At 39.1% G+C, this 117,504-nt stretch overlaps 1 protein-coding gene and 2 long non-coding RNA genes across 6 annotated transcripts; 1 reads left to right on the forward strand and 2 right to left on the reverse strand.

Moving 5' to 3' along the window:
• The first annotated feature begins 21,142 nt into the window (after positions 1 to 21,142).
• On the forward strand, positions 21,143 to 24,116 carry LOC143887716 (uncharacterized). Its single transcript, XR_013254349.1, has 2 exons — positions 21,143 to 21,554; positions 21,650 to 24,116. It is a non-coding gene; the product is annotated as an uncharacterized LOC143887716 (long non-coding RNA).
• Positions 24,117 to 25,869: 1,753 nt separating this feature from the next.
• LOC143887717 (uncharacterized) lies at positions 25,870 to 32,827 on the reverse strand. Its single transcript, XR_013254350.1, has 3 exons — positions 32,279 to 32,827; positions 32,027 to 32,158; positions 25,870 to 26,225 (listed from the first exon to the last, which is right to left on the reverse strand). It is a non-coding gene; the product is annotated as an uncharacterized LOC143887717 (long non-coding RNA).
• Positions 32,828 to 33,799: 972 nt separating this feature from the next.
• On the reverse strand, positions 33,800 to 101,419 carry LOC143887718 (SUMO-activating enzyme subunit 2-like). 4 transcript variants are annotated; one of them, XM_077391873.1, is made up of 11 exons: positions 101,134 to 101,416; positions 100,962 to 101,051; positions 94,885 to 94,968; positions 94,564 to 94,782; positions 76,824 to 76,925; positions 68,399 to 68,854; positions 68,075 to 68,304; positions 56,107 to 56,200; positions 55,823 to 56,005; positions 55,628 to 55,725; positions 33,800 to 34,448 (listed from the first exon to the last, which is right to left on the reverse strand). In XM_077391873.1, exons 1-11 carry the CDS (start codon positions 101,164 to 101,166, stop codon positions 34,091 to 34,093), a joined length of 1,947 nt encoding a protein of 648 aa, XP_077247988.1. In that variant the 5' UTR covers positions 101,167 to 101,416; the 3' UTR covers positions 33,800 to 34,090. The 4 variants fall into 4 exon arrangements, with proteins under 4 accessions (XP_077247988.1, XP_077247991.1, XP_077247989.1 ...); XM_077391875.1 differs by lacking the exon at positions 33,800 to 34,448 and adding an exon at positions 35,215 to 35,609 and having other exon boundaries at positions 101,134 to 101,419; XM_077391876.1 differs by lacking the exons at positions 55,628 to 55,725; positions 55,823 to 56,005; positions 56,107 to 56,200 and having other exon boundaries at positions 101,134 to 101,419.
• Between the last annotated feature and the right edge of the window lie 16,085 nt (positions 101,420 to 117,504).

Raw genomic sequence — 117,504 nt, forward strand, 5'->3', positions numbered from 1 at the left:
TCAAGCAATTCACACGATCAAACCCTCGTCATGGGGTCTCCTGTGAAATCAGATGATACTCGTGCCCACGACATGGAGCAGAGTAATCATCTGATTTCCTACATCAGTTAAACATATATAACTCCACCATCCATTCGTCACAGCAATTTCGACCGCCACCTTGCACTCGAGGATCGAATTAAGATCCAAAACCCACGAGTAAATTCTATAATCAGAAAGCTAGGCAAATAACCATATGAATTTCAGCAAGATAAGAAGGGTCAGAGATGTTACCCGGGTGAAGAGCAGATGGTGGAGATGGGATGTCAACGAAATGAGGGGAGATGGGGCCTCGGTGGATGAAACGGGGTTGATCGGAGAGCGCCCGGAAAGGGGAGCTCGAGCTTCCCTTTCTGATTTTTTCTATATAAAAACAAATGAGAAACCCCTCATCTGCTCACAGCAATGGGGATCCTCCTCTCCTCTCTCTCTCTCTCTCTGCTTTTCTAATAAAAAGAGGAGTCCCAAATCTGAGATGTAACAGAGATGGAGGCTCGGATTTGTGCCCGAATTGAGGAAAAATGGATTAGAAGTGGAAACGGCAGAGAGGGGAGAGATGATCGAGCAGTGGTGGCTGTTAATGGTGGAGGTGGTCGGAGAGGATGGCCGTTGGGGGTTGGTGGAGCCGGCTGCTGATGGAAGAGGGTTTGGTCTTGAAAAAATGGGTTTTGGGGTGGGTTACGAAATGGGTTTTGGGTGGAGATGTGTAGAAAATGGGGTTCAAGAGGAGAGGAAGATGGGTTTCAAGGGGATGGCTGAGAGAAGTGAAGAGGGTTTGAAGATAAAAATTGAAGTGGGTTTTGATGGAATGGGGACGTGGGTTTTGGTTTTGCAAAAATTTGTTTGGAGGTTGAAGATGGGGTTCGGATGAAGGGAGAAGAAATGGGGTTGGGGATGAGGGCTCGGTGGAGGTTGCAGAGAAAGGGGAAGATGGAGGAGGAGGTGGTTGTGGGTGGATTGGAGGTGGAAATGGCAGGAAATGGGTTTGATGTGGTGGGTTTTTCGAACATGGGTTTTGGGTTTGCAAAAAAAATAAAAAATGGTAGAGGTGGTGGTGGTGATGGGCGGTTTTAATGGGGGTTGGGGTAGGTTTTCGAGATGATGATGGGTGGCTACGGAAGAGGGTTTGATGGTGGTGGCTGCGGGGGAGGTTTGCCGGAGAAGATGGAGGAGGAAGTGGTGGGGCGAAAGTAAAAGGGGAGGTGGAGGTGGCCGGCCGGTGATGCTTGGGCTGGCCGGTGGGGAAGATGGTTGCTGGCGGCTGGGCTCCCTCTGCTCCTCCCTTACTCTTTGGTTTCTCCCTCCTCTGTTTTCTCGATCCCTTTTTTTTATGGGTTTTTTTTTTTGGGTGATAGAGGAGGTGGCTGTGGAGAGGCTCGGTGGTGGTGGTGGTGGAGAAAATGGGTGTGGTGGCTGATGGTGGTGGTGGGTTTGGTGGATTTGGAGATTTTGGGTGGCTGCGATGGTGGAGGTTGCGGCCGATGGAGGTGGTGGCTCGGTGGAGTGGGTTCGATGGCTGTGAAATGGGTTTGATGTGGTGGAGATGATGGTGGTTGAGAAGAGGGTTTAATGGAGGAGTGGCGGAGGTGGAAGTAGGTGGTGGTTGTGGGTTTCCCTCTCCTCTGCTTCTCTCTCTCTGTTTTCTTTCCAACGAAAATGCCCTGCTCCTCTTTTTCTTTTTTTGTTTGGGTTTTTTATAACTAGGGTTAGGGACCTAGTTCTAATCCTCACCATCCATTTCACTTTTGATCCTATGGTCTCTGTTCAATGCTTGTAAGACAAGCCAAAATGATAAATTCGGCCCCCCTCTTCTTGCCCTGGACAGACCTATCTAGTATTTATGTCTATTCTTAAACCCCACAGGGGGGTGGTCCAAGTAAAGACCAGGGGAGGATAAAAAGGTATTATATTTGCCTTCTTTTTTTTTCTTTTTCTTTCTTTTGGGAAATTGGGGCTAGGTCAAAATGGGGTGTCTACAGGTTTCTGTCAAGTGACTCAGATAAATGCCTTTATTATCGTCTTGTGTCGAATAAGGTCGCAATTATTTGCTTGTATGTAGATGACATGTTGATTCTTGGTTCCGATCTCTCTGTAGTGAGTGACGTGAAACTAACCTTGGATAAAGAATTCGACATGAAAGACCTGGGTGTTGTTGACACCATTCTTGGTATGAAAGTAAGTTTTGAGAGGCAAGGAATTTCCCTTAGCCAAGCCCATTATATTATAAAATTACTTTCTATATGGGGATGCAGTGAGTGCAAACCGATTGAGACACCATTTGATTATACCAAGAAGCTGATCTCTAATGAAGGAGACAGTGTGAATCAGTTAGATTATTCTAGACTGATTGGTAGTCTCTTGTATGCTTTGAGTTGCACTAGGCCAGACATAGCCTTTACAGTTGGCATGCTAAGTCGTTTTACTAGTAATCCTGGCCATGAGCATTGGGATGCCCTTATGAGGCTGATGAGATACCTTAAGGGTACTCAAAATTATGCTCTTTGTTATGGTGGCCATCCTCCTGTTTTGGAAGAATATTCTGATGCATCATGGGGCTCAGAATTAAGAGACAGTAAGTCTACCAGTGGTTATGTATTTACCCTGGGTGGAGCTGCTGTTGCGTGGAAGTCAAAGAGACAGACTTGCATTGCCTTGTCGTCTATGGAATCAGAACTTTATGCTCTAGCTTCAGCTGCAGATGAAGCAGAGTGGATAAAGAATCTGATTATGGATGTTCCACTTACTAGATTAAGGATTCATTCCTTAAGTGCCTTCTGTGATAATCAAGCTACAATTACGATTGTGAAGAACTCACTCTTTAATGGTAAGAGGAGACATCTTAGGCTGAAACATGCCATGCTGAATTATCTCATTGAACATGTGATTATCACTTTGATTGATGTGAGATCGAAGGATAATATGGCCGATGCTCTCACAAAAGGATTGAATAAAGCTCGAACATTCAAAATTGTAAAGAAAATGGGATTAAAATCTGTAAAGATAGAAGAAAATTAAGTTAGAGCCTTTATAGAAAAGACTTAACTTATATTATCCAGATTATAGACTTAATCTACATTCTCCATGTTAATTTGAATTTTTCGAATATTCCTTGTATGGCCCTAGATAAGCACTTGATATGTTTTCTTTATGTTTAAAGTTGTTGTATATCATTCCACACTTGATGATATACCATCTTTTGAGATAGGTTGTACATTCCACATTTGATGATACAATTTAACTCAAACTTGGTTAGCCTGTTTGGGAAGGGTTGAACATTCCACACTTGATGATTCAACTTGACGCAAATATGGATAAGATGACTTAACATTTTATGGAAACATGAACTGGTTCTTTGCAAAACAAGCTATTTTGGTCTTGTTCTTTATTGAAACTTGATAATGTTGCTTATGGTGAGAGTGATACTGATACTTTTTCAGCCATTCATGTGTGTAATTTATGTTTTACACAAATGGTTGGATTCATTCTCATGAAATCCATATTGTGGTAATTCACAGGGATTGGCGAAAAAGGAGGAGCGCATCTTGATTTTGACTTTGATGAAGATGACTTACTTGATGAGTAAATCTTCTAAAGTTGTAAAGACTGAGTGCCTTTTTTCAGTATGTGTATAGAGTTCACTTATATGTGAAACTTTATTTTGGATCTTGATGAGAATCATACCCCATGTATAAATATTTCTGAGATCAGTGAGGTTCATGTATATATGAAACTTCATTTTGGTTGAGTTTATTGTATATAAAACTCTTGTTTGTTCATAAAAGTATTTGTGTTTTTCAGTTGGATTACAGATCTTTTATGATAATGTGATGTGGATAGTTCAATATATTGTTTGAACATCACACTTTCTATCTATGGATCGTGCTATATGTAGAACATAAGGAGGAGATTGTTGGATATATGTTCAAATATAAGCCCATAGATAATGGACCAGGTGTTTGGGCCCATATGGGCTGAAGCCCATATGCTCTTATTCTCTCATCCCTTCAATATTTATACTTTGTATAAATCGGGGCTGGAGGCAACGTGTTAGCATTCCACTTAGATGCAACCCACGTAATGCTTCAAGCACAAAACATTCCACCGACTCTGTTTTTTCTCTTCTCTGCCTCTAACAGTAGGCACAGTGCTCTTTACCAGTTTTACATCTAGGTAGGCATCTTACGATTTTAACCAGTCACTTTTTTATTTTTAAAAAAAGATCTGCATGCTAAGAGGGAAAAATTAGTTTCTAATGTCATCTTATGGGAGTTGAAACTTATGTTATGCCTTGGGGTTTTCTTGGTATTGTTCTTACAATCTGTGATATGATTTCTAGTGTCATCTAATGGGAGTTGAAACTTATGTTGTGCCTTGGGGTTTTCTTGGCACTATTCTTGTAATCCGTGATCTAAATATAGAGTTTTTGTGACTCTTTACACTCGTCACTAGTAAGTATAATGGTGGCGTTGATTTTGAAGGAGAGGTTATTCAAAAATAGTCATGGAAAAACATATTCTTTGTTTTCTTTCCGATTGCATGTTTTAATTGGCAATAATAAACTCGGTAGATTTGGAGCTTGTAGTTTATCTACAGTAATGATTGTGCCTTACATAGATATCATAAACTAATGTTCTTGTTTGAAAGTGATTTATGTCTTCATCTTGACAAAGAGGTTATTGTTATTGCTTTCTTCTTAGCTAAAGAAGGATTCCATTAGTTATATTAGTTGTTGTGGGACCCGATCCCGCGAGAGGGGTGGGGCGCGAGCCGCCACGCCTTCTCTTAGTCTCTCGTACCCACGCGATTGGCGTGTGCTCTTTTATTATTGATTTTAATTCATCTTTTATGTGAACTTGGGACCACTAAGGCAATCCAAATTCCACACAAAAGAGACTGATAGAGTCGCCACCTAGATGTGGGATCTAGGACCCATAATTAACCAGAAATCTAGACTCGCTACCTGGTTACGAGAATGGAAGGTATGGGGAGTTATCCACCACATGCACCATTCCTGCCCGATAATCGGTCCTCGATTCCAAAAGCTAACTCTTTTAAATTTATTTTAAATGGCTCATTCAACTCTCTGTTAATGTGCGAACTAAGTGACATGCATCCTAAAATCTAATTTCAATGTAGATCCTAAGTGTGTATCTTGATTTCTTTATTTGTTTGAATTCAATCTAAGTGAAAGTTCTCCTAAAATTATGATTTCATGGAAAATCGTAAGTGATTTAATTAAGCATTTACAAGAAAATTAATATACAAAACACCACAATTTGTTGTAGTGCCGACTCGCGGTTGGTATGCCATCAGACATCCAAGCTGCCTACGTACCCAAGCCTCACTGGGATCAGAGTCGACGTAGTTCGGTGCACTTAAGCTAAGCTACTTATGCCTAACTCGACTAAGACGCCGACCTAGACGGGATTGACTGTTTCAACAGTTTTAGGAGAAGTTATTTAATTCAAGTTGAGGATTTTATTATCCTAGGATTTCATCTAAGATGCTATATGATTCTTATCTAAATGCAAGTTATTCCTTAGACTAATGCAGGTTAGCCTACATCCTAGTTTACTAGGCTTGTCCTAGGGAAAGATTGGGCGACTAGTGTAACTAGACCTATGGTATGGTTGCTATCCATAGCAAGCGTCCGTGATGAGGCTGGACTCCTAACTCTAGGACTCCCTAAAACCTAAGACTCCATAAAACCTAGGACATGACCTGACACCAGTGTTCCTAAATTGGGCTCTAATGGTTCTTATATCGGAAACCATAATCCAATGGTTCCGAAAGACTCGAGACAAATCGATTCAAGTTCTTGAAGTTAATGAATTTCAGATTTCAAGGATTTTCAGTTTCTGGACATTTAAGGATTACCAATGGCTCTAGGGTTCACCAATTTCGGCCTAGAATAACATCCAAGGAAGGGAATCGTGCGCTCTTTCCTTGTGCAATTTAATACTTAAGTTATAACATCTTATTGCCTGGCATATCTCAGGATTTCCGTGGACAGTAACCTCGGAGCCAACAACATGCTATAGCTTAAATGTTCAAATTGTCAAAGATCGAGTGCAATAGGGATATGATTATGGATGCACTGGCCATTTTTCCAGGAAAATTTAAAGATCCTAAAATTTCTGTTTCAATGGATTTAGGAATTAATACGTGACAAAAATTCAAGGTTCTTTAGAAACTTTATTATGATTTTTAATTAATTTCGAATTTTCAATGGATTTTATCAATTTTAAACCATATGAGTGATTTTACGAGTGAAATTATTGCAAATGAATTCGAAATGAATTGAAACTTCTACAGCAGCAAGACATGATGAGATGTAGCTTACTGGAAGATTTTTGCAGATATTTACATTCAGTTCATATTTAATTTTGATTTAACAATAACGAGACGAGATTGCAAAAATAACACAGAAACTACTAAAAATAGAAATTTAAATTCCTTTAAATTTCTACAATAGTAAGATATAAGTAAAAAAAGCATTCTGTGAGATTTGCATGAATTTTAGAAACTATTTACTATCAATTTCGGCTTTTTCAATTTTCAGACCAGATTATGAGTTAACACTACATCCCATAGGAAACAAGATCCAAATAAATTGACAATTTTACAGAAGCAAGAAATATGAAATATAAGACTACTATAAAAATTTTGTGAATTTTAATGGTGATCTGATGTCAGTAAAAATTCTCACAAAATCTGATAATTTTCAAAGAAAGAATTAAATAATATATCAAACAGAATCCAAAAATTCTTAAAAATTCATGGTAGAATGTATCAGTACCATATTATTTTCCCACAAAATTGTATTAATTTTGGAATCTATTTAGTATATATTGTATTTTGTTCGTCGAAAAGATATTTTTGAAGAGTTTTCCATTTTTAAAACACGATTTTCGAGGAAATTACGACTCTGGAAAACGTCCTTTAATCTTGTTATGATATGATGAACACAAGAAAATTTTTAAATTCCAAAAAATAGATCATCCTGAGATGGCTATTTTTTCGAATTTTGTAATTTCTCAGCCATTATTTTAAATAAAATTCCACTTATTACTCAAAATTTTGAAATCATTTGATTCAATGTCCGATCCAATCCGATGGTTATTTTAGTCTATTTAAATAGATCAGTGTATTAAATTTCGGGACGAATCGGAATTGAAACACTCATGTAGATCGTGATTTTGAGCACACACATAATATTGAATTAAATTCAATTAAATGCTAAAAATCATGCAAAAATACATAAAAAAATATCAAATAATACTGGAAAAATCTGAGAATAGTGCACCTACCTGTGATGGAGATTTTGGATATCCTTTGAATAGGACAAGATTTGAAGGCGAGGATATGGAGGATTTCTCTAGTAGTTTTCTTTTAGTCTTCTTCCTCTTTTTTTCTCCTTTTTTGAAAGAAGAGAGCATGGGTATTTATAGGTGAGGGATGAGCCAGGTTGCCATCTTTAGGGCCTAGAGGTGTAGGGTAGAGATTGAGTGATGGAAAAAGGAAGGGGAAAGAATGGCCAAGATCGGATTTTTCTAGAATATTCTCCCTCTTCTTTGGCATCTTCCATTTAAGCCATGGCTATGTTAAAAATGGCAGGCACTTATGCGGCCAGGGTCAAGTACTAAAGATTTAGGAACAATTCAAGGTCCAAGATGATGCCATTTGTCCTTGGAATCTTTATAGATTTTGGAAGCAAATTTCAAGGTAAGGGAAATGTCTAATTTGGTTGCCTTTGTAGAGAATGGCAACGATTTGGATGGTTGCGATTAACTGCAATCTCCATGTGATCGAAAGAACGGGCGAGATCGGGTCTTCAAATATCCTGAAATCTTTGCAATGATATGGAATAAGATTGGGTGGTTGAGATCAATTTCGATCGAAAGAATGGACGAGATGATGCCTCCAAATCTCCTAGAATCTTGTAAAAGATTTTTCAAATATTTTGAATGTAAAAATCGAAAAACGCGGTTTTCAGGAGATTTTGAAGTCCGATTTCGATAATTCTTTCGCAATTAAAATCGTTGATTTTTCCTCTTTCATTTAAGCCCAATGTTGCCATAGAAATATTATTTTCAGAATTTTTGACCAATGCGAGCCGTCGGTTTTTAACAGCGAATCGTTTTTCCAACCGTTGATCAAATTGACGATTCGATTGATCCAACCAACTTAATCAATTTTTGATGAATGATCCTAAACTTTGAAATATGAATTTTGACAACAATTAAAGTACTGAAAGCACTGTTGTTGATAATTTGGTTAAATTATTTCGACGGTACTCGTTCACCTACATTGATCCGTGATTTCTCACTGGGTTTTTGCTCAATTAAGTGACACAATGTTTAATCTGAATTTGAGATTAACCTTGATCGATCATATTTTGACTAAATGATCACAAATTCTTAGTAAGGAAAGACACCCAGGTTAAGATCTGCCCTTGATCTAACGATTTACGGAAATCGGGTCTCGGAATGGAATCAGGTCCCGGGCTATGAAGTGACCCTAGCTTATTTTGTCCCGATTGATGATCCGTAAAGTCAGATCGAGATATTAATAACCTAAAACATATAAATCCATGATAGAAGGGATCTCACATGGATTTAACACACTAAATTCACCAATCAGGGTATTTTTCAATTTTTCGGATCTAATCATCTCACCAGGTACATCTATTTATCATTTCGGTTTTCAGAAAATTTGAGGATGCATACTTTACCAATGAAATTCCATGGATCAATATATTAGGTTATTGTTGGTTAAAGTGTAGCAAAATGAGGGTGTCTACAGTTGTGAACAAGGAAATCTCTGCCAATGGTGTAATCCTGTGTTTTATATTCTTTGTTTTATTTCATTTTTATCAATCAACAAAAAATTAAAATTATGCAACTCTTAGTAAGACCTACGAGGACACTCCGATGGACGGTCTGATTTGAAATTTGACGCGGGAAGTAGAATCCAAAGAACAATCCCAATCCGATTCAACCGATAAGGAATCTAAATGGATCTTGACTAGGACATAGGTGGATCTGATCCGAAGTGAATCTAAATGGATCTTGAATAGGACATAGGTGGATCCGATCTGAAGTGGATCCGTTGACACCCCTACCCATGGGGCTTTTTACTATCCTGGAATGATTTCTTCTTTTTTTTAATAAAAACAAAGGAAATGATGTTCTTTAATTGATTTTTAGGCTACATTTTATGGACCGAACGCTTCTCGGTCCAGGGAATTGAATTCAAAAGAAGGATATTTCGGGTTCGATATATTCATGTCCCCCCCTCTCTTCCTTCTCTCCTCTCCACCCTCTATCCATATTTTCACAACCCAGCTCTCCGATTTCCACCATTTCCCTTCTAATAGTGTTTTTCTGATCTCTTCAGATCACTCTCCCAAAGACCCAAACCATATCCTATGTTGTTGCACTCACGGCTAACTCCTCTATGGGAGCTGCAGATACAGAGTGATGTCGATTCGATCTCATCAAGGCTTTATCAGCATCTCCTAGAAAACAGCAGAACCTCATCAAGAGCGTGTGCACCGGGAAATGGCAGATCAGGATTTCAGAATGAATGAATTCTGCCTTGAATTTGCCACAATCTGCTTCAGATAATTGAATACCAAAGTGGGTTTACGAAGGAGAATGGCATTTGTGGTGAACTAGGATCAGATGGCAGCCGAATCACGGTATAAAGAGCGTGGTCTCGCGTAGTCTTGGGATGGTATAAAGGTGAGAGGGTTTTTGTGGTGGCTGATTTTAGAGGGTCTTTTGCAAACTTTGGGAAGGAGGATTAGACAAGGATTTAGGCTGAGATTGAAGATGGTCTTTGGGCTGGGAAATTAAGGGGTTTCGGATGCAATAGGATGAACAACAAGGAGACGTCAAAGGCTGGGTCACTGGGTCAAAACAGAGAGGGAAAAAAGAGTGGAAGGGACTGGGTTATTTTTAAAATTTGGGAAGGTGAGGCTCAAGGTAAAAGAAGACGAGCAGCAGATGGCTCATTTTGTGCTACTCTTCAAAGGCAACAATGGCAACAATTTTAATTGGCAAACTGAATTTTATTTCCAATATAAGATGATGAGAAACTTAAATTTGTCCATGTACTCATGTCAAGACATGGTGGAACCTAAACATGATGGACTTCTAGTGGGGACACGTGACTGGCATTTGGGATATAGGTTTCTTAATTGTAAAGTCCAGAGATGAGGGAATATGGGCAACTGTGCACATGCGAGTGTGTCTGGTATGTGTACATATTAGGGGCAAGTAATAGGGTGTGGTAAATGAGCCAAATCAGCATTAGATGGCTCAAGGAGAGGAGTTTTCTCCTCCATTAGAGGTGAATGAAGCTTCTTTGTGTAAGAGTTTCTTTCCTCTATTTTTACTTTCTTGTAATATGTTCCTTACCAAAGATCATTATAAGGTTTGTTTTAGCTTTAGCCTGAATATCAATCTCTGTTTCATGTTGTTTTGTTCTTACTTCGATCCAATTCTTGATATTATTATGTTCGTCATATGGTAAATTTTGTCCAAGATTGAATCCTTCTTTTGCCTCCACCCTGGTGAACAACATTTCGGTACAGATCTATGCATTAGATCTAGCCTAGAAGTTGTGTCTCTTCTAGGTGTTGAATGATGTTAAAAGCCTAGCTTAAGATCTGGATCTGATCCTTCAAGGTGTCTGCCATATTTCCAGTTCTCCAAAGGACAAATCTCATGTTTAATTCCAAGATTCTTCTATAATCAATTAACCCGTTGTTGTTTTTTTTTGCTCTCTTCCTAGCTCAATTTCTTACGATCTAGTCTATGATCTTCAACTAAGAGTTCTTAATCCTATATTTTAAATTCTTTTGAAACTCTCTGCTTTACGTTGTGAAAGATCACAACACCTCACTGCTTACTGTTGCACTTCACCTCACTGATTTCTCAACATCTTTCTTCCTCCTTGATTCCAATCCGCATCATCTGGTATCAGAGCACAGCTTGCCAAAGATTCTTATCTTTTGCAGATCCTAGAGCTGGAGTACTCTGGATTTATAGAGCACTAATAGATCTGATCTACTTCTTGTGGTTTGCACACTTTGAAAACCTTGATCTCCTAGTTGATATTGAGACCAAGGGCAACAAGGTTCACGGGAGTAGAAAACAACGCATTGCCAATTGCTCCGATTCATTTTTGGCAGATGCAATCCACAAAATACTCCGATTCCTCCATTTTTTTGTGATCTTCATTGGTCAGAGTTCAATTATTCCTCGCCTACAATATTTTTTTTTGTAATCTAGCAGTTTCCTTTCCTCAACTTTAACTCTCTGTCGAATCATCACATTCATGTTTAAGTACTAGGAGAGAGAGAGAGAGAGAGAGAGTATCGTTTTTGCTCTGTTCTTTTAATCACTATTGCTAGTGTGTTCCATCGTCTGCCTTAGAGAATCAAAAGCTTTTTCCAGCGTGTCCATCTTTCTTTCTTTCTTTCTCTCTCTCTCTTTTTTTTTTTTTTTTGAGGTTACAAATCAACTAGATCCAATAGATCTAAGGAAGAATAATTGAATTTTTGCTCGTTCTTGATGGATCCAGATTTCACTCCTTGAAGGAAGCCTTGGTGGTCACGGGTTAGAGCAACTAAAACTGCAAAGCAAAGGTAAGGCTGTGTACATCTAGCCCTCCCCAGACCCAAGCCTTGTGCATTGGGTCGCCCTTTTATGTTATTCAAGAGATATTTACGAAGGTCATAGTACATCTATATAAGCCGGGCCGGTTTTTGGGTTTTTTTCTCTAAACCCGACCCTACCCAAGATTTGAGCCGAGTTTTTCAAACTAAAACCCGACCCAACCCAAGACCCATGATTCCTAAACCCGACCCATGTTATTTTCGGGTCGGGTCGATGCACCGACCCAAGTTGCACCCCTAATTTAACCTGGCGAAAGAATGAAAAACGTCTGCAAGTGATTTTATTTCCAATAGTTTGAAAAAAGAAATCCTAATTAAACTTAAATTACTTAATTTCCTACTTTAACTCAAACTACTATCCTAATCCCACTATAAAAAAATGAAAAACGTCCAACTCTGTCATAGAATGAAACACGTCTTATCCATTTCAAGTGATTTGTCACTAGACCTATGTTGGTGTGAATCATTATTGTACAATATCACTTATGACACCACTTTTCATGGATACGCATCACATGATGAGAAATTATGATTAATAGTGATCCTTGTGTGCCTCAACCTGCTGAACGATTGCTCATTAGTATGCTTCAACATGTAACTGCACTAATTTAGATGAAGGTTTTATTGTTAACCTATGGAGGTTTGGTTTAGTAGATTACGAGATTGATAGTAAACTCTAATCATAGTGAGACATCTATTATTAAAAAATTAGGCTTGTTATGTTCGTCTCACAAATTAGTAATATTAATCTAGAGTCAATTTGTTTAACAAAATAATGTGATCCTGTTCTAATAAATATTGAAAAATAATTCTTACAATTAAGTTAAAGAATGTGATTTTAATACTGGAAGCGCTCCAAAGAATATGAATTGATTCTGATAATTAAAGAATGCACATAAAATTTACTGACCTCATTAGATCAATCAATAGAGATGTAGGGCGGCCAATTGGAGTCCATAATTTCATATCTTCATAAATTTTCTCTTCTAAAATCTTCAACTCAACCTCACTTGTAGAGTGCATCGTACTCTCGGAGCAGTACAAAATGAAAGAGTATAGTGTGAAATCGCAGCGTTGTAGTATAAGATAATAAAAATCTTTGGTCTCATGCACTCCATAGAACCCAATAACGTTTTTGTTTTCATGTGCAACCCTAAGAATTTCAAGCTCTCTAAAATTCTCCTTATGATGGGACTTAAGGAGGCGTTTTGTAGCAATATTGTGGCCCTGATAAGTATCTTAAAAAACAATTGAACCTTTAGATAATGAACATTCGAAAAAATTCAATAGTTATAATGACAAAACCTGAATGATCATTTCAACATAAAGATTAAACTTTGCTCACAATTCCTTTGGTATTTGAAAATCTTAGCTAATGCATCATGAGCCCAATAAAACCAAAGCACAGCACACCTGAATATACACATACTGAAATGAAACATGACCAAAAGATCCCTGTATCTAAACCTAAACGAGAAAACACCTTGAATAAAACAGGGTAAAAAAAATTAAATGTGTAAAGGTTTTTGACAGAAATATTCCTTGCATTTAACACTATAAGCTGAGTTAAGGTACATAAATTGCTAAACTATAAAAATTATGACCGTTGTAGCCCACAAGTTACAAAGACACAAAGCATGCCGTTAGGATATGAGGACTCTAACAACAAATCCCTAAAAGCGGATGTAAGGCTAAAATTAAGCTAAATAAAGTGCCCAGACCCTATCATTATGTCTTTCTGAACATGCACTTGTGAGAGTAATATATGCAAAGCTGAGTCAAATGAAAGACCTTGTCATTATGTCCTTTTACCAAAAGTCATAAACACAGGCAAGATCAAGACTAAAAACTACATCTCACTATTTCTAAAAAAAATCCATAGCTACAACTGCTAATGAATTTTAAACCTTATCCTATCCTTTAAATCCTTATTTAAAGTCTTCAAAAATCACAAAAATTCAATATGAATTCATCATTATGCCATCTATACATGACTTGAGCTCTCAGGACAACTCACTCGTTAACTCTTGCACCCAACTCAACAAATAATTTCAAAAACATGGTCTATCAATGCGAACTCTAACATGTTTTTAAAACAAAAGAGAGTCCCGATGCCACACCAAAACTATTCTGAACTCATCCTTACCATGATAGAGAAAACCTCACAACCATACCAGTGTTCCTAAGTAAACTGGAATTCAAAGATATAGAGCAGGCTATTTTGATGTTAATTAAGGCTACACGCACCTCACATATGTATGGATCCTAACTATATAGGTCTGTATGAAGGTTAACACGTATGACCTGTTAGTGAACTACAAGAATGTTTCACTCGTAATTTTCGTAAGTCAGTCAAGAGAAAATGCACAAATAACAGAGAAAATATTTAGATATGAAGAAAAAGTACAAATGACAGTAAATTAACATGCTATCTAATAAAATGAAATGATCTTATAGATTCTCAAAGATAAATTCTCCACTATTAAATTTAACATCACACTGAAACCTAACAATTAAATTTACCTTCAAAAACAGTTGAACCTCTGCTCCCCAAACCAATTACGTTATCCGAAATACGAAGCTTCTCCAAAATAATTCCACTACCTCCCTCTCCGACATCCTTGGATACCCTCTTCCGCATGGGACAGTCAGTGAGAGGGCACATTTCAAAAGACATGGAGGAAGACTCACAAAGAGGATGAGGTGGTGGAGGAGGAGGAGGAGGAGGAGGAGGAGGAGGAGAAGATGGTGGTTCGGTTGGTGGTGTCGAAGGTGGTGGTTGGAAAGGGGCCAGCTGTGTGTTTTTTCTCTGCTCTCCGTGTTTTCCGTGTTTTCCTCGAAAAACATTCTTCATTTTCTCTCAATGGTTTTGCAAAAACACCCTTTCTCTCTCTCGATCTCTCTCTGTGTGTTAATTAAGATTTACTGCGATCTCGTTCCTTGTCTGCAATCTTTGTGCGAAACAAAAAAGAAGAAATATCCAAACTCCTACTCTTGCTCTTTCCACTGTGTTTGAATTCCTCGCTCCTGAATACTTTAATATTTGTTTTCAGTAAATTCCCATCAAAACTCACTCTCCACCAAATGATATCCAAGCTTAATAACAGAGCAAACAAGCACCTGTAACAACCATACTATACTAAGGGCGCTGATATTTGTACCCCGTTGGAGACTATTTCTCACTAACGGGAAATTCTGATCTACTTTTGACAAGTAACACTATTCCAATCCGGTTCTCTCTCCAACATGCATGAATGGTTGGTGGGCCCAACAATTACTTGTTTTAATATGTGAGCCACCATAGGATGATCCAAACCATCCATTCGATGGCCCACAACGTAAATAGGTTTCTCTTTAGATCGAAGGGCTACAATCATCCTTTGGAAATGATATTTTGGGGTGCAACCTATTTACATTGTGGGCCATCGAATGGATGGTTTGGATCATCCTATGGCTCAAGTCGTACAGTGACATTAAGGCCCAATTGTAGGCCCCACTTATATTTTTCAAAATGAAGTGTACGGTCTACACAATAGGATGATCCAAGCCGTCCATTTGATGGGCCACAACGTAAATAGGTTTTGCCCCCAAAATCATTTCCATAGGATGATCACAGCCCTCCGATCTATAATATTTTGGGGTGCAACCTATTTAAGTTGTGGGCCATCGAATGGATGGTTTGGATCATCCTATGGTGGGGCCTACCTTGCTTGATGTAGTATTGTACAACTGTAGAGTAGATGGGGTGATTTTATCCTAGAAAGGGAGTGAAAAAGGGAGTGACTGCTTAGCCGGTAAAAAGTAGATAGGAAACATACTTTATAGTTAGTGGGCCGTCATGGGGAATATCAGCGCCCTAACCTAAATTTGAATGAACTTCATTCAATCTAAAGAGACAAGAGTATGTCACTTCACTTAAATTTAGGGGCATTTTAATCATGTAACAAAGTTTAGAGTTTATTCCATCCAAAAAAATACAAAGTTTAGGGTTTAAGCTTATATGATGCATTCCAACAACAACAAAAAACATTCCTTTGGGTCATTCTGTGCATTTAAATATAATAAATAACAATATGCATTCATCAAATAATACGAATTCCAACCTTATAATCCAATGCAAGAATCAGAAGTTCGAAGACGTGTAAATAAATAAAAACTCACGCCATAAATTTGCCATGCTTTTCCATTAGAGTTTAGGGTTTGGGGTTTACGGGTTTGGGGTTGAATGTTGGGGTTTATGGTTTTGGGTTTTACGGTTTCGGGTTTAAGGTTTAGGGGTTAGGGGTTAGGGTTTAAGGTATAGAGTTTAGGATATAAGGTTTAGGGTTTAAGGTTTAAGGTTTAGGGGGTTAGGGGATTAGGATTTAGGGTTTAAGGTTTATGGGGTTTAGGGGGTTAGGGTTTAGGGTTAACGATTTAGGGTTTAGGGTAGGGGTTCGAGTTTCGAGGTTCGGGGTTCGGGGTTCGGGGTTCAGGGTTCGATGTTCAGGGTTCAGGGTTCAGGGTTCAGGGGTTCATAGTGAGGGGTTCATGGTTTAGGGGTTCAGGGGTTCAGGGTATTGGGGTTTTGGGTTTTGGGTTTTGGGTTCAGGGTGTTAGGGTTTAGGGTTTTAGGGTTTAGGGTTTAGGGGTATATGCGTTAGGGGTTTGGGGTTGGGAACTTAGGGGTTTGGAACTTAAGGGGTTTAGGGGTTTGGGTAAGTACGCACCGTGGATGCGGGTAGGATTTTAAATGTCTGTTAAAGGTTGCAAAGAGTAAGTAAAGTTCCTGTTTGGATGCAAAGTTAACAGGTGGAAAGGAGAATGAGAGGAAGAGATAGAGAGAATTAGAGAGAGGAAGGAGGATTACCTAAAAATCTCTTCCTTTTTTAGATATTTCATATGAAAAGAGAAGTGGTGCCACATCACCAGACATTCAATAATTGCACCTTTTCTTGTCTGGTAAACTCTAAGGATTTGGGTGTTAATTCAAGCAAACACTACAAGCAAACCACATGTAAAGCAAAAAGTGTTTTTTTATATAGGGATTGATTGAGGATCCCTTTTAGTTGGCATCCAAACAGAGCTTAGGAATTTTGCTAGGGACTATCATAAAAAGGCATTTTGTGGCTCGCTGTTGCATGTGAGAGCAGCCACCTCGGATGAATAAAATGAATAAGACAAAATCTGCTAAAAGTGAGCATTTGTGGTTGCTCTCATATGCAACTGCCAGCCACGATGTCCCTAGCAAATCCCTCATAAGTTATATCGAGAAAAAAACGAATACTGGGGATTTTGAAGGTTATATGAACTCTGGCAAATTGTTTGTGATACTTGGTCATCTGGGCTTTGAATGTGTGGACATCTAAGCTACTATGGACTTTATGCAAACTTCGATGAAAACTTTAGATCACGTGGGAATTGAGGACATGCGGTAGTTGTCAATAAATAAGAGATGTTTAAGTCTTGAAAGTTTAACATTCAATTTTTTACCGTTACCTTGTAGATTTATGAGCTCCATATATGAATTTAAATGTTACTGGGGTTTATCAGCCACGCGGAGGAATCTAAATACCAGCTAGGACGCTTGCTCTAGGAACCAATTACGTCCATTCCACCCATTATTATTATGATAATGCTAGAATATCTGAGATATCGCCATTGAATTAGGTTGAGATTCACCATTGGATCATCCTGGTTGTAGATTAGGAAAGTTGATTAGATGAGGTAACCTAGGTTGATTAGGCAACTAAGCTAGATATGGTAATTAGGTTAGATTAGGATGGATCTTGATTAATTAACCCATCACCAATGGATCTTGATTAGAATGAATTTTTCCTTGCTTGCAGAAATAAAACAGATCAAAATAAAACAAATCTTATAAAAGCACTGGAAGTAAAACTGAAAATTCCAATGTAGGATCTAGAGGCAATCTGGGATGGATCTTGATTAATTAACTCATCACCGATGTACCCATAATTGTCTTGTGGGGTTTTTTTTTTTTTTTGAAGTGGTCCAGTTAGAATATCTAGAACAACCACGTGCGGGGCCTTGTAATGGATGGGGTCAAAATACAAAAATTGAACTGATAGTACAATATCACCATCTGATTAATTGGCTTCACTGATATGGGTTAAAATAAATCAGGTAGTCTAAATCAAGGTTTGAAGGTCGCAATATATAGGCCATATCAGAAAACGTCCGATGTCGATATATCGGCTCATATATGAGGAATATTCTGCAATATTACCAAATATTTCTGATATATCAGCATATCGGAGGGTGCTGATATCGATATAATTCAGTATATCATATATTGATAGTTATAACATCTACATTCAACATACAAAAGTCTATTAATTAGATTGATAAGTTAATAGAATTTTACCCTCGGGTTCATCTAGCACAAGGTATATATCATATAAATGATTGGGCTAATGCGCAGTTAACCAAAATGGGCAGTTGTAGTTCACCTCAGGCCTCAAAAAGTTAAAAGTATAAACCACGTGATGCTAAGATTCGGTTGAGCTCCAACCGTGTCTTTTTTACCCTACCCTTCTCCAGCCTTGGCACTTTGGCAAAGCCTTTATTGTCACTCAGTCCAAAGTTTCATTTACAAAGAAATCACTAACAATACATACAAAAAATAAAACGCAAAATTCAAACAGAATGAAATTTGACTACCTCCATCTGCAAGACCATGTTCATCCCCCAAAATTAACCAACAGAAAAACCAACAAACCATAAGCTTAATACCCAAATTGTTCAAAAATTATGAAAGGAACTGATAGGTAGAGATCAAAAATTCAAAATAGCCTCTAAAGGGGGAAAATATCAGCTTTGTACTTCTATTATTTAATAATGCCACCATCAAAACCAAAACGTGTTACATGGATGTTTTGTAAAACACTCGTTTACTGCCTTGGTAATTTTGCATGCCCAATTCGATATTTCCACCTAAACCCTTACTTAAAGCAAAATCAAGGGGTGGCTTCTGCCTTTTATACAAACACCCCTTGTTTCCTCTTTTGTCAGGCTAATTTAGAACTATACAGATTGTTTTTAATCCAATTTCGGAATCCGTTTTTCCTTAAATTGTAAACACGGTTATCTGAGATTGTGGTCCACTCTATGAAATTTTAAAAGCCCGAAAATTCCTTCCATAGGACCATTACTTTATACTGCTTGTAATTCATTTGAAACATCTTACGGTATTTTTGGTAATGGAGCCCACTTTGCAAGGGCTATTTGAAGAAATTTCCTGGGCCACAAAAAAGATACAATATTCTGTTAATTTTAAGAGATTGAGGGGTTACGAGTATTCCTCTTATCTCTTAATGATTAATTAGAAATTAAAATGGATCTATCATAACCTGAGTCTTAATATTGAATGCAAAATGAATGGGCAATATTTTATTTCTTACTAAATTCTTATGGGATTTGTTAGAGTTAAATTTCAATTTCCTGAATAATTTAACTGTTAACTTTGTGTTCTTTATTCGAGAAAAAATGTTCCAAAATTATTCAACTGGAAATTCTCCATGAGAAATCTTTTATATTTCTACTTGGATAAAATTGGAATTTTAATTGGGAACACTAATGGAATTGAATTGTGTAACATTAATTCTAGATGCCCCGACTATCGTATAACATCAAGGTTTATTTTTCGATCATTTTACTATAGATGCTGAATTTGATTTTTTTCTCCTCACTTTGCAAGTTTGGGTTAATTTTGGTTCAGCACTGTAATAATTGACATGAAAAATGCTATTTGATAGTGTATACGATAGATCCTGATCGTGTGATTATAACCATCGAACTATCCACATAAAATTTATGTATGCAATTCTTTGCTTTTGTCTAGCGGTACAGAATGGCTTCGAAGGGTATGATTTCTGAGCTCGACAAGGGAGAGAAACTAGACGGTAATAACTATGATATGTGGAGATGTAAGATGACCTACGTTTTGCATGAACAAAAGGCCTCATGTACTCTGAGTAGGACTATGATTCAACCCGTGTCAGACAAGGGTGAGCCGGTGGTTGATGCCACATATGAGTAGACATGGCAAACGGGTAACCCGCGCGGGTACGGATACAACCCGTTCGGGTACGAGTATTGGCGGGTACAGGTAAGAAACACCAGCACAGGTACGGGTAGCCTTTCATAAACCCGGAACCCACCTGGGCAGGTACGGGTGTACCCGCGGGTAACCCGGCAAATTTAAAGAAGAAATTATATATATATATATATATATATATATATATATATATATATATATATATGAGGAAAGTGAAGCTACACCGCCGGCTTAAAATACAATGGGCCCACATTGTTTTGGTGATCCAAACCATTCATTTGATTGGCCTTCACATAGATAGGGTGTCCACCAAAAATCAGCTCCATAGGATCATCCCAACCCTAGCATTTGTGGACGCAAAAATGAACGTGTAAAAACCTTCACAAATTTGTCCATTTTTGCCTCCACAGTTTGAAGGGTTGGGATGATGCTATGGAGCTGATTTTTGGTGGACACCCTATCTATGTGAGGGCCAATCAAATGAATGGTTTGGATCACCAAAACAATGTGGGCCCATTGTATTTTAAGTTAGCTACACCGGCGGTGTAGCTTCACTTTCCTCTCTCTCTCTCTCTCTCTCTCTCTCTCTCTCTCTATATATATATATATATATATATATATATATATATATATATATACCAAAAGAAATTATATGATGAATGGGTGTATGAACACATAAAGGTGGTACGATGGTTGTACAAGCCTTGATATTTAATCCAACAGCATCTTAACAAGTCAGCTGCTGTTGGATCAAATATCAAGGATGGGATTATGAGTACGTACATGTTTATACGCCCATTCATCATACAATTTTTCATTTACTTTAACAAGTATTTGTTTTGGTACAACCAAAGATACCAGTCACATAGTCTGATTGCTTTGACTTTGTTTTGTTGGCACACCCACATAGTCTAGTTTTTACTGTTTAGTGTTTATGCCATAAGAATAAAAAGTTGAAAACTGAATGGCGGGTAACCCGCGGGCACCAACGCTCGACCCAGACCCACCCACGGGTCACGAGTACGGGTTGGGTGCGGGTGTTTTTTTTCGCGGGTAATGAAATTGGTACTTGCACCCCTGCGGGCCGGGTGTACCCACAGGTACAGGTCCCATTTTGCCAGGCCTACATATGAGAAATGGTATGAGGATGACACAACCGCTAGGTACGCATTACTTAGTGCTATACATGATAACCTTATCACCGCCTTCGAGATCCATGATAATGCCAAGGGCAGGTGGGATGCACTTAAGACTCGATATGCATCGGTGACAGCCAATAAGCTTAGAGTCATGGTTATGCAGTTACAAAATTGTAGGATGGAAGAAGGTTCGAACGTTTGTGACCATCGATCTGCCAGTTGACGATCATGTACTCAATGACGAGAAACAAATTCGTGTCGTTATTAAATCCCGTCCCCCTCTTGGGTAATGATTAAAACTCTATTGACCCATAACGCCAATGTGAAGAATCTTAATGACCTTAGTTTTTACCTAGAGTTAGAGGCTGAGCGACGTTCTGCTGAGGGTGAGACTCATGTACATCTGGTAGAGCCTAAGACAGCGAAGGCTTTATCCCCAAGGCAAAGAAAGGGTAAAGGGGGCAAGGGATTTAAGAAAGGGCGGAAATTTGAACTTGAGAAAAAGAAAGACTTTATCCCCAAGGCAAAGAAAGGGCATAAGAAGAAGCGTGCTAGAATTCACAAGTCAAAGCTCACGTGCTTTAACTGAGGTCAGAAGGGTCATTTTGCAAGGGAATGCAAAGAACCGAAGGTATGCCCATTGTCTCACCTTAATGTGAGTGCTTTAAGTTTGCTCAAAGGTTTTGATAGTTGACCAATCTTGTCCTTATTGGTTTTTGGATTTAGGGGCAACAAAGAACATGACGTGGGATAGGAGTGGATTCGTAGATTTCCACCCAATCGCCAAGGGAATTCACCATTTATACATGGGAAATATTGTGGCTTAGGATGTGCTTGGAGTAAGCACCTACCACCTTCAAACACGCATTGGCCTCACCTTAGTTCTTCATGATACTCTTTACTCTACTGGCATGAGAAATCTGATTCCGATTTTAGGACTAGTTAGAGATGGATTTGAATTGAAGTTTTTAGGCGATAGGGTTTCTATTCGTAAAAACAATACTTTATATGGTTGGGGTTTCATTTGTGATAATTTATTTCGATTGGATTCTATTTGTTCTAATCAATGCATGAATTTAAATATTATGCGTGAATGAATCATTTAATATTATTGATGCTTCCAAATTGTGGCATCAAGATTGGGACACTTTAGTAAGGATTGTATGTCCAGGTTAGCTAAGGACGTACGGTTAACTTGGACGACTAAATGCCATTGATTACCCCACCTGTGAGTCATGTGGGGTGTAAGGGCTAGGAACGGTTCCCATGAGTGTAAGGGCTAGGAACGGTTCCCATTATTTCATCACTTTTATAGACGATTTCTCCAAATACGGTTATGTATACCTTATAACTCGTAAACACGAAGCGTTGGACATGTTCAGGCGCTAGAAGTTAGAGGTTGAGAACCAATTAGAGAGAAAGATTAAAATCTTAAGGATTGATAGGGGTGGAGAATATACGTCTGATTTGTTCGATCAATTTTGTATGGATAATGGGATCGTCCACCAAACCTCCATGCCATACACACACCCAAAAAAAATGGTGAGGCAGAGAGGCGGAATAGGACCCTTCTTGATTCAATTATCCATGGAATCGTGAATTAGGGGTGCACAATAGCTCTAAGTCCTATTTTATAATAAGTTATATTTCAAATGATTCCATTATCCACGGAATCGTGAATTAGTGTGACCTCGCGATCAAATTCTTGGTGGAAATCATTAACTTTATAATGTTTTAATAATGGCTCACACTCCTTTAATGATCTTTTTTTTTATGGTTACGCAAATCAGACAGTTCATATATGGGAATTTGCTGAAAACTGTTTTCATCTCGTTCGTCGATTGGGTGATCTGCCAGTGATTTTTGCATATCACAGTTTTCATCTCGTCCGTTAATTGGGCGATCGTGAATTGATTGTTAGAATTGATCCGATTAAAATTCTAACAATCAATTTTTGGGTCCCACAAGGGGACGTGTAGTTGAGACTGTTGATCTTGTAGGCCAGCACGAGTCAACCCACATGGTTCTAGTCTCATGCTGAACGCACATATCATTTGCAAATCAAGGCTTAGGAAAATCAATGGTTTTAGCTTTTCTTGGCTGAAGGAAAAACTAGGCTTGATGGATCAAATGGCTAGGATCATCCAATCAAGATGGGGTCAATAGAAATGGGCCGGATTTGTGGTCTCCGGTCAGATCAACAGACTCGATCATGCCAATGTGGCACATGTGCGGCCAAGAACAGTGGGGTTACCACTTTTTAAACTCGAAACCTTGCAAAGTGATTTCCTGCTTTTATTTATTTTATATTTTTTACTAATATGATGTTTCAGAGGAATGATAGAGGCAAGGGCGCCCTTGAATAAAGAGCAGGAAAAGGGGCCCTCGATTTGATCCACTTCATTAAGTGTAACTGATTTTACATTCCCAAAGAAGTTTAAAAAGTCACCGAAAATGACATGGATCCAATCAAGGGCCCTTTTTCGGTTCTTTGTGCAAGGGTGCCCTTGCCTCTATCATTCCTCAAATTTTCGATAATAATTTTGCCTCAAAAAAAATGAAAGTTTTTATAAAAATGACGGTAACAAGAGGTCTATTGACGTTTTCACTGTCACATTTGGTAATTGCACTAATTCACCTTGTCTTTTATTATTTAACAGCTGTCAAAGGTCATTACAATTCCCAAAAAGCTCTCAAAAGTCAATTAAAAAAGAAAAGACAAGATGAATTAGTTCAATTATCAAACATGGTAGTGCTAATTTTAGTAGCCTAGAGTGACACTGATAAATTTCTATCCGAAATGTTTTTTTTTTGTAATCTAAACCACACCAAGCCCTGTTTGGATCGCAAGAATTTTCTAGAAAAGTTTGAAAAGGAATTTTTTTTTTTCTAAAATTTCTTACTTTTTACCCACTAAAAAGATAATTGGAACCGACATTTTTTACCCACTAATTCAAATTTTATTTAGAGGGATTTACAATTTAGAATAATATCAGTCCAAATGAGCAACAATCATTTTTTTTCCCTCTAAATAGCTGGGGAAGAAATCTCCACATTTTTTTCCATCTGAAATGTTTTTCTTGCAATCCAAACAGGGCCTAGTGACCTTCGATAATTGATAATATCCCTCTAAATTAACCATAATCATATCATGTCCCACTACATCATGGGAAGATAAAATTCTCCCAAGTAATCTGGCAATCCAAAATGGGGAGGAAAACTATTTCTCCCTCGAGGTGTAATACAGTCTCCACCCCTCCCAAAAGAGGAGTCATCCTGTCTTATTCGGCAATGATCTAGGTCAGTTGGTAGTCCTCTTCCTGATTTCTAGAGACCCTTTAAGAATATGAATGGCGCAGATGAGCATCTGAACGATCTACCCCAAGGGTCTGTCTCTTCCCAAATGTCAGGTTACCAAAAAAGCTCAAGTAAAGGACATGAAAAAAATAAGATAGAACAACAAGTTTGAAGACCCATTAGGATGTATGTGGGGTTATTGGGGCAATATGGGCTCAGTAATGATCAGTTGGGACAATCGTTTTAGAGCCAAATTGACTATCAAAGACCCATAAACGATTGCCTTATACATCAATTCTCTGTCACGTGGACGCTAAATTGACGATCATAGACCTATAAATAACCAAACAAAGCCTCTGTATTAGCTCACTTTCTAGATCACCCACTGGAGGAGGAAAGCCACATAAGGAGCAAGTTCAAATGGTCCTTTCAAATTTAAACCACCAGTATTCCCCATACTTAGTTGGCCCATTTCCATAATTTCTTTGATTCCTCAGTCCAAGAAGGAACCCGGGTGGAATTTAAACTGGGGCAAACTGCAATGATAATTTCAAAGGAAAGAAGCAGTTCAACCAAGAAAGAAAAGTGGGGGAACAATGTGTAAGATGTTGCCATTCACTTGTAGTGGCTGTTAGCCTTGTCTATTCAACCTCAATTGCACCAACAACAACAACATCAAAACCGTGTGCCGCAAGGTGTTCATCCAATTGGAAGTGTCTTTGAGCTCCATTTTAAGGCAAATTGCAGCTGTCGCAACCAAAAGCACCGACAGATCCCCTCCCTACAGGATATAATCCCAATAGAATATGTGCATAGCACTAAGCCCGACATATTTGATGGACAAGTGCAGTACACTTGAGCATGTCATGCAGAACTAGTGTTTCAAAATGCGGTTGCGACTCAAAAACCAGACAAAGTAAATCTTATTCGACTCGGCAAGACACAGTCATTGTTCAGTTGACGCGGGCATAACTTGAGTCCAATGTAGGGTGCAATGATTGACTTTGAAGGGTAAAATGCGGCCAAGGTAAAAGGGGGTTGACTCAGGGGAGTCCATGAAGATGCATGTGAGTTTTGAAACTGTGTAGAACTTGTTGGAGGAAGAGAAAATGGTCCAATGTAGCAACAAATCACTTCCTCCTACTCATGCAGTACCGCTACCAGCCAATGTCAAAGTCATGGTCTCAGAAGAATCAACATTAAATCCCACAATGTGCATTACTAGTCAAGAAGAGAGAATATGGTCCCTTGTAAACATGGTGGTGTTTCAGATGTCAGCACAAGTAAAACCATATGAACTGATCCTTGAATCAGTGAATCCAGGGTACCAACTATTTATACTGCCCAGCACATGAATTTTGCAGTTCTTATAGCCAGAGCTAAAAGTCATGGACAATCTGGACAATCCTTACCATCAGATTTGAGGAGTTCTGCAAGTTGTGAACGGTACAAGAGAGTCGACCATCTTAATGAGATTCAAATATTAAGGTTCTTAACTATAATACATTAGCAAACAAACAAAAAATGTTCAATATTTAGTGAAGACGATGCCTTGAAACAAATCTCAGTTTGAACTCCATATCCAATTGAAAAAAATGAGCATGATAATCTAACAAGAACAACCAAACAAAGCTGAAGATACAAAGATACTATTATTCTAATAAAGGTGGTAATAGAACATTGATCAAATTTATAACATTAGCAGGTTCGAAATATAAGTACAGTATTGTTACAAGAAACTTTTTTGTGAATAATATACAGTTACAATTAAATCACTTATGAACCTTAAATGTACAAGATTATACATGGTTGTCATATTCAGTTAGGAACCTGGATGTTGGAACTCACCATGAGATAGATAGTCACTATTTCTTCTAAAATATTTCTCAAAGCGTTGCTCTTCCCTGCAGTATTTATATACAACTTTATAAACTTCAATTAATAATTTTGGAAATCAACTTGCAAAGTAGTCATCAAACCCTTCAGGAATTGGCCCGAGAAGTTCCTAATATAGCAACAATAAGCACTACTCAGTATTCAATATGAAACAGAACAAGAGAAAAAAACTTTATTAAGAGCGATAAAAGTATCAATAATAGAATGCAAATCTTTATCATGTATCCAAATCCTTATTCTAATGTAAAACAATGGATTTGGTTAGGGCCTCTTTGGCTACCCGTGAGAATTATTTGTCTATAATCTTATATGCAAATTGTATTGAAGTTATATATATGGGGAAACTTTTTCTGCGCGATACCTCAAATAAGTTATCTGAGCAAGAGCTCATAAAATCATGTGGGCCCACATTGTTTGGATGATCCAAAGCATTCATTTGATAGGCCCTTCCAAAAAATGTGCTCCATAGGATCATCCTAACCCTTCGATTTTTGGAGGTTAAAAATGGACACATTTGTGGAGGTTTATATCCATCCACTTTAACCTCCACAAATCGAAGGGTTAGGATAATCCTCTGGAGCACATTTTTTGTTCACACTCTATCTATCTTTGGACTATCCAAATGAATGCTTTGGATCATCCAAACAATGTGGGCCCACGTGATTGTTTTAGCTCTTGCTCAGATAACTTATCTGAGGTATCGCGTAGAAAACGTTTCCCCATATATATATATATATATATATATATATATATATATGTGTATGATTATTAGAAAATAATGATAATAATAGTTTTAGAAATAATATAGTTAATGGCTTCCAAGGAGAGGTGTTATTATCCCATTTGTAAATAAGATTAACTTAAAGAGGAATGCTAACTGCAAACTCAATTATTTAGGTACTATTTGTTTTGGATTTTGAGAACTAATTGTGATTGCAATATGGAATTTATTGTTTGATGAATATTTTGTATTTTGTTTAGTGATTTATTGTATCATGAATATAGTTTATGCTTTGCTTTACTAATCATAGAATTTTATATTTAATTTAATGCTTTTGAATGGAAAACAAATAATTACTCAGTTTATTCTTGTTTCTGACCTTTTTATATTTTCAGTGCCCACTTTCAATAGTGAGCGCAAAAGATTGGGCCACACTATATCCTAAATGCCTAAGTGCTATCAGAACTTTTGTTGTTGTCAATATCTTGGTTGGAGTCCTGGATAGCCATCGGTTGCTTGCATTGTCATTAGTTTTCAGAAATCTTTACATGGATCAAGGCTATGACGGAATGCTTCTTGAGCCAACCCCTTCCCTTCCTGCCTTAGAGTTTTCGCAGGTTGAGGGATCTCTTCCTCTTTAGGGAGAGTTACGAGTCTGTCCTACCGTCATAAGAGTTAGGAGTCTGTCCTACCCTCATAGAGTTAGGAGTCCGTCCTGCACTCGTAAGATCCAACGCAGGATAGCCAATCCCAAGAATAACTTATCCAAGATTTCTATCCCCGTGGAGAACAACCCCGATTGGGGTACTCAGCATGGTGATAAAAATTCTCCTCGACAAAAATCCGTTTCTTAGTAAGAAATGGCGACTTTTAGCATCAGTACTTTGAAATCTCAAGTGGTCTTCTCTTCTTCTCCCCGTTATAGTTTCCGCATGTCCTCCCTTGAATTCGCTCCCCCCGGTTACCTCTTCTCCCTTACCACCTTTTGTTAGGATTTCCAAGCCTTGAAGCAGAAAATAAGATAGATAAATCGCCTAAATTTGAGAAAAGGCGAAACTCTCCCGATTTCTATTCAAACGTTACTTCTCTGTGTCACAAACAATCCATCATATGGCTATTATAATAGATTAAAATACCTAAGATCTAGCATAACAAAACACAACAGAAGTTATCTAGAAATAGAAAGATAAATATTTAAAAAAATGAGATAAGGGAAAGAGAGGAGAGAATCTTGAGATCCTAACATCCCTCCCCCTTAAAGGGCGCCTTGGCCGGAAGGTACGAAATTAGGAAATGTTGATGGAACTGCAACCAGTTCTTCCACGTGGCATCTTCATGTATTGTGTTGATTGCTTTGCTTTACCGTTCTTCGGTCCAAAATTTTGTGTAGTTGAGTTTGCAAAATGCCCTGATCAGACATCGATGACGTCTTCAATTTTGGGATGTCCTTCCGTATCGAATGATTCAAAATCTTCGGTATCAACTCCATCAACGAGTGCTAGTTGTGCCCTGCAACGATGACCTGGACAGAACTTAAAGACCCTTGCGGCACCTCTCATACATTTCAATAGTGGTAAGTTGCTTAATTGGAGGTCCTTCATTGGTGTGGGATGATGGGTTCTGTTGCGGCAGTGGAGGAATGGCCTAGGCATATGTGGAAGCTAAATATTTTGCTTGCTTCTAAGGCTTCTTGTTGACGAACAACAAGAATAAAGGTTTGTTGCAGGGTAAGGGGTTTCAATAATTTTACGCTAGTTTTTATATCCTGTTGGACAAATTAGATGTTGTCCAGTAGGGTCTGATATATGGCTTGATTGAATCCAGAAATTAGAAATGTAAATAAATCAGTATTTAGCTTTTGTAGAAAACGTTTCTGTAAAACAGATCGAGAAGAAGAAGGCTGAGTCGTGCCACTGGTCACTCTCCTTAAGAATCGTATCCGCCCCCTACCGGTGCAAACCGGGATCCGCGAACCGATGCTCCAAGATAAAACAGCCAAAGTTGGCTCCAGTCCACGTGCACTCGCTGACTGGTCCACCCAGAATCACCGTAGAACTGTGCTCAGATCAGAACGGAGGAAAGGAAGAAGACAAGCAGAAACTTTGATGTTTTTTCTGTAAAAAACTGTATCCTCCAATGGTGCTGTTCTCTTCTTTTTATAGATGAGAATATGACTGTTGGAGGATAATTAATCACCATTAAAAGACCAAAACGTTTCTCTTTTAATCACCATTAAAAGACAAAAAACATTTCTCTCTTAATCACCATTAAAAGACAAAAAACGTTTCTCTTTTAATCACCATTAAAAGACAAAAAACGTTTCTCTCTTAATCACCATTAAAAGACAAAAAACGTTTCTCTTTTAATCACCATTAAAAGACAAAAACGTTTCTCTCTTAATTACCATTAAAAGACAAAAACGTTTCTCTTTTAATCACCATTAAAAGACAAAAACGTTTCTTCTCTTAATTACCATTAAAAGACATAAACGTTTCTCTCTTAATTACCATTAAAAGACAAACGGTTTTGGTTTTGAAAACACACCACAAGCACACTCACCAAGGTATTGGGTTCAAGTCCCCACATATGCAAAAGTCTTTTGCTTTAAGACAAGAGAGGGAAACATAATTTGAATCTTCCCTCCAAATTTTTTTATAACAAAAAGAAAAAGCATCTTTGACTTTTCAAATCTTTTATTATTATTTTGATTTAAAAATTCTAACAATCCCCCACAAGATTCAAAATACAGTTGAAAATTGAAAACGGAAGTATCTGAGCACATTAGAAAATAGAGTAGATTCATACCGGTGTCTTTTGGACTTCAACCGATATTTAGGATAAACAGATTACGTTACCGAGTACGGGTAGAGTTAGACTCCTTCAACCTTTCCTCGTGGGTGTAACTGACTAACCTGTTATCCACACTCTACATTCGATTCCTTGGTGATTCATTCACAGTTTTGGAACATTTTGGCCTTGTTCCCCTCTTGGTTCTCATGAATGTTCTAGAGAATTACTCGTTAAATTCTCATAGGAAGTGGCCTTACCTCCACATTCACTTAGGTCAGTCATCAAGTATGCACTGCAAGTAACATACCACCCAATACAGGTTATGATCTGATTAAGAGTCTATAACTCATCCTCTCTCATTTGCAGTGAACACTATCTTTCATCATTTTGCATCTAGGAGTAGGGGGTGATAGTGTTAACAAACCATCCGGTGACTTGTTAGTACCCATTGAACCAAATTCCAGGGATCTCCTTTCACATTGGTTGGGTGTCCATCACTAATGATTCATGCCACGAGCTTTAACCCCATTCCTTGCGATGTCTCATAAACCACGTTGTTTATCTGTGGTTTTGTCAGAGGATCTGCCAGATTCCTCTCCGACCTTACAAAGTCGAGTGCTATTGTTCTCTCACTCAAGTATTGCTTTACCAAATTATGCCTCAGGCGTATATGCCTTCTTTTGCCATTATAGGTCTTACTTTTGGCCTTGGCTAAAGCAGCTTGACTATCACAGTGTAAAGACACTGAGGGAATCGGCCTTGACCATAAAGGCACATCTGCCATAAAATTCCTGAGCCATTCGGCTTCAGCTCCTGCTAGGGCTAAGGCTATAAATTCTGCTTCCATAGTGGAACTTGTACTACAAGTTTGTTTAACCGATTTCCAAGAAATCGCACCACCACCAAGGGTGAATACATATCCACTGGTAGACACTGAATCTCTTGAATCAGAGATCCAATTCGCATCATTATAGCCTTCTAAGACAGCAGGAAACCCCCTAAAATGCAGTCAAAATTTATTGTACCTTTTAAGTACCTCAACAACCTAGTCAAAGCCCGCTAGTGTTCATGTCCTGGTCTATGTGTGTGTTGACTGAGTTTTCCAACTGCTAGTGCAAACAAGATCTGTTGTTTCCATCTTTTATAGTTCAATCCAGTAAGGCGTTCGATCTTGGAAAAATCTGGAATGGTGTTGAGAATTATGTTCACAACAGAGGTGCGAACAACCGTTGGATTGGAATTCTCAACAGAGATGGTATCAACAGAAGTTGGGTTTGGATTATCAGAAGCCATATGATCAGATTTGAAGGATACGATTCTTAAGATTGTTGGACAAATTAGATGTTGTCCAGTAGGGTCTGATATATGGCTTGATTGAATCCAGAAATTAGAAATGTAAATAAATCAGTACTTAGCTTTTATAGAAAACGTTTCTGTAAAACAGATCGAGAAGAAGAAGGCTGAGTCGTGCCACTGGTCACTCTCCTTAAGAATCGTATCCGCCCCTTACCGGTGCAAACCGGGATCCGCGAACCGATGCTCCAAGATAAAACAGCCAAAGTTGGCTCCAGTCCACGTGCACTCGCTGACTGGTCCACCCAGAATCACCGTAGAACTGTGCTCAGATCAGAACGGAGGAAAGGAAGAAGACAAGCAGAAACTTTGATGTTTTTTCTGTAAAAAACTGTATCCTCCAATGGTGCTGCTCTCTTCTTTTTATAGATGAGAATATGACTGTTGGAGGATAATTAATCACCATTAAAAGACCAAAACGTTTCTCTTTTAATCACCATTAAAAGACAAAAAATGTTTCTCTCTTAATCACCATTAAAAGACAAAAAACGTTTCTCTTTTAATCACCATTAAAAAACAAAAAACGTTTCTCTCTTAATCACCATTAAAAGACAAAAAACGTTTCTCTTTTAATCACCATTAAAAGACAAAAACGTTTCTCTCTTAATTACCATTAAAAGACAAAAACGTTTATCTTTTAATCACCATTAAAAGACAAAAATATTTCTTCTCTTAATTACCATTAAAAGACATAAACGTTTCTCTCTTAATTACCATTAAAAGACAAAAACGGTTTTGGTTTTGAAAACACACCACAAGCACACTCACCAAGGTATTGGGTTCAAGTCCCCACATATGCAAAAGTCTTTTGCTTTAAGACAAGAGAGGAAACATAATTTGAATCTTCCCTCCAAATTTTTTTATAACAAAAAGAAAAAGCATCTTTGACTTTTCAAATATTTTTTTATTATTTTGTTTTAAAAATTCTAACATATCCTCTCGTAGTCCATAAATGAAGCAACTCATGAGATATTCCTCTCGAAGGCGGGGTTTGTTATGGGTTTGGTAATCACAAACGATGGTTGTTTGGCAAAGTGACAAGGTACCTCCCGGATCATCCGTGTTTACCATGCCGAAGCGGATGTTCAGATACTGTATGAAATGAGGCCATGATATGGGTCCCCTCGTTTTGAGAAGCCATTGATACCAAGGAATCGCATCCCCAATAATATGGATGGCTGCGATCGTCATCAAATATTTATTAGAGGTCTTGGAATTGATCAGCAACATAAAGCCACTCGGATGGGCATGTACTGTGTGGCCCAGAATAAATGGATGATTGTTCCTACGAGACTCACCTTGATTTAGTTGAGGGTGGATCTCTTCATTGTGCCCGCGTTCTCGGGTATTTGATTGTTGTTGTTCTGGATGAGAAGCTTGACTATTTTGGATGGAAGCGTGAATATTTTGTAGTTGGGTGCCGATGTTACCTACCGACTATTAACGATCACAGAGAAGCTGAATGTGTCCATCAACAGTTTGTTGAACCACCTGGAGTGCCTGGTCAAGCTCTTTACATGTTGGGGCCTTGCTGTCGAATTGAAGAAGAGGTGGAAAATCGTCGGCTCTGATACCAGTTGTTAGGATTCCCAAGCCTTGAAGCAGAAAATAAGATGGATAAATCGCCTAAATTCGAGAGAAGGCGAAACTCTCCCAATTTCCATTCAAATATTACTTCTCTGCGTCACAAGCCATATCATATGGCTATTATTTAATATTAAAATACCTAAAATCTAGCATGACATAATGCTAGATTTGAAAAGAAATACGCCTCTATTGAGCAAAAAATATGAAGGGCATTTTCTTACATTGGCACTCTCCATTTTCATACGTTGGCACTCGTGATCCAAAATAATTTCGGACCTTAGTATATGGATCCAATACACACTGTTCGGATGTAGTTGATGTGCCCAAATCCTATCCATTAAAGTTCGGATCCTTTAGATCCATCGGACCTTTTTCGTTTATTGACATGTGTCCCTACACTTGGATGATTTTTGTCCATGATTTTTTTAATTAATTATCTATTATTTTCAAAAGTGATTTTTTAGATAAGTTCTATAATGTGAGTACTAGTGCAACCATTTGTTCAATGGGAAGGAATCGGTCAAACCTTTGTCGCCTAAAATCTTTCTCCAAAAGGAACTTGAAATCTACGCCCCCTGTTTTGATATTGACAACCCTTTATTTTGCACTTCACTGGCTGTGGCATATTTCAAGAAGCTATCAAATGAATGGCCCATCACAGAGGTGAAAATAATGGAGAAAGTTGAGGAGAGCACAAAATAATCTAGGCAAAACTGAGCATATGTCCCTGTCCCATTGCAATGACTGGCCATAAGGGTACAAGAAAGTCAATAAAATTACTGCACAGGGAGGGAGGGTATGGTAAGAAAATAGGGATATTGAAATCACAGGACTGAGCTGAGATTGGGTGCAACTCGGGTCTGATTCGGGTTGATTCCAATTCATTTTTTTTAAGCTAACCTGGGCTGGGTCGGGCTGAGATTTTGCTAAAAAATATGAATTGGAATCAACCCGAACCCTAGTTACTTCTTCCATTGGCCAAAGCCATGAAACTAGGCCGGTGTCCATAACCCAGAGGCGAGACCTGTATCTGATGATCAAAACCATTTCATCTAGTTGACCTGACAGTGATGAGAGCCATAATCACAAAATATCACCAATCAGACAATCACAGCTACTTAATACTCATAAATTTAACAATTGGAAGGCATAATGTTAGATGATAACTACATATTCTCAAACCTTGTGATCCAACGAACTCAAAGCCATGGTTAGCAGCATTAAAATCATGATACAAAAAGTAGAGAGGCCATCCTTCAATAAAAGGTTATAAAAAATTTCAACAGTCTGGGTCTATCTAACTCTGGTGGTTAAATTAATGCTGAACAACTTTTCCCCACTAATACTCCAACCAAAATCTTAATCAGATCTCTTTGAAGCATGAGTCAAACAATTCTCTGGTCACATTTTGGACTACCACCACTAACATCATCAGTTTGCAGAGTTAAAACTGACAAAAGAATCACAGAACCTACTGTACAAAATTACGAGGAATGACGCGTAGTCATTTCACATAATACCTGCTACTGCAACCGTTTTTTCTTGCCATTGTCCGGGTTTCCATCAATCATAACAACCACATCATCATCATCACCATTGATTTCTTTTGTCCTTTGATTACTTGTTGAATCAACAATTGACAAAGTAGAAATTGTAGCTCCATTCTCTGCATTTGATCTTTCAGACAGTTTTCTCTTAGTCCCGGATTCTGCTGGAAGTACTTCTATTTCATCAGAATCTTTTCGAGTTTCTAATGATGTTTGTGACGCACTCGATGTGATTTCTCCATTGCTGACAACCCGATTATCTTTCTCAGTGGGAGGCGGTGTCCATCCAGAGAGAAGCATTCCATCAGGTTCCTGCTCCTCGTCAAATTCTTCTCTGCAAAATTTGGTATAAGGGCATGTAAAAGGTCATATCCAACAGGACGAACGGAAAAAAAAAAAAAACATTCCCTAGTGTAGCAATATATACTACTTGTCCAACAATAGGAAATCATGGAATAAATTGTACGAAGAAGAAGATAATACATATAAAATATGGGAAATGATATCAGCACAACCATATTTTGATATTTTCACAAATCATCTTTTAGTGTAGAAAAACCGAGAAATACCTTCTCGACAAGGACCAACCAGATGTGCAACAAAACACCAAAAGAACGATGCAAATCACACAATCACACAAGATTTTACGTGGTTCGGCACTGCCTACGTCCACGGGGAGAGATTTTCACTATTTCGGTCTAGGGTTACAAACTCTCTTCTTCTTGGCCACGAAAACACAAAGAAAAACATAATCCCGTAGCCCTAAGATGTGGCTTATATATCAACGCCACTAAACGTGTGCGTCACGCACATTAGTCCATCAGGGTGTTATATAATGCCAGAATACAAGACATCTGCACAACATTTAGCATTTAAAATGCTGTCAAAAGGTTATACATTTCCCAAAAAGCTCTCAGGAGCCAATTGAAGAGGACAAGACAGCGGGTTCGTGGAAATACCAAAATATGGTTGTGCTGATAACATTTCCCATAAAAAAAAGGCTAATGATATTGGCACTACCATGTTTTAATAACTGCACAAACTCAGCTTGTCTTTTCTTTTTTATTGAATTTTGAGAGATTTTGGAAAGCGTAATAACCTTTGCAGCTGTTTAAATAATAAAAGAAAGGATGAGTTAGCGCAATTATCAAGACATGGGAATACCAATCTCATTCGCCAAAATATATTGCCTCACTCAGGTATGGTTCATAGTTGGCCCCTGCTACAGGAATGGTTCCATTCCAATTAATTTATTGTAACGACCCGATTTCCGTCGTGTCGCTACGAGCAAAAGAAAGTAAAAATCATGGAAATATTTTTTTTTTTTATACAAGCATCAACGACGATCCCGATAGAATCTTATTACAACTTAAAAATGATACATGACGTAAGACGTCAAAATGCAAGGACTCCAGGAACGAACTCTCTGATCACACAGTCCCTTATCCCATGGTTCCTTCATTTGCAAATGCTCCGCCATCTAATGCCTCAACCCCTGTGGTGGAGGAATCAACGTCAAAGCAGGGTCATCCAAAGACCGAGCAAAGTAAAAGAGACAATAATAACAGTGCATACAATAAAATCCACATTTCAATAATGTCTAGAATAAAGATTACAATGCCCATGGCAATATAAATCAAAGGAGTGACAATAATTTCAATGTATGCTATGTATGCATGTATGCAACAATTTTATAAAATGAGACAGCACATTCCCCAGGTACATCCGGCTTTTCCCCCATTTATTTTTCTGTCAGTTCTTTTCTGACTTTTTCATTTTCTTTTATTTTTTTCTGCCGGTGTCCTTGCCGCACGGCTAACCACTACCCCTGTCTGAAGGTAGTGACGTTATGGACTTGGATTACGGTCTCGCATTTGCCGAGCCGGGGATACTATCCCTCGGGGATACTTTCCCTTTTTGGTTGGTTTGCCAACGAAAGGCAGTACACGCTTCTCGCGTTGGCCTTTGGACCTTAGGTCCCAGGATGATTCCACCACACCCTTAAGTTCCCCTTCACTTTCCCCCATGTATGCAACATGTATGCAATTACTTACCTTTGCCTTTCTTCCTGCATTCATTTCAATTCATTTGATTCCAGCATTCATTTCAATTCATTTGATTCCAGGCAAGCGAGTATAAATTCACTAAGCAGGTATTTATCAGGCAATTTATAAGCAGAGCTACATTGCATAGACAATTATATTGAACACCATTACAAGACAAGGTCTAGCTGTCACCTGCCTTTTCTTATAGTCGCAGTAGGACGAGAGGGCTCCTGTAGGCAAATAAGTGAAATAGGTCAACTTATTTTAGTCTAGGTCCTTTTAATATCACACAGACAACACTAGTCCTTTCTGTGTCCATTTATGTCCTAAAATAAGGTTCCCTGTGTTCACTATTCATGTGGGCCCCACATGCTACTATTCATGTGGGCCCCATCATGTCACTATTTATGTGGGCCCCGCATGTCACTATTTATGTGGGCCCCATCATGTCACTATTTATGTGGGCCCCATCATGTCACTATTTATGTGGGCCCCATCATGTCACTATTTATGTGGGCCCCATCATGTCACTATTCATTTCACCATAAGTTGATAAAGTTTACTTTACGGTTACTATGCTAGTATTTCACCGTTAAGTATATAGGTGGTAGAACCAACCATTACTTTATCCATATAGGTGGTAAAACCAACCATTACTTCAAATAAAATATAGGTAGGTGGTAGAACCAACCATGAAAGAGATCATTAAATAATTTAGGTGGTAGAACCAACCATTGAAAGAGATCATTAAATAATTTAGGTGGTAGAACCAACCATTGAAAGAGATCATTGCTTTCAAATAATTTTAGGTGGTAGAACCAACCATGAAAGAGAGACTATTATAAAAGACTTACTTGGTAGTGGATTTTCTTTTTCCTTCTTCTCTCTCTCTTCCTCTTTCTCTTTCTTCTCTTCTCTTCCTCTCTCTCTCTCTCTCTCTTCTCTTCTCTTCTCTTCTCTTCTCCTTTTCTTCTCCTCCTCCTCCTCTATTTATAGACATTTTTTTGCATAGTACTTTTTGCATAGTAAAGACTATTTACTATTTTAAATTATTATTTCTGTCGGTCAATAGTATTTTTGCATAGTACTTTTGCATAGTAAAAACTATTTACTATTTTAAATTATTATTTTCGTCGGTTAACAGTATTTTGCATAGTTAATAATATTTTTTTATTATTAATTTTGTCGGTCAATAGTATTTTTGCATTTTTTTATTATTATTTTCGTCGGTGCGATGATATTTTCGTTTCCACTAGGGATGGGTCCCGCTGGTGGTAGGACCCGCTGGTCGTGGGGCCCGCTCGTGTGGGACCCGCTGATGTGGGACCCACTGGTGTTGGATCCGCTTATGTGGGGCCTGCTTGTATGGGGCCCGCTGATGTGGGACCCGCTTATGAATAGTACTCGGTGGGTCCTACTGTGAATAATACTTTTAAATAGTGTATCTCAATAGTGAACTTGCATAGTATTTCTGCATAGTAATCTCGCATAGTGACTATTGTGAATAGTGACTATTGGAAATTTTTAACATATATATATATCTATTCCGTTTTTGTTGACATCTGGGGCGGTGGCTTAGTGGTAGGAAGCCGTTTAATCTTAGCTTAGACTTGGGTTCGAATCGTGTACGCCCCATTATGCCAGATGTCCTCATGCCCGATTAACTTGGGGAAAATGAGTAATGGCCGATGATTACCCACCTATGAGGCCATTTTTATATTTATATATATATATTTTTTTTTTACCGGTTCTTACATTTATGGTTGATTTATTTAGAATGGCTTAAGTTTGCAATTTATTCCAGCTTATGATATTAAAATGAAGACATTCGTAAAAAGGTGGGGGTGGCACCAATTGAAGAGAAGATGAGAGAGCACCGCTTAAGATGGTGTGGGCATATCCAACGTAGGCCTTGATGCTCCAGTGAAAAGATGCGACTTCTGCCAAATTGGAGTAAAAAGAGGTAGGGGCAGACCGAAAACAACTTGGGTAGAAACAGTGAGGAAAGACTTGATAGCTAGGAACATAACAGAGAACATGACCTTGGATAGGATAGAATGGAAGAAAATGATCCACGTAGAAGAACCCAACTAGAGCCAAGATTAGAGCCGGATAGATTCCTTTCTCATTCTTCATGAATTTTTTCTAAAGGATTCATTTAGCCGACCCCAACTAGTTTGGGACAAGGCTTTGTTGAGTTGAGTTGAGTTGAGTTTATGATATTAAACATTTTTCTTTTTTCCCCTGTCAGATCAAATAAAAAAAGCAGTGTTCACCTATTGCAAGTCAAAATATTGTCCTGCCTTCGAGATTAGATATCATGAGCTATGAAAAAAGCATTATTCAAATTAAGTTTAAATTAAATTTAGTCAAAACAATTTCGGCCAAAGTCCAACCCATCAAAATGAAAATCTCTAGCCTTTCAAGGAAATGAAAAGCTCTGTTTCAAAATCTGCTTTGAGTATCACTTACCTAAACAGCTAAACTATCCCACCAGCTTGATGATATAGGTAAATTGTGATGATGTTTTACCATCTCAAACCTGTATAACACCCAAGGTGTAACAGAAAGTGTGAGCCTTCCAATTGACAGACCCTTAAACCCCACAAGATTTGTTCGGGATATACATAGCTTGTCTTAATTCCCATACATTTTTTTAAGTAACTGAGATTTTATTAATCAAATTGTCTTAGCTTGTATTAATTACCATAAAATGTCTTAGGTTTCCCGAAGGTTCCAACTTCCAACACAAGAAAACAGCACAGCTACTAAAAAAACTGTTTTCAATAATCAGTTATAAGAATAGGCAAAAGTTTTACTTACCAATAACCTCTCAGGCACTATAGGAGATTTATATCTCCAAGAGTGTTGTGGATCATAACTCATAAGTTGTAGAGTTTAAGTAACAAGGTGCTTTTCTGTCAAGTACATCTAGAGCGCTATGTTAGTTGGTGATGGAATTCCAACCACCCATGCATTCAATACCCTTGAGCCGCTCATGGTGCCATCATTTAGCCATATTGCTATATTGCAGACTATTCTCACAATAAACCATCTCCAAAATAGGTTTTCATATCAGAAATGGGCTTGTGGCTAGGAGACATGTGTCATATATATATATAAAGTGTTCCTGCGCAGCTGCTCAAATAGTTTATCTGAGCAGCTGCGTCAAAAACTCATGTGGCCCCACATTTTTGGGGTGATCCAAAGCATTCATTTGGAAGGCCCTTCCATGAATACGGTGTGTACCAAAAATGAGACCTTTAGGATTCATTTGTGAAGGGAAAAAATGGTCAGAAACAGTGTCTGTCCATTTTCCTCTCCACCTTTGATTGGGTTAGGATGATCCTATAGGGCTGATTTTTGGTACACACCTTATCCATGGAAGGGCCTTTCAAATGAATGCTTTGGATCACCCAAAAAATGTGGGCCACATGAATTTTTGAAGTATGTAGGAACACTATTCTCATATATATATATATATATATATATATGCATGGCCCAGTGCACGAGGCTCCCGCCATTGCTGTGTCTGGGGAGGGCCAGATATACGCAGATTTACCCCCGCTTTGCAGAGAGGCTGTTTCTATGACTCGAACCCGTGAACACCAGGTTACAATGGAGCAACCTTACCGTTGCGCCAAGGCTCGCCCCTCTATGTGTCATATATATATATATATATATATATATATATATATATAGAGAGAGAGAGAGAGAGAGAGAGAATAAAGTATGTGTAGCTGCACAGATAAGCTATTTGTGCATGGGTATGTAAGCCATCCCTATTGGTTCATTACGTGGGGATCCAAAGCACTCATTTGGAAGGCCCTTCCATGGATAGGGTGTGTACCAAAAATCAGCCCTATAGGATCATCCCAACCCTGCCATTTGTGGAGGGGAAAATGGGTAGAAACATGGACACACAGTGTCTGTCCATTTTCTCCTCAAACTTTGATTGGGTTAGGATGATCCTGTAGGGCTGATTTTTGGTACACATCCTATCCATGGAAGGGCCTTCCAAATGAATGCTTTGGATCCCCACGTAATGAACCAATAGGGATGTCTTATATACCCATGCACAGATAAGCAGCAGCTGCACATACTTTATTTTCTCATATATATATATATATATATATATATATATATATATATATAGAGAGAGAGAGAGAGAGAGAGAGAGAGAGAGAGAGAGTAAAGAGTTTTTGCGCTAGAGCGCAGATAAGCTTATCTGCGCTCGAGTGCTAAAACAGGGGTGGGCCCACATTGTTGGGGGGATCCAAAGCATTCACTTGGAAGGCCTTTTCATGGATAGGGTGTCCACAAAAAATCAGCTCCATTGGATCATCTTAGGGTGTCCATTTGTGGGGTGAAAAAATGGGCAAATTAGTGGACAAACAATATCTGTCCATTTTCACCTCCACAAATGGACACCTTATGATGATCCAATGAAGCTGATTTTTGGTACACACCCCATCTATGATGGAGCCTTTCAAATGAATGCTTAGGATCACCCCAACAGTGTGGCCCCACCCTTGTTTCCTGCACTCGAGCGCAGATAAGATATCTGCGCTCGAACGCTTTTCTCTCTCACACACACACACACACACACACACACACACATATATATATATATATATATATATAGGAGCGAGGATTCTGAGCTATAGCTCAGATAGCTTATCTGAGCAAGCCACTATAAATACACCATCTCCCATGTTGTTTGACTCATCCAACCCATTCATTCCATAGAACCTCACATAGATAGGGTGTTCCTAGCAAACAATCTCCATACAATCATCCTAACCATTCAATCTGTACAAGCACAAAATGCACCCATTTTCTAGACGTCCATTTTAAACCTCCACAAATCAATGCTTACCATGATCCTATGGAGATGATTTCTTAAGGACACCCTATCTATGTTAGGTCCTATAGAATCAATATGTAACATAACCCAAACAACATATCTACCTACCCTATGTATATGAGCTTGCTCAGATAAGCTTTTCTGAGCAGAGCTCCCAAACATATGGGGGACCACATTGTTAGGATGATCCACAGCATTCATTTGATAGGCCCTCATATAGATAGGGTGTGCCCAAAAAATCAGCTCCATAGGATCATCCCAACCCTACGATTTGTGTAGTTAAAAATGGACGTGTATAAACCTTCACAAATTTGTCCATATTCAGCCTCCACAGTTTGAAGGGTTACGATGATCCCATGGAGCTGATTTTTTGGGCACACCCTATCTATATGAGGGCCTATCAAATGAATGTTGTGGATCATCCAAACAATGTGGCCCCCCATATCTTTGTGAGCTCTGCTCAAATAAGCTTATTTGAGCAGCTGCTCAGAAACCATTTCCTCTCTCTCTCTCTCTCTCTCTCTCTATATATATATATATATATATATATATATATATATATATATATATATATATATATAGAGAGAGAGAGAGAGAGTTAAGTGAAGCTACACATACGTGTAGCTAACTTAGCTACACCGACGGATTAAAATACAGTGGGCCCACATTATTTGGGTGATCCAAACCATTCATTTGATAGGACCTCACATTGATAGGGTGTGCCCAAAAAATCAGCTCCATTGGATGATCTCAACCCTTCAAACTGTGGAGGCAAAAATGGACAGATTTGTGAAGGTTTTTACACGTCCATTTTTGCCTCCACAAATCGTAGGGTTGGGATGATCCTATGGAGCTGATATTTTGGGCACACCCTATCTATGTGAGGGCCCATCAAATGAATGGTTTACATCACCCAAACAATGTGGGGCCCACTGTATTTTAAGCCGTCGGTGTAGCTAAGTTAGCTACACATACGTGTAGCTACACTTTTCTCATATATATAGAGTTAAGTGAAGCTACACATACGTGTAGCTAACTTAGCTACACCGACGGCTTAAAATACAGTGGGCCCACATTATTTGGGTGATCCAAACCATTCATTTGATAGGTCCTCACATTGATAGGGTGTGCCCAAAAAATCAGCTCCATAGGATCATCCCAACCCTTCAAACTGTGAAGGCAAAAATTGATAGATTTGTGAAGAGAGGCAAAAATTCAAAATCTCTCTCTCTCTCTCTCTCTCTATATATATATATATATATATATATATATATATATATATATATATATATATATATGAGAAAAGTGTAGCTACACATACGTGTAGCTAACTTAGCTACACCAACGGCTTAAAATACAGTGGGCCCCACATTGTTTGGGTGATGCAAACCATTCATTTGATGGGCCCTCACATTGATAGGGTGTGCCCAAAAAATCAGCTCCATAGGATCATCCCAACCCTTCAAACTGTGAAGGCAAAAATTGATAGATTTGTGAAGGTTTTTACATGTCCAATTTTGCCTCCACAAATCGTAGGGTTGGGATGATCCTATGGAGCTGATTTTTTGGGCACACCCTATCTATGTGAGGGCCCATCAAATGAATGGTTTGCATCACCCAAACAATGTGGGGCCCACTGTATTTTAAGCCGTTGGTGTAGCTAAGTTAGCTACACGTATGTGTAGCTACACTTTTCTCATATATATATATATATATATATATATATATATATATATATGAGGAAAGTGTTTCTAGTCCGGCCGACTAGAGATCATTCTCTAGTCCGCCACCCAAAAACACATGAGTCCCACATATTTGGGTGATGCAAAGCATTCATTTGATGGGCCCTGACATAGAGACGGTGTCCACAAGATATTAGCTTCATAGGATCATCCCAACCCTATGATTTGTGGAGCTTAAAATGGACGGCTATAAACCGCCACAAATCTGTCCATTTTTTAACTCCACAAATCGAAGGGTTAAGAAGATCCTATGAAGCTGAATTTTTGTGGACATCCTATCTATGATGAGGCCTATCAAATGAATGCTTTAGATCACCACAAAATATGTGGGACCCATGTGTTTTTGCGTGGCGGACTAGAGAATGATCTCTAGTCGGCCGGACTAGAAACACTTTCCTCTATATATATATATATATATATATATATATATATATATATATATATATATATATATATATATAATTTTTTGGTAAAGGAAACTATTCATGTACTAAACAAAATGAACACCAGAAGGTCCATACATATCTTAATACAAAACCAAAATCAAAATGGAAGCAGGGTTTCCTTCCAACATCTTGCTATTCAAAACAGTTGCTTCCTTGGCCAGGATATCTGCTGACTCAGTGCCTTCCTTGTAGATGTGTCTTTATAGACCAAAGGGGATGCTGGGATAGGTTTGAATTACCAACCTTACCAACCTTTCAACACACTGGCCAAGGGTCACACCACCACAGCCACAAAATAAAGTAAATTGAATGATTTCCCTCTTTTGTAGGAGAGACTCAAGGATTTGAACATTATCAACTTCAGATTTAAAAAACACATTTCAAGGCCTCATTCGATGAACATATCAAGATTGGGTTTATTCATCATTTAGGCATGTAACTATAGTTTTCATTGTTTCTTCACTTCATTTTTTTCCCGTTAGTAACATGCATGATCAATTGAGCATGCACGTTTGTTAGTGAGATTAGCAGCCATGTGCATGTTTATGGTTTTCTTTTCACTACTATTTCCTATTTATTTTCTTTCCTTATTTTCACCAGCAGATGCACTACTCTGTCAAATATAAGTATTTAGGCCATTGTTTCCATTATTCTCCTTGGCAATTGACTTTTCTCTTACAGATAGAGGAGTAGATCAAGCATAAAACGTTCAAGTCCAATGCCGGTGCACCAAGAAACAAAAATGTGAGGGTAAAACACAAATCCTTTGCAAAAATGTGTAGGACAGACAATAACAGAATGTAATAGATGTCTGGCTAACTAGCTCCTACTGTACTGTCTAATCAAAATGCAGGCAAAACATATCAGTAAATCAGAAAGTTGGCTGCATCCAAGGATGGGGTTCTTCTACAGAGAGGCTCAGAGCCTCGGCCTAGTAGCACGATCAGCGTTCAAGAGAAGAAGTACTATCGGTTCACTAAGACCCCATCCAAGGAATCACTATATAGCCCCGAAAAGTGAGGATGTGAGGGAGGCCCCCTTTCGAAACTACCATGCAGGAGTTAGAAGAAGTTCCGGTACATGGGAGGAGAGGAGCAGTAGGAATGTCTCTTCTCATCAGTCAGATTGGAAATGCCCAGGCTGTGGTTATAAGAATTTTGGGAGTTGCAATCTATGCTGGAAGTGCCCTGTGCAACGAAAGGAAGGAGCAAGAGGTAAGACTCCCAAAGAAGGTAAGGATGGAATGCCTCAGAAAAATGAAACTAGCAGTGGTACACCGAAGATTAGTATACCGTTGGAGAAGGTTGAGGAGCGTAAATCGGCCCTTAAAAGATGTTTGGTGGGTTGCATGAGAAACAACTCATGGATCCTGGACGAGGTATGGTCATGGGCGAAGAGATTTTGGGATCTATGTCAGTTAGAAAAAACCGTTTCACATTAGCCCATCGTTGATCCTTTTCAATTTTGAATCGGAGTTTCAAGCAAAAGGGATCCTTAGTAGAGGAAATGACGCTTTTGGTGGATATCTTACTTCGCTGCAGACTTGGAATCCATTGCTCAACACTGGAACAAAAGCCATATGGATCAGATTTTATGACATCTGGCTACATGCATGGACTTTCTCAACAATAGAGACTTTGGGGAAGTACATTGGGCAGGTGATTGAGGTCCAGTTTACGGGGAATCACGACCATTGCATGGCTTTCACCTCATCAAAGGTTCTCACTTCAGACTGGAAATACCATATTTCATTTGTTAGCCTTAAGGTAGAAACAAAGAGCTACTTGGTAAGAATTAAGGCGGAAGATGTGGAGATGAATATTAATGAAAAGAAGCACGTTGAAGAAGCGATTCAGGCAAAGGAAATCAACAGGCTGCAAGAGGAGGCTGACTATCGGCAGAGTCCGGCATGCCATTGCCGAAGGAAAAGTTAATCCGAGAAAGTAAAGGAAAAGAATTTCTTGACAAAGGAAAGGAAAAGGAAAAAGAGCCGTAGAAAGATCCAGCTCTCGAATTTGAATTGAAGAGATTACCCCTAAATGAATCACAGGTGTCAATGATTAGAAAGACGAGCCCTCAAAGTAAACAAGGAAGACTTGTTGTGAAGGACTGCATTAATGTTTAGGACAAGTGGCACACAAGGGAAGGCCATCGGAAATCGAACAGGTGACAAAAAAGATACGAAGTCGGCAGGAGTCTTGATGGACTCGAGAAAAATTAAAGATAGCTACAAAAAGGATTTTGGGAAATCTAATAAGGAAGAAGCTGACACGAGTCATAATCAAAGGAAACATGTCAAATCATCCCAGAAGCCGAAAAGTTTCCGTATAGGAAAAGTTTCCTTCATGCGAGGTGGCCTCAAACTCGAGGGTCATAATTACATCAAACCGACGACTCTTCAAGCTACTAAAGGCTGTCTATCATTCTTTAAAAGAAAGCTAAAGGGTCGCTTAATAAGGGAAGAAAAGAGAGAAAAAAAACTTTGTCTTTGAGAAACCAAGAGTGATGGAAAACTTTGATAAGGCGAGCGACTCTTCCTCAACAGGAGAAGCCGATGGAGTGGATAGAAAAGGCAAAAGAAAAGTAGTATGGGAAGATAATTCAGTAGAAGAAAGCAAAAGCGTACCCAAGGAGAAGGACAAGAGGACATATGAAGGTCCACCACTGCCCAAAGAGAGCGAGATGGAGATTCTAAAGAAAGAGTGGAAGGAATTCAAAAAAGCTGCTAGAGAGAATGCAGAGGAGTTCTTCTGTTTGACAGGAAAGAGAAATGTTAAAGAAGCTTGTATCCCGGTTTACAAACTCCCGCACTTCAAAAAGGCCTTGGAAGAAGAGCGGAAGGAAAGGAGGCTGCATTGGGAGTGAGAACAGAAGGGTTCAAAACTGGAAAGGAGCCTGTAGCAGATATTTCTGAGGAGGAATTCAAAACTTCCAAGGAATTGGTAGAGGTGGATCTGAGTGGTAAGGTCAGACGTTGTCTTGACAAGGGAAAAGAGGAAAGTGAGAAGGATAAAATGGTAAATCTGGAGATCATGTTTTCAGGCCAGGGAGGAAGCCAATGTCTCTGAGGAGATTGATGAAATGCTAGCTATAGGTGATGTTTTCGGGATAGGATTTGAAGAGGAATCAGTAGAGGAAAAAAAGGAGAAAAGAGATCTGAGAGACAAAAAGGAAAAAAGAAAAAGTCAGGGTCGGGGGAAGGGAGAGCCTAATGCTCCTAGAAACAAAGTCATTATCCCATATGTAGATAGTTTGATGTTCTACATGATGGATGAGAGAGAAATAGAGAGAAGGAGATGAAGTGAGAGATGGAGAAAGAGAGTGCGAGAGTTAGAGGAGAAGAGGCGTGAGTCTGGAATGCGTTCAAGCATTCCCTCCCCCATACGATATATATTATTTTAATAATAGTCATATTATGACCATTATACCCTTAGTACATTTAACACTCCCTCTCAAGCTGGAAGGTATATATCATACATTCCAAGCTTGTTACAAGAATCTTTCAGTTTTGCACTACCCAATGGCTTGGTAAACATATCCGCAAGTTGATCTGCAGATCGAGTAAACACTGTGCAGATCTCGCCACTCTAAATTCGATGACGAATGAAGTGACAATCAACTTCAATATGTTTCATCCGTTCATAGAAGACTGGATTTGTTGCAATATGAATTGCAGCTTTATTGTCACAATACAACCGTGCTGGAGATGTAGATGAAAAACCAATCTCTGCTAAGAAGGATCAAAGCCATATTAGCTCCCCACTTGTATATGACATGGCTTTATACTCAGCCTCTGCACTTGACTTGGACACAACATCTTGCTTTTTACTTCTCCAAGACACCAAATTACCTCCTACAAACGTGCAATATCCCGTAGTTGATCTCCTGTCAGCAGGAGATCCTGCCCAATCTACATCACTAAAACTTTCTACCTTTTCATGTCCATACTTTCTGAAGCATAGACCTTTACCTGGAGTACCCTTTAAATATTTGATAATCTGAATGACAGCAGCCCAGTGGGAAGTACGTGGAGCACTCATAAAACGACTAACCATACCAACTGCAAATGATATATCTGGACGGGTGACAGTCAAATAGATTATTTTCCCAACCAGCCTTCTATATCGACCTGGATCATTCAGCAACTCTCCTTGATCAGGATGAAGTTTAACATTTGGATCCATAGGGGTAGTCATAGGTTTCACCCCCATTGAGCCTGTCTCTTCTAAGATGTCCAACACATACTTTCTTTGCGACAAAAATAGTCCATGACGAGACCTTGCTACCTCAATACCAAGGAAATATCTGAGCTGGCCCAAATCTTTAGTGGAAAACTCTCCTTGAAGAAAGGACTTTAGATTTTGGATGCCAGACTTGTCATCTCCTGTAATTACAATGTCATCAACATACACTATCAGGAGAATATATCCAAAATCAGATTTGTGATTGAACACTGAATGATCAACTACACACTGCTTCAACCCAAAACGCAAAACGGCAGCACCAAATCGTCCAAACCAAGCCCTTGGCGATTGCTTCAGACCATAAATTGCATTCTGAAGGCGGCATACTGAAGAGCACATCTCCCCTTGAGCACATACCCAGGAGGTTGCTCCATATAAACTTCCTCTGAAAGGTCGCCATGAAGGAAGGCATTCTTAACATCAAGTTGATATAGAGGCCAACCACGATTAACAGCTAAAGAGATTAATACTCGTATCGACGGAATTTTGGCTACCGGTGAGAAAGTCTCCTGATAGTCAACGCCAAATGTCTGAGTGTACCCCTTAGCAACAAGGCGGGCTTTGAGACGTTCAATAGACCCATCTGGAAGGTACTTGATGGTAAAGACCCAACGACAGCCAACAGGTTGGGCACCAGAAGGAAGAGAAACCAACTGCCATGTTTTATTGGAGTGAAGTGCGGCCATCTCAGCATCCATAGCAGCCTTCCATCCAGGATGATTAAGAGCATCTGTAACTGACTTAGGCAAAGAAATCGAAGACATGCTAGAGACAAAGGACCGAAAAGATGGTAAGAGATGCTCATAAGTAACAAAATTAGATATAGGATGAGCCACAGTACGTGATCTAGTCCGAGAAGCAATAGGTGAATCATGAGTAGGAGAACAAATACCTGAAGGTTGACAATCCGACTGAGGAAGAGAATCAGTGGGCTGAGATGGCGCTCCAGTCATCGAAAGAACGACCTGACGAAGTCCCCGAGTAAAAGTTTTCAGTTCAGAATCCTTAGGATCAACAGGAGAACTTGTGGCAACGTCTGGAGCACCCACAGGACCTGGCAGGGAATGACCCATCACTAAAGGAACAGGAAGGCTAGGGATGTCAACATGTAACTGAGGACCTGAGCCAGACAAATACGGTTGATCCTCAAAGAATGTAACATCCGCGGAAACATATGTCTTTCGAAGGTGAGGGCTATAACATTTATAACCTTTTTGGGTTCGAGAGTAACCCAAGAAAATGCACTTCTCTGCCCGAGGGTGTAACTTGTCTAAGTGCTGGAGACAATTTATGAACAAAACACGTACATCCAAAGACACGTGGCACTAAAGGAAACGGATCTCCATTTGGATACAAGACAGAAAATGGCGTTTGACCAGATAAAACTGACGAAGGAAGACGATTACTTAGGAAGCATGCCGTGTGGGCTGCATCTCCCCAGTGAAACTTATGAACCTTCATCTGAAACATAATCGTATGAATCATATCCAACAAATAACGAATTTTCCTTTCAGCGACACCATTTTGTTGTGATGTGTGTGCACAGGACGACTGATGAATAATACCACGAGAGGAAAGAAAATCATGAAAGCCATTATCTACAGAAAAATAATCCTTAGCATTGTCAGTACGCAAACAATTAATCGTACATTTAAATTGATTTTCTACCTCAAAATAAAAATTACGAAATGCTTTAAACACTTGAGATCTATCTTTAAGTAAAAACAACCACGTGGACCTCAAATAATCATCAACAAATATGAGAAAATATTTATGTCCATTTAACGAAGTAGTTCTAGCTGGACCCCAAACATCAAAATGTATAAGCTCAAATGGACGAGACACTCGACTACTAACTCGAGAAGGGAAGGACACACGATGGTGTTTTCCCAGCTCACAGGACTCGCAACGAAAAGATGGAATTGGAGTTGAAACAAAATAAAAATTACGAAATGCATTAAACACTTGAGATCTATCTTTAAGTAAAAACAACCACGTGGACCTCGAATAATCATCAACAAATATGAGAAAATATTTATGTCCATTTAACGAAGTAGTTCTAGCTGGACCCCAAACATCAGAATGTATAAGCTCAAATGGACGAGACACTCGACTACTAACTCGAGAAGGGAAGGACACACGATGGTGTTTTCTCAGCTCACAAGACTCGCAACGAAAAGATGGAATTGGAGTTGAAACAAATGAAGACTTCCGAAGCATATCCACAGGTGGATGGCCCAAACGACAATGCCACTGATAAGCATCCACTGAAGTACGAAGAGCAACACCAGCACTAGCCTGATCAAGGTAGTAAAGGCCATCAATCTCACGGCCCAAGCCAATCCTTGTCCTAGTCTTCATGTCCTAAAAAACACAATGAGAAGAAAAAAAGGAAACAGAACAGTTAAGAGACTGCGTTAATTAACGAACAGATAATAAATTAATAGGAAAACACGGGACATATAGAACGGAAGACAAGTGAAGACCCGTCGAGATGGAGACTACACCCATGCCAGAAACAGGGGATGTAGTCCCATCAGCCAAGGTAACAGTACGAGGACCCATAGGCGGAACAGACTGGAAAGAAGAGAGAACGTTAGGATTACCAGTCATATGGTGTGATGCTCTGAATCAATGAGCCATGGACTAGAAGAACTACCAGAGAGAAAACATGAGGGGCTACCTTGATGCGCAAGTGTGGCAGTGGGCTGCTTTCCTTTGTCCTGGATATGGAGAAATTCCTCATATTCCGCACGAGGGACAACCAGAGTATCAGGCGTCACGGATGGGGCATCAGAAGAAGAAATACCATCAGAAACAGCAATAGAAGCATTCACAGTTCTGTAGGGACGAAGCTCAGGGTGTAAATCATAGCAATAATCAACGGTATGTCCATCCATACGACAATGAGTGAAAAAATGGGGCCCACGTCCACGGCCACCACCATCCCGGCCTCCCCTATCTCTCGGCCACCACTACCGCCACGACCACGTCCACCACCATCGCGGTCGCTCCCAAAACGACTACCACCACGACCACGATCGGCCCCAACATATATCACATGAGCTGACCCATCCACCATAGGGTCACCATGTTGAACCTCTCGCATACGCTGCACACGGGAGAAGACATCGGCCAGGGTGGGAAGCGAACCAAAACTAACAAGCTGCTGATGAAGCTGGAGATAGTCAGGTCCCAAAGAATCAAGAAACCGAACAACTCTCATCTCTTCTTGACGCTTTTTAGGAGCCTCAGGATCAACAGTAAAGTGCAACAATAAGTCAAGCTCCTGACAGAGAGCAAGGTAATCACTGTAATGGGACGCTACTGGTTTGTCTCCTCGCTGAAGACCAAACCAATCTGAAAAATGATCACAGATACGGGTCAGATTATCCACCCTGGAATACATCGTAGATGCCTGCTCCCAGATTTCTTTCGAGGACTGAAGATACATCATGGAAGTAGCTATAAGGGGTTCCATACAACTTCATAGAAATGAGCGAACCACAGCATCATCTTCACGCCACAGTTCATATGACTAGTCAGTACTAGCCGGAGGAGGCCGCTCAAGAAAACATATCTTCCTACGGCCAAGTAGATAAGTAGAGATAGCTATCTTCCACGAGGGATAATTTGTTCCATCCAATTTAATGGACATCATCAAAAGAGGAGGCTCAACATGAGAGTAAGTAGACTGAGCATCATATGACGAAGGACGAGTCTCATCAACCTTAGGACCAGATAGTTGCCGAGCGGAGGGGTCCACAGATTCCATACCAAGAGCAACACAACAGAACAATCAACAAATATAATCCAACCACAACACACAAAAAGAGAGCCTCCAACACCGCACTCAACAACCTACCACAACAGCCACATTAACACTACCAATAAGTATCACAATCCCTAACACAAGCAACCACACAGCGGGCAGAACATATGTAGCAAACCATCCACAAGTGCGGCAACAACACCAACAACAACCAACCACACAGGCAATACATGTACCCTCCAATAATCATCTATGACCAATCACAACACCACCAGCACATTGATCATAATAAGGATGAACCAAGAACTCATACGAAGAAAAAAAATGGTCTAAATCATAAAGAAAAGGTATGGAAGGTGCTGATTTTTAAAGAAGCGAGGTGATGATAGAAAGGAATCACCCACCTCGATTGTAGAGGTCTCAAACAATTACATAGAGAAGCTAGGGTTAGAGTTTTAGTCAGATTGTGTAGGGTATGGAATGAGGGAACAACACAAGAGGGGTAGGTTAGGGTTAGGTTAAGATGACCGACGGAGATGGGAAGAGAAAACCCAAAAAAAAGAGGCAAAATAAAAAAATTAGGATTTTCGAATAAGACAAAAAAAAAGAAGTGGGGGGGGGGGCGAAAATCGAGAGAGGTAGAGGGATGGGGTTTGACAAGGGTTTATGTTAGTATGGCTAAATGATTAGGGTTGAAATCAAAAACCCAAAAAAAATTGAAAAACGAAGACAAAGAAGGGAATAATGAACCTTTTTGTTGATGTGGATCTCTCACACCATCAGCTCTGATACCATGTTGATGTTCTACATGATAGATGAGAGAGAAATAGAGAGAAGGAGATGAAGTGAGAGAGGGAGAAAGAGAGTGCGAGAGTTAGAGGAGAAGAGGCGTGAGTCTGGAATGCATTCAAGCATTCCCTCCCCCATACGATATATATTATTTTAATAAGTCATATTATGACCATTATACCCTTAGTACATTTAACAATTAGGGGCTTTTGGGTCTTTCTTTTTCTTTTCTTTTATCGAGTCTGGGTATCCGGTTAAAGCCTTAGAGGGCATTGAAGTTAGGAGAAGGAGGGTCAATTTGCAACAGTTTGGTGATTGGAAGGTTTTTGGGTAAGTTGGATCTATGGTTGGAAGAGTCTGTTGCTTTCAGTTTCAAGATGTAGTTAGGTGTTTAAAGAGAAAGATTCATAGACGTGGTTGTTGCTTCTTTACAGAAGTGTGAAATCCGAGGAGTGACTCGGTTTGGCAACCTAGAGGGGGGATAAATAGGATGTTTATAAAACCTTTGCCTTTTAAAAACTTTTTCTAAAATTTCACCCAAGACTTATCCTTTGTTAAATTAAGTTTAAAATAGTTGAACTTAAACAATATTATAAATTTATTTAAGTTCAAAAACCCTTTTGATTAGCAAACTTAATTGGGTGATTTATAGCCTAGTTAGCAATGTATAATTATTCAATTAAAACCAAAATTCTAACTACTCACTCAAATCTAAATATGTAAAAAATGCAAGCACAAATAATACAGTGAGACAGAGAAAGGAAAATACCAACACAAGTGACACAAGGATTTATAGTGGTTCGGCAAACGGCCTACTCCACTCTTCTCAAGGTTGCACTTGCGGATTTCCACTATTGAGACCTCCAAGACGCCCGGCTCCGAGGCTTTTACAACCCAAGGGAATTAAACGAGGATGCCCTTGCCACCTTTATAATGTCTCTCCTACACGGCCGAGAACTAAGCCCTTCACCCAAGGGAATTAACACAGGATGCCCTTCCACCTTTCTTGTCTCTCCTACACCGCCGAGATCTAAGCGCTTTCCGAAGAAGATAAAAGCTTTGCCTCTAAGTAGGCTACAATGCACAATGAAGCTCTTCACAAGGTTATCTAAAAAATAAACAAGTTTAAGCCTAAACCAATCTCAAAAGATTTTCACAAATCAAGGCACAATGAGTTTGGTGAGAGAGAGAAATAACCCAAAAATAGTTGCAAGTGTGTTTCCAGGGTTTTTTAGAGGTGGAATATGTTCTCCTTAATGTTTTGAAACCATACAACATGTATATATAGGTTCCCAACTCAATATTAGCGTTTCAGGGGCAAACTGATAATTTTCGGGTCAAAAAGTCCACTAGCCGTTGTAGCCGCAACGACTATATTTTTTAAATTTTACCATTCTCGGAGTTTCGAAAAATTTCTCGGAGTTCTGCGAAAACAGCCAGATAGTGAATTTTCACTTCCTGGACCATTTCTCGGAGTTTCAAGAAAATTCTTGGAGTTCCGAGAAAATTCTCGGAGTTCCGAGAAAACGTCCAGAGAATGAATTATACTCCCTGGACCATTTCTCGAAGTTCCGAGGGAACTCTCGGAGTTCTGAGCTCGGAGCTCTGAGCTCGGAGCTCTGAGAAGCTTATGAACGGCAGATTTTTCTGTTTTTGTTGCTGAATATTCTTTTAGGCTTTTGGAACTCATTTTCTATGAAGAATGGAATGTCATGAGGGTCCCATAATGATGGAACACCACATGGTCATTCACTAATCCAATTAGGCTCTAAGGGTGTGTTGTAGTCTCTTTGGAAAACATTATTTTTTCACTAGTTTTAGGGGTTTAAACAATGTGCCTTGACAAGAGAAAATGCAAGAGAGATAGGAATACATTCTACCCTTTCTGTCACTCTCTCGAACTCCTTTCTTCAGCTGGGATCTTCTATGGTTGAGCTTCCATGCTTGACATCTTCAAGTTGTGGTACAAGCTCCTTGGTCCTTTGCATTGGTTCTTGATCCTCCAGCTTTGGCCTTCATGATCTTCTCTGTATGTTCAATGCTTTGAGATGATTGTTGAGCTTCTCCTTGGTAAACCCTCCAAGGTGTGGTTTGTCCAAATATGCTCTAGCTCCTTTATCAATTGGTTGGTTCATCTTCAAGCATAGGCCAACAAGGTGTATGCTAGTATGATTTGACTTGTGTAGGACCTGTCTAAAGCACAACACTCAAGGCAAATGATCAGTCCATAAACGACTAATCAATTTGCGTTTGTTAATCATCAAAATAACATGATTGAATGAACCCATGGGGAACCCTTGGGCTCACAGAGTGTTTCGAGAATGGTGGTGTGTGTGGTCAGCATATTATTTCCCTGGTTGGAGATTAGAGGTTAAGTTGTTGTTTACTATCTCAATTATGGTGTAATTTCATTAGGCGGGATGCCTTTATTGTCTTTTCCAACGCAAAGTTAAAGGAGTAGGTTCAATGTGTGGATCCTTTGTGGAAGCACAACCTCTAGTCCTTGTTCAGAGGATGAGCTCTTATGTCGTCCAGGTGGGGAGTAGTAAACGAAGTAGATCCTCAATAGCTTGAGAGACCACGGTCTTTCGCTTTGTGAGGCATATTAGTCTGGATGTTTTTTTCATCTGTTTTTGTGATGGAAGTTTAGAGTTACTAGAAAAGGAGTGTGAAGTTTTGGATTGAGAATCCGGTGGAAGAGTCTTTTGTATGATCATAGCGGAGGACAGATCTGTACGGTGTTGAAAGGGGTTTCTTGTTTGGCATGGAGGCAATGCAAGGTCTGTGAGGATGACTTGGTTTAGGATGGGCGACACAAACTCTTTTCTTTTTATTTTTCTACTCTTAGCCCCCTGGCTCAGGAGTATGTTCTTGGCCAGACGTACTCGACGCTATGTAATGCAAGTTGGGACCTCTGGTCCCCAATGTACCTTTCATAGTATCAATGAATATTTGTCATCTTTCAAAAAAATACATATCAGTAAATGGGCCAAAAATTAACAAAGCTCCAGAAGAAACAGACACATTTTACCATGATCAGTGTCTTCACTCTTCAGTTTATATCAGAGGCAGTAATCTTGGATTAGTTATTTTATCTTTACATAAGTTTTGATGTAAAAGGGAAGCAGTGATGACCAGGGGTGCAACTCAGGTTGATTTTTAGGAATTCGGGTTGAGGTCTTTTCACACCGATTCCAATTCAGTTTTTAGCAAAAGCTCAACTCGACCTGACCCTAGTCAAGGTAGCTGAGAAGGATCAGAAATTAAATGTTAATGTCTGTTATTCTAGATCAGATATCTTGGCCAAGAAACACTGATGAAGGAAATATAACTAAGGCCCTGTTTGTTTATGACAACCAATAGTGAGTGCCAAACCGATTATTGGACTCAAAATTACGTTTAAATTTGAGTCCAATAATCAGTTTAGCACTCACAATCGGTTATCATAATCTTAAATGAACAGGGCACAAGGAAAAGAAGATATTAAATAATCTAATTATTAACTCGAGAATATTCAAGGTTTACAATAAAAAATTAAGTGTCAGAGAAGTGAAAAAAGAGTCTTGTCCAAAAATGTGGAACTGAAAATAAAACATGAGAAAACAAACCTGTGCTTAATATTGATATGGCATGATAATTCCTGTTGAAGATCCTCAACAGTGAGCACTGTCCCACTGGTCACCGGAGCAGGGAGCTCAGCTAATACCTGCAAAAGGTGCGTACATGCACAAGACATCTCTAGACAATACAAGATCAAAGCAAATCAAGCCAATTGATCGAAACAAAAAGTTGGGATCATATACCTTGTCAAGGTTTAATGCATAATTGATTGCAATATCTTCCTCAAGATCATCACCAACCTCATAGATAAGGGTTGAGCCATGCATAATCAATGGGGAATACATTCCAAGCTTGTTTTTAACAATTTTCTCGACAAAGTCCCGCAGCTTTGAGTGGTAAGTGTTAACTTCAAGTGATAAGGGTGTCTATTTTCAATCAGATTATACAGAATCAGAACGTAGACTGTAATGAAAAAAACATTTGACAAAAAGACTCCCCCAAGCTCAATAACGAATATTAGGTGTACCTCTGAACAGACATAACACGATTTGTTGGGCTCAAATGGTTCAACCGGCATTAGCAGCATCTTTTTCAAGGGATGTTCAACGCAATATGTCATTCTGTTAAGATTAAGGTCAGAACGGTAATTTAGTCGTGGAAGAGCTAAGGCCCTGTTCGTTTGGGATTGTGGCAGCCGATTGTGATTACTGGACTCAAAATTAAAATTTTGAGTCCAATAATCACAATCGGCTGCCACAATCCCAAACGAACAGGGCCTAAATGATCTCAATTGTACTCAGCTGATAAGAATTTACTGAACTGCAATGATCATCCATTACAATATGCAGGCTTCTAACTCTTCAAGAGATAATACAAACTCAAGTGAATGCCAACACACATATACAGATACATCTTTCAGAAACCAGAAGAGGAATACTCATTTAGGATTTGAAAACAAAACAAGAAAAATAGTGAAAATATTTTAAAGTGGCCCAAAAAGATCAGAATAAGCAAGAAACTGTCAAAGAGAAGAACTAAAGATTCACAATGATATTCCTAATGCCGTGTTTATTTGTTTTCTTTCCCGCTTTTTTTCTACGGAAACCCTTTTTTTACTGTTTTGTTGTTTTCCGCGGAACGTTCACGTTTCCTCGATATTTCCCATCTCTCTCTCTCTCTCTCTCTCTCTCTCTCTCTCTCTCTCTCTCGCGAACGTTCTTGGACCCTCGTCTCTGCCGTCCTTGCCATCTCCCGTCCTCCATCGCCACACGCCGTCCAGGTATGTCCTCTCCTCTTTCACCCTCTCTCTATCTCTATCTATGTCTCCCTCGCCCTCTCCTCTCTCTCTCTCTATCCCCCCCCCCCTCTCTCTCTCTCTCTCTCTCTCTCTCTCTCTCTCTCTCTCTCTCTCTCTCTCTCTCTCTCTCTGTGTCTCTACCTCTCCCCCTCCCCCCCCCCTTGAGCTAGGGTTTAATAAGGTTAGAGTTTAGGGTATCTTTCTCTTGTGTTTTCTTTCTTCTTCTTTTTCCTGATTTTGGGGTATCTCAAATTAGGATTTTATGTATAAGGTTTTATCTCGGTTTTGGGTTTTTTTGCTGATTAGGGTTTTATCTCATATTAGGGCTTTTTGTTGATTAGGGTTTTATCTCAGACTGGGTTTTTTCTTATAGATTTGGGCACATGTCCCTCTTCTATGTTTATTGAGGTATTTCTAGATTAGTTTTTTCAATTTTTTCGAGTGAAGTAAGGATTAGTGGTTAGGGGTTTTCATATGCATAGATTAATGAGAGGGGTTTTACTTCTGTAGTAGAACTTGTTGGACTTGTTCTCATGTATTGCACTAATTGAAGGGTTTTTTGTTTGATTTTGATTTTGATCTATCTGTTACATATGTTCTAATCAGTTGGATCACTGATTCGTGTCTTGTGGATGATAATTGTTGATTTGAAAAAGAGGGATTGTGGATTGTTTCGTTCTTTTTTGTTCCTGTTTGTGGATGGGCTTCTATTCATGCTCCTGGATATATATATATATATATATATATATATATAGAGAGAGAGAGAGAGAGAAAACGGTTCCTACACACATGTGTAGATAAGTTATCTACACACTAGCTTAAAATACAGTGGGGGCCACATTATTTGGGTGATCCAAACCATTCATTTTAAGGCCCTCTCATAGATAGGGTGTCCACAAAAAATCAGATCCATAGGATCATCCTAACCATTCGAACTTTGGAGGCAAAAAATGAACTAATTTGTGAAGGTTTAAAGACATCCATTTTACCTCCACAAATCGTAGGGTTGGGATGATCCTATGGATCTGATTTTTTGTAGACACCCTATCTATGTGAGGGCCTTTAAAATGGATGGCTTGGATCACCCAAACAATGTGGGCCCCCACTGTATTTTAAGCTAGTGTGTAGAGAACTCTCTACACATATGTGTAGGAACCGTTTTCTCATATATATATATATATAATCGATGTTCATGTTTCTGATGTGCAAGGGATGTGGCCTAATTGAGTTGTGTGCTATTGATTCCTTTGCTAGTCTGCGAATGCATTTATCATTTTGGTCACATTGCATGTCAGGACTATCACAATTTAAGTTTAACATGATGTTTAACAGGTTTCTGATGAGTATCAGTGCAACTGAACATATCTTTATGTATTTTTTGTTAGTTTCTGTCAGGTTTCCTAGCAACGAAACGCTCATTTGACAGGTTTTCTGTCAGGCTACTTTTCCTTTCCTTTCCTTTCCTTTCCCTTCCTTTCCTTTCCTTTCCAGACGAGTGAACGGACCCTAAAGGATTTTCTCTATGCAATAATGTGTAGATTTTGAGAAAAAACGAATTAAATTATAAAATAATCAGAGAATCGGATCTAAGTTAGCAAGATTATTTTCTTTTATTTTAGCTTAACAACAAATATTGAGTGACTCATTTATTCTACACCCCTAAGACTACTTTACCTGAATAAGACTTAATATGATGTGGAAGCAAAATATGGAAGGACAGGCTTTTAGCTACATCATATATCTCGGCTTCAGAAACCATCCCCTTATTTTTAGTATATGTATCCAAGTTTATCAAAGGACCTTCATATGGTTTTCATTGATTTGGAGAAATTGTATGATAGGGTTCCCAGGAGTGTTATGTGGTGGGTCCTTGAAAGGAAAAAGTGCCTACTAAATATGTTGATGTTATTAAGGATATGTAAGATGGAGCAGTACCTAGTGTTAGAATTATGGATGGCACGTCTAGTGAGTTTCCAATTACAATAGGACTCCACCAAGGATCAGCTCTAAGCACGTCTAGTGAGTTTCCAATTACAATAGGACTCCACCAATTAGAGTGGAAGCATTTTCAAGTCACGACTCTATCTCTTGAACCTATTTTTGTTTTCAAAATAAAAAACCCTAGCTCGTTCAAGTCTCAAAACCCTAGCTCCCCGTCTTCCCCATCCACAAAATCATGTTCTAAAATCTCAGAAACCCTAGCGATTTGTGTGTCTCCCTCTCTGGAAGAAGAAGAAGAAGAAGAAGAAGATTAACAGGTTTGATTTGTTTCTTTTCCTCTTTATTTTCTTGTTCTGATTTATCTTTGCAGTTTCAGATTTTTTCATGCTTGAGATATCATCAGAAACCCTAACGCTCTCTCTCTCTCTCTCATGGTTGTTAGATTTTTCCAGTTTTTTCCTGAAATTAATTTTAGGCCATGTTTGGATTGCTGGAAATTTTTCTAGTCATGATCTCCGTATGCAGTAGCTGATTAAGGTAAGGTTGTACTAGGAAAATGATATTTCCATCTCCTTTCTCACCACTCCAACCCATTTTGTCTGTCTTTCCCCAAGGCCCTGTTTGGATTGCAAGAAAAACATTTCTTAGGATTTGTTTTCTTAGGATTTTTTTCCTTTCCATGGCTTACATGGACAAGATATGATTTCAGTTAATTTAGAGGGATGTTATCATAAATTAAAGGTCTCACTAAGTAAAACTGAGTAGGGTTGGTTCGAGTTATCATTTCTCGTGTGTAAAAAGAGTAAGAAAACCTGCCGGAAAGACATTTCTTGTAGAAAATTTTCATTTTCACAATGTACAAGAAAATGACATGGTTATAGCATATTTAGAGGGATATCATTATGAATTGAAGGTCTCTCTAGATAGAACTTGAATTGAAGTGGTTAGAGTTGCTTTTTTTCGTGATTAAATAAAGAATGGAAAAGCAAGAATTTTTTGAAAAGCTTTTCTTTTATAAAAAAATTCCAGCAATCCAAACATGGCCTAAAATTAAATTTTTTTGCTAGTTTTTTTCTTAATAAGTTATGGTTTCCATCCATAATTTTGCTAATTTCTTTCTTAATAAGGATACTGTAATACTCGTTAAAAATAACAGTTATTATGCATAAAAACTATTCACATGTTACTATTCCCCTTAGTTTTTCCTATAAATAAAGCAGCCAGGAAGAGAAAAGGAAGAAAGAGAAAGAAACGGGAGGAGAGGGAAAGGGAGAAGAAGGAAAAGACTAGGAGAATCACTTCTCCCTGATCGTTGTCATCTTTAAGGTCAAGCATCTTCAAATTCCCACTTCTCAGGTTTGATAAGGCAGGTGATAGCTAGACTCGACTAATATATTTTCTCAATGAAAGTGATAGGGATATGATTATATGTTGTTTTACTCAGATATTTCTTATTCGTTTTAATTTAAATATTCATTGTTTACATTTGGGAAATATCAAATCATATTTGTTTCAAAATGATGAAATGTGTTTCATTCTGAAAAATAAAATGAAATGTTGGATTTCATATGCATGAAAAGTTTGAACGAAAATGAGAAATGAAAGAAATGGAAGAGGTAAATGTGCGATAGTCTCTCTCGTGTGACGTGTTTGTACCTCTGAGTTGTCGACTTACCCAAAAGTGAAAGCGGGCCAAGTCCAAAGCGGACAATACGAGGGTGAGGCAGATCGTTACAGGAAACTTCAGAAATAGAAACAGTTGAAAACTATTGGGCTTTAAATGGTTTGTTTACTATCGGGTTAAATTGTTTCTATAAAAAAATCCTATTAGTATTAGTTTTAAATTCACATTATGTTCTATACAAAATACTGCATATTTTTATAAAACTGTCTCTTATTATTGATTTCAGCTACTTGTCGAAGCTTCTATATACCTGCTCTCCTAACCCACTTTTTCCCACCAGGATTTGAAAATTCGGATGCGGGAGTATTTATCAATGAGGAACCTTAGTTATGAGAAGTGTGAAAGCAACTTGAGCAAATACGGAAATGATGAACCTAGTCAATCTCCTCAGATGTAAAAATGTTTTAAATATGTCATACTTGGGATTTTTGTAAATTCAAGACGTAATTTAACCTTCCGCTGTGTAATTACAGGAATAAATATGTTTTGTTGCCCCTAGCGATCCGTGCAGTAAAAATCCGAGTCGTTACAGATAAGCAGACTAAGTCTGCAGCTCTGTAATGTCTCTCTATTATACTTTGTTTACTCTTCCTGTAATGTCTCTCTATCATACTTTGTTCACTCTTTCTCATTTATAATATGATGATTACTTGTGTATTTTCAGAATTTAGTTTGGGAACCGTTCATGTATTCTAGTGTTTGTGTTAGAATGTTTAGTTTGCTTTGATGTTTGAGATTGAAGAACTTCTTGTTTCTGGTTATCATTTACAGAGAAAGAAAAGCACAACCCAAAACTCTCTAATTGACTTTTTAGTTTTAATTTGTGGCTTTGATTACATGGGATTTATAAAAAGTTTGTACATACAAACTTGTGAACGCTTTGATTTCTCTTTGTTATACTTTGTATATTGTACATGTTTTATATCTATTATATATAAGATCTCTACTAAATTCATGTGGTTGAATAATATTTTTTCTTTTTGTAGAAATGGCAAGGATTTTAACTGATTAGATATTGAGTAGGAAGCGTGCAAGAGAAAGAGAGGAAGAGGAAGAGGAGGAAGTGTTTATAATTGTGTTTTTTATTGCATAAGACGCACTAACAATATTATTTTTTTATTTTTAAGAATGCTCTTGGTGCACTTGATGGGACACACATCCAATTAACTGTCCCGTTAGAAGACAAGCTTCAATACTGTAATCGAAAGAGTGAGATCAGTACAAATGTCTTAGGAGTGTGTGATCACAATCTCAAATTCATCTATGTACTACCTGGTTGGGAAGGATCTGCATCAGACTCTCGAGTACAACGAGATGCTTTACGTAGTATAAACCCCTTAAAAGTCCCATCAGGTATACTACTGAACCTATGCATACATGTATTATAAGATTAATAAATAATAAATTTTATTGTTGGGTTGTTTATATTATAGGTAATTATTATCTAGTTGATGTTGGCTACACAAACGGACCTAGATTTTTGCTCCTTATTGAGGGACACGATATCATTTGAATTTGTGGAGGGGAAACACTCCAACTACCCATAAGGAGCTATTTAACCTTCGTCACTCTTCTGCGAGGAACACCATTGAGAGAGCATTTGGACTTTTGAAGATGTGTTGGGCCATACTAAGGAATGCTAGCTTCTACAATGTAAAGACTCAAGTGAGAATCATCAACGCATGCTGCATCCTCCACAACTTTATACGAGAAGATTTGCCAGAGGAAGATTTGCTACATGTAGTCGATGATCAGTTGGAAGCAAATGAAGAAGAAGAAGAAGGAATCTTTTTACGTTATGGATGAACTTATGGAGGGTATCCAGGATGAGGTGCCATGGTGTATGTTATTTGCAGATGGCATAGTATTAATTGACGAAACCAAAGTAGGAGTTAATGCTAAGTTAGAGTTATGGATAACATCTTTGGAATCCAAAGATTTTAGACTGAGTAGGACTAAAACAGAGTATATGGAGTGCAACTTTAGTAATGTAAGGAAGCAGAGTGAGGATGTAGTAAATATGATTGGACAGGAGGTACCTAAGAGGGATATCTTTCGCTATCTTGGTTCACATAAGGAAGGAGAAATTGAAGTGGATGCTAACCTCAGAATAAGAGCAGGTTGATTGAAGTGAAAGCTTGCTTCAGGAGTTCTGTGCGACCGTAAAATACCTACCAAGTTGAAGGGAAAGTTTTATAAGATAGCTGTGATGCCAGCCATGTTGTACGGCTCAGAATGTTGGGCCACGAAGAAGCAGGATGTGCATAAGATGAGTGTAGCGGAGACGCGAATGCTTAGATGGATGTGCGGCCACACAAGGTTAGAAAGAATTAAAAATGAAAACATCCGTAAAAAGGTGGGGTTGGCACCAATTGAGGAGAAGATGAGAGAGCACCGCCTAAGACGGTTTGGGCATATCCAACGTAGGCCTTTGGATGCTCCAGTGAGAAGAAGTGACTCATGCCAAGTTGATGGAGTAAAAAGATGTAGGGGTAGACCGAAAACAACTTGGATAGAAACAGTGAGGAAAGACTTGGTGGCTAGGAACATAACATAGAACATGACCTTGGAAGGAGAGAATGGAAGAAAATGATCCATGTAGACGAACCCAACTAGTGTCAGGATTATACTTAGTCAATTTGAGCCGGGAAGATCCTTTCACCTTCTTCATGAAAATTTTCTAAAGGATTCATTACATGAGAAGTATAAATTGGCTAGAAAAGAAGCTAAGAAGGCAGTAAAGGAAGCTAGAGGCAAGGCATATGAGGATTTGTACCACTTGTTAGGGATGAAAGAGGGTGAAAAAGATGCCTACCAGCTTGCTAAGATGAGAGAAAGGAAGAGCAGGAACTTGAATCATATAAAATGCATCAAAGACGAGAATCAAAGATTGTTAGTAAAAGAAAACGAAGTTAAAGAGAGGTGGAGAAGTTACTTCGATAAGTTGTTTAATAGAGAACCTGTAGCAAATTTGGGAGAACTTGATAACGCTTTTGATGATACAAATCGGAGGTTTGTTCGTAGAATCCGAACATCAGAGGTAAGAGTAGCTATGAAAAATATGAAATTAGGTAAGGCTAGGGGGCTTGACGATATTCCTATTAAGACTTAGAGATGCTTGGGTGATGTAGGTTTGGTTTGGTTAACTAGATTATTTAACAATATTTTGAAGACTAAGAAGATGCCTGATGAGTGGAGGAAGAGTACATTAGTACCTATTTATAAGAATAAAGGGGATATTCAGAGTTGCACCAATTATCGAGGAATTAAGCTAATGAGTAACACCATGAAGCTTTGGGAGAGGGTAATTGAGCATAGACTAAGAAAAGAGACTAAGGTGTTAGAGAATCAGTTTGGCTTTATGCCCGGACAATCGACTATGGAAGCTATGTTCTTGATTAGGAGGTTAATGGAAAGATTTAGAGAAAATAAAAAGGACCTTCATATGGTTTTCATTGATTTGGAGAAAACGTATGATAGGGTTCTCAGGAGTATTATGTGGAAGGTGGTCCTTGGAAGGAAAAAAGTGCCTACTAAATATGTTGATGTGATTAAGGATATGTACGATGGAGCAGTAACTAGTGTCAGAACCACGGATGGCACGTCTAGTGAGTTTCCAATTACAATAGGACTACACCAAGGATCAGCTCTAAGCCCTTATCTTTTTACGCTAGTTATGGATGAGCTTACGGAGGGTATCCAGGATGACGTGTCGTTCTGTATGTTATTTGCAGATGACATCGTATTAATCGACGAAACCAAAGCAGGATTAAATGCTAAGTTAGAGTTATGGAGAACTACATTGGAATCCAAAGGTTTTAGACTGAGTAGGACTAAGACAGAGTGTATGGAGTGCAACTTTAGTAACGTAAGAAGGCGGGATGAGGATGTAGTAAATATGACTGGACAGGAGGTACCTAAGAGGGATATCTTTCGCTATCTTGGTTCAACTCTACATAAGGAAGGAGAGATTGAAGAGGATGTTAACCATAGAATAAGATCAGGTTGGTTGAAGTGGAAGCTTGCCTCAGGAGTTCTGTGCGACCTCAAAATCCCTACCAAGTTGAAGGGAAAGTTCTATAAGACAGTTGTGAGGCCAGCCATGTTGTAAGGGTCAGAATGTTGGTCCACCAAGAAGCAGGATATGCATAAGAAGTGTAGAAGACTTGCGAATGCTTAGACGGATGTGCGGCTACACAAGGTTAGATAGAATTAAAAATGAAGACATTCGTAAAAAGGTGGGGGTGGCACCAATTGAGGAGAAGATGAGAGAGCACCGCTTAAGATGGTTTGGACATATCCAACCTAGGTCTTTGGATGCTCCAGTGAGAAGAGGTGACTCATGCCAAGTTGATGGAGTAAAAAGAGGTAGGGGCAGACCGAAAACAACTTGGGTAGAAACAGTGAGGAAAGACTTGATAGCTAGGAACATAACAGAGAACATGATGTTGGATAGGATAAAATGGAAGAAAATGATCCATGTAGACGAACCCAACTAGAGCTAGGATTAGAGTCGGGTAGATTCGTTTCACCTTCTTCATGAAATTTTTCTAAAGGATTCATTTAGCCGACCCCAACTAGTTTGGGAAAAAGGCTTTGTTTTGTTGAGTTGAGATTCATTAGACGACCCCAACTAGTTTAGGACAAAGGATTAGTTGAGTTGAGTTGAGTTGATACAATTGGAGAAAGGTACAAGGCTTGTCTAACCGCAAAGGGGTATGCCCAGAAAGAGGGCATTTCTGAGCATTAATTAGAATGAGAAATTTTCATATGTGGTAAAACACACCTCAATTCGGGTATTGTTGAATCAAGTCACAGGGCGTAATCTAGAGCTAGACTAGATGGATGTTAAAACTTAAAACGGCATTCCTTCATGGCAACTTGGAGGAACAAATTTACATGGAGCAGCCAGAGGGATTGATCATGCGTCCACTGAATTGATCTCTCTATGGCTTGAAGCAATCACCTAGGCAATGGTATCTGTGGTTCGATTCATTTATGATGAGGAATGGGTACACATGTAGTAGCTTTGATTGTTGTGTTTATTATCGTTCTATGGATGATAATTCATACATATATTTACTACTATATGCTGATGATATGCTAGTTGCTACTAACACAAGGAAGTAAGTCGATAAACTAAAATCTATGTTAAGCCAGAAATTGACATGAAGGGTCTAGGTGCTGCTCAGATCCTTGAGATAGAAATTAGATGGGACAAGAAAAGATGGAGTACTTTCGCTTTCGCAGGCTATGTACATTGAACAGGTGCTATAGAGGTTCAACATGGAAAATGCAAAAGTAGTTAGCACTCCGTTAGTGGGCCACTTCAAATTGGGTAAGTACTTATGCGCATCTACTGATGAGGAGCGGGCACGCATATCTAACATCCCTTGTGCTAGTGCAATTGGTTGTTTAATGTATGCAATGGTCTGTACAAATGTAGTGAAGTCGATTCTCAGATACTTATGGGCACTACAAACTTTGGCTCGGTGTATGGCATGTGCAAAATTGAAGATCGGCTGATAGGATATGCAGATTCACACTATGCAAGAGACTTGGACGAGAAGAGATCCAGTACAAGCTCTATGTTCACACTAGCAGATGAGGCATTTCATGAGAGGCTTCTCTTCAGCCTACGATTGCCTTGTCTACGGCAAAGGTGGAGTACATGAAGGCAGATGAGGCTGCCAAAGAGGCTACTTGGGTAGCTGGATTGGTTCCTGATATAGGGCTGAAGCAAGGAGAAGTCTTGTTACACCATGATAGTCAAAGTGCCATATATTTGGGAAGAACCGAGCATATACAATTTCAAAAAAAAAGAAAAAAGAATCAAGTATATAATGCCAGGACGAAACATATTAGATGTCAGACATCGTAAGATAAGAGAATGAGTGGCAAATGGAAGTATCAACTTACAGAAAATATATAGAGATAACAATGTTGTTGACAAAGTCAGTTACAGAAACCAAGTTCAAGCATTGCTTGGACTTGGCCAATATCAACAGTTGTTTATGATTAGCAAGACACCCAATGGAGTGGGTTAGGCACACCTCATGTGCTCCAGTTGCGGAGCTGTGTTCCAAAGTGTACACAACAAAGTTGATCTTCAGGTGTTTGTAGAATTCAAGGCAACGTAGAGACTATTGTCCAAATGTCTTGTATTCTGACATTATATAGGACCCTGACAGACTAATGTGCGCAACACACACGTAGGTTTCCGGGGCAGAGCCCCAGAAGGAAAATTTAATTTTTTTTTTCGCACTAAAGGGTATTTCGGTAGAGGGCGAGCCTTGGCGCAATGGTAAGGTTGCTCCATTGTGACCAAATGATCACGGACTCACGGGTTCGAGTCACGGAAACAGCCTCTCTGCAAAGCAGAGGTAAGGCTGCGTGCATCTAGCCCTCTCCAGACCCCGCAATGGCAGGAGCCTCGTGCATTGGGCCGCCCTTTCTTTAACTAAAGGGTATTTCGGTAATTTTCTTAATATTGCAGCATTGATATATAAGCCACATATTAGGCTTACGGTTTGTCAGGTTTTCTTTGTGATTTCTTGGCCGAGGAGAGTTTTGCAACCCAAAACTGAAATAGTGAAACTCTTCTCCGGTGGACGTAGGCACACTGCCAGACCATGTAAATTCTATGTTCTTGCTTTATGCAATCTCTTCATGACATTTTTTGCACATCATGTTTGATCCTATTTGAGAAGATATTTCTCGGTTTTATACAAACCAAAAATAAAAATATGCCTCACAATAGTCGACGAATTCACAAGACATCAAACACTCCAATTGCAACGATCAAGTCTTTTGGATTGACTTCAAATCTCTACAAATTGATTTTCTCGCTGCCTTCAATTTCTGCAAAAAATAAGATGATGCCAATGGATGGGCTACTCCAGCCTACTCCGATTTTCATTTGAAATATTATAAATCAAGAGGAGGTGAAATCCAGCTAGTAGCACTAGATGGCCTTGCTAGCATAGAATACAGTAAAGATATATCTCTAATACATAAAGTAAAGATATATCTCTAATACATAAAGTAAAAAGGAAAACAGGAAAGAAGTTGCAAGCATAGCAATTTCATATCTAGCTTATTTCAAGCAGGACAATGATTAAGTCTGACTAGATGTAATAAAAATTACACGTAGTCACTTCGGCAAAAAAAAAAAAAAAAAAAACTGAAGGAACCCTTGAAGACAGCCACATTAATTCAACTACTTATCATAAACTACGGCATGGATAAAATTCAATAGATTTCCCTCAATTTTATTAATGAGAACATAAATAACCACAATTGTCAAAAGCAAACTGGGCATATAATACCGAAAAGAGGAATGCTAAACTCAAGGGCACCCTTGAATAAATGAGATGAAAGGGCGCCCCCATTGGTTGCAAGTCACCAAAGTGCATTTATGATAGCACGAAAAGTGTAAAAGTAAAAGGCATTAAATGCACTTTGGTGACTTGCAACCAATGGGGGCGCCCTTTCATCTCATTTATGCAAGGGCGCCCCTGAGTTTAGCATACCACTACAGAAAATAGTAGAAAAGGGTTATTTAGCATGCACCTATAGTTGCAAGCATCACTCCGGAGCACTTTGATTGCTTCGATAACAATCAAACCAGCAATAATAGCATTTGTTGTTGCAACAGCATGCACAATATTACCAGCAATGCCTTTAGCTTCAAAAAGGCTATGTATAGGAATGCCAAAACAAGCTGCCCTGATATTTGCCGCAGCAGTAACGAATTCTACAGCTAACTGGTCATCTTTATCAAAAGTCAAGCTCCCCACATCCTGAAAACAAATTAAACAAGGCAACCCTATGTGCACATGGGAAATAAAAAGTAGACCACTATTAAATAAATATCAACTTGTGGCTAAGCCAGACCTTTTCTCTTTTCTCAAGAAATAGTTTCAAAGCCTCCAGAAAGATTCTTGTATTTTCGAGAAGGCTCCAAACATCCTGTGAATTCTTCAAACCCAGAGAAAACATTGCAGAAACTGTTGAGTTTTCAATAACAGAGTTCTTATCCAAATTTCCATTCTGATTGGCGAGTTTTCCAGGCAGGACATCTCTAATAAATATTGGGTTTGGTCGAATTCTGTTCCGCCATGTCTCTTCATTAGCTAAAGCCATTTCAATGTTATGTCCGAAGACATGATCGTATATTCTTCGGCCATACTGCTCAGGATCTTCATCCGTTCTTCGCTCAAAAACATCTTGTGGATGTTTTGATGAGGTGGCAGAATCATTGGATCGTACATTTAGATCATTGTCCTGGTTTTTGTCTCCAAATAACTTTGCAAAGAGTAGGTCCTTGGCCCAGACAATACAGTGAACGAACTGCAAATTTTCAGAACATGAAATATTAGGTAGCATCATGAAAATGAAAAAAATTCGTGGAAACCAATCACATAAAAAAGAAATTACTTGAAAGAAGATTAGGACTTTTCTTTTATAACAACAATATACGAAGAGAGAATACAGAGAATAGATGACATTATAGGTGGTGAGTCTGGTGAAGTTTCTCTAATAAAAAGAAAAGATGAATAAGAAACAAAGAACATACGACTTACATTTCAAGAAAAATACTTAACAATTTAAAAGCTTGGACAATGAGTAACAGAAGCTCATCAGCACGATAATATAAATGCAATGAAAATAAATGAGTGGAAGTAAGGTAGTCTCCCTAAAATCCCCTCAAGATTAAAAATAGAACCAATGGAAAGAAACTAGATGTAGCATATATCAAAACGAAAAGCCTAGGAAACAACAATGATGGATCAGAAGGTTGTGGCAATCTATTCCTCATGGTGAAATTCAGAAATATATAAGATGGCCCTCCAAGAAGCTGGCCAAAGATTAGTTGGACCACAATAGTAAGAGAAAAAATAAATAGGTCCATTTAATGGCTTGAGGGTATTTGGGAGAGTCAGTTTTGCTTTCAAAGATTTTAAAATCATTGGTTTTGAACTCTTACCTCATGTGGATACATGTTTGCAGGGAATTCAAAATCCATTGCCAATGATGTCAGGGTAGAAATCAGTGAATGAGAAAACCCAGCTCAAGTCTTATTTCACGTTCATTGGAAGGAAAAGCCACAGTTAACCGGCACTAAAAAAAGACCCCTCCCTCTCACACTGCCTAGTTGTCTCCCACCCTCTCTCGCACCACCCAAGTTGCCTCCCTTCCCTCCACTCAAACCGAACCCGACAATCGTGTTTCATACCTCTTCCTTTTTTCTCACTCAACTCTCTGACATGATTCTCTCTTCCAGTCGTTGATTAAGCTTCGTCAATCATGCGAACAAAACTTAGGGTCTAGTTGCCTCCCTCCCACCTCTCTGACCAGATCCAGCGATCATGTTTCGGCCCTCTCCCTTGTCTCTCACTCAACTCTCTCGCACGATTCTCTCTTCCAGTTGTCAATTAAGTTTTATTAATTGTGAGAATAAAAATTAGCATTTGTTTTCGAATCTGTCCTTCTCCCTCACAAGGTTTTGAATGTTGGTTTTGATATGCCTTTCAATTGTCATTAAAATAAAAACATGTCGGTTTCAGTCATAGATTTCAATGGAAATTCAGTAAAATCAAGGAAGTTCATAGAAATACATGCAAATGATGAAAATGTAAGATGAAGCTTCAGAAAATGAGAGAATATGTACCAATACATACTTCAGAAAATGAGGGATCTCTTGGGTCTTCCCTGAGAAGTTCATTGATTTGTTAGTGGGTTTGTCCCTGGTCCCTTGGAAAGAAAAAGGGAAGATCCTTTGGAACTGTTATCTCTACATATTCAAGGATTGAGAGTTGAGAAGAGTGCAGAGAAGATATGTTGGAGAAAGTGTGAATGAGAGAGATTACTTTTCTCTCACGCACACAACATATATATATATATATATATATATATATATATAGAGAGAGAGAGAGAGAGAGACACACACACACATACGTGTGATACATAGAGAAAGACATAAATACCCCCAAAATGGGGCGTGCACATATACAACCATACTCAACACTCCCCCTCAAGCTGGAGCATGTACATCATACATTTCCAGCTTGTTACATAAATCGCTCAATCTAGCCTTGCTCAATGGTTTTGTCAACTTGTCCACTATTTGATCATTTCATCTTGTAAATACAGTGCAAATCTCCCCTTCTTGAATCCGATGACGAATAAAGTGACAATCCACCTCTATATGTTTTGTCCGCTCATGAAAGACTGGATTCATGGCTATATGAATGGTAGACTTGTTGTCACAGTGGAGCGACACAGGTGACGAGTAGGGTAACCCAATCTCTGACACAAATAACCTCAACCAGATCAACTCGCAACATGTATAGGTCATGGCTCTGTACTTAGCTTCTGCACTTGACCTTGGTACAACTTCCCATTTCTTGCTTTTCCAAGACACTAGGTTACCTCCAATAAAAGTATAATAACCATTTGTAGACCTCCTGTCTGCAGGAGATCCTGCCCAATTTGCATCTGAATATCCCTCCTCATGTGGCTCTGTTTTCTGGAGAGGAGTCCTTTACCAGGAGCTTTCTTCAAATATTTCACTATTTGAATAATTGCCGACCAATGAGATGTCTGTGGTTCACTCATATACTGGCTGACTACGCCAACTACATAAGCGATATTCGAGCGTGAGACAGTGAGGTAAATCAACCTCCCAACTAAACGTCTGTATCTGCCTGGATCCTCTAGTAACTCCATCTGCCTGGATCCACTAGTAACTCCCCCTAATCAGGTGAAAGCTTGACATTTGGATCCATGGGAGTCTCAGTTGTTTTTGCTCCTAGAAGACCAGTCTCCTCCAATATATCCAGTGCGTACTTTCTTTGTGATAAAGATAGCCTGCCACATAAATGTCTACCTCTATCCCTAGAAAGTATCTCAGACGACCAAGATCTTTGGTGCAAAATTCCTTCTAAAGAAAGTCCTTCGCTTCTTTATATATACACTGTCACTCCCTGTAATTTTGATATCATCAATATAAACAATCAAGATCCTACCATCTTTGCCCTGAGAGCTGAACATGTTTCATGCCGAATCGTATCACTGCCTCACTAAATCTTCTAAACCAGGCACGAGGGGACTGCTTAAGACCATATATTGGCTTCTGTAGCTTGCAGACAGTATGCTTCATCTCCCCCCCGAGCAACATACTCAGGAGGTTGCTCTATGTATACCTCTTCCTGTAGATCACCATGCAAGAAGGCATTCTTGACATCAAGCTGATAAAGAGGCAATGATATGTTCACTGCAAGGGATATCAAAACTCGTACTGAAGGAATTTTGTGACAGGAGAAAGTTTCCATATAATCAATGCCGCGTATACCTCTTTGCAACTAATCTAGCCTTTAATCTTTCTATTGCCCCATCTGGGTTGTATTTTACTGTGAACACCCACTTGCAGCCTACTACAGGTGCCCTTAGAGGAAGAGGGACCAAGTGCTACGTATGATTCGACTTCATAGCACCCATCTCTACCTCCATTGTTGCTCGTCAACCTGGATGGGCCATAACCTCTACAACAAAACGTGGAACATAAACAAAGGACAATTGATGATAAAAAGGAGCTATAAGTGAGTGAAAGATGAGCATAAGAGACCACATAAAAAATGGGATGATGCGTAGAACGAGAGCGTGTACGAGATGAAATAGGGGCCTCATCAGGAGAAATTGTTATCTCTGGAGCAGTAGGGAGTCCTGCGAACTGCAACGGAGCCGGTGGGCATGAGGTGTCGTCCGGACATGAAGGCAGTGAAGACTGCTGACCTCGACGAGAATAAACCTTCAATGGCTTGGGTTGTTCCACAGGCAACAAATTTGAGACTGGAATGGATAATGGCAGAACTTGAGAAGCAAGAACTTGTATAGAAACAGACTCAGTAAAATAAGGGATATCCTCAAAAAACGAAGCACCGGCTGACACGTAGATACGTCGAGGTTGAGGACTATAACATCTATAGCCCTTCTGAGTACGAGAATAGCCCAAGAATACGCATTTGATAACACATGGATCTAACTTATCGAGTTCAGGAGTAAGATCATGAACAAAGCATGTACAACCAAAGACTCGAGTAAGTAAAGGAAAGGGATTACCAGATGGATTTAAAACTGAAAATGGAGAACGATTTTGGCGAAGTAATGATGGAAGACGATTGGCTAGGAAGCATGATGTGAGAACGACATCAGCCCAATATGACTTGGGACACACATCTGATAAAGGAGAGTCCTAGCAATGTCTACAAGATACCTAAGTTTCCTCTCAGCAACATTCCTGAGAGGTATGAGTACAAGACGACTGATGAATAATGGCATGGCAAGACAGAAATTCCTGAAACCCATTTGAAACAGAGAAGTATTCACATGCATTGTCAGTACGCAAGCATGTAAGAGAACATGAGTACTGGTTAATAATCTCAACATAGAAGGAACTGAACACAGAAAAAACTTATGAATCTTTTATTACATATTACCAGGACATTCTTCAATAATCGTCCACAAATACAATAAAATATCGATATGCAAATAAAGATGGAGTTCTACATGGACCCCAAATATCAAAATGCACTAGCTTAAACAGACTCGAAACACGGACTAATAGAACATGAAGGAAAGGAAACACGATGGTGTTTTCCATAGTGACAAGACTCACAATGAAATTGACTAACAGGACTAGACACAACTGAAGAATGTTGCAGACGATCTGCTGGAGGGTGACCAAGATGGCAGTGTGGGGAACGAATCAACTGAAGTGTGCTACGCAGTGGGTGGAGTATCACTGTCAAAGTAGTAGAGTTCATCCACCTCATGGCCCGTTCCAATCTTCCTCCTAGTCGCAAGATCCTGAAAAGAACAATAAGAGGGAAAGAAGGTCACCGAACAGTTAAAACGACGAGTAAGTTGGCTAACATAAAGAAGATTACAAAGAAAACTAGGAACACATAAAACAGATGAGATAGATAAATTAAAACCAAGAGATGTGTCCCCTACATTAGAGATAAGGCATAGAGCGCCATTAGCCAAAGTAACTAATGTAGAAGTGGAAGTGGGCTTAAAGGGACTAAGAAGTCTATTGTTACCCGTCATGTGGTGGGAGGCTCCAGAGTCAATGAGCCATGAATTGGTGTGACTAAGAGAACAAGATGGGTTGCTACCTTCCGTCAAAAGTGTGGTAATGGGTTGTTTTCCTTTCTCTTGTACGAGAAACAACCGGTGAATCAAAACAACTAAGCGTGGAAGAGACAACCGTCGAACTCGCTGTGGGAGTCCCAGAAACGTGATGTGCAACCCGTGGGGGTCGTAACTTTGGATGCAAGTCATAGCAATAGTCGACAGTGTGACATTCCATGCCACAGTGTGTACAATAACAGGATCCACGGCCTCTAGTACCACAGCCTCCCCCTGAATCACGTCCAAAACCTCTACCAGATCCACGGCGACCACTGCCACGACCACCACGGGTACCGAGACCATAACCAGAATGAACAGCTAAAGTAGATCACTTACCAACAGAATCATCAGGAACATCAACCAGAAGAGCTCGCTGAAAACGAAAGAAAAGCACATCAAGAGATGGTAAACTACCCTGAACCACTATCAGTTGTTGAATAGGAAGAAACTCTCTTCCTAGACCATCCAAAAGCTGAACAACACATACTTCTTCTTTTTGTTTGGCTAGCACAGCAGGGACTGTAGGGGGCGGCAAGTAAGAGTCTAGTTGCTCACACAAGCCGACAAACTCAGAGTAATACTCAGAAAGAGATACCTCGCCTAGCTTCGATTTGAGAAGGTTTCAATAAACATCACAAATCTTCGTAAGATTGTTGGTTCCTCAGTAGAATGTCTCTGCATGTAACCAGGCAGCTCTCGAGGACTCCAGAAACAACATATGACCAACAATTTTGGGCTCCATGCTCTGACATAACAAGGACTGAAGACTGCCATGCTCCTGGGTCCACTTGTCATAGGTGGAGTCTTTAGGTGATGGTGGGTCTGAAGTTAAATAACTCAGGGCCACGGAGATGAAGTTTAACAGCCCGACTCTATGTAGAGTAGTTGGATCCGTCAAGTCTGATCGAAGTCATGGGAGTCACAGGAAAAGGGCCGGAAACAGTGAGCATGCCAGGGCGTTAAGAGACCCTCCTGGCCCAACCCTAGACACTCTAAGATCCTTTTTCAAACCTGCTCCCATTTTGAGTCAAGAGATAGATAAATAGACACATCCCATTGCTCCCCCTCTGTGCCCTGCGGTAATGATTCCTCTGGCATTACGACCTTTACCACAATGATGCTGTCCATAGATCAAATTATTTCGTGGATTGGATTTCACTTGACTGTCTACGGCTCCATTGCGTGTGCTCGGGGTAGAAGTTTTGTATAAATGTATCGCCGTGTTATTAAGTATTTTGATTTAAGTGGAATTCACAAACAAATGTGTCTCTCTTCCAACCACCGCGGAAGTCCCTCTACAGAGAGAGGATAGGCTAGTTCACTTGAGGAGAATCTTTTCTATGATCAGACCCGAATCATGTCGTAGGAAAAGGGCTGGAAACAGTAGAGGGCGTAGCCATGGTGAGCAGCTACACGAAATCACAACAACACAAATGAACTGTAACACCACAAAACCTCAACATCACAACACAAAGCAATGAATCGGTTGCAATTCACCCCCTCAAAGATGCCACATGAACACGGCTACGACCACGGCCAAAGGAGGCACCACCATGACTGGGACGACTACTGTTATCATAAAGCGTCGAGCCATCAACCGCGACGTGGGAGAAAGAATCAGTAGAAGAGCATTGTTGTACACGGGAGTAAACCTCGGTGAGGGAAGGAATATTGCCCGATCCAATAATATGCTGACGGAGATGAGTATATTCCAGACCCAAACTCTCCAAGTACTGAACAACCTGAATCTTATCCCTCTGGTGAGCAGCAACATTGAGATCGGTGGTGACAGGCATGAAGACATCAAGCTGCTGGCAGAAGGCTACAAACTGGATGTAGTGAGTGGCAAGTGAAAGATCACCATGTCGAAGACAGATCCACTCTGAGTACATGGAACAGATACGAATAATGTTGGCTGCTCCAGAATAGAGAAGAGTGATCTGATCCCATATCTGTTTGGCGATAGGAAGAAGCATCAGAGGACCAGGGATGTGAGGAACCATACTCTGCCAAAGTAGAGAACGAACTAGAGTGTCCTCATGTTCCCACCGATCATATGTGGAATTAGTTTTAGGAGGTGGGTCACGACGAATAATATGGGCCTTGCCACGAGCAATAAGATATGTCTATACTGCGAGCTTCCAAGTAATATAGTTTGCCCCATCTAACTTGACAGTAGTCATCGGTGGGAAGAACCATCCACTGAGATCGCAGGCAAAGAAGAAGAAGAAGAAGCAGAAGAAGGTACCGTACTGACTACAGGAACCACTCCTGTCGATGGATTCTCAATTACGGGATCCATAATGTCAAACAACAAGGGAGATAACAACCTTGACAACGACGAGGCACATAAAAGGAACCAGAAATCAACAGATGGGGAAAACGGAGAAGAGCACCAAAGTCCATAAATCAAAAGCACAATCCCAGACGAAATCCATGAAATAGAGAAGTAGACCCACAATACGAGAGGTAGATAAATTCCAAGGAGGGATCTAGGGCATGAGTGCCCTAGAATAAAGAGAGAGTGAAGTCTAGGGTTAGGGTTTTGATTTAACAAAAACGGGGGGAAGGTTACTGTTGACGTAGGGGGGTACGGAGTGTAGGGGGGTGGCGACAAAGAGCGAGGGAGAGGGGCGAGAGAAGGAGAGCGGCGACGCGGAGTTTAGGGAATGGAGGCAGGTGGCGGCGGCGCAGAGAAGAAGAAGACAGAAGGACTTCAATGGAGGTCCCTAGGGCTCTAATACCATGTTGAGAGAAAAGAGTTAGAGGGAAAATAATGAGTTGAGAGGATCTCCCCCTCACTTTATTATATTTATATTAGAGTTACTTTATTATATTATATATTTATCCACATCATCATGCTATTTTTATTTTTATTTTGTTGAGTTAATTGAAAAGGACCCATAGTAAAATCACCGCCTCATGAACTTTGAACGAATATAATAACATGATAAAAATAATAATGGCTTGCAAGACGTGAAAGTGAGAAGTTTTCATGTACAGTAAAAATGTTCCAAAGCAATAATACAACAGCAAACATTTATAAAACCAGTTCTCACTAATATGGACGAGTAAAATAATGGAAGAAAATGAGCATTTCTTTTATTGTTCCAACAGTCAAAACCTTGGATGGAGTACTAGTGATGGTGCAGACAGGATATGTCTTTGGAGTGGGTTTGGGCTGGCATTCATAGCACTCTGTTTTACTCTTCACATGTACAGAGACCTGCTCCATAAAGGAAAAAAAACGAATAAATGTCTCATAAAACACACTATAAAAAATTCAATATACCACAGTCAAGCAAGAAGAACATCAAGGTAATCAATCACACTGAAGTTATTTGATAAGTTTTTAGAAATTAGATAGCAAGTACAGAAAGCACAAATCAACAATCTTAAACAAAAACCAAAGATATTGATGAGTCTCCAATAACTCTTCCTTTACAAGCTAACCCAATCAATAACAAAAGGCTATACTTACCACACACTAGATGTCCAAAACACACTAGTACAATATATTTTTGTAGAAAGACTGCAAAATGATTCATGCCTAAGGGGCCGTTTGGATATGCAGATTTTAAAATCTTGAATTTGCACAAAATACTAGATAGGAGACGAGAGAAGGAGACCGTCCGGTATTTTCTGATTTGTCGCCCTTCTTTCAGTCGGCGAGAGAGTAGGAGATCATCTCGTGTTTCCAGGTTTTAGAAATCTCGGGATGGGGGAGAGATTTCTAAAACCTGATTTCTTACTTAAAATCCAGGATAATGGATTGTAAAATCCAGAATTTTACACCGCTTTCAAACTAAAACCTGGATTCTAAAATCCACGTATCCAAACAACCCCTAAAGGAAGAAGCTTGCATCTAATTGTAAGCCAGAAGTTATATTTTAGACAGAATCATGGTTTGTCTTTAGAGAGCATTTAAGTACTAGCACACAATGAAAAGCAAAGATGCATCGTTATCTAATGGCTGATGGATCACAGTATGAAGCTCAAGAAAATCAAAAGAAATAAGGAAGAAAGAGAATAAAACTGAATTCCATAAACTTAAATCTCCAAACTACGCTCCAAGAAACCAATTCTAGCATAAAATACCATGTAGAAATCTCTGCAATGGTTGTTATATATAAACATCAAAACCTCCTAAATTTACTCCTGGCCATGGTTTTAAATTTCCATCGAAACTGACACAACGACTGAAATGTTTCTGTTTCCATCCCCTCCCACCCCACCCCCACACCCCACCGAAACAATATTGAAACCAAAACTTATACCAAAATTAAAATTATCAGTGCAGTAGTTATATAGCATATCAAAATATCTTACTTAATTTTATCTAGATAAATTACATGTAAAATGTGGTATATTTTCTTTGAAGGGTAAAAGATTTCATTAAAAAGACCGAGATGGTAAAACAATACAGAAAAAATATACAAGGGACAACCAACTCCCTGTAAAATGTGGTATATGCATTTGTATAAATATTTATAAGAATTTCATGTAAAATGTGGTATGTACTGGACTATCAGACATGCGTGATAAGAGCATGTCACTCGGTGTTCGATGTAATTAAAGCAGTGTGGATGGTTGTCTTGCTTATGCCATAGTTTCTAAATGTGTATTTGTGCCTAAAGTGTTGTCCTAAAATTATCATTTGCATATGTTTCCATAAGTTTCTGTGAGTTTACATGATTTCCACCGAAATTTCCAATTGAAACCGAAATCTTTCTATTTCTGTCGCAACCAAAACCGAAACCAAAATTTAAAACTTTGCTCTTGCCACAGATGAACATCTTCCCTACCATAAATAAACTCCTAGCGCAGGTAAAATTCAGCAGAAACTAAATTAAGACTGCAACTAAGAGTAAAACAAGGACCACATAACAATTCATACTCCAACTCAAACCCTTTGATGAGGACCATCTTTCCCTAATATTAAAAAATGGGCTAATTATGAAAGTGGGGCCCATCAGACATGCATTAAGGTTTCCCTTTAGTTTTAGGGGTATAATTGTCTTTAATTTTGTAGGGATACATTGGTCATACTGGGATTTTTAGTTTTAATGCAATTGGGATATGTTAATAGTTGGTTTAGCTAGTATTTTTTTTGAAAGGTAACAAATCCCCCCACCCTCCCCAAAAAAAAAAAGAGAGCAGCCCTAGAGGGTAGTCCAATTAAAAAAGAAGCAGGACGTATATGAAATCACCAACAAATCGGATGTGAAGATACGAGTGATGTCAATCTTAACACCCTCTTTCGCCAATCCATCAGCCGTGGAATTCGCAGATCTTCTCATGTGAGTGAGCTGAGAGTGAAGTATACGGACCAAGTCCTGAATTTCGTCTAAAGTATTATTGAGCCGCCAAGGCCCGCAACTAAAGTTCATAGCCCAAGTAATAGTATTAGCCGAGTCCCCTTCAACGATCAGGGGACCCAAATTGTGCTTTTCATAACATCTTAGTCCAAAAAGAAGTGCCTTAGCCTCTGCTTCATTTTCATCACAAACCCCGGCCAACCCGGAGTAGGACAGAATGGTCAATGGTGCGTCCCATAGCATCGCGAATAACACCTCCGAGACTGGCCCTTCCCGGATTGCCGAATGAACTTCCATCGAAGTTCAGCTTTAGCCAACCGTCGGGTGGTGGAGACCATCGGGGCATGATATGTGAGGAGGCCTTCTTTTCTGAAATAACAGTTTGCCAGTGCTTAATGCCGAACCCACCGAATAAGGTAGTCCCCTTTTACCCACGGCCCATGAGATCAGGCATAATTTAATATCAAGAAGGATATGCATCCAAGACCTTCCTTGTTGTTGAATATTCTATTATTGTGTTCCAACCATACGTGCCATATGACCGGATACGGGATAGCCAACCACATTGATTGTCCGAGGCAGCCCTGAAGAGCACCACCCCAATCAAGAATGGCCTTGGAGATCGAGTGGTGAAAGTACTCATGACATCCAAAAGATTTTAGGAGACATCCCAAAAGATTTTAGGATTCCCATCCATAAACGATAAGAGAAAGGGCACTGTATGAAGAAGTGATTTAGTGATTCCTCGGCATTCTGGCACATCACACAGCAGTTTGAAGTTGAAATCCGCGCCACTTGAGATGATCCAAAGTGTTAATGCATCTATGAGCCACCGTCCACACAAAACCCTTGATCCGGGGCGGGGTGAAAGCGCCAAACCCGAGCGCGTCGGGATGCAGATCCACATCCCTCTTTAATTTTACTGAAAAAATGAGCGGACAGAGAAGCCACCATGTGAATCCGGAATCCAAACCCGTTGGTCCTCATCATTTGGCGATAAGTAGTATGAAGAGAGAGTGCTGAGGTGTGCTCCCAACTGTGTGATTTCTTCATCCTTAAGATTTCGTCTAAGCCGTATATCCCAGACATTATTGTTAAAACCCTCTCCAAGGATCAGGTACTTAGAGATTGTAGATTCCGGATTTGTGGAGATGCGGTATAAGTCAGGATACTTATCTTTGAGGGTGCATTCATCGATCCAGAGTCCTTTCAAAATCTGACATCATCACCCTTTACAACTTTGAATCGAACAAGAGGTTGAAATAAAAGCCGTGCAAAGAAAATAGATTGCCACGCGCATGAGCCCTTAACGGGAAGCTGGATTGAGACATTCCCAATCCCCCCAACCTCTACCGTATTTATAACCAATTAGCTGATGCCAAAGCGCCTCTTCCTCATTCCTGAATCGCCAGCGCCATTTTCCTAAAGGAGATTTGTTGCACAGTCTGATTTTGCATACCTTTGCCCATTTTAATAGATGTTTTGTTCTTTTCCCGCACTCCCTGCCTTCCCATAAGAAATCCCTTTGGATTTTCTCAATCCGCGCTGCAACTTTGAACGGGATTCTGAACATTGACATAAAGTATACCGGCATATTTGATAATGCAGCTTTGATGAGAGTAATTCGACCCCCAAACGATAGAAATTGCTTCTTCCGAGTTGCCAGTTTTCCTTCGATACGTTTGACCACCGGGTCCCAAAGCGAAGCTTTTGGGATTCCATGGCCAAGTGGTAGTCCAAGATACTTGATGGGTAGGTTCATTTCCAAGCACCCCACAATAGTTGTGTGTGCAGCTACATCCTGTGGCTCAAGGTTGATTCCTCCTACCGCACTTTTAGCAAAATTTATCTTTAATCCAATCACAATTTCCAACCATCTAAAAATACGCTTAATGTTGTCATTTGGGAAATTCCCTCTTCAACAAGTACCGTATCATCTGCAAATTGAAGGTGTGAAATAGGATTGGAGTTTCGGCAAGGTTTAAGACCCGTGATGCATCCCTTTCGCTCAGCCTTAGAGAAAATCAAGCTCAACACTTCAGCGACAATGATGAACAAGTAGGGAGATAGTGGGTCCCCCTGTCTAAGGCCCCTTGAGCAACCGAAAAACCCAGCCGGCGATCCGTTCACAAGAATTGTGAATTGGGCAGAGGATAAGCATGCTATTATCCAGTTCCTCCACTTATTACTGAAACCCATCCGCTCCAGTAGGTAGTCAAGGACCTTCCAGTCAATATGATCGTATGCTTTCTCTAAATCCACACGAACAATGACACCGCGACCGCCGTCTCTTTTTATAGTGTCCAGGATGTCATTAGCAATAAGAATACCATCCAGAATTTGGTGATCTTTCACAAAAGCACCCTGGTATTTTGAAATGATATCACTCATGACAATGCTAAGTCTTCGGGCCAAAACCTTTGCCAGTAACTTGTACATACTGTGCACTAGGCTGATAGGCCAAAAATCTTTAAGTTCAACCGCCCCCTCATTTTTGGGTATTAGGGTAATGAAGGTTGTGCTTGCTTCGGAATTGATAATGCCCCTTTGATGGAATTCATTCATGAACGCCAGTACATCACCTTCTATGATCTTCCAAAAGCGATTATAGAACGCCATCGGAAACCCGTCAAGGCCGGGTGCTTTGTCTTTCTGCATGGATGATAGGACCTCTTCAATTTCTTCCATGGAGAAACATCGCTCAAGCCACTCCATTTTAGATGCAGAGATCTGCTTAAATTGTATACCTTCGAAACTTGGTCTCCAGTTGTGGCTCCTTACGTATAACTTCCAGTAATAATCAACAATAATCTGCCTAATACAGACTGATCTTCAATTAGCTGTTCATGTACCATGATGCAGTAATGGTGTTGATGCAGCGGCGTGCACTCGCCATCTTATGGAAAAATCTTGTATTCTGGTCGCCTTCTTTGAGCCAGGCGGCTCGAGATTTTTGCCGCCGGCTAATTTCCTCTCTCCGAATAATTTCTTCATATTCAATTTTCCATTTCATACGATTTTGTAGATCCTCCGGCCCCAGAGCATTATCTTCCTCCTTGAGCTCCAAATTGCTGAGTTGCGCAAATACTTCCATCTTCCATTGTTCCCTTTTTTCTCTCTCCATCTTCGACCATTCACAAATCTTAGTCTTGAGCAACTTAAGTTTACAGTTGAAGACAAATCCTTTCCAACCCTCAATATGTGCTTGATTCCCCCACTCCTCAATCTTAGAATTAAACTCCGCCAGTTCACACAGTTCCATGTCAAATTTGAATGGTCGTGGCCCTCCCGAAGTTTCAGTGAGTTCCAGCATGATTGGGTTATGGTCAGATATACGTTTAGGTAACGCCCGCTAGTAAAAGCTTTGGAATACCACGTCCCATTCCTTTGATATAATGACCCGATCCAATCTGCTAAGGACCAGACGCTCCTAATTATTGGACCAAGTGAACTTGGCACCTTCCAGGGGAGATCCATTAGTTCGCCATCAAGAATGAAGTTAGATAGGTTTCGCATACTGATTGTTATTTGCCCCATCGGATTTTTCTTCTCAGGGAATCCGATTGTGTTGAAATCTCCACCGAGTATCCAGGGACCCTGTCAGCCATCCTTGATATCTGTAACGACCCGAAACAGACGAGTCGTTACGGGCAAAGAAAAACCTGTAAAATCCAACACTTTTTTAGCAGGAAATAAAATTTAAAACCAACCATTGTCCTTATTCCAAATTAAACTCAAATCTCAAATACCTAATCAAACTGTCTGAAAAACAAACTGAAATAAAATCAAAGCGCAATAATATAACTATCATCTCCAAGACTCGCTTTATTTATTTAATCAACTCTCAAGCCTCTCCGTGCTCACCCATATGATTCCTAGGCCTCTTCTTCAGCAAAGGCACCATTTGCCCCATCCTCACCAATCAAAGACTCAAAACCTGGTAGAATAGATATAACCACAATCTTACTAGTAAATTTCGTTTCATTTTGTCCAAAATGGACGAAATGTTTCGGTTTCATTCCGAAAATGGAACAAAATTCCAAAAATTTCGTTTCGGTGGGAATTTCGGTAAATTTTGAACATTTCGAACGAAATTTTCCGAAATCCGGAATTTCGTCCGATATGGACGAAATTTCAGATTTCGTCTGGAATTGGCCATAACGGCTAGTTTTGACTGTTTTTGCCAGAAATTACCACAATGCCCCTGTAACGGCTATTTTTGCTTTTTTACTGTTTTAGACCCAAAATGTGATGGTTTATAGTCATTTTATAGCTGTTGGAAAGGGTATTTTCGTCATTTTCACTTATACAAGCCATTAAACCTCTATAAATACCCATTTCCCCACCAACTTCTTCTCCACCTTCACATACATCTTTCATTACTTCTCTTTAAACTCTCACTTACACCCTTCTACTAAGTCTTCTTCAACTATTAGAATCTTTAATCTAACCCTATTTTGGGTGAAAGGGAAGGTTTACAACTACAACACCACTCATACTTCAAGTGAAGGCTACTTTCTTCAACTCAAGTTCAAGTTCAAGGGCTTTGATTCTCCTCTAAAGGCTTCTAGTTTCAGGAAAGTTAAAGCTTTTGTTTCCATTTCCTTTCTTTAATTTCAGTTTCATTTCTTCCCTTCTTCTACTCTTCTTTCATTACAAAATGAGTGGTTCAGGACCTTCTGGAGGAGCATCCTCTATTGGCTCGGCACCTGCTAGATCGAATGACCTCGCATGGGCTTACGGAACATTGATTCCAGGTCAAAAAAAACAAAGTAACTTGCATATTTTGTGGGAAAGTCATATCGGGTGGAGGTATAACCCGCTTGAAAGAACATTTAGCGAGTGTTCCTGGTGAGGTAGCAGCATGCAAAAAAGTATCTGAAGATGTAAAATACCGAATGAAGCAACTCTTAGATTCAAAGAGAAAAGAAAGGGCTAGGAAGAGCGTATCCAGAGCAGAGGTTGGAGCTTTTTATGAACACCAGAAGAAGAAAAGGAAGAAGAGCAGGATGATGAAGAAGACATTGGCACCAGACATTGCCTCGGCGAAAGGGTAAGGAAGTTCTTGAAGAACCGAGTGGTACAAAAGGAAGAAAAAGGGAATCACGGGAGGGATCAGGAATTTCTTTGCACCACGAACAACCCCGGGAGTCCAACCAAGCATTAAAAGTGCTTTTTCTACCAAAGAAACAGTAGATAGGGCAGACATGGCGGTTGGCATACTTTGTTATGATGCCAATCTCCCTTTCAATGTTGCCAATTCACCTTTCTGACAACCTATGTTTGATGTTGTGAATGCCGTGGATTCGGGTTATAAAGCACCTGCTTATCATGTTTTAAGGGGTTCCATTTTGAAGAATACAGTGGATGAAGTAAATAACTACTTGGAAGAGATTAAGATGTCATGGAGATACACTGGCTGTAGCATTATGACCGATGGATGGACAGACACCAAACAACGTTCCCTAATCAACTTTTTGGTGTACTGCCCTAAATGAGTCATATTCCTAAAATCCGTCGATGCATCTGGCATAGTGAAGAATGCAGATGAATTATTCAATATCTTTGATAAGATTGTCGCAGAAGTTAATCCGGAAAATGTGGTACAGTTTGTAACTGACAGTGAGCCAAGTTATAAAGCTGCTGAGGAAAAGAGTAGAAGCCAAATATGGTACATTCTTCTGGACTCCGTGTGCAAGCCATTGCTTAGATCTCATCTTGGAGCACCTGAGCAAACCGACTATATTTCCTCACATAGCAAGCACAATTAAGAGGGCTCGAACGATTGCAAAGTTCATCTACAACCACAGAGGCCTCTTGAATTTGACGAGGAAGAAGTTCACTGGTGGGAAGGAGTTGTGCCGTCAGCTTGGACCAGATTTGTTACAAATTTCATAAGCATACAAAGTCTGATGTTGAATCAGAAAGCACTTCAACAAATGTCCGTGTCTGACGAGTATAGTACTAGTAGGTTTGTCCAACACCTACTGAGTAAAGAGGCAGTTAGTACTGTGTTGGACAAATATTTTTGGGACCAGTACAAGTACATTCTAAACGTCAGCGAGCCTTTAGTGAGAGTGCTACGTTTGGTAGATCGACAAGACAAACCGGCGATGGGTTACCAATATGAGGCCATGGATAGGGCCAAAGAGAACATCAAGGAGAGGTTGAAGAAAAAATCAGATTATATGCCCATCTAGAGGATCATCGACCAAAGATGGGATAGGCAACTCCACAGTCCCCTCCATGCAGCAGGATACTTTCTTAACCCTGCTCTCTTTTTCACTCCTACCTTCTCTAGGCACAGTGAAGTCACCAAAGGCTTGCTGGCATGCATCACTCGATGGGTACCTGATGAACCTACACAAGACCTCATCAGCAATCAAATTGAGAGTTATCGAGAGGCTACTGGTATGTTTGGGATGAAGCTTGCAATCCGCAACCGATCGAAGTTGGGACCAGGTATATTTGATTTGTTTGTTTAATTAAGTTTACTTCATTTTAACTTTCAGTTTCTCAACAAATAAATGCTTTACTATTTGTTACTTTACAGTTGCATGGTTGAATCAATTCGGAGGTGACATGGAGGAATTACAGAGCTTTGCCATCAGAATTCTCAGTCAGACCTGTAGTGCGACTGTATGTGAAAGGAACTGGAGCACCTTCGAACACATCCACTCCGTAAAGAGAAACAGGTTGGAGCACCAGAGATTGAATGACTTGATGTTTGTCCATTACAACCTCAAGTTTCGGCAAAGGTATACAACTTAATATAATGTTTTCAAGTCTCACCACTTTAAGCTTTAAGTTTAAACTTTGACATTAAACTTAATTTTTTCCTTTTCGGGGACTTGTTGAGGAAATCTTCTACCACTAGTGACCCTTTGAGTATAGATAATCTGGATGTCATGATGGATTGGGTTGCGGAAGAAGATGTTAGCTTCACGCCGGAAGACATTGGTTGGAAAAATCTTGAAGCATCTACTACTATGGCTGGGGCCGGGGCCGGGGCCGAGGACGACAACAACATGCCTCTTAAAGAAGATGTCCCTACTAGTGGTCCAGGTGGTGATGGCGGCGGCGGCTACGATGAAGAAGAAGACATTGAGTATGATCATCCGGGTTATGAATGAGAGTTGTTGTTGAGAGCTACTGCCTACTGTCTTTGTCTCATGTATTTCTTTTTTTAAGTTTTTCTATGTATCAGACTATAAGTTGGACTTGTGCAAGACCTTTCAGTGTTTAAGTAATAAATATGCCTTTTTTGTTTATATATTTTGGACTATTTATTAGTTTTTATCTTTTTCTATCAATTTTCTTATTTTTTAGGATTTTCTCATATTTTTTAATATTTTTTTTGTGACCGAAAAGTTTCGAACAAAATCCCACCGAAATTTCGTTTCGATGGCCAAAACGAAATGGCCACCAAAAAGAAATTTACAACTTAGACCGCAGTTAATTCACAAGTTCCTCCAGAAAGACAACACAAGTAAGAGGACAATAAAGAAATTAAACGATAATCATGGCCTGTGAATAAGTCTGGCAAGGTGAACAAGTCTAACAAGTCTAGTAATGTAAACAAATCTAGTAAGTATAGTAATGTTAGCTGAATTCAATTTAAGCAGTTAAAATGTAATGAAATCTGGGACTACCCAGAGATAGTCTCGGCTTGCTTCAGCCCGCCACGTCCGCCTACACGGTCATTCCAATATCCGGTCCATAGATAAGGGTCTGTGAGGGCCTACTTCCGACAGCATCCACTGCCCCTCACAAGGGCAACCCCACTGCAAACCACACACCTAGCCGTGTAACGCTACTAAAATAAGTGACTAAGTCATCACTGCATTGCCTTCTTCGGTGTTCCTCTGACAATACACAATTTGGAATCACCCCATACAGTTTTATTTTATGAATATAATTTTTTTTATTAAAACAGAGATAAATTAGAGGGGAATATTAGTGGGCAACAAAGATCCATAGTCTCTGATGACTCGCATGTTTAGCCACTCCCAAAACTTACAAAATCTCTCAGCAATCAAGTCTCGCTGGCACTCATAGAGGTATAAATCTTAGGCCTATTTTTTTTCTCTTCTCCCCAGTTCAGTGGGTAATCCAAAACAAGACGGTATTGAAGGGATTGTTAGATATAATAGAGGATGAAGTTCACTTCATTAGTCAACCATCTCTTCCTCACATACTACCTTTCACCTTTGGAGGCGTTGGAAATAGAGAGTTCATGCCAATGATTTGGCAATCAGGCTATGAATGTCATTAAATCATATTTTTTTAAAGCTTAGTGAGCCAATTTTTGCAAGCTCCTACAGTCTTACCATTGATGAATGGGATGTAGTTCGATGTATACTGAGATACCTATAGGGTCTACCAAGCAAGCGAATTTTTTTAAGAACGACCATTTGAGAGGGAAAACTTTTTTTTACGCAAATTGGCCGGAATCTCTTTCTAACAAAAGTTTGACTATTGGGCTTCATACCTTTTATTAGTGTAAATCTAATTATTAGGAGCAAGAAGCAAATGAAGCTGCACGCTCTGGTGCAGAGGTAGAATATTGTGTGTATTTTAGTGATTTATTTTAGATTTTAGTAATTACTTTTAGTGGTAATGATGTGGGTCATGTTATGAGTTATGATAGGGTTGGTTCAAGGTTTTAAATGTCAATTTTTGTATGCATTTCAGTCGCCACGAGAATGGAAACATGCCCGTTTCAATCAATGATTTTGGTAACAATCCTATAAAATTATGGAAGTTTATGAAAATGCATATAAATGATGGAAATTTAAGATGAATCTTTGGAAAAAGCTAGAATAAGCACAAATACAATAATAGAAACCATCGCATAAGAAAGACAATCATCCATAATGGTTTAATAACATCAAACACCTAATGAAATACGTTGCTGCGCATGTCTAGAATAGTAAGGTCTATTCTAAACTGAAAATGTCTACATTACAACTACATACATATGCTTCGGAGAAACACAAAATGTAGGAAAAAAGTCGTTATATTCATTAATTTCATAAAGAAAGTACAATATAATGAAGTACAATCTAATAATGAAAATTCAAAAGATTTTCTAACAAAAATAAATTATTTAGTTAATTTTTGAAACTAAAGAAATCTAACTTTGTCAATTGCAAGATCAAGTGAGAATAACCCATATATAAAAATAAAAATAAAAATAGAAGCTAGCATGCACATATGATAAGTTTTGTTTACACATATAGTTTTTCCTTATTTAAAAAAAAATTTCTAACAAAAATCAATAAAATAATTAATTTTCAAAATAAAAAAATTATGATTCTCTCAATCGGTAGATTGGACAAAAAGAACTCACATATGATAAAATTAGATGCTAACATGCACACACACACACATATATATCTATGAGGAAATGGTTTGTGAGCAGCTGCTCAGATAAGCTTCTCTGCTCAGGTTACCTGAGCAGAGCTTACAAACATGAGTGGGCGTGTGTGTGTGGGGGGGGGGGGGGGGGGGGGGGGTGGGGGGGGGGTCTCATTGTTTGGATGATCCAAAGCATTCATTTCATAGGCCCTCATATAGATAGCGTGTGCCCAAAAATCAGCTCCATGGGATCATCACAACCCTACGATTTGTGGGCTGAAAACGGACGTGTGTAAACCTTCACATATTTGCCCATATTTTGCCTCCACAGTTTGAAGGGTTAGGATGATCCCATGGAGCTGATTTTTTTGGCACACCCTATCTATATTAGGGCCTATCAAATGAATGCTTTGGATCATCCAAATAATGTGCCCCCCCCCCCCCCCCCCAATGCTTGTGAGCTCTGCTCAGATAAGCTTATCTGAGCAGCTGCTCACAAACCATTTCCTCTCTCTCTCTCTCTCTCTCTCTCTCTCTCTCTATATATATATATATATATATATATATATATATATATGAATGGCAGCTAACATGTTGGGGACAAAGGCTTAGTTGAGTTGAGTATACATGAATGACAGCTAACATGCATATATTATAATGGTTTATTAGAAATGAGGAAAGTGTTCCTAAGCTATAGCTTAGATAAGCTTATTTAAGCTATAGCTCAAAAACACATGTGGCCCCACATTTTTTGGGGATCCAAAGCATTCATTTGGAAGGCCCTTCCATGGATAGGGTGTGTACCAAAAATCAGCCCTATAGGATCATCCTAACCCTGCCATTTGTTGAGGGAAAAAATGGCAGAAACATGGACACACAGTGTCTGTCCATTTTCCACTCCACCTTTGATTGGGTTAGGATGATCCTATAGGGCTGATTTTTGGTACACACCCTATCCATGGAAGGGCCTTCCAAATGAATGCTTTGGATCCCCCAAAAAATGTGGGGCCACATGTGATGCAGCACCGTGAAGAAAAATTGACGAAAGGGGAGAGAAATAGAAGAATAGGGGAAGAAGAGACGAAAATAACTAGAAGAAGAGAAGAGAAGAAAAAGAATAGAGGAGAAAGAGGAGGAGAAGACTTAGGGAGGAGAAGAGAGGAAATTAGAGGGGAGAATCTCAATTCAATTCAATAATCATCAAAGTTAACAATAAAGTTGTAAAGAGGCCTATAAATAGGCAATTAACAACCTAAAAGATAGAAACCTACTAAAATAAGAATTTCTAAAAAAGACTAAACTTCATAATTCTAAATAACATAGAAAATAAAATCCTGAAAACTAAAATAACATGAAAAGAAATATCTAAAAGTCTTATTGGGCAAATATGCCTCTTATTGGACCTACAATCTACATCATTCTCCCCCGCTTGAAATAACTCGACCTCGAGTTCTAGTCCACATGGGTCAAAGATGTAAACAATCCACTGAAGTAGTAGAATGCGTAATCCGGCGGAAGGAAGCATGATGTCTAACACTCGAGACAATCGGGAGAAGCATCTGCAAGATCGGCGGAAGAAGAGGGAAGAAAGTGCCCATGTAGACTGATGCGAACAGAATCTGCGTTGGAAAAGTAAACTAGCTCGGAATATCGCAACGTACTCCTCCTGGATCGGCAAAACAGCTATGGGCAGTATCAATCCATGATCAGCATCAAGATGATCATCTTGTGCACTGAAATCGGCGAGCTCGACCTCCATAATCATCTTGATCGGTGCATTTACTAGAGAAGCAATGATCAGCTCGTGTTGTGTATGCTCTGGTAATGTCTCAACGATCTGGTCACTCGGCTCGGACTCAGGCAATGGATCAGCCTCACGTGGATCTGCCACAATATCTGTCTCAACTGTGGAAGTGTCAAGCTGTCTCTTAAGATGCTCTACATCGGAGATCTCTGACTCAGTATCTGCCATCATCATAGGCTCAACAACTAGAATGGTCTCATCCACAATGCAAGCTGGATCATCATGTGGCTCCGTAGTAGTGGTAGGAAATTCCTTCTCATGCATGTAACGCGCTTGATATATGTTTTCTACTTCAATTTCGGCTTCTCGTGCTCGACAGGCTGCGGCTTTTCGTTCACGACGAGCAGCTGCTTCACGCATCAATTGTCTTTCATACCGATGTCTTTATTGCATAAATACCCATAAACTCATCACGAACATCCTCCCATCGACGAAATAGAGAACTGCGATGACGGTCCGTGATTCGACTTATCCATAACCTCTCGGCTTGTCGTCGTACAGTTTCTTTGGCTCGGTAGATGGTCGCTCGGTGATCATGGCCGTAGTACTCATGATATTCATCCAAAGCATAGATCCACCGTAGACATGCAATATCATAATAACTATAGTGAGTACGGCCTTCGAAATATTGATCGTCGTACCCGTCAAAATATGGAACGTATGGTGGAGCCATTGGGATCGCCGTCAAAAACTGAAATCAACTGTCTGATCTATCTAGCATGTCGAAAGAAGCACAACTTCTGTCGCGGATCTGAAATCGGATGAGTGAAAGCTTATGATCGGAAGAAGGGGCACGATCAACAGCTAAGATGGCTCCTGAAACTGTGCTGAAGGCTGTTGTCCGCTGCTGAAAATAAGCTGGATGCACTCTAAAAGTTGTAATGAACAACTTTCGTGTTGAGGTCGAGGGCCAATTTTGAGCAGAAATAGCCCAAACAATGAGAGAAAAAAACTAACGGAGAGAGGAGAGAGAAAATAGAGAGAGAGAGAATTTCTCTTTCTTTTTCCTTATTTTCTGATTTGTTTTGTCTCTCTGATTAAGCAACAGATTCAATTCCAAACAATTACCAGCAAGTAATAAAAGGACGGGTTGCCTAGGGGAAAAAATAGGGGTCGAAATTGCAATAACTAATGAAAGGTGGGTAAGGTAAATAAGGAGGGGTGGTAAATCTGCTAAGAGGGTGCCCACGTGGGAAGGGGAGGTCAGAAAAGATAAAGCTAACTATTTTTTTATTTATTTATTTTTAATTCTCAGTTACTCATTATGGAACTGAGTGCTACAGCACTCTCCTTTTTTTTATGTGGGCCCCTAACTCTCAAGATGGTCACGTGACTTGTGATACAAGGCAACTTCTATTAAAAGTAACCGAGTACACAGAGAGAAGGAAACTACGAAAGTAAACATTAATTGAGAGGAAACTTGCTGTGAAAGTAAGAGTACTTGAATGGGAACTTACCGCTTATCCATTCCTTTCTTTTGCTCCCACGTAACACCTCCTATATTATCAAGATGGGTCCCACTAGGAATGGTGATAGACTCCTTTATTGCCTTTTCTGGATCGAATCCATTACACAGACCACTTTACCAAATATGCAAGCAAAGGGATTAGCTTCCTTTAGTGGGAAGGTAGCTTACGGCAACCCAAAAAAACTGAACTTTCGGAATTATTTCTGCGCATACAGAGATAGCATGAAAATCCGACTACAGCAATGGGATGTGCGAAAAATCTGGGCATAGAGTTTCTTTATTTTTTTGGGCTAGGGTTTCAAGGTAGGAGAAGGGGGTGGCTGTTTGTAGGGTTTTATGGACTGGGTTTTAGATGCAACTCAAGGAAGGCTTTAGGTACAAAAATACAAGGAGATGAGGTGGACTGCTGAAGCTTTTATGGGACTGGTTTGGGGTGGCTTTATTGTCTAAACTTGAGGACTGTTAATGTGGGCTTGGGTGTATAAGGTTGGGAAGAAGATGGGGAATCTTATGGTTAAATCTGTATGATTATTGGGAAGAGAATACCGTCCGGCTGAGAATTGAGAATTGAGAATTGATAGCGATTCGCAACTTGATCGGAAGTTATGCTTCAATCTACGGAGACTTGGAACCTTCGCTCTTGGATCTTTAGCTCTGATCGCCAGAAACTCTTGGATCGTTTGCTCTAATACCAAATTGATGCAGCACCGTGAAGAAAAATTGAGGAAAGGGGAGAGAAATAGACGAAAGGGGATATATTTAGAAGAATAGGGGAAGAAGAGACAAAAATAACCTGAAGAAGAGACGAATTTAGGGAGAGGAGAAGAAATCAGAAAACATAAGAAAACCAGAATTAGAGGGAGAAGAATCTTTATTCAATATCAAATAATTATCAAAGTTAACAATAAAGCTGTAAAGAGACCTATAAATAGGCAATTAACAACCTAAAAGACAGAAACCTACTAAATAAGAATTTCTAAAAAGGACTAAACTTCCTAATTCTAAATAACATAGAAAATAAAATCTTGGAAACTAAAATAACATGAAAAGAAATATCTAAAAGTCCTATTGGGCAAATATGCCTCTTATTGGGCCTACAATCTGCATCAACATATATTTTTGAGCTATAGCTTAGATAAGCTTAGATAAGCACACGTTCCTCATTCGAAATATACTTTTCCCAAATTTCAAAACCGTGAATCCATGAAAAATGAAAATTAATGTACTAATCAATTTTAAAATGCATCAAATCGACAATTAGTTGATGCCTTTGCACCATAATTGAAGAAATATATAACAAATATGTTTAAGTATAAAAGATAAATAACGCCTTTCTCCAACAGCTTTTGGAGAAGTTGGTAAGTTAAAATGATATCAGAGCCAAAGGTCTCGAGTTCAAACCTCTCGGATAGCAAAAATCCACATGCGATGGTCGGCCCAAAGTGGGACCGCATGTGCCACGTGTTTGCCAAGTGGGTCACACGTGCGGGAGAGTGTTAAAGTACAAAAGATAAATAACACCTTTCTCCAACAGCATAAGCTTTTGGAGAAGTTGGTAAGTTAACAAAATAAAAACAATTACTAAGAAAAAAGCTGAAATCCCAAGCTTATATATGCACTTTGGTCGAAATTTCGATATGTGGGCTAAATTTTTGTAATTCACATTAAAGTGGTAGTGTTTTAGTTGACATGACCAAAACGTTGCCAAAATCTATACATGTCGACCAAAGAATTTTGTTTCAGTGGGCACGGAAACGAAAACATATCAACAGTGTTGATTACCATTAATGGCATTGCCATAATTTTTGTTTCTCAACCTCTTAATACATAGAGCTATTAATTTCGTGATAGTGTCTACTAAACCCTCTGACATCATTCTTTCTTTTTCGTTCTTCTTTCTTCACCTCCACTATTACATATATTATACATCTTAGGTTAGATTCTCCGAGACTCCTGCCGTGTGTCTATCAACATCCCACGTTTCTTTAGCATGCAGTGAGTGATGCAAATTTCAATGCTAACTCTCTAGCTAGATGTGGGGTGTATCGTCAATCTCTAGTTATTGGCGATCGCCTCCCATTGGATGATGGGGCAGTGTAAGTTTCTAGTTTTTGTTTTTACTTTCTGATATTCATTACCAGCTCAGTCAAGTAGTTGTTGTTGTTGTGCTCACTTTTTAATTAATAAAATAACATTTTTATCTTACGAATAAAAAAGATTATTTAACTACACTATATGTGGAAAGAAGCATCTTTCAAATATATATATATATATATATATATATATATATATATATATATATATGTGTGTGTGTGTGTGTGTGTGTGTGTGTGTGCGTGTGTGTGTGTTTGTGTGTGTGTGTGTGTGGAAAGAAGCAAAATATTTTTCTTAATCTCAGATTACGGCAAACCCCTTACTATATAAAGGAGGCAATAAGTTAAAGGCTGAATGACATAAATGCCTCATGAAATATAAAGAAGAAAATACTTATGCAAGAAGTAAAATCGTTGAACCACCTTAACACCTGCAACAGAACATATTTGTATAGGTGCTAACAAATAGGCCATCAAATGTGAGTTAAGGTCCACAAACATGAGTCATTGAAGACTGGTTGACATGGTAAACCATGTTAAGGTCCACAAAAATTTCTGCTTGTTTCATCTTTTTAAAATTAATATTATGTTCTTTGACTTAAATTTTTGCCCACATTCTAATTAACTCAGATCAATCATCAGGTTGGATAGAACCATGCAATTGTCAAGTCATAGGTCAAGTTAATGTTTTTGTGGCCCATGTGAACAAAACTACAAACAGATAACTAAATTGCATAATGTAAAAAGCTCGGCGCATAAAAAAAAGGAAAAGACCGATGCAAAACAAAGAGTTTAGAGTACAAATTACAACATAATATCACCTGCCCTAAGAATCCAGTGGTGCCACTTTCAACCAAAGGGACATCAGCAGCCAAGCAAAGGCGGTTAACATGTCGCCTAGCATCTAAGTTATCGAGACCATTCAAAACGACATGGAATTGCTTAAAAAAATCCACATTGAACTCTGGATCCTTGACATTTGCATGGTATGGTGTAATGTTTATGTGAGGCCTAAATCGTAACACGGCATCTCGAGCAACCTGGTGGAAAAAATTGATTGTTTAACTAAAAGCAGCAAAAAAGAAGCAGTGAGCAAAATGGTATGTGAACAAGAAATTAAATAGCCAATAAAACTTACTTACTTTAGCCTTAGACTGCCCCACATGGCATTGGCGGAACAGAAATTGTCTATTTAGGTTGCTCACTTCAATTGTGTCCATGTCAATCTATGGACAAAAACATATAAAGGTTGAATGAAAAAGAATAGAAAAGGAAGAATGCATTAACTCACATTCACTGACCTGATGCAGAAAATTCATAAAGGTCCATTAAACTTTTGTGGGAGATGTACTCATTGTGCTACATTAATGATGTATTAAGACGAGAAAAGTAACATAAAAATAGGTAATAAAAGAAACCCCTCTAAACAGAAAGGAAAAGTAACATAAAAATAGGTAATAAAAGAAACCCCTCTAAACAGAAAGGATTTCGAATAGAGGAGGATATTCTTTGCAACAAAATTTTGGAAACAGTTGAGCCATTCAAAGTAAAAAAAAAGGGCAGCCCAGTGCACGAGGCTCCTGCCATTGCGGGGTCTGGGGAGGGCTAGATGTACACTATTCAAAGTAGCATACAGTAAATTATTTAGCTTTTACATGTTTAACATTGGTATCTTAAGAAGATGCTCCATTCCCACTGAATCCCTAATTCTGAGCACCACTATAATATTGTGATTTATCATATTAGGTTAGTGATAAAAGATGAGACAAACGAAAAATTCATCAGGAATGTAGTGAGTAGCACGTGATACCCACAGCACATTCACCTTGAAAATGTACAAGAAGAAATTCTTACAATCATAATTTATATTAAAAATAATTTCTAGAATTTTGAACAAAGGGTCTTCAAGCTTAGGTTATGTTCTGTGGGAGAAAATTGTGCCAACTTCACCCAACATGACTTGCTGCAAGATGCATCTTAATTTCAGCTTCTTCATTTGAAACATTTTTTTTTTTGAATGGTCATTTGAAACATTCTATCAGAGCAAATTTTTTGGAATGTTTTTTTTAAGAAATTTTATTGAAAAGAGTGGGAGAACCGCAATAAAATACAAGATGCAGGAGCTACAAACCATCAGATCAACGACCAATAACCGCTAGACAGCAGACCCTAAAGAGTCACCCCTCCCCCCCGGCCACCGAAACACCACCACCACCAAAAGAAAAACCCTATTTAAGGAGGCCAAAAGGCAGAAATCACTAGCTCTTCTTTCGAAACGCTTCCTTAGCCATCCTGCCTCGCTATTAGCTGATCTTTTTACATGAGAAAATGAGATTGATGCACCTTCGATTATTAGAGCTTTGCTAATAATACACATCAATAAAATTGATATCAACAAATTAACATCAAGCCGATACTGCGGAAGCGCGAAAATAAACCACAAGAAAAAGAAATCGTAGTCCTACGATAGCAAAATAGAGAGAACAAGACGAAAACTCCAAGAACGGACATTTCTCTTCAATTCATTAATTTCATAATCAAATCAAAAGTCCCATTACATGTCTCTTCCACTCCCTTAAATAAGATTAGGAGGGATTCTAAAAAAGGAATCTCATACAAGCAAAGGGGAAAACATCTATAATTGATGCTTCCACTTTAAAGGCAACCTAAATAAAAGTAAACACAATACTAAACTGCCCTAAATAGCCATGCCTGGAATGGCATGTTCCTTATTTGGCCATGCACAAAATAGAAATAAATCTATCTAATTGACATGTATGAAATTGGAAACAAATCTACGCTAATCATGTAGAAAAATAGAAACAAATCAGCCCTATGATTTGGGCTGCATCAACATGTCATCGGTTTTATTAATCATGCGTTGGTTTGAGTTGTTGCAGGAGCTGATGGAATATTTATATGTATCTAACATGCAAGGAGTTAACCCTGATATAGGCATGGACTTTCATTTCCTATCGAGCCTGAACCTATACCAGTTCAAGTTCCCTGAAACATCATTGCAAGTGGCATAAAAGATTTGGCTTTTACACACTTGTACAGTAAACAACATAAGAGGGCAAAATTATATTGTTTCTTTTATGCTACATTTGGTTGCTTGGACTGGCTCGGAGAGTAGTGGAATAGGAAGTCAAAGGGAAGAGACAAGAATTTTGATTTGCCTAGAATTACCTCGGAAAATTGTGTAGTAGTGTTTGGTTGCGCGGCAAATAATGGGAGAGTAGGAGAAAAAGTAGGGGGTGTCATTACCAATATATGGAGAGAGGAGAGAGAGAAAAGAGAGAGATAGATAGAGAAAGAGCATCATTCCCTAGAAAGTTCAACCATAATTCTTTGCTTTTGGAATAAAGGGACAAGAAAGAGACAAGCAATCATTACATGAGAGAAATCCAAGGGAATCAATGGGAGTCCAATGCATTTTGGCAACCAAACGTGGAATAGCATGCCAAATCCAAACCAAATTCCGAAGGCTGCCGAGCTTTTGTGCAACCAAACGGAGCATTAAGGTGGATCCACCAGCCCGTCCCTATGCAATGATAAGATAATAGCTAACGCAGCCAATTACATTGGTCATCAACTCAAGATTGATACTAATAGAGGCCTCCCAACTTGCTAAAATTATCCTATGATTTCACTTTTCAATATTTATGGTCCAATTTTAACGAACAGGGATATCATATAGTGAAGATGTGGCATTAGGAATGCACTAGGTGAGAGTTCAATTATAACTTTGTGGAGTACGATGCACTACATTAGAGCTCAAATTTGAATTTGTGGAGTATGTAAACAACTTGAACGCTAACAATGCACCTGGAGTATATTGCTAGATACATTGAAGCAGAGTCGCTTGATCCCATTTCAGTCTGATCCTTATCTATGTGTGTCTGAAGGGGAGAGTCCAATCAATTAAAGTTGTAACAAACACAATAGCACTCGAGCTATTTTTTTATCTCATTGGTGGTCAAGAACAATTTAATCAACGACGCTCTGTAATGCAAATTTCCTACCTTGTCCATAAGGTTTTAGATTGGGAACATTTTTGCCATCCATAGATCCATTGCACCCCCAAAACTCATGGGGTTATTCTAGTGTCAAGTACAAAGCGCCAAGTTAGCTGTAGTCTAGTCCAGTTGAAGAACTCTAGCAGCTAATGAGAGATTCAAAAGTTAGTGGCTGAGTTTTTTTTTCTTTGCTAATGCTTTTATCAAGTAAAGAAAAAATCAGTAATAACAAAACAGAATTGCCAAAAAGAAATTCCATGCTATAAGTTGTTCAAGATCTAAGAAATTACAATCAGCCTTGAAGCTGCCAAATTTGCACATGGGAGACCAAATAAAGGATAGAATGAATTTCCTAAGTGCTTTTCCCTTGGCTCAAATTCGGAAGTGCATATGCTCAAATTTATCTCGAGGTCATAGGTTCAAGCCCAGCTTACCAATGAAAAAATTGAGAGAGAGAGAGAGAGAGCAAAAGCGTGATGAATTACTAAAATATGAAGTAGATACACCAAGCAGAAAAAGCGTTGTGCTTTAAGAAGATAGTCAAAGAAGGACATCTTAATAATTGTTTTCCATTTTATATTCACCAGATTCACTCATTCAAGGAAAGAACTGGACAGATTTTACCGTGAGCTTCAATGGCTTGAAGCAGAGATTGCTTGAGGTGCTGGTCGAAGCAGAGGTGTGGCTCCATGTCTCAGCACACACAGGAGGACTTGTTCAATACCAAAAACCATGTTTCTGCACACATAGGAGGGCTTGTAGCAGCCAAAACCCACCGCCAATAACATCCGCCGATCTACCACTAGCGAACACATAGAAATACCCAAGATCTTGCACTCCAAGATGGAGAAAATTAATCCAACAAAACCACAACCACAAAGGGAGCAAATCACAAGCAACCATAAGAAGACAAGAATATGCGTGGTTCACCAAAATGGGCTACTCCACGGACAAGGCAACACAAAAATCTACTATTTAGAACCAATAGTCCAATGTTACCTCCACCTGTAAAATCCACTGATAAAACCCTTCTCTCTAACCTTCTATGCAACCCCAAACCAACCCTCAAATCACGACACTAAGCATGAGGAAAATCCCTTTGGAAAACCCTCAAATACAATGCTTCTATTGCAATGAAGAAAACTCTACGGAGAAGAAGAACAATGGAAGAATAAGAACACACCTCCAAGAAGAAACTTGCTTTTGCTTCACCACAAAAGCACTCCAAGAGCCCCCAAGAGAAATATTTTCTTCCCATCAAAGAGCTCCGCCTTAAATGTGTGGCTAGTCACTTTCTCAAACTTTGCTTCTCTCAAGCAATTTCACAAACACCTTGCGTGCAAAACTCGGGCTCTCTTATACCAATATGTTGGGGGGCAAAACCCACCAATTTGTGACACCCATTTTGGATCAACAAGCCTTTTACCTTCATCTTCTATAACTCAAAATTTGTCTTCCCATCAAAGAGCTCCACCTTAAATGTGTGGCTAGTCATTTTCTCAAACTTTTCTTCTCTCAAGCAATTTCACAAACACCTTGTATGCAAAACCCGGATGCTCTGATACCAATTGTTGGGGCCAACACCCACCACCAATCAAATCCGCCAATCTACCACCAGCGAACACACGGAAATACCCAAGATCTTGCACAAACAAGGTGCAAAAAATATATACCGACAAACCACAACCACTAAGGGAGCAAAACAAACAACCATACGAAGACAAGAATATACATGGTTCACCGCAATGGGATACTCCATCAACAAAGCAACAATCAGTCCACTATTTAGAACCAAAATAGTATAATGTTACCTCCACCGGTAAAATCCACCAATAAAACCCTTCTCCCCAACCTTCTATGCAACCATGAAGCAATCCTCAAATCTCTGCACCGAGTATGAGGAAACCCCTTTGGAAAATTCCCTAATACAATGCTTCTCTTGCAAAGAATAAAACTCTATGGAGAAGAAGAACAATGGAAGAAGAAGAATAAGAAGAACAATGGAAGAAGAATAATATACCTTGATAAACAAGAAGATGAGGAGAAAACCCTTTTTGCTTCACCACGAAAAAAGACCTTCCAAGAGCCCAAGAGAAAACCCATCTTTTTGCCCTAAACCTTCTCTTCAGCCTTGAGTATTCCTTGCTTTTGCTCCACCACAAAAGCCCTCCTAAGACCTCCCAAGTGAAAAGCCTCTTGCCTTGCCCTAGCCTTTCTCCTCTCCTCCCTACATTTTCCCTCTTCTTCAAACCCTCTATTTCACACACACACACACACACACACACACACACACACACATATATATATATATAAAGAGAGAGAGAGACAGACAGAGACAGAGAGAGAGAGAGAGAGACTTATCCATGTAGACAAACCCAACTAGCATCAGGATTAGACTAAGTCAATTTGAGCCAGGTAGATTCTTTCACCTTCTTCATGAAAATTTTCCAAAGGATTCAATAGACGGATCCAACTAGTTTGGGACAAAGGCTTAGTTGAGTTGAGTTGAGTTGAGAGAGAGAAAACACATCCCACTTAAAAGGGCCAAGTGGGACCCACTCCAAGAATGAAATAGAACTGGTGATTTTGTATCACCAACTCAACAGGACTCACCCAAAGTTTTATATTTCGGTTTCGGTTTCGGTTTCGGCCATCATTGAAATAGAAATATTTCAGTTTCGGTCGAAATTTCGGCCAAAATCTTGTAAAATTCGGTGGAAATATTTCGATTTCTCTTAAATTTAGGAGGAAATCTTGTAAGTTTCGCTGGAAATCTTGTAAATTTTGATGGAAATCTTGTAAATAGGTTGTACCCCTCATGAGAACGAAATTTCGTGAAAAATTCAGCGAAATTTCGTGAAATTTGGTAAATTTCCTATTCAATGTGAATTTTGTTTCGGTTCTGCCCGAAAACAACATATTACGGCCAAAATTTTAAACCATGGACTTACCCTTCCCTCAAAGTGGGTTGTGAGGCTGATCTTCCCTCGAAGAAAATTAATCCTGTTGCGAACTAATTTATGTTCGTAACACCTTCCACCTATAAAACTAAATTCATGAAGAAAAACCCTTGTAGTAGAGCCCTAGAACCACCAAGAGGGAAGGATAAAAGACCCCCCAAATTTCTTCCAACTGAAAAAACTGACAAAAAGGAAAAACCCATCTCTGAAAAACCCTAAAAGAGTCTGAAAACTACTTACAATATGAATATCTCGGAAACCCGAAAGAGCTAGAGTTTTGAGAAGCTCGCAACCGATTCCCCCTGCTCCAACCATTAGCACTTTCGCGGCCTAAGTAAAAATCACGAGATTTCTACTTCAATTTTGAGTACAGTGAAATTGAAATGGAAAGTAAAAGTAGAAAACAGCGAACCTTAAGAGCCTGTAACTGATGCTCGGACGCCATTAGAAGAGGAGAATCAGCAAAAACAGAGAATGAAAGATAAAATCGATGGAAAAATGGGAATTAGTTTAGTCACGTAGAGAGGGAGAGTGAGGGGAGAATCGAACAGGGGGGCAAAAGGGAGAATATGAGGGGTCGTTTTTCTTCGGCTTTGGAGAAAGAGCGCCAAAAAAGAGAGACTTTTTTTACGGTCTATGCAAAGAAAAAAAAATAGCAGGGAGAGGCTGAGAGAGGGAGAAGCAATTTTCACTGGGAGATGATATATTCGCACCCCCTATAGGATGATTCACAACCTTTAACGGGAATTATGGGGCAGACTTTAACGGTTTTTCACGTTACACGGGTGCGAATTATCCTGCAGGGGGAGCGAATTTACCATTGCCCTTTCTATTTGAGATAAGTAAGTTGTATGGTAAGACCAGTCTAACTGAAAAAGTAGAGTGGCATGGTGAGACGAGTCTGACTGAAACAAAGTAGAGGGTAGTTGTGGAAAAATAATTGGCCAAGTTGTAAAGCAACTTTTAGAAAACTACGGACTCAATTATTGCCTGTAAAAAGGCTAAAATAACAGGGAGATGATATTTTCCGCCCTTTGACTGATAAAATACCTCTACCCTTCTCAAACAGTGAGAATGGTTCACTGTTTGAGGATAAATTCACCCCATTCATGTTTTTTTTGCCATTAAAACTATATGAAAACAGTTCCGGGAGTGGATTTTATCCGTCAGGGGTGAGGGGACGAATATCATTTCCCAAAATATAACCTTTTTTAAGAAAGGCATCCTTAAAATCCCTTCGTTTCTATCTTTTTCTCTTGTTCATGATGCCTCATTTCCTCCTCCGGATGGGATTGCGAGGTGGAGCATTTTTTTGGGTTTTATTCTAAAAATTGATTTACTGTCAGAGTGGAAGGCCAATCCATATGGAAGGAAAGAGGCAAAATTCTATGGTATGTTTCTTTCTGTGCCACTCTATGGGCCATTTGGAAAGAGAGAAATGCTAAGGTGTTTAAAGGAAAATCCAAGAGTTCCGCATACCTATTCGTTAAAGTGATTGCTTTAATTATCTCTTGGGATAAATCCCTCCCCTCATTCAAATTTGTGTCTGCCTACGATCTATGGGAAATGTGGAGAAACATTTGTATCAGCATAGAAAGAAACCAAAAAGTGGCTCAAGGTTGGAAGGCCCCACCCCAGTGCTTCTTGAAGCTCAATTTTACTGGATCTAGTTAGGGAAATCGAGCCTTGTGGGTATTGGGAGAGTTCTTAGATTGAGTCTGGAGTGGTGCTCTGGGCCTATGCTGGACCTATTGGGACGGCTGACGCCTTGAAGGCAGAGGTTTGAGCTATTTATAAACGTCTGGAATTGGTAAAGAAGAACCACTTGGATAATATAGTCGTTGAAGGAGATTCTTCTAATGTCATCAATTAGCTTAAAGGGTCTCATAATCCTCCGTAGAGATTTGATAGATTATTCGATGAGATGTTCGATTGAATGAGGCCTATGGAGGTTGTGTTTAATCATTTTCGTCGATTTGCTAACCAGGTGGCGGACAATTTAATTAGAGAATGAGTCTTCAAGGATTCTCTAACGCTCTTTAACTCTCTCCTGCCATGATTTTCTTTATCATGGTTTTCCTTTCGATGTTGTTCTTTCTCTCTTCCTTGTATCATGACAATCTCAATCCTTTTTATTAATATTTGGCTACCATTTTAAAAAAAGAAAAGATCGCACCTCTATATTGTGTTCATAACTTTTAATCTCACTGTTGGATTGGGGGGGAAATTTTATAGATTGACCCCCAACTCAAGTAGCCCAAAATTAATTTAAAGTTTATTTCAATACAATGTTGGATCAAAAGTTATGAGAATCAAACTATAAGTACAATTGTTTCGAATTTCCGAAGTATTATTGTCTATCTATTTCCATTGCAATTTAAAGTTCCAGGCAAGTAGGGGTGTAAACGGATCGAATTCGAATCGGATATGGCTATATCCGAATTCGACTACAGTATACACTATCCGAATTCGGATTCGGATTCAAATTTGACGGATATTTAATACCTACTACCGAATTTGTATCCGTCGGATATTGTTCGAATTCGGATATTATCCGTATCCGTTTATCCGGTAAATTCGAACATTTTATTGCAGCACTTTATCTTTCTTCTCTTTCTTACTCCTCGAATAAATTTTCCAAACCCTAAAATCAGACCTCTACCTTCTCTTCACAAAATTAACTCTCAAACCTTAAAATATATGAGATCCTCTTCTTCCTTTTAAAACAAAGGCAGAGAGAGAGGCGGTGGGGATGGATGATGGTGTTGGTAGTGGTCTTTGGGTTTTTTGTTAATTTTTTTATGTATATGATGGAATAGGTTTGGGCTATTTTGAGCGGGGGAAGTGAGAGTGCTGATTGTGGAAGATGAAGAAAAATGAGGATGGAGATGAGGATTGGGTTAGAAATGGAGGTGACTGGCAGTGATGGAGGTAGCTGTGAGAAGGTGGAGAGGCGCGGCAATGGATTTTGGTGGGGTTGGAGGCACCAAGGAATGCCAAAGATGGTGTCTCAGCCTCCTCCTTTCCCCTCTCTTGCTTCTCCTTGCAAACCTTAGAAGTCCCCTCTTTTAATTGCATTTTGGGTTTTTATATAACCCTAAGTTGGAAAATTGATTTGAGCCGTCCATTTACCATCAATGACTGGCCTTTTTCCTTAGAATTCTGAAGAAACTATGACATCTTCTTTCAATCACCATCATTTATTTGTCTCTTTCATCCTACAACCCACATTTGTGGCTTCATAAAGAAGCCATGTCAAACTCCAAGAATGCCCTTAAAATGAGAGATTACTTCATTTCCTACCCAAAACACTTTTTGCTTTTGTTTTTTTTCTAAAAAGCAAATTCACTTTTCTTTTAGAAACAAGTGTGTCATTACTAAAAATAAATATTAATGATATTATTAATAATAAATAAAAAGGATACTTCTCGGATTCGGATGTTAAACGGATCGGATATACCATTTACCAGATTCGCAAGAGCCGGATATCTCATAAACGGATTCGGATAATATCTGCTTGAAACGGATCCGGATAACATTCGCTTTAAACAGATTCGGATGCGGACGGTAATCGAATTTTCGAATATCCATTTACACCCCTACAGGCAAGGCAATCCTTCAAAGTTCCATACGGTGTTTCCATTCAAAACCTTATTGAAGAGGTATAAAGTACCCTACAAGAGAATAGCAAAAAATCTTATAATGTGGGATTTGCTAGGGACCATCGTAGAAAGGCATTTCTAGGTTGTTTGCATGTGAGAGACAGAGGCTCACTTTTCAGCAGATTTTGTCTTATTCACTTAATTCACCTGAGCCGAGAAATGCCTTTCTGCAATGGTCCCTAGCAAATCCCTTTTTATTTTGTACCTCCATCTAATCATCATAACTTTTAATCTGACTGCTGGATTAGGAAAGAGTTTCATACATTGAGTGCCCATATTTAGTCTCAAAATTTATAGAAAATTCCAATTTTCGAATCAAAAGTTATGGTCATCAGATGATTAGTTAAAGTGTAAGTACTTCTCTCTGACAAGTTACCAAATCTGACTTTTTATTTTTATTATACCTTTTTTCAAATATTAATACTTTTAATCCGTGGATTGGTGAATAAATTTTATGGATGGATGCCTCATCTCATCTCGAGTATCACTAAAGTGACATAAAATTTTGCCTTAATCAATAGCTGAATAAAAATTTAAGTTGTCCAGACAATGATTGAGCATTTTAAAATTTCAAGGTCAATGTTTCGGGTGGCCATTTAAAGTTTATACATTTGATCATTCAAGACCTTATTAAGTAGTATCAGGTATCCAACAAGTTCATGGTAGTCGTGGTAAATACCTTATACTGTGGCATAAAATACCCTACTATTTTCTTTTCTGAATGGTGAAATACCCTACCATGTAAACACTAATGTCTTGTAGATTAGCAACTCAAACATTTTAACCCCACAAGACCCTGGAAAATGTTCTCCGTGGGGTTTTCTAGCACTTGGGTAAATCATTTTCTTTGGGGATATTTTTCAAAATAATTTTTTTCCATCCTTCAAATAATTTGTAACCCTTACTAGACCTTGGAAAATGTTCTTCATGGGGCTTCTCCATTTAATTTTTTTTCCAGGATTTGCTAGGGACCATCGCAGAAGGCATTTCATACATGGGTTGTTGCATGTGAGAGCAGTCACACAGGCTCATATTTCATCTTATTCATTTAATTCATCTGAGGTGGCTGCTCTCACATGCAACAGCCGCCATCCACGAAATGCTGTCCCTCATCCTGAGATTTCTAAAACCTGGAAATGGGATGATCTCTTGCTCTCTAGCTCGACGGAAAGAAAGGCGTGAAATCTGAAAATGACAAACGGTCTCCTTCTTCTCTCATTTTCCATCCAGGCTTCTGAGGAAATCCAGGATTTTAAAATCCGTGTATCCAAACTTGGTTCGATTATGAGCTTCGCCAAAGCACACTTGTTTCTTTGGAGTTACAGCTTAGAAACGGTGCTCTACATACCCTTAACCAATTCTCAATTGGCTCAGCGCCAAGAGCTCCATATTAGACATGGACGGGCAGGAAATCCTCATTGAATCGTTTAGAGGATATGAGATTTTTCAACTTATGTGGAAAAGTTAGGCACTGAAAATTAGGGACGAGGACAAAATGGTGTGTCTTTATTGGATATCCCAAGAGAACAAAGGGTTATAAACTATGGCGAGGAAAATTGTTTTGCAAACCTCAATGTTGCATCATTGGAAAATGAATTCATCCTAAATGCATACAAGTGGGGAAGGGTTGCCTTGGATGAGCAGCCTGAAAGTTCAATATACGACATATAAGGATAGTGAGCAGAAAATCGCTTAACTTATTCCAACACTCTTATGTGGTTATAGCTACATCAAGCTGCCTGATAGATTGTCTATCAATATTGTCTCTGACGGGGTCGAGACGGGATCTCCTAAACTACAAGGAGTCAATATAGGACATTTATGCAAACAAGTAACTTGACATGATCCAGATGGACTCCATTTATTCCTAATGTGTCTGGACTCTATTAGATCCACCAAAGGGCTTGGAACCCAGTGGATGCGAGTGGATCTATATAGGCGGAAGAAGGACCAATATTGGAAAGGTGGAGACCTATAGGGCTAGGCTAATGGTAAGAGGGCAATAGTCAAATGGCTGGTATTGACTATGAGAGAATCTTTCGCTTATAGCCAAGCTACAATCCATTAGAATTTTATTGATGATAGTAGCACACTAGGATTACAAAATATGGTAGGTGAATATCAAGACCGCTTTCTTGAATGGAAACATTTAGGAAGATACATGTGCTCCAGCTTGAGGGTTTTGACATTGCCAGAAAAGGTGATCTGTGTGCAAGTTGATGAAATCTATAGATTAAAACAGATGTCTCGCAGTTGGAACCTCAGTTTTGGTGAACTGGTCAAAGAGTTTGGCCTCTCACAAAACATGGAGGAGGCTTGTGTTTACAAGAAGGTAAGTGGGAGCGCTGTGATTTATATATTAGTATTGTGCATAGATAATGTCCCGCTCATTAGAAATGGTATAAGGATATTGTCCTGCACAGGGTATGACTTTCTAATCGCTTTGCCATGAAGGACTTGGGAATCCTGTATTATGGGGCCTTAAAGTGTTTAGGTACCGGAAACAAAATGTTAGGGATGTCCAAGGAGAATTGGACATGATACTGGATATGTTCAGTATGACAGATTCTTAGAAGGGGTTAGTTTCCTTTCGGCATGGAAATAGGCTTTCCAAGATGATGTCTTTTGGGACATCTGAGGAAGAGCAGATGATTAGCATCTGTCCCCATGTATCTGCTATGGGTAGTTTGATGTGGCCCATGCTGAGTACCAAGCTGGATGTTTGTCAATCTGTGACTGAGGTCAGCATCTTTTTGTTTAACCCATGACCTGATCATTGTACAGTGGTAAAACGTATTTTTTAGTTCCTTAAGAGGACTAAGCATCATTGCTAGGTCCATGGTGCGATGATAAGATCATCCTTGGGTATACCAACACGGATATTAGGTGTTGATGGCATGAAAACGTTTCAATATTACATTTAGCTAATCAGTTGAAGAAGTTTTCAAGCAAGACACCACTTAAGACCCCACGACTGAGGCAGAGTATACCATTGTATGAGATATAACGAGAGGGAGGCAGTATGGTCGTAGGAGTTCTTGTATGGACTCGGAGTTGTTCACTCTGTTGAGAGGCCCACTACATTGTCTGGATCATAGTTTTAAATTTCGTCCAAAATCCAAAATTTCGGTCTGAAATTTTGGGCAAACCGAAATCGGTAATACCCGAATTGGTAGTTTATTTCGGCCGAAATTTCGTTTATCCCGAAATTTAACGGATTTCACCCAAAAATCTTGATTATTGATAGTTATTTATTATTATCTCGAAATTTCAGCCGAAATTACTAAAATTTTTTGTCAAAATTTTGAAAATTTCGGTCGAAAATATGTACGAGAAAAAAAAGTTGCTAATGTGATTTCGGTGGATTTCGGTCAAAATTTCGGTTTCGGTGAAGACCAAAATGCATTCCAAAACTGAAATTTGAAACCATGGTCTAGATACAACATAGGGGCAAAATGCTCAAACAAAGGAATCCAGGTCTCACCCAAAGCGAAAGCACATCCTTCACAAGTATTAGCGATACCTGGGATCTTCAACAGAAATGAAGTAGCCATAAATCAGAGTTGCTTCAGTAGTTAACACGGTGGATCCCTTAACCAAGTCCCTTAGTCAATAGGATGTTTGACAAGAAGTTGAGGGAATATGTCTGCGATATATGCATAACAGACTTTGAGGGCAAGTGGAGATTGTTAGAGTTAGTGCCTTAAAAGCCATTACTTTTCATATATCTTATCACTTAAGTATTATTAAAGGTTTCATTTCATGATATTTACTGGGTCTTATCTAAATGAATATATCTGATGTGCTTATTAATTGACACATATTCGTCCTTAGGTAGCAAAGTAGGAATACCATGATCAAGGATTCACAAATCCTAAGGAGCAGGGAGATATGATATCCTAGTTATTTATAGACCTTAAAGGTTCCTAGTTGGGTCGAGATTGAACATTTCTACCTAGTTGGGGTCGAGATTGGACATCTCCTTCTGTACACAACTAGCACCTGTCTTGCCTACATGCACGTGTCATGGAATGGCTTATCTTAGTCACTTGGGTAATGGAGCCTAAGTAAGAAGAGTAGGTGCAACAATGTGATCGCGCACTGAACAGGATCACACTAGATAGCATGTGGACAAGAGTTAGAAAGGCTATTCTACCATAGACATAATGGGTCATATTAGTCTGTGGGCCCGACCTAGATTCTTGGTCTACCTAACAATGGTCCTTCTGTGGGTCACCTAAAGGCAGTACTAAAGTCTTAGACAAACCGACGAGGCTAATAGGGATACCCGACATGGAATTCTCTGCCCCTTATTTTGGAAATATCATCTACAGTTTCGGTCAGAACAGTAAGCCTATAAATAGCCTAGCCAGGCAGATTTGATAAATGGTTTATCAAATGTTTTACAAAACACTTGCATGTTTTTTGAAATAATTTTTCAAATACAGTTGCGGGTCCCTAATTGAGTGACTGAAAGGTATGCCGTGAGTGGGCCCGAGGGTAGTTTATGTCCACCCTCAGTAGGATCCAACTCAGTAGATGTGGGAAGGAGAATGGACTTGCACATATTAAATGTGATTAGGGGTATGAAAATTTGACAGTCATCTTCAGAGTTACGTCTCGATGGAGGCTATTGATCTAATGCGATTGTAATTTTAACAACAGAGCAAAGATCGTAGTGAGGCCTATCCTTGGGTTCTGCAAGATCGACCGTTGGATCCCTGCAAAGATCCCACTCCTAACTCAAATGACCCATTTATATCCTTTGGATAAGGGTCCCCACATTTACTAAATTGCACGGTCAGACTAATTTCGTTGCATTTGATGCCGAGAAAAGATATATGTAGTTCTTTTAGTGTATGCACACCATGGAACACATTTGGAATACCTTTATGGTTAATTGTTAACTAAAGAGTATTTTGGGAACTATATAAAATATGGATGGAAATTTTATCCCATTGGATGAGAGGAATTAAGTTTATTTAATTGGATAATTAAATAACAAATTTTTATTTAACTACAAAATCATAGTAAAAAGTAAATATGGGACGAATTATGGGTGGGACCCATGCAAATTCGTCCACCACCATTTTGGGATGATTTTTTTTAAAATAAAATTCAAATAGAAGGTTTTCGTAATTAAATAAATATAGTATTTATTTGAATTGAAAAAAATTGGAAATTAGTTTAAAAAAGAGAAAATGTTTTGGCTTTTTGCATAGGGGTGGGCCCTACATGCAAAAATGCCCCATCCTTTGTAGTACAAGTTTTATACTTTATATATATATATATATATATATATATATATACACACTAGTATGCGGGACCCATGCTATGCATGGGTGTAAACTAATGGGCCCCCATCACATGGGTACTGGAGCTGTAAAATGATGGGCCCGTGCTATGCATGGGTTTAAAGTGGTGAGACCCAAACAATAAAAAATGATGTGCAAAAGGTGGGCCCTATCCACTAAAGAAAGCCATGTAAAATGGTAGGCCCATGCCGTGCATGGGTGGGCCCTATCCACTAAAGAAGGCCATGTAAAATGGTAGGCACATGCCGTGCATGGGTGCGCCCTATCCAATAAAGACCAGCGGGCCACCCGTGCTATGCATAATATGTAGTTCCTCTTAAGGTCCCTTGAATTCGTAAATATTTGTAAAGCGCCCCGCATCCGTAATATCCTAAAAAAACATTCAGGAAAAGTATTGTTTTTCGTAATTGTCATATTGGTATACCTCTTTTTTGTAGTTTTTTCCGTAATTGTCATATACAGGCACCCTTTGTCTGTAATTTTTCCAAGGTAAACTGTACTATGTGGACTTTGTCCACTGTTTTTTGGACTTTTGTTCACTTGTTTTTTAATTACAAACGCATAAAGGAGGAGGGGGGGGGGGTAGGATTGAAATTATGTGGGTTCAATGGGTGCCTTTGTAATTCTCAAGTGAGCATTAAATGCTAAAAGAGAGAGCCATCATTATGGGTGGAAAAACTTTTCCCAAATGGCTTTCCCGGAAAAGACGAATGAAAAAATGGAAAGTTACATGCATAGTATATATATATATATATATATATATATATATATATTACTATATAGCAGAAGAGAAATTGGAGAATTTATGTCCGTTTAACACGTCAGTGTGCATGATTTTTACCCTTTTTTGCCCCTCCCCACATATATGTACATACTATCTATGAAGGTGAAATAGACATTTAATTCACCCGAAATATAGCAGTCATCATTACTCTTTTACCATCATCATTACTCTTTTACCATTAACCCCTTTGCTGATATCTAACATCTAACTCTATGAGAAATTATTTGGGGGTAAAATCGTAATCTACATACAAAAAGTACCAACACATGGTACCTGTCTATGACAATTACGGGGAAAAACTACTTCTATTACTCATGCAGGACAGTTGCAAAATATTAACGGATTCCAGGTACCTAAAGAGGAACAACAATCATGGAAACCTTTATCGATTGGAGGGCTAGGATCAGCCTATATCGATTGGAGGGCTACGATCAACCTATGGAAATGATTTTACGGGCACAACCGATTGATGTTGTGTTCCATCATATGGACGGTTTGGATCAACCTATAAAGCCACATAATTTCAATCTTACCCCCCTCCTTTATGCTTTTTTAATAAAAAATCTATAGGGTGATCTTAACCATCCGATTTAAGAGGAACAACATATTATGGAAACCTCTATAGATTGGAGGGCTAGGATCAGCCTATGGAAATTATTTTTGGGGCACAACCTATATATGTTGTGTTCCATCACATGGACGGTTTGGATCAACCTATGATGTGGTCCGTACAGTTCTTTGTCGGGCTGTGCATCGCACGGGATTTTTTAGGAAAAGTGGAGATTGAGAGAATATTGGAGAGTTTAGAGGAGATATTTTAGGAGATTTTGTTGGAAAAAAAAGCAACAAATATCACAAGTGGAAAACGTCCAGCTATTTATGTATGCACAGCCAATGCTTTCTAAAAATTTAGGAGTTTGCACAAAGTTGGCTTACTTTATCCAAAAAGCTAAAAACTAGTATTTATAATTAGCTATTTTTAAGGAGAAATAATAGGAGACTAAAAAGGACACAAAGCTACAATATATAAAGCACTATATGACGTTTTGGAGAGCATTACAAGGTCTAGAAAATGTTCTCCCACTCTTGAGAAAACGTCCAAGAATTCTCCTCTCACACACCCTCCCTCTCTCTCTCTCTCTCTCTCTCTCTCTCTCTCTCTTGTTCTCTCTTCTCTTATAGTTTAAGTTTCAAGAAAAAGATCAAAAGCTCCATGAAATAAATTTTGATTTCCCAATCTATGGTACTGATATCATAAAAAGAATTGAATAAATATTATTCAATTTCCCTTCGCGCAATTTGAAGGAATCCATCGGTTTAACTTGTGGGTCCGTGGCATTTGGAACGATCGTGGTCTTTCGAGGAGTAGAACATGCAGATGATTTAAATTGCTATTGTAAATAAGGTATTTATTTTACTTTATGTTTTTAATTAGATCACGATCAGATAACCTAGATCCTAGGATCCTGGGTAATCAGTCAAAATCGACAAAAAAGATTTGGTCATGCGATTTTTAGTTCTGCTGCGCAGAGTGATTTTGCCTGGGGTGAAAATCCTTCCAAAAAAGACAACCATTATGGATTTTGTTTCCAGATTTTTAGCTCATCTCCACTTGGATACTACCGATTTGTCATGAAACTAAATTCCCGGTAGCCAAATGTGCCCTTATCGAATTTTTTCCCCTCGAAGGAAAAAGGAGAATAAGAATAGAAAAAACTGAATAAGAACTCAAGATAGAACGAAAGGATTATGAATGAGAAAGAAGGAAGAAAAGAAAGAAGAAAAACAAAGGAAAATTTGGAAAATCAAGAAAATTTAATTTAAAAAACTCACGAAAATAATGGAAGAAGAGAATTAAATAACCAAACAATAACAAAAAACTCAAAAAAAAAATCAAGCAAGAAGATTGAAAGAAAAACGAGGAGGAGAAGAAGGAAAAAAATCATTAAAATCCTAAAATAAGATCGCACCTTGGTGCGTGACGGAGAGCGCAGCGGCGGAAGCGATCTAGATCGGATCTTTATTTTGAAATTTTTGGAGAAGATAGGGTTCTTGATCTTACTTCGAGCATAGGGACACACGAGATCAGATCAAGCGCGGAGTCGTCGGCAATGACCCTTGCATGCAACAAGGGACGAAATGATGGGAGAAAGAGAAAACAAGCTACATCAATAGCTTACAATTCCAATTTTCCAAGAAAGACAAAGGAGATACAAGAGAAAATTTCACTCACAAATTTCAAATCATTAAGGGTACCTAAAATGAGAGATCATGGGGCTTTATATACTAGCCCATTACATTATGAAATAACTTAACTACCCCTAGTAAGCAAATGACAACTAAAGACACATGAAAATAAGAAAATACAAACATGACACCACATGACCAATACTACTGAAACCAAAATAGAACCTACACTAGGGAGACATAGAGGCTGGTGTAAAATTCCTAGGGGATGCTCCTGCATCAAACTCCCCTTCTTGAAAGAACTCGTCCTCGAGTTCCCATCAGCCTCGTAGTGGAAAGGGGTTCCTCCAGGGTAAAAAATGTAGATGATTAACTCTCTCAGGGAGAGTAGTATTCCATACAAGTCAATCCGTCCCATGCATCTCATCAAGCATGGATCATCCCTACAAATGTGGCGGTCAAGAAGGGTAGGAGTCTATATGAAAACATGCATATGCTGAGAGTGGTAGTGGTATAGTGGTCCGTCATGAAAACCAGCTGTAATCCCACCAAATATCTCATAAGTATCGTATGTAATGACCATAGGGAACACCTTCTCAATATGAAAAACATCTGCCAAGACTCTATCTGTGCATGTGGCAAAGGTAATGTCATCTGTAATGTCTATGTGTGTCTGCTTTTCATATGCAACTGTGCTCACTAACGGTGCGATAGACTCTGTCTCAGCGTGCTCTGTTGTAACATCAATATCATCATCATCATCATCATCATCATCATCGACTGCCTCACTATTAAGGACAACAAGCTCATCACTAGTACCAACAACAACACGGCTGTCAAGCACACCACCATCAGTGTCTGGCTCTAAAATGATGGTTCCAACTATTAGAAAGGTTGAAAAATCCCGAGCAAAATCGCTACACGTAGGGGAAGAATAAACCTGTAGAACAAGAATTTTGCTCTAACCCAGGATTCCTAGGGACAATTGATTTTTATTGTGATTTAATAAACATAAATATAAATACCTTTAGTTGCTGTAGAAAAGAACACGTCCGCTTGATCTACTCCTCAAAAATTTACCGGTGATCTAATCGACGCGAAACCGCAAGTTGAATCGATGGATTCTTTTTGTTGCGCAAAAGATCTTGTGCACAACTCTTTGTTCACTTTATAATTTGATCTAAATCAGATTATAATATGAGAATATGTGTTTAGATCAATGGAGCTTAGTAGGATGATTGTCTTTGACCTTCAAAAACAAAACTAGTTGATGGACTTGAGAGAGGAGAAGAAGAGAAAGACTTTGGGGTGTCTCTACCAATTTTCAGCACATGTAATTATGGAAGAGCTGTAGAAAACTCCAGCAATATGTCTTGTATTTATAGAGTTTTTCAATTTCCATATGCACAATCCAAAGTTTCTAGAGAAATCCTAAAAACTAAGGAAACTAGTCACAATTGGGAGCTCCAATTGGGAAAACAAGCCACCTCACTTAGGAAACCCACATGGGGCGCCCAAGGGGGGCGTCTCTTGCTGCCCAAGCAACCTTGGGTTGCCTCATGTGTTTCCCTCTTTACAATTTTGTTTGGTCAATTGTTTCTTTCTTTCTCTCATTTCATTTTCATCACATGTGTTGCTTTAATTTGAAAAAACAAATCAAGCAATTATAATCCAAATATTATTTGAATTTAAATTTGATGATGACACACCACATGGGGCGTGTGGGCATGAGTCCCACCCAAATTCGTCCCATGTGGGTCCACTTATCAAATTCAAATTCTCATTGCATTCTTTATTTAATTCCCAATTAAATTAATGCAATCCAATCCTATCTAATAGGATTAAAGCTCCAACATAATTTATGATATTCCCAAAATACCCTTATGGTTAATACTTAACCATTTTGGTATTCCCAATGTATCCCATAGTGCATATACACTATATACAGTGTGTATATCGTTTCAATGCATCCAATGCCACGAAACTAGTTCATGTAAGCAACTAAATAAACGCGGGACCTCTATCTAATAGATTATAATAGGTCAATCGAGTAGTGAGTGGGATCGTAGCAGGGATTTAATGGTAGATCAAGTGGGCCCCACTGCGATTATTGCTCCATAGTTAATGCTATAATCGCATTGAGTCAGTGGCCTCCATTGAGACGTAACCTTGAAGATAACCATCAAATCATCATACCCTTAATCACATCAAATGTGCAAGTCCTTTCTCTAATTCCACATCTACCGAGTTGAGTCATACGGGGAGTGGACAATAACTACCCCCTAGGCTCACTCATGGTATACCTTTCAGTTAAGCAGTGTCGGCCCGCACATTTGCTGAAACCATTTCAAAACTTATTTTGTGAAATCCTTTTGATAAACATCTTATCAAATCCACCTGGCCAGGTATTTTTCTAGGCCTACTGCTCTGACTAAAACCGTAGATGTTATCCTATTAAATAAGTGGAGAATTCCATATCAGGTATCACTGTTGACTTCGAAGGTTTGTCCAACATTCTAGTACTACCCTATAGTGACTCCAATAAGAACCACGGTTAGATAGACCAAAAATGAGAGACTTGCCAACAGACCAATATGATCCCTTAGGTCAAAGGACATGTAAAGAGTCCTGTCTGGTAGAATAGCTCAACGTTCTCTTATCCACAAGCTATTCTAATGTGATCATGTTCAGTACGCAATCTCATTGTCATACCCATTCTATCTTGCTTAGGGTCCACAACCCAAGTGATTGGGATAGGTCACTCCGCATCTCGTGCATATAGGCAAGATAGATGCTAGTTGTATACAGGAGGAGGTGTCCAACCTCAACCCTAACTAGGAACTACGAAGGTGTGCAAAGAACAAGAATCTCATATCTCCTTGCTCTCTAGGATCAGTGAATCCATGAGCATGGGTTTCCTACTTTGCTACCTGAGGATAAATACGTGTCAATAACAAGTTGTTCACATACTTAACTTTTAGTTCCCATAAATGTCTTGAGAAAGAAACTTTTATTGATTAACATCTGAAATATACTAGGTTTTAGGGCACCAACTCTAACAGTCTCCCATTTGCCCTCAAAGCCAGTTGTGCATATATCTCAGACCCATCCCCTCAACATGCCTGTCAAACGCCTTTTGACTTAGAGGCTTGGTAAAAGGGTCATCCACGTTATCCACTGAAGCAACCTTTACAATAGCCACATCCCATCTGCCAATGATTTCCCGTATCATATGATACTTTTGAAGTACATGCTTGGACTTATGATGAGACCTCGGTTCCTTTGCTTGAGCAATCGCTCCGCTGTTATCACAATACAACGTAATGGGTCTCTCAACAGAGGGTATGACTCCAAGGTTGTCCAAAAACTTTCGTAGCCATACTGCCTCATTTGCTGCTTCACTTGCAGCGATGTACTCAGCCTCAGTCGTGGAATCTGATGTGGTGTCTTGCTTGCAACTTCTCCATGACACTGCCCCATTCGCTAAGTTGAACACAAAACCCGTTGATGACTTCATGTCATCAATGTTAGATTGAAAGTCTACGTCGGTAAATTCAGAAATGACTAACTCATATGCACCGTAAACTAAACAATAATGTTTAGTTCTCCTAAGTTACTTGAAAATATGTTTAACTGCTGTCCAATGCTCTAGACATAGGTCCGATTGATATTTGTTAACCATACTTACAGAGTGACAGACATCTGGTCTTGTACATAACATAGCATACATAAGACTTCCCACAGCCGAAGCGAGGGAATTTTGTTCATGACCCCCTATCCTCAGGTGTCTTAGGAGACATTTTCTTGGATAGCCTGATTCCATGCCTGAAAGGAATTAATCCATTTTTAAAATCTGCTATGTTGTACCTCGCTAATATCTTATCTATGTAAGTTTCTTGTGATAGCCGAAGCTTCCGATTCTTACGGTCCCTAAACAATTTAAGTCCTAGAATGTATGAAGATTCTCTCAGATCTTTCACAGCAAACGTGCTTGAAAGCCATGACCTTGTACTTGATAACATTTCTACATCATTCCCAATGAGTAGGATGTCATCTACATAAAGAATCAAGACTGTTACCGCGCTCCCACTGACCTTCTTGTAAACACAAGCCTCATCCATGTTTTGACAGAAGCCAAACTCTTTGACTGCTTGATCAAAACGAAGGTTCCAACTACGGGAAGCTTGCTTCAATCCATAAATGGATCTTTGCAATTTGCATACTGTTTGCCCTCTCCAGTAGCCTCTAAACGCTCCTGCTGGACCATATAAATATCTTTCTGAATCTTTCCATTTAAGAAGGCGATTTTGACGTCAATCTGCCAGACTTCGTAATCATCGTGTGCAGAGATGGCTAATAAAATCCTAATGGACTTCAGCATGGCTACTGGTGAGAAGTTTTCTTCATAGTCAATACCAGCCCTTTGACTATAAACCTTCGCCACTAGCCTTGCCTTATAGGTCTCCACCTTTCCATCATGGCCCTTCTTCCTCTTGAAGATCCATTTGCATCCAATGGGTTTAATACCCTCAGGTGGATCAACTAGAGTACATACCTTGTTGGAATTCATAGAGTTCATTTCGGATTTCATAACGTCCATCCATTTTCCCGTATCGATGTTTAACATTGTCTCTTTGTAATTAAGGGGATCTGTTTCTTCTGTATTTACTTCGCCTAAGTAAACAACTCTGTCAGGTTGTCTGACCTCCCTACTACTACGTCGGAGTGTTGGAATTGGTTTAGTGAGTACTTGCTCAACTTGCTCATATCTCTCTATTGGATTTTCAGGTTGTTCTTCTAAGGCAATCTTATCATTTCCGCTTGCATCTTGAATG

Source organism: Tasmannia lanceolata, unplaced genomic scaffold (assembly GCF_043159265.1).
Source record: "Tasmannia lanceolata isolate RefF3 unplaced genomic scaffold, GAP_Taslan_0.1 ptg000012l, whole genome shotgun sequence".
NCBI lineage: Eukaryota > Viridiplantae > Streptophyta > Magnoliopsida > Canellales > Winteraceae > Tasmannia > Tasmannia lanceolata.

Coding starts and splice junctions, on each gene's coding strand:
- LOC143887718 (XM_077391873.1), bottom strand. CDS start 101,166: ATGGCGTCCGAGCATCAGTTACAGGCTCTTAAG. Junction 94,969..100,961: donor GTTTCCGAGATATTCATATT/GTAAGTAGTTTT, acceptor TTTTGTCCATAG/ATTGACATGGACACAATTGA. Junction 68,855..76,823: donor TCACTAGTACTCCATCCAAG/GTTTTGACTGTT, acceptor GAAAATTTGCAG/TTCGTTCACTGTATTGTCTG.